The 114481-nt window shown below is 43.9% G+C and overlaps 1 protein-coding gene across 1 annotated transcript; it reads left to right on the forward strand.

Moving 5' to 3' along the window:
• Nucleotides 1-22309: 22309 nt before the first annotated feature.
• gnrhr4 (gonadotropin releasing hormone receptor 4) lies at nt 22310-72956 on the forward strand. Its single transcript, XM_079567401.1, has 4 exons — nt 22310-22413; nt 22821-23410; nt 70594-70783; nt 72431-72956. Exons 1-4 carry the CDS (start codon nt 22380-22382, stop codon nt 72943-72945), a joined length of 1329 nt encoding a protein of 442 aa, XP_079423527.1. The 5' UTR covers nt 22310-22379; the 3' UTR covers nt 72946-72956.
• Nucleotides 72957-114481: the final 41525 nt, after the last annotated feature.

The raw sequence follows: 114481 nt of genomic DNA on the forward strand, positions 1-114481 counted from the left end.
TGGCGACATCACGGTGACATCCTGGTGACATCACGGTGACATCACGGCGACATCACGGTGACATCACGGCGACATCACGGCGACATCACGGCGACATCACGGCGACATCACGGCGACATCACGGCGACATCACGGCGACATGACGGTGACATGACGGTGACATCATGGTGACATCATGGCGACATCACGGCGACATCACGGCGACATCACGGCGACATCACGGCGACATCACGGTGACATCACGGCGACATCACGGCGACATCACGGCGACATCACGGCGACATTACGGCGACATCCTGGTGACATCACGGTGACATCACGGCGACATCACGGGGACATCACGGCGACATTACGGCGACATCCTGGTGACATCACGGCGACATCACGGCGACATCACGGCGACATCACGGCGACATCCTGGCGACATCACGGCGACATCACGGCGACATCACGGCGACATCACGGCGACATTACGGTGACATCACGGCGACATCACGGCGACATCCTGGTGACATCACGGTGACATCACGGTGACATCACGGCGACATCACGGCGACATCACGGCGACATCACGGCGACATCACGGCGACATCCTGGTGACATCACGGTGACATCACGGTGACATCACGGCGACATCACGGCGACATCACGGCGACATCACGGCGACATCACGGCGACATCACGGCGACATCCTGGTGACATCACGGTGACATCCTGGTGACATCACGGCGACATCACGGCGACATCACGGCGACATCACGGCGACATCCTGGTGACATCACGACGACATCACGGCGACATCACGGCGACATCACAGTGACATCACGGTGACATCACGGTGACATCACGGCGACATCACGGCGACATCACGGCGACATCACGGTGACATCACGGTGACATCACGGCGACATCACGGCGACATCACGGCGACATCACGGCGACATCCCGGCGACATCACGGCGACATCACGGCGACATCACGGCGACATCCTGGTGACATCACGGTGACATCCTGGTGACATCACGGCGACATCACGGCGACATCACGGCGACATCACGGCGACATCCTGGCGACATCACGGCGACATCCTGGCGACATCACGGCGACATCACGGCGACATCACGGCGACATCCTGGTGACATCACGGTGACATCACGGCGACATCCTGGTGACATCACGGCGACATCACGGCGACATCACGGCGACATCACGGCGACATCCTGGTGACATCACGGTGACATCACGGCGACATCACGGCGACATTACGGCGACATCCTGGTGACATCACGGCGACATCACGGCGACATCACGGCGACATCACGGCGACATCACGGCGACATCACGGCGACATCACGGCGACATCACGGCGACATCACGGCGACATCACGGCGACATGACGGCGACATCATGGTGACATCACGGTGACATCACGGCGACATCACGGCGACATCACGGTGACATCACGGTGACATGATGGTGACATCATGGTGACATCATGGTGACATCACGGCGACATCACGGTGACATCACGGCGACATCACGGTGACATCATGGTGACATCATGGTGACATCATGGTGACATCATGGTGACATCATGGTGACATCACGGCGACATCCTGGTGACATCATGGTGACATCACGGTGACATCACGGTGACATCCTGGTGACATCACGGTGACATGATGGTAACATCATGTTGACATCATGGTGACATCACGGCGACATCACGGCGACATCACGGCGACATCACGGCGACATCACGGTGACATCACGGTGACATCACGGTGACATCATGGCGACATCATGGTGACATCATGGCGACATCATGGTGACATCCTGGTGACATCATGGTGACATCATGGCGACATCATGGCGACATCATGGTGACATCATGGTGACATCATGGTGACATCATGGTGACATCATGGCGACATCATGGCGACATCATGGCGACATCATGGTGACATCCTGGTGACATCATGGTGACATCATGGCGACATCATGGTGACATCATGGTGACATCATGGTGACATCATGGTGACATCATGGTGACATCACGGTGACATCCTGGTGACATCATGGCGACATCATGGTGACATCATGGTGACATCACGGCGACATCCTGGTGACATCATGGCGACATCACGGCGACATCACGGCGACATCACGGTGACATCACGGTGACATCACGGTGACATCACGGTGACATCACGGTGACATCACGGTGACATCACGGTGACATCATGGTGACATCACGGTGACATCACGGTGACATCACGGCGACATCCTGGTGACATCATGGCGACATCACGGCGACATCACGGCGACATCACGGCGACATCACGGTGACATCACTGTGACATCACGGTGACATCCTGGTGACATCATGGCGACATCACGGCGACATCACGGCGACATCACGGCGACATCACTGCGACATCACGGTGACATCACGGCGACATCACTGCGACATCACGGTGACATCACGGTGACATCACGGTGACATCATGGCGACATCATGGCGACATCACGGCGACATCACGGCGACATCACGGCGACATCACGGCGACATCACGGCGACATCACGGCGACATCACGGTGACATCACGGTGACATCACGGCGACATCACGGCGACATCACGGTGACATCACGGTGACATCACGGTGACATCACGGTGACATGGTGACATCCTGGTGACATCCTGGTGACATGATGTGGTGACATCATGGCGACATCATGGCGACATCACGGCGACATCACGGCGACATCACGGCGACATCACGGCGACATCCTGGCGACATCACGGAGACATCACGGTGACATCACGGTGACATCCTGGTGACATCATGGTGACATCACGGTGACATCCTGGTGACATCATGGCGACATCATGGTGACATCATGGTGACATCACGGCGACATCACGGCGACATCACGGCGACATCACGGCGACATCACGGCGACATCACGGCGACATCACGGCGACATCCTGGCGACATCATGGCGACATCACGGCGACATCACGGCGACATCACGGCGACATCCTGGCGACATCATGGCGACATCACGGCGACATCACGGCGACATCACGGCGACATCACGGCGACATCACGGCGACATCACGGCGACATCACGGCGACATGACGGTGACATCATGGTGACATCACGGTGACATCACGGCGACATCACGGCGACATCACGGTGACATCACGGTGACATGATGGTGACATCATGGTGACATCATGGTGACATCACGGCGACATCACGGTGACATCACGGCGACATCACGGCGACATCATGGTGACATCATGGTGACATCATGGTGACATCATGGTGACATCATGGTGACATCACGGCGACATCCTGGTGACATCATGGTGACATCACGGTGACATCACGGTGACATCCTGGTGACATCACGGTGACATGATGGTAACATCATGGTGACATCATGGTGACATCACGGCGACATCACGGCGACATCACGGCGACATCACGGCGACATCACGGTGACATCACGGTGACATCACGGCGACATCACGGTGACATCACGGTGACATGACGGTGACATGATGGTGACATCATGGTGACATCATGGCGACATCATGGTGACATCACGGTGACATCACAGCGACATCACGGCGACATCCTGGTGACATCACGGTGACATCACGGTGACATCACGGTGACATCACGGTGACATCCTGGTGACATCATGGTGACATCACGGTGACATCCTGGTGACATCACAGCGACATCACGGCGACATCATGGTGACATCACGGTGACATCCTGGTGACATCCTGGTGACATCACGGTGACATCACGGTGACATCACGGTGACATCACGGTGACATCACGGTGACATCACGGTGACATCACGGTGACATCACGGTGACATCACGGTGACATCACGGTGACATCACGGTGACATCCTGGTGACATCATGGTGACATCACGGCGACATCACGGTGACATCCTGGTGACATCATGGTGACATCACGGTGACATCACGGTGACATCACGGTGACATCACGGCGACATCACGGTGACATCACGGTGACATCCTGGTGACATCATGGTGACATCACGGTGACATCACGGTGACATCACGGTGACATCACGGTGACATCCTGGTGACATCATGGTGACATCACGGCGACATCACGGCGACATTACGGCGACATCACGGTGACATCACGGTGACATCACGGCGACATCCTGGCGACATCACGGTGACATTACAGTGACATCACGGCGACATCCTGGTGACATCACGGTGACATCACGGTGACATCACGGTGACATCATGGTGACATCACGGTGACATCACGGTGACATCACGGTGACATCACGGTGACATCACGGTGACATCACGGTGACATCCTGGTGACATCATGGTGACATCACGGCGACATCACGGCGACATTACGGTGACATCACGGTGACATCACGGCGACATCCTGGTGACATCACGGTGACATTACGGTGACATCACGGCGACATCCTGGCGACATCACGGTGACATCCTGGTGACATCACGGTGACATCACGGCGACATCACGGTGACATAACGGTGACATAACGGTGACATCACGGCGACATCACGGCGACATCACGGCGACATCACGGCGACATCACGGCGACATCACGGCGACATGACGGTGACATGACGGTGACATCATGGTGACATCATGGCGACATCACGGCGACATCACGGCGACATCACGGCGACATCACGGCGACATCACGGTGACATCACGGCGACATCACGGCGACATCACGGCGACATCACGGCGACATTACGGCGACATCCTGGTGACATCACGGTGACATCACGGCGACATCACGGCGACATCACGGCGACATTACGGCGACATCCTGGTGACATCACGGCGACATCACGGCGACATCACGGCGACATCACGGCGACATCACGGCGACATCACGGCGACATCCTGGTGACATCACGGTGACATCACGGTGACATCACGGTGACATCACGGTGACATCATGGTGACATCACGGTGACATCACGGTGACATCACGGTGACATCACGGTGACATCACGGTGACATCACGGTGACATCCTGGTGACATCATGGTGACATCACGGCGACATCACGGCGACATCACGGTGACATTACGGTGACATCACGGCGACATCCTGGCGACATCACGGTGACATCACGGTGACATCACGGCGACATCACGGCGACATCACGGCGACATCACGGCGACATCACGGCGACATCACGGTGACATCACGGTGACATCACGGTGACATCCTGGTGACATCACGGTGACATCACGGCGACATCACGGCGACATTACGGTGACATCACGGTGACATCACGGCGACATCCTGGTGACATCACGGTGACATTACGGTGACATCACGGCGACATCCTGGCGACATCACGGTGACATCCTGGTGACATCACGGTGACATCACGGCGACATCACGGTGACATCACGGTGACATCACGGCGACATCACGGCGACATCACGGCGACATCACGGCGACATCACGGCGACATTACGGCGACATCCTGGCGACATCACGGTGACATCACGGCGACATCACGGCGACATCACGGTGACATCACGGCGACATCCTGGCGACATCACGGCGACATCACGGCGACATCACGGCGACATCACGGCGACATCACGGCGACATCACGGCGACATCACGGCGACATCACGGCGACATCCTGGTGACATCACGGTGACATCACGGTGACATCACGGCGACATCACGGCGACATCACGGCGACATCACGGCGACATCACGGCGACATCACGGCGACATGACGGCGACATGACGGTGACATCATGGTGACATCATGGCGACATCATGGTGACATCACGGTGACATCACGGTGACATCACGGCGTCATCACGGCGACATCACGGCGACATCACGGCGACATCACGGCGACATCACGGCGACATCACGGCGACATCACGGCGACATCCTGGTGACATCACGGTGACATCCTGGTGACATCACGGCGACATCACGGCGACATCACGGCGACATCCTGGTGACATCACGGCGACATCACGGCGACATCACGGCGACATCACGGCGACATCCTGGTGACATCACGGCGACATCACGGCGACATCACGGCGACATCACGGCGACATCACGGCGACATCACGGCGACATCCTGGTGACATCACGGCGACATCACGGTGACATCACGGCGACATCACGGCGACATCACGGCGACATCACGGCGACATTACGGCGACATCCTGGTGACATCACGGTGACATCACGGCGACATCACGGCGACATCACGGCGACATTACGGCGACATCCTGGTGACATCACGGCGACATCACGGCGACATCACGGCGACATCACGGCGACATCACGGCGACATCACGGCGACATCATGGCGACATCACGGCGACATCACGGCGACATCACGGCGACATCACGGCGACATCACGGTGACATCACGGCGACATCACGGCGACATCCTGGCGACATCACGGCGACATCACGGCGACATCACGGCGACATCACGGCGACATCCTGGCGACATCACGGCGACATCACGGCGACATCACGGCGACATCCTGGTGACATCACGGCGACATCACGGCGACATCACGGTGACATCACGGCGACATCACGGCGACATCACGGCGACATCACGGCGACATCACGGCGACATCACGGCGACATCACGGCGACATCACGGCGACATCACGGCGACATCACGGCGACATCCTGGTGACATCACGGCGACATCACGGCGACATCACGGCGACATCACGGCGACATCACGGCGACATCCTGGTGACATCACGGTGACATCCTGGTGACATCACGGCGACATCACGGCGACATCACGGCGACATCACGGCGACATCCTGGTGACATCACGGCGACATCACGGCGACATCACGGCGACATCCTGGTGACATCACGGTGACATCACGGTGACATCACGGCGACATCACGGCGACATCACGGCGACATCACGGCGACATCACGGCGACATCACGGCGACATCCTGGTGACATCACGGTGACATCCTGGTGACATCACGGCGACATCACGGCGACATCACGGCGACATCACGGCGACATCCTGGCGACATCACGGCGACATCCTGGCGACATCACGGCGACATCACGGCGACATCACGGCGACATCCTGGTGACATCACGGTGACATCACGGCGACATCCTGGTGACATCACGGCGACATCACGGCGACATCACGGCGACATCACGGCGACATCCTGGTGACATCACGGTGACATCACGGTGACATCACGGCGACATCACGGCGACATCACGGCGACATCCTGTTGACATCACGGTGACATCACGGTGACATCACGGAGACATCCTGGTGACATCACGGCGACATCATGGTGACATCACGGCGACATCACGGCGACATCCTGGTGACATCACGGTGACATCACGGCGACATCACGGCGACATTACGGCGACATCCTGGTGACATCACGGCGACATCACGGCGACATCACGGCGACATCACGGCGACATCCTGGCGACATCACGGCGACATCACGGCGACATCACGGCGACATCACGGCGACATCACGGCGACATCCTGGTGACATCACGGCGACATCCTGGTGACATCACGGCGACATCACGGCGACATCACGGCGACATCACGGCGACATCACGGTGACATCACGGCGACATCACGGCGACATCACGGCGACATCACGGCGACATCACGGCGACATCACGGCGACATCACGGCGACATCACGGCGACATCACGGCGACATCACGGCGACATCACGGCGACATCACGGCGACATCACAGTGACATCACGGCGACATCATGGCGACATCACGGCGACATCACGGCGACATCACGGCGACATCACGGCGACATCACGGCGACATCACGGCGACATTACGGCGACATCACGGCGACATCACGGCGACATCACGGTGACATCACGGCGACATCACGGCGACATCACGGCGACATCCTGGTGACATTACGGTGACATCACGGTGACATCACGGCGACATCACGGCGACATCACGGCGACATCACGGCGACATCATGGCGACATCACGGCGACATCACGGCGACATTACGGCGACATCCTGGTGACATCACGGCGACATCACGGCGACATCACGGCGACATCCTGGTGACATTACGGTGACATCACGGTGACATCACGGCGACATCACGGCGACATCACGGCGACATCACGGCGACATCATGGCGTGCTTGACTTGACTTTCTGGAGCCGTGCACGCTGCTCCTCCCGCCGCCGTGCGCATCCCTGCTGTGACAAGACTGGCTCTTATACAGGGTTCTTATACAGGGTAATGTAGGGTAGGCCAAACACAAACACACATGCCGCTCACTTCCCTTTACTTCGCTTGTGTGGAGAGTTGTATGCCGAGCTTATTGACACGCAATGCCAAGTCTCTCACTTTCCTTTACTTAGCTGATGGTGAGCATTACATTTAGTCACGTATCCACGGCAATCTCTTTCCCTTTGCGTATACGCAATGTTCATACATTACCTCTATTTACTATTTCCTGTCATCCTACACACCCTGAGTGTTTCTGAGAGCTGAATGTAACAAGAAAATTCCTCCATTGTGAGATCAACAAAGGCTTTCTTATCTTATCTTATCTTATCTTATCTTATCTTATCTTATCTTATCTTATCTTATCTTATCTTATCTTATCTTATCTTATCTTATCTTATCTTATCTTATCTTATCTTATCTTATCTTATCTTATCTTAAGGCGTTTCAAAAATGTGCACAATCATGGTTACTTGGGAGTCAGACTTGTGTACATCACCATTATCGCCGTGCTGCCTGCTGCTGCCGGTGTAATTCTGTCTGTGTGTAATTGTCCGTGGCGTTGATGAGCACTCTGTGCTTGTGCTGAGTTTTGCCGTATGGTTTTGTGAGATCACACTCATGAAGTGTTTTCATATTTTAAGTGGGCTTATAATGATTAGGCCCGAGCACCATCAGGGCTGGCCAAGGGGCTCTTGAAATATAGAGTGTGCAGAGCGAAGCGAAGCTCACTCCCCCAAAGTTTCATATGGGAATAGTATTCATCTTTCTTTCTTTCTTTCTTTCTTTCTTTCTTTCTTTCTTTCTTTCTTTCTTTCTTTCTTTCTTTCTTTCTTTCTTTCTTTCTTTCTTTCTTTCTTTCTTTCTTTCTTTCAGTCGTAATTTTCACTCTGTAAACATTGACGACAACTCACAGATTTTGGCCCGAAAAAAAATCAGTACAGATGTGCATCATGACATGAGCATGAATTTGAGCAAAAAATATTATTACAGCAACTCCGTCCGCCAAATTGGACGTCGTCCTACAGCGTTTATCGGAACGAGCTAATTTGTGGTGGAAAATAATCTTGAGAGGTAGAATTTCAAAAGTTATCCAAATTACTTTTCTAAGTTTTGCATTTTTTATGCAGCGAAGCCACAAGCTGTACGAAGTATTTTACAATTATTCATTTGTTTTCAGTTGTTAAAGTCTCAGTCATTAACACTTTCATTTGGCAAAATTCAAATCGGGCGCCATTTTGTGAACATTTTACGTTGCACTTTATTCCAATGGAAAAATGTTAAACTTTTTCTGAATTGCGTCGCTGAATTTTCTCTTTCAAGGAAAACCTGGTGAAAAGGTCTAGAGAAGTGAGGAATCAAAAGTTCACCAAAGTGAAGATTAACAAACTGAAATATGCTTCAGTTTGCACAGAGTGATACAAAGTCATACAAATGTTTCTATATAGAATGTCAACTAATGCAGCAAGCACATTTTCACTTTGTCAGATACCGAGAGGTGCTAAAGGAACGAGTTGATCAAGAGCTCAATCACTGCAATCGCCATAAACATCGCATTCCAAATCCAAAACCCAAGACCCCTGTAAAAAAATACAATCGATCTAAGATTGAGGGAGAGAAAATGGCACCAAGCGCCTCCTTGCTTTGGCGGTCGGCGAGGGACGATTATTTGTTGTTGTTGTTGCTGTGTATTGTTTTTGTGTGTTTGTTTTTCAAAGTAAGAATGTTCCATATTACATTATAAAGTGTTTATTTCATGTTTGTCGTCACTTCATCTCATTTTTGTCACTTGTTTGTTGCATTTTGTAAACTTTTTCGTCACTTTTTTTGTGTTTTTTCATCACTGTTTAGTTGTGTGTTTTTGTTGCATTTTTACTGTAAACGGTGAATAGCACTTTTCTACCTTCAACAGGCCCAAGGCGCTTTACAGCAAGGATCCACTCACCCATTCACGCATTGTACACAGACACTGGAGGTCAAGTGTCTTGCCCAAGGACACAACGACAGTGAGCATCTTCAGGAGCTAGGATTCAAACCCCCGACCTTCCGATCATGAGACGACCCGCTCTACCAGCTGCACCACTGTGGCCCAGTGTTATTGCTGCCTTTCCTGCATTTTGTCGCTCTTTTGCCACTTTTTTGCTTTTAGATTCGGGTATTGCTAAACTGGAGAAAATGTGCTGTTTAAAAAAAACGAGGACAATAGTAATACAAAAACGAAGGACTAATGAGCTACTCTCTCACTGCATCTCACTGCACACCTGAAAACATCCTTTATGCTGAAATAAAGTGATTTTAAATTGACATGGCCGTTTTTTGGACGAGAGCTTACTTCCAGCAGACCGGCGTCTCCCCACACGGCACCACATATGCTGCCATTCATATGAGCCTGCTGTAATAATCTGAGGTTTATTTATGGAAATGCTTTAATTACGCCGTTTGAAACCTGCATTTTACGAGATGATCTGTGACCTTCGGTTGAGGCTAATGCGTTGCCAGGGAACAGTTTCTCCCCACATCAGCTCCCGCCAAGTGTCCGCCACACAATGGGAAAAATGTGCAGCGGCATCAATATTAATGTATTTTAAGCCGATTTCGAAGCCGCATGCAAACCGTGGGATTGTGAGTGACAGGTCGGCCGGGAGTTCCCATTGGTTTGTTCTGAAAAGTATCTCACTAAAACACCTGCAGTACTTTGGAACAGGCCTATACTGGCGATGTCAAGATCAGCAGGTTTTGACAGTTATCTCGGTTATGAAAGCTCACGGGTTAATCGTGAGGAAGTTAAGACCCACACGGTAACCGCCTGTTCTATTTTCTTCCCTTTACATCTTAGTTTTCATGTCAGATATAAAAATGATGATGTTTATTTTATGATGTTTTGTCTGCGAGGTGGGGGCGACCCGGAAGTAGAAAGGCCGTCTTTCCCGCGGGTTTTCGTTCATAAATATTGACAGATTTGACATCCACGTGTCCTGCTAAGGGGCCCCGTGATGACGCTTTCACCCAAATATGGTGTTTTTCCTCCTACGAGACGCCGGAGCGGAAAAGTGGAAGAACGGGCCGAGCATGCGCACTCGCTACAAAACTTCAGGGCTGGTTTTCTCTGAATGAGAGAAGCCGCACTCGGGCAGAGCCTGAGCCCTTATAGAAGCTCCCACAGACTCCAAACTTTACAGGCTGAGACACAACAAGATTTTGAAGGTTTTCTCAGAGGGATTTTTTAATATCTAATTCCTAGCCTGATTTATTCAGCTTTGAAACCAAAAATTTGAGTTTTTACAGATTTTTTCACTGATGATTAGTTTATTGAAAAACTAAACAAAATATCCAAAATCCCCTAATATGTCAATAAAATAAAACCATAACATTTAATCTGGCTCAATTCATTATTTTGATTTCGTCGCCCAAAATATAGGCAATTTTGGCCATTTTAATGCTCAAAATGCCTTACTTTTATATGAAAACATAAAATGACAGAAAAAGTGCAATACATTTTTTTGTCATATTTATATCTGTATATCTACAATTATTTTTTTCCCTTTTCACCTGCAGTGTCTCGCCTTAAAGTGAAAGTGTCCGAGTGAATGGAAATCAGCTGAATCAACGTTCATATTACGATCATGAATGTAATCGTTTAAGAGGTGAAAAACGTATGTGCCTCCAATTACAAAGCTATTTCGGTTCAGACTAACTGTTTTTTCCCCCCACACAGGTGTACAGGAAAAAGTCACATGACCACAGTCTGAACCAAACGCAGACATTCCCCAAGCAGTTTGGACCAATTCAAACCCAAGCTCAACCAAATTTCAAACTCGCTTCATGAAAAAAGCACTTTCAGCACCACGGACAGCTCTGACGGTTAATCTGAGCCTGCTCCTACGAATGTGCCCCCTCTGGCCCAGACCTGCATGGTTTGACTGGTCTATCCCCTACACTTGGTGAAGCCAGGCCCTTTACTAAAGCATCGTAGTTTCTCACTCACTGACATTGTATAAGATGATGCTTAGGGGCATTTTGTCACTTTTTTGTCGCTCTTGGCTTTCTCGTGGCTTCTTGTTAATTTCTTTTGTCCTGTTTTTGTCGCTTTTTTGTTGTGTTATCGTTGCTTTTCCATCTCTTTTCCATCTCATTTTTGCAGTTGTTTTCTATTGCGTTATTGTTTCTTCTCTGGCCCGTTTTTGTAGCTCTTTTGTCACTTATTTGCAAATAGATTTGGGTAAAGCCAAACTGGAGAAAATGTGCTCGGTCGTGTGGGGTTAAAGGATCTGTATCCTGCTATTTTAGCCATTCCAAAGTTAAGTATAGGCATTTATATGATATATTGTACCTCTACCACTATGGAGCACTCATTTTTGTGATAAATATAAGTGTTTCTGGAGGTATTTTTCGAACCCGGAAGACACAACGCTTCAATTCAGTTAACTCCGCCCCCTCTCTCCACACATACTTTACCGTAATATAAATAAACAGCAATAAGTAAAGTTACTGCACATCCTTTTTTTTTTTTTTTCTTCTTTTTTTTTCTCTTTGTTTCTCTCTTACGACAGAAATAATGAAAAAGCTGTTTTACAAATTAAAATCCGTCCGTAAGCATAGAATTAAGACATTGCTTTACAGACGTCGAGCACTTCCGTTCCGCTGTGACGACACAACTGAGCAGGTCAGTCGTTCACCAGGAGAGGGAGGAGCAGCTGCTCAGAGAGCAGGATTCAGGAGGATTACGGAGAGCTGCGTGAATGAAGCCACAAGCCACCCTGGGGGTGTTTTTGATAAGGAAATAGCAAAACAACATGGCTAAAAGCTCCAAAAAGTTTTTGCATGATAAAGGACCTCTAAAGCTGCGTTTATGCAACTTTTCATGTGGAAAAGAAAGTTGATGTTTGTGCTCTGTTTGACCTTGTCGTGGCCCAGTGGGTCACCATGGTCAAACAGGGCACACATATCGAGTTGCATAATGCACCTTTAACTTTATTTGATTGAGCATATATACACTAATCAGTATCTAAAGTCAAATCTCAAAAGGTCTGTACGTTAATTAAAGGCGCATCATGTAGCTTTTATTTATTAGAGTTGTCAAAGTTAAAGCTTTCACAAAAATAATTATAGTGCATCAAAATACATCGCTGTCAACGACCGCATCTTGACCCGCCTTGGAGCTCGACTGGGCTGGTGAAACGCCGAGCAGCAGGCGCCGGGAAATGTCCCGTATTTTCAAATCCGAAACTTGACCCTCCTGTATCTGAGAGCACACATGACTTGACAGACAAAGCACTTGCAGTAAGTCCATATTGTAAGCCAGACGTCTCCAGCCTGTTCACATGATGAGGCACTTGTAACAAAAGCTACAGAAGCTGCTAATGCATCAAAGAGGCGTGTCTAATTATGCTCTTTACACTAAACGGATGTCATTTTGTCCTTGTGCTCTACTTGTGCTACATAAAAGTTTGCAAATTCTGTTCAAAATGTTGAGAGCCTAAGAGAGTGTATCTAAGTTATGACTTATCAAGTGTGGAAAGAAATGTTGAGCGCCTTGGGCGAGCGAGCGCGAAAGGGCTGGAGAGATCCCCACAGAATTATGAAACAGTGGATATTTGGTATAAATAAAATGTAAGCAAATGCCCTTCAGTGTTTTCGACACATAAAAAGTTGCATAGTGTAACTTTATTGATTTCTAACAGGACTTTGACCCCACATATTGGTGATTGTCATCCCATCACCAATATGTGGTCGATGGGATGACAACAGCCGAGAACATCCGGATCTGATGTGGTTTGAATGTTTTTGTTTATTTCCCACAAATGGGCACTAAAAGCCCTTCGTCATCAAGGACACACACGCACACACACACAATCCTGTACTGCTCTCTTAGTGAGGACACTCATAGACATAATGAATTACCGTAAATTCTCCAATACTGGCCTGTATTACATTAGCGGCCGGGTCTCTGACAGAGGCCGGGTCTCGGAGGCAAATTAAAGCCGGTCCCTAAAACAGGCCGGGGCTTTTATTAGAATCTATAGCAGTAGAAATATTCCCCATGTTAGGAATTTGTCTCATACTGGTGTAAATGAAAACTCACGTGCAGGAAGTAACAAACTGAACCCGGGCCGAGGGGGACGCTGCGGAGGAGCTGATCCCAGCGTAACTTTGACACAGATTTAGCCACTTTTCAAACCTCCTGTGACCATATTTGGAAACAGGGCAACAAATGTTGTGTGACCCTCCAGGGTTTTAATAAAGTCTCCATCGCGTCTTCAAAGCACGTCCAGCTGCTCCGTGTGCAGGTCAGTCCCACGCCTCAAAATAACTCCTCCCATCAGCGCGAGCGTCTCGTCTTCTCTCGGGTCAGTCTCATGATCGATCACAAACACAAACGCTCCGTCTAAACTCGCCTTTTACACGAGATAACAACAAATAATCCGGTCCGGTAAAAACGAAACAGAAACCTGCAGTGACACTGATGTCAAAGCTCCGCTAACAGCAACGAAACACTTCCTGTTGTCCCGACAAAATAAAAGGCGTCAATGTTCCAGCCGCTGGGAGAGGGTTTGAAATGTTCATTAATAAATGAACCTAATATTTTAGGTCCAAATGGACACAAATCTCGTTTTTCTTCGTTTTCCTGGTCGTCCGTTGTGCTCAAATAGAAATAATAATAATAATGTATTGGTTTTATATGGCGCTTTTCTGGACACTCAAAGACACTTTACATTGCACTATTCATTCACTCACATACCCGGTGGTGGTAAGCTACTATTGTAGCCACAGCTGCCCTGGGGTAGACTGACTGAAGCGAGGCAACCAGTCTGCGCCATCGGCCCCTCCGACCACCACCAACCACTCACTCACTCACTACATGCGCTAGGCTTCCTGGTGTTACCGAACGGTCTCCCATCCAAGTACCGACCAGGCCCTTCCCTGCTGAGCTTCCAAGGTCTGACGGGATTGGGCATCGCAAAGGCGGTATGACCACTAAATAAAGGCCTGTCTCTAATTGTGGCCTGGTTCCAATAAAGGCCTGGTCCTGGATGCCCTTGAGTAAATAAAGGCCCCGGCCTATATTAGAGCATTTACGGTACCCAGACCCTAGCCCTGAACCCTAAGCCCCTAACCCTAACCTTAATCCTAAAACCACATCTTGGCCCTCAAACAGTCCTTAAAATAAGTGAGGTCCACCCGAAATTTCCTCACTTTCCAAAAATGTTCTCACTCTGGGTGTCCTGAAGCAGCGGCCATTTTTTACTTACGCTGTTGGTTAGAAACTCCAACTGGTCCTCACAATGTCGCAATTACAAGAACACACACGCAAACACACACACACACGCAAACCACATCTTGACCCTGAACTGGTCCTCACAATGCTGTAAGTACAAGCACACACACACACACACACACACACACACACACACACACTCACGGTAGCACGTTAGTCCAAGGACACAATGGCCAAACGCTCGACCGTCTCACTAACAACAGATTGTTTAAATTCCTCTCACAGAATGCATTATGCTCTGAAAAAGTTTTCATGGCAACACTTTACATAAAGAAAAGTAAAGAAAGGTCCTGCAGCTTATATATATTCTGTTTTGCTTGAAACGAGACAGGCATTCTAATTCCCTTGACAAAAGTAAAAAAGTGCCTGATTGCAAATAGCCAGTTAGTGTTATGTTTTCATCGTATTACATGAACACAATGCCATTTACGAGCAGAGCTTTGTCCTTGAGCGTTGATGACGAAGTGACGCGGGCCGGCGATGTAATCATTCCACCAGCAGGAGTGAAGAGGTTATCAGTGACTCTATAGGCTCAAAATAGCGCCTGGAGTGTTATGATGTGGCTGTGCTTTGCTTTAACTGAAGAGGGTTTTTTGGTCATGTACAGAGACAGGTTTTCATTTTGGACTGGGTGCCGATACCAGTACTTTTCTGATATCTTTACTGAAATATTTGTTGTGTCGAACCAGAAAACAGAACCGTAATGTGTGGAAGATCTGCACATCTACCATCCAGGGTTCACCTCCAATGTGTGTGAAAACTGGGGTATCATTTTGGGGGGAAATTGGGAGAAACTGTGGCAAAAATGAATCATGTTTTCTGTTTGCAGAAACATAACACGGGACTTCTTAGGTTTTTTTTTTTTCATTTAAAAAGCCACTGTCATAAAACCAGATTTGTGCAGTGTTCGACTAATAGTTGTTCTGTGGACAGTTTCCCCCACCTGGGCTGTGTCTCTCCGCAGTTCATCCAGGGTCATCATAGGCTTCTCTGTAACAGCTGTGGTCAGTGCTGTCCTTGTTCGGTCAGTAAGTTTAAGAGGACGGCCGGGTCTTGGTAGTTTTGCTCTTTCCATTCCTGGATGGTGGATTTAACTGTACTTTGAGAGATGTTCAAAGCTTTCGAAATCTTTTTATAACCAAAACCAGCTTTATTCTTCTCAATAACTTGTCTGGTGTGTTCTTGGACTTCATGACGCTCTGAGTCCATCTGAGACCATCACGGAGCAGCTGCATTTGAAGTGAGACTAGATCACACACAGGTAGACTCTTTAGTCATTAGGTCAACATGTGATCATTCAGAAATCTTCATTCAACTTCTGAAGGCAAGTGGTTGCACTAAGACGAAACTTATGCACATCCCACTTTTCAGTTTTATATTTACCCTCGTGTTGCCTTCGCGGTGGTATGACCCGCTGGTATGGTCCGGGCATTTGGATGCAAGGTGACACAAGGGGGCGCCCTTCCAACCTTCTCAGTGTAAATGTGAGTTGACTTTCTTCAGAGTGAGACTTTAGGTCAGACATGAGTGACAGTAACATGAGGCTAAATACAGTGAGCTCTTTGTTTGCAGTAAAAAGGCTGAGGCCTCATTGCTCTTCAGTCACAGACTGAGAAGTGAAGAAGGAAGTCATGGAGCTTCTGCTTTAGACAGAACTTCAGACTTCTGCTGCATGTAAGAGTCATATCATATCCTGAAACTCAAATATGTAGTAAAAACATAATATATGGACAATTATTATTACAATTACAGAAAGAAAAATATTTGAAAATCCTGTATCTAATCAGATAATTAGATTGTTTTTAATTTACTCTCATTCTAAAAAAGAAAACCCAAACGCCTCAGCCTTTTTACTGGAAACAAAGAGCTCACTGTATTTAGCCTCATGTTACTGTCACTCATGTCTGACCTAAAGTCTCACTCTGAAGAAAGTCAACTCACATTTACACTGAGAAGGTTGGAAGGGCGCCCCCTTGTGTCACCTTGTGTCCAAATGCCCAGAACATGACAGCGGGTCAAAAAGACCCGCGAAGGCAGCACAAGGGTTAAAAAAAAATGAATGAATGAATTTCACTTCATGATTGTGTGTCACTTATTGCGTGGTGTCCATTTGATTTATTTTTCGCTTTGTGCAGATAGAATTTGCCCGTCATGAATGATTATAGCCTGTAACAAAAGGGAGACATCTTTTGGAACAGAGGGGTTATTGAGAGAATGACACTTCCCTGATCTGAAGTCCAGTGTGATTCCTTGTGACATTTCACGGTCATTACATCTATTTCTCCACCAAATAATTTGATTTTTATTCTACGTGTTTGAGAATTGAACTGGCCTTTTGCAAAACCCCGCCCGCAAACAGCCATTGTCCAGCCATACCTCATAGCAACCGTTGCTACCAGACATTGTCCACATCTCCTGCCATAGAACGCATTGAAGCCTGCCTTGTTTGTCCCCCTTTCAAAGCCTAAGGACAAACAACAAAAAAAACAGTAGGAATGCCTGCTGACATTTAGGCCAAAGTGAGACTTGTTTACCATCTGTCTGGTCGTTTGCCGAGAGTTTCATGAGCTGGAATACTGTAAATTCTCCAATACTGGCCTGTATTCCATTACTATTATTCCAGGCCGGGTCTCTGACAGAGGCCGGGTTCGCGGCTGGTGGAGGCAAATTAAAGCCGGTCTCTAAAACATACTCGTGTAAATGAAAACTCACGTGCAGGAAGTAACAAACGGGAACCCGGGCCGAGGGGGACGCTGCGGAGGAGCTGATCCGAGCGTAACTTTGACACAGATTTAGCCACTTTTCAAACCTCCTGTGACGATATTTGGAAACAGGGCAAATGTTGTGTGACCCTCCAGGGTTTTAATAAAGTCTCCATCGCGTCTTCAAAGCACGTCCAGCTGCTCCGTGTGCAGGTCAGTCCCACGCCTCAAAATAACTCCTCCCATCAGCGCGAGCGTCTCGTCTTCTCTCGGGTCAGTCTCATGATCGATCACAAACACAAACGCTCCGTCTAAACTCGCCTTTTACACAAGATAACAACAAATAATCCGGTCCAAGGTAAAAACGAAACAGAAACCAGTGACACTGATGTCAAAGCTCCGCTAACAGCAACGAAACACTTCCTGTTGTCCCGACAAAATAAAAGGCGTCAATGTTCCAGCCGCTGGGAGAGGGTTTTTAAATGTTCATTAATAAATGAACCTAATATTTTAGGTGCAAATGGACACAAATCTCGTTTTTCTTTGTTTTCCTGGTCGTCCGTTTTGCTCAAATAGAAATAACGGCCTGTCTCTAATTGTGGCCTGGTTCCAATAAAGGCCTGGTCCTAGATGCCCTTGAGTAAATAAAGGCCCCGGCCAATATTAGAGCATTCACGGTATGTGGCACGCTAAAGGAGGAGTTTAGTTGCTTTGGTGTTACTGCCACGGGTGGTTTTGTTTTGCCATTTCACTGATAACACTGAAAACATACCTAGCTCAACAAGACGCAGGGGAGACCGAGCCACTGCAGTCAATAGCAGGGGCCTAGGTTTAACCAAGCTATAGCTAACTCATCAACAACACCCATATTTTATCAATACTTGACTAACATATGAAGAAAACTTGCCCGGTAGTGTAAGAGCAGGACTCGTCCACACAACTGTGCTGGTTGCATTTGAGGTACAAGCTTAAGGGATTTGTTTTTGTTTCAGTAGAGACTGGCGCTTTATCCTCAATTGTTGCAGTGTCGCCTTTGTTGCATGTTTTAAAGGCCACCATTTTTACATACCAAGATATGTTCTTACCTGAGCTTAGACAAGTTGATACGTACCTGTCTGGTCTTTGTGCCCATGGAAGAGCGTCGTAGGTTCCAACTTCACCCCGTTTGGAGCCATAGGAATATATTGGGAGAGGCCAAATGCTAACAACATCTTTGGGGCACACACAAAGACCAGACAGGTACGTATCAACTCGTCTAAGCTCAGGTAAGAACATATCTCAGTATGTAAAAATGGTGGCCTGTTCCTTTAAAGATATTCCTCCACGTATGACATGTGTTGAAGCCGCCCTCAGCTATGAAGGGGATCACTGTGTCCGAGGCTCTGGTGGGCAACGCAAATGTATTAAATAGACATTAAAAGTTCTATGGTGGGGTCAAAACAATGTTCACAAACAGAGCATTGCTTCTATACAAAGATCTCCTCTCTGTGATTTAAATAAACATCAGCTGTTTTCTCACCATTCACCAAAACGTCCGGTCAAAAACGCGGAAATAAACATGAACGGCGATCCTGCCTGTTCCAAGTTGCCCACGTCGCACGGCCACTTGTGCCACCTTCCAAACAGCGAGCTCACTCTGTCCCGCAGAAGCAGAAACGAGCTCCACATCTTGATTTCATGTTTTCCTCATTGAAAAAGATAAAGACATTTTAAGTGACCCCAAATAAAAGTGTGTTGGAGGATGAGTGGGGGGCGTGGGTGAGGGGGATGAAGCCAGGGGAGGGGAGGGGGAGCAGAGCAGGGTTCACTACTGACGAAGAAATCCAATAGGGCAGCTTTAAAGGGACTGTCGGGGTGTCAACCACATTTGGAGGGGGGACCAAAAATGTGAATTGAGGAAATGTATCTTGTTTTGAGCGGTTTTCACTCATTTAGACACTTTTCCTGATTTCCTTTGCTTGTTTGAGGACATTTCAGACCAGTTCTAGGGTAAATGTCGCTTGAAATAAGAAAGTAAAATTGCCAATGAGACAAGACCAATTTTCTTACCCCATTGGCAAAGAAAATGACCTGAAATGAGGACGAAATGTATCGAAACGAGTCAGAAACATCTCAGAACAAGTGAAATAATCTGGCACAAATGCCCAACAACTTCATACCTAGTCAAAACAACTAAAATTTGGATTATTGTGCTCAAAGTTGACTACTTTTTGCAGTGTAAATACCGTTAAATATACTGCACATTACCCAGACACACGTTTAAAGCTTCCAGGGGTTTTCAAAAGGATTCTATTTGTTGCATATTTTAAAGTGAGAAGCACCAACTCAAAAGCCAGACACTCGATTTGTGTTTTTCTAACAAGCTCATGTCGGCTCATAATCCATGTATTATTAATGAATGACACAGTGACCCGCATCAGACTGGACTTTTCGTCTGTCCCACTTTATGTTTCCGTAACTGTGGTTCACTGCAGTCGCTTTAGGTTCAGCATTTGAATGTTTCCTCCTCCACAGACTCATCAGTGCAACGTTACTGTCTGTTCTGTATCTTTGTGCTCGATGCCGTGAGCGAATGAGCACTTTATGGCGCTCTGGAGAGAAGAAGAAGAGATGGAGAGACGGATGGAGAAAGGGCCACATCTCCTCGATTCACGGTTGCCTCCTTTTACACACGGATTTGGATATTCTTATGAGAGACAGTGTTCGAACTTGCAAGCTGAGAAGTTCGCTTAAACTTTACCGGCGAGTGATCAGAAAGAACAAAGGAAGTTTCCCTCCTCGTCTTGGGTCAGTCTGTCTCTCCTGGTTCAGAAGTGTCCGCCCTCTTTCCCTCTGTTCATTTCTTTGTGGAAGGTAAAAAGCCGCGTCTTCTTCTCACTGTCAGCATTAGCATCACTTTTGGGAAATATAGTTCTAACGTCTGTAATTTATTGACGGGCCGGTTATAATATAAGCTAAAAATCAGGTCACGGACAGTGTTAATTTCGTCGACTATAATATTTAGTCTTAATTTTTAGTCAAAGTGATATTTTTGACGACTAAAATTGGACTAAAACTAAATTAAAAGTTTCTCATGAGACTAAAACTGTGACTAAAATGTCCAGATATTTAAGTCGACTAAAATAAGACTAAATAAAAATGAAAAGGAGAGACTAAAATCATCCAAACTTGTATTGAGCGTCTGAAAGAGCCTCAGATCATGTAAATTCTCTGTTAAAGGATCAGCTCTGAGCTTTATTCATGTGGAGCAGCTCCATGAAGCAGAGGAACAACATTAAATATGATTATTATAAATAATAATAATAATAATAATACATTTTATTTATATTGCACTTTACATATGAAGGAGACATCTCAAAGTGCTACAATTTACACAAAAAACAAACAGAGCAGAAACAGGCAGAACATATCAATAGTAAAAACACTAAATGCAAAGTCGACTAAATTAGTCTTAAATTTAGGCGACTAAATTGACATGCAAGTTTAGTCGACTAAAACTAGACTAAAATTGAGTTACATTTTAGTCAAAAGACTAAAACTAAATTAAAATATGTTGTCAAAATTAACACTGGTCACGGATCAACAAAAATCCTCCTGCAGGCCAGATTTGACATGTATGTTCTCATGTTGCCCTGAACATATAAACCTCTTGTGCCTCTTGTTTCAGTACATTTCATATCTAATTACATTTGTTCGGTCCTTTATCAGGTTTGCAATCGCAACCCAATCGATTTTTAAGAGGTGTGAATTTGACATTTGCCAGAGGATTAATAGACCTAATGAGTAGCATATACAGCCACGGATGACTTATCTTGGGAGGACATAGAGAGGAGTAGTGGTGGTGGTGGTGGGGGTGGGGGCACACCTGTTTGACAGCAGCAGCACCGCGGAGGAGGGGGAGGGAGTGGGGGAAAGAGACGGGCTGCGCGCTTTCTCTCTCTCTCTCTCTCTCTCTCTCTGCCGCTGAAGCCGCCTGTCACTGATTCACTGATGAAGAGGAGAGAGGCGCATTCCTTCCCGGGACTGCGCTGCGCTGCGTAACGGACACCGATGGCATGTTCGCCCTGTCACTGGGGACAATCATCACCGGTAAGTCCGCGTTCCAGCTCATTACACCGGGGATTCACGCGCTGGAGCGGAGGCGATGAGCACTTGTGGAGCCCTAAGTGATACCGCGCGCAACTTTCTCCTCTTTATTTCTGTCAGGCTTGTTTTTATTCTCATTGTGTGAGGAGATTACAGTTTGTTTGTTTGTTTGTTTGTTTGTTTGTTTGTTTGTTTGTTGCGTTACAGGTGGAATTGATGTGATTGTTTCTGTGTTTAGGTGGACAAATGTAACAAAGTCAACCTGTAAAAAGTTGCGTGCCGTTTTTAATAAAAGCAATCAAGTGCCATTACAGCACGAATGCCAATAATTACGCGCACAACTCCGTGGAATTGTACTTTACGCACAGTTGCGCACGGTCCCCTAAACCCGCTTCTTCTCCGTTTCGAAGGCGCAAATGGCACACCGGCCGCCGCCTCTCCAGTGAGACCCGCTCGCCTCGACCCCGACATGTTCCACCAGCTCACGGACGCGTCGGCGAACGGGAGCAGCGGCTGCCCGGGGCTGGAGACCTCGGAGTGCGCCAACAGGACGACGCTGTCCGGGGACGCGCTGCAGCTGCCCACGTTCTCCGCCGCGGCCAAAGCGCGGGTCGTCATCACCTTCGCCCTGTGCGCCGTGTCCGCGGTCTGCAACCTGCTGGTGCTGTGGGCGGCCAACAGCGGGAGCAAGCCCAAGTCCCACGTGCGCATCCTGATCATGAACCTGACCGTGGCGGACCTGCTGGTGACGTTCATCGTGATGCCGGTGGACGCGGCGTGGAACATCACGGTGCAGTGGCAGGCCGGCGACTTCGCGTGCAAGCTGCTGATGTTCCTGAAGCTGGTGGCCATGTACTCGTGCGCCTTCGTCACCGTGGTCATCAGCCTGGACCGGCAGTCGGCCATCCTCAACCCGCTGGGCATCGGCGAGGCCAAGCGCAGGAGCAAGATCATGCTGGCCGTGGCGTGGACGATGAGCGTGGTGCTGTCGCTGCCGCAGGTGAGGCGCCCGGCCGACCGCGCGCTCTGCTCTCCGGTGACGCGCGGGTTTTACGCACGCGGGTTCACGCTTAACCACTTGACCCTCGCTTTAACCGAGCGCTTTTAGCTCCAGTTCGGCTTTACCCAAATCGAAACGCTGGCGTTTACAGCCAATGGGCCAAAGTTGAAAGCTAAGACCTACAAAACTCATGAACGCACTCCTGACACTTTATTTCGTTTGCTCTTTTTGTTTATTTGTGGCTTTTTTTAGTCGTGTTTTTGTCATTTGTTTATTGTGTCGCTTTTGTGTCACTTTTTTGTTGCGGTTTTTCTTCTTTCAAGAAGCTTTTAGATTTGGGTAAAGCCAGACTGGAGAATGTGTGCTCGGTTCAGGTGGGGGTTAAGGGGTTAAGAGAGGGAAGGTGCGCTTGTTCTGCGTGTGTGTGTGTGTGTGTGTGTGTGTGTGTGTGTGTGTGTGTGTGTGTGTGTGTGTGTGTGTGTGTGTGTGTGTGTGCGTGCGTGCGTGCGTTTGTGCGTGCGTGCGTGCGTGCGTGCGTGTGTGTGTGTGTGTGTGTGTGTGTGTGATGAGAGAGGAGGTTGATTGGGAGTAATTAGATCCGCAGAGACTTGTAGAGAACGTCAGCTGAATCTGTCCTGTCACATCGCCGCGTGCCGAGACACTGAAGTGACGCTACCAAGTTTTTTATTTATTTATTTTTTTTTTCGATATGGTTTATGTGTGTTTTTTTTTAGAGGAGACTTTTTGAAGAGTCCATTAATCATGAACAGAACATCCCTCTGGAGCCAAACATCATGCGCTGAAGTCTAAAGCAGGGACATTGATTGTGACAGTGTGGGTTTGCTCGTCCCTGTTGTTTTTATTGCGGGTTTTGGAATTAATCATTAACTAACTAACACTTTTTAGTTTTTGAGATATACTGAAGATGGTTAAAACACACTCACCAATCAATGTCTGATGTGTTCCACTGATTTGAACTGTTCTCTTTTCTTTCTCGTGCAAAATCCAGTCGGCTACAATAAGCTGTGAAATGTATAGGAATTTGTCCAATGTACAACAAAAAAAGCTTAAGTTAAAGGGGGGGGGGGGGCAAAATTGACTTTTTCAAGCTTTCCATCATGTTATTCTGTCATTCCCTCATTAAAAACATGGCTGAAGTGTTGCCTTGGCACATTCACGTATTTGTGAGTAATCTGTGAAAACTCCGATGGCGGCCATTTTAGGGATAGGTTTGCCTGAGTCCTCCTAGGAACGCCCCCACCTCCTGGAGACGCCTCCGAGCTTTGGTCACCAGCCGAGTAACCAACCACTGCTCCTCAGCAGAACCCCCTCCCCACTGATGCCACAGACAGCGTGTGGAGGGGGCGTGTCTAAAGGCTCAGAGGTTCTTAAAGAGACAGAGGCCTATTTCAAGACATTCACTACAGCCATTTTGAGAGAGACATTTTATACAAGATAAGATAAGATAAACCAAGGCAGTTATTCTAATTTACTGCATTTACAGACCAACAGAAGGTTTGTCATCATTGTAGTGTGATATAGACTGGTGCTATATCACAGAGTTCCATCACAGTGGTCAACACTCCAGGATCAATTTTGTTTATAGATTTTCTGGTGAGAGGGTCTGCGTTAGATCTTTCAGAAAGTAAACCGCTCTCCCCCAGTTTGCCTTCACATCTCATTAAAACATCGCTGGAGCATCTGTATCTGTGTTTGGACAGACACATGAGTCACCAGTTTTGCAAACCTGCTCAGCCCTTCAGCTCTCATTCAGTTTTTTGATTCATTTTTTATTTTTTATTTTTTACAGCTAATCAATTAATCAGGGCTCCAGGGTGAGACTAATTGGTTCCCTCCGTAATCCATGGGCGTTACTAAGTCTTTCCCCCTGGCCGCGCCGGTGCGATCAGTCAGATCATCTGATATAGAGCTGTGTTGATCTCAGAGGCAGGAACTTTTTGAAGTTTTCTGGTACTTTTTTAAGTATCTGTCAGAACTGCTGCAGCTCTACTGTCCTTCCAGAGCTCTGAGCTCCTTATGTCTGTTCCTAAATCCAGGTGTGTCCAGAGGTGACCGAGCCTTCTCAGTGGCCCCTAAACTTTGGAACAGCCTCCTCTACATGTGCACTCGGCTCAGTCTGTAGAGGAGTTTAAAACCAAATTAAAAACTCATCTTTTTCCCCTGCCTTCGGTTCCATGTAGACCAGACAGTATGTGCCTTTATATATGACCTGTGTTTAACTTTTATTGTGTTTATTGCACATATTGTTACTGTTCTTGTCCAGCACTTTGGTCGACGATGGTTGTTTTTAAATGTGCTTTATAAATAAAATTGACATTGACATTTTTTCTTTACATCTGAACTAACAGTGGGCTTATAATTGAGCAAGAGGGTCGGTTAGTCTTTCCACTGTGAGTAAATCCGTCTGTGACAAAAGCTTCGTGTTGACAGATGGAATTGATGGAATTTGCTTATTTTCCCCCACGTTTGACATTGTTTAGTGATTGTTTATGATAAGCACAAGTGAATCAGTGAACTTCTTAACCCCCGCCTGAACTGAGTGTATTTTCTCCAGTTTGGCCGACCTTACCCGGATCTACAAGTTTCTTGACTGGACAGCTATAGGTCAGTGTAACTGCAGCTTCTATATTAAGCTCGTGCATGACGGCACTTCAGACCCGAATTAACACCTTTCTAAGTGACAGTGCAGGATTTTAGAGGCAGTTGTGGTGAATATGTCTGGGCTCAATCTACACATTAGGACATTATTGAAACATGTAGAGGGAGGAAAATACTTAATTTTAACATTTTTAAACTCCATATACCGTAAATTCTCTAATACTGGCCTGTATTCCATTAGCGGCCGGGTCTCCGACAGAGGCCGGGTTCGCGGCTGGTGGAGGCAAATTAAAGCCTCTAAAACAGGCCGGGGCTTTTATTAGAAACTATAGCAGTAGAAATATTCCCCATGTTAGGAATTTGTCTCATACTGGTGTAAATGAAAACTCACGTGCAGGAAGTAACAAACTGAACCCGGGCCGAGGGCGACGCTGCGGAGGAGCTGATCCGAGCGTAACTTTGACACAGATTTAGCCACTTATCAAACCTCCTGTGACCATATTTGGAAACAGGGGGAGAGTTGTGTGACCCTCCAGGGTTTTAATAAAGTCTCCATCGCGTCTTCAAAGCACGTCCAGCTGCTCCGTGTGCAGGTCAGTCCCACGCCTCAAAATAACTCCTCCCATCAGCGCGAGCGTCTCGTCTTCTCTCGGGTCAGTCTCATGATCGATCACAAACACAAACGCTCCGTCTAAACTCGCCTTTTACACAAGATAACAACAAATAATCCGGTCCGCGGTAAAAACGAAACAGAAACCTGCAGTGACACTGATGTCAAAGCTCCGCTATCAGCAACGAAACACTTCCTGTTGTCCCGACAAAATAAAAGGCGTCAATGTTCCAGCCGCTGGGAGAGGGTTTGAAATGTTAATTAATAAATGAACCTAATATTTTAGGTCCAAATGGAAACAAATCTCGTTTTTCTTAATTTTCCTGGTCGTCCGTTTTGCTCAAATAGAAATAAAGGCCTGTCTCTAATTGTGGCCTGGTTCCAATAAAGGCCTGGTCCGAGATCCCCCTGAGTAAATAAAGGCCCCGGCCTATATTAGAGCATTTACGGTAGTCCCTTTAATTATTCAAAAACGACTTTAACGCTGAATTATGAATATAGTTTCTACTAAATAAAGATACAAAGACATGGAGAGGAGCAAAGTGGCTCAACAGCCCATAAATACATAAATAACGGAGAATGCTACATGTTAGCATCGGGCTAGTGCTAACGGTTAGCTAGCGCTAGCTACAGCTGCCGTTTTTTCCCCCGCTTCTACTGCACAATCTGCTGTGAGAAAACATCCATATGAACCAGATTTACACTTTAACGACTTTAGTTATGGGTGATAAATAAGTTCATATTCCACCAGGAAATGGCTAAAAAGAGTGGAGCCCCTCCCACCCCCCTCTCTCCTCCCGGCCCTTCGCTGCGCAGCTGTTTCAATGAGACGGAAACCCTCTGACCTTCCAAATACGCCGCTCCGGCTCCGCTGAGTGGGGTGCCAATTAGATTCCAAGGCTGGCTTGTGCCTGGCAGCCACCCCCACACTACAGAGGGGGGGCAAGCTCGCTTTGAGGAGGGCTGACTTTCTCCATCAAAACACCAGGGGTTTGGAGAAGTAGGTTCAACTTCTCCAAATCTCAGTGTTTAAAATACTTAACAAAGATTTAAACACTTTTGATTTTGCTCTCATTTTTCACGGGGTGCACCCAATGACACAACACAATAGACCCATTTCTCTCACATGTCTGTCTAAGTCTGTGTTAGTGAGCACTTGTCCTTTGTCAGAGAATCCATCTCACCTCTCAAGAGTGCGTCATCAAGATGCTGATTGGACTGCATGGATATTGCACAGGTGTGCCCTAAGCCCTGTTCAATTCTGACGGGATTAGCTCCACCTGGGGACCACGTGCAGTCTGTAATAATCGTGGGGAATGTCTGTGATGTTAACACAGCGCCACTCAGCCGTGTGAGTCATTTGTAAAGTAAAGATCCCCCCGTGTATTTACTTTGTTGTGCTGAAGTCCTGTGATAATACAAATCCAACGTGAATGGGCATCGCCGCGATTTGGATAGAAACGCATGAAAGCCGATGAGCCGTTTCTGTTGCTTCCTGTGGGCATTTTTATTTCGTTTTGGCGCAGAACGGAGGCAGCATTGGAGTGTTTGGAAAAACCTCTTGGGTCCCTGGCCAGAAAAAAATACATGTTTGATCGTAATGTACGGCAGCAAAGATGAAAGGCTGAAGAGAAGGAGCGATATCAGAAATAGTGGATCGCGTCATGCATTGCGGTGTGAGAATATTTTTTTCTATTTGACTCACAAAGCAGTGTTGACTTCATATCTAGATGTCCGTATATTTGTAAAAGAATGACATAACATTTGTTTTAAGATGTCTTATTGAGTATGATACATATGATCTGTCACTTTTTCATTTCGATTCACCCATATGAGCTGTGTGCTAATGGGTTTTCTATTTTTAGGCCATAGAGTACTCTCTATTTTTACTCTATAAGGGTCTTCTTGTTGTGCAGGGTTTTCCTGAGTTATCTATTTCTATTTCTAGCTATGTCCAGGCTCCATGTGGACGACAATGATGAAGTATGTCACATAAACTCAAAGCTAATTCTCAATGTCCGTCCCTAGTTGGGCCTTTACAAAACATTTTTTCTTAAAACACATATAAGAATACAGCACAACACTATATAAACACAGCAGAGCAGACGGTCAGTGGTCACATTTCTGACCTCTGATTAAAAACTCTTTAAGTTTGTGTTTGAAAAGGACCTCTCCCTTCAGGTCAGGGGGTGAACAGTTCCAGGCTTTAGTGCCTCGTACAGAGAAAGCTGATTGTCCAAATGAAGTGTTTCGTTTCGGGATCCGACAGTTCCCGTTCTGAGCTCCTCTAGTCCTTGAACCGACAGCGCAGGCAGGAACCTTTTGAAGTTTTCTGGTACTTTTTTTTTACCTTAGTATCTGTCAGAACTGCTGCAGCTCTACTGTCCTTCAGCTCTGAGCTCCTTTTGTCTGTTCCTAAATCCAGATGTGTCCAGAGGTGACCGAGCCTTCTCAGTGGCCCCTAAACTTTGGAACAGCCTTCCTCTACATGTGCGCTCGGCTCAGTCTGTAGAGGAGTTTAAAACCAAATTAAAAACTCATCTTTTTGCTCTGGCCTTCGGTTCCATGTAGAGCAGACACAGTTTGTGCCTTTATATATGACCTGTGTTTAGTTTTATTGTGTTTATTGAAACACAAATGAAGTGTTTCGTTTCGGGATCCGACAGTTCCCGTTCTGAGCTCCTCTAGTCCTTGAACCGACAGCGCTCAGAGGAACTACACACTCACTCAAGACCTGTGGGGCTCGCTGGGAAAATGTAATGAAGTCTTCAAAAGATAAAATGTTTCAATTCCTCAGACTGATGCAATGATGTGACCGTATGGGCCTCCTCTCTAGGACTTTACCTGCTCTGTTATAAATCATTTGTAGTGGCGGTGGCATGTGACCATGAGCAGATGCAGTAACATATGCGAGAAGATCATGGTAGTCCCTGATCAGTCTGAATATGTAAAGAAATGTGTTTTGGACAGGATGTGCTCATAATTAGAATCACACGGGTGCTGGGTGGGCATATGTTGATTTCTTATATAAAAAAAAAATCACTGTGTTCTCTTCTCTATTTAATAAAATTCACGGAAAGCGCAGCACCTGACCTCGGTTCAAACTAATTCGCTTCTGTCTGCTTCTTTTGTTGCCTTTCTTTTCCTTCATCCACACAATCAGGGCATGGAACGGCAATATCGTAGAGGTCTGTTTCTTCACAAAGAGGTCAACGCGAAGAACAGAGCGAGCACAATCTTACGACGCATCTTTTAGAGTGTAAAGAAAGATCTGAGCCTGCACTGTGAATGATGTGTGTCCAATTGGAGACGTAGATTTACATTTGCATTTCATATGAGGCAGAAAGACACCTACAGTTATTTACGTAGTTCAGAGCAGAGGAAGCTGTGCGATTTACACTGCATTGGGCGTCACAGGCTATAATTGTACGTGAGCGTGAAAAGCAAAAGTGGCTGTAGGAAATAAATTAAGCTTGGAACTCTCTCACAGACACTGAGGAAACGAAGAGAAGAGAGTGTGTCTGGAGGAGGCAGATGCCGTCAGTGGCGCTTAGTTACTGTCCTCTCTACCGCTTCATTTCTCCTCTGGCTTCAATAACTGTCCCCAAATCCGCAAAGACAGGCCTGTGTTTGTGGGAAAACGTGTGCGTGTCCCGATTGGTCAACGGCGTCAACAATGTCACAACACCGCAGCGCTAGGCTACTGCTGAAGCTTTCAACTTGGCTACAGTTCTGTCAAATGGAGATAAAAGTCGGCAACAGGGACTGCAGGTGGAAATGAGCACAAGTGCTACAACCTGGTACGATGCATCTCTCCTTTTTGAGGTTAATGTGTGTTGAAATGTAGCTTGAAAAGGTGGTGAACGTTTGGTGGTATAAAGTTGCGCTGTTTCGTGTGTGGGGCTGTGGCCATGAAATGAGTTGTTTGTGCCGCTGTTTTGACAGATACATGAAAAAGGGAGACGCGCCGGTGTTTTTCTGTCATTTTCTGTTATTTGACTCTGTTACTGGCCGCCGCACATTTGGGGACACTGAAATCACCCACGTTTCTCCTGTGTGTCCGAAATCGGAGATCAAACATGTGTGATTTCCTACGACTGGAGTCTAGTCGCGTCTTTGTGCCGCCCACACTACGCGATTCGAACAAAAGTCCAGTTGTGAGGTTCTTAAAGAGACAGAGGCCTATTTCAAGACATTCACTACAGCCATTTTGAGAGAGACATTTTATACAAGGCAGTTATTCTAATTTACTGCATTTACAGACCAACAGAAGGTTTGCTCATCATTGTAGTGTGAGATAGACTGGTGCTATGGGACTGAAGAAAGCAGAACACCCCCTCTTTAATGATTTTGACAAACTAACTAGCTACCGTGCTCAACATCACAATAATCAGAGTTACTAAACAACTTGTTACTCCCAAAGCCGTGCTCACCAACACAGACTTGGACAGATTTGTGCACATTATTTGGGAGATATGGGTCTGTTGTGTTTATCGTAAAACGTCGCATGTCTTTGAGTTCACCCCATAAAAAATGAGAGCGGAAACAAAACAACATGGGGTTTTGGTAGCAAGAGACAAAAGAAGCCGACAGTATTTTCCACCTCTTTAGGAAGCTCTACCGGTCGTTTGCTCTCTGATGTGTGTAGCAACATCCCTCAAAATCATCCTGAGGCCAGAGGTTCTGCTAGAGCCCGCCCCCCGGGGATTGCACACGAAATCACCCACCCAGATTTCTGTAAGACGAGGTTGGGACGAGCTGTACATCTAAATGAGTCTCGATTAGTGCCCCATGTGGGCCCTTCACGACAGACACAAACACAATCATGGCTGGATTGGTGTTTGTCTGCTAAGCCTCTTGCTTCCATTGATTTCCTGTACAACGCCGCACTATTGCTCTCCTGATCTGATGTCTGGTGTCTTTATGCCTCTCCTCCTCTTTGGGAAAGGAAAGCACTGTCATGTGAGCTGCTGTGTGAGGGTGAGGGTGTGTCCCCCATTTGCTCTCTATGTTGTCAGCTCTTCTGGAGGTTACAGACTTAATAATTTAAAACCATTCTTCTATCCCAGGAGGACCGCGTCATGCTTTACAGCTGGAGCTTTGAATGCGATGACAGTTGAAAGCGGAGGCATTGTGCTTTATTTTTTGTAGCTGGTGAGGGGGTTGTTGCACATCCTCCAATATAAAGTCAACAAAACTGTAGCGCAATACAGTTTTCCATCTCTGGCAGCTGTGTGAATCTTCCTTACATTAAAATAACAACAACATTTAAATAATAAGCTAGATTTCAACCTAAAATGCATGGTTAGAGTGTCGCAAAAGACACAAGAAGTGGTTTAAAGGCAAATTATCAGTCATGTATGCGCCAGATTCTTTATCCAGATGTTAAAAAACATTCATCCCCATGAAAAAACAAAAACAAATGTATTACATATATGTATGTATGTGTTAAGAATTATGCAAATTGTATTTCAGTACCATAAAGGTAAAAAAAAAAAAAAAATTCAATGAAACTCATGGATGGTCTTGTGTCTCTGTCTTTGAATCACTGACATCAATCTCAGACGCCTGTGATGATTAGTTGTCACCTTCGATATTTCACGAAGGATTAAGCGTAATCATCATGCTGTTCAGATAAAGGCACAATCTGGACGGTTTCTGCCAGACAAATACATCAGATTAAGAGAACAGCTGCTACACAGCAGCAAACAGGTATTGCTGGTGCCTCTGGAGTCTCCCGAACATCAAGGTGTAGGACCAGGGCTCGAAATTGTGACCATTTTAGTCGCATATGCTCCCAAATTTAAGCCTTTGCGATCTAAAAATAGAATCACTAAATTCTCCAGTCCAGCTTAAAAGAAAGCTTCTCTTTCTACCTTAAAAAAGTAGCATCATTGTTTTCACAAACGCTGCCTGTCAGCAACAGCAAACTTTCTGTTCAGTGATAGCTCGAGAGCATATCGTAAACTAGATATCTCCTCACGGACTGGGCCGACCTGCACCAGCCCAGTCCGTGTTCTCTTACCTACGTATAATATCTATGTATATATATATATATGCTTGTGCACCGCTCTCATTCATCAGCCCGCTTTCACTGGATGTGCCAATGTATTTATACAAGTGTAATGTCGTCATGATTAAACGGGCACCCGTTCACCACCTCGTGCAACGCTGAAAGCGAATCATCGCCGTGCTCGCAAAACACAAAACTGAAAGTCACAAACGCAATGTCAAACACCTCTTCATGACTGTGTTAAGCATTAACCATTGGATACAGTTTACTGTATATTAATATTGGAGTTTTTCTTTCCTCGTGATGACTAGTGAGGGGAAGTATAACCCTATTGTCATTTCTGGACTATAAGCTTTTTTTCTCACCCTTTGAACCTTGCAACAATGGTGGCCTAACTGTACATTGTGCCATGTGTCACTCTATTGCAGCAGTGCAACGTGGCTTCGAGTGCCAGCTCTAAACACGGCCACACTTCGGGCAGCGCTTTGGCTTGACAGAACACGATATAATATAAGCGAAGTCAGTACTTTAATAAAAGTGAATGTACCTGTATGCCACCATTCTCTAAGAGACCGCACACAAAGACAAAAATCCAGTATTGGAAAGCCTGGAACAGCTGCGGTGTTATTGAGCTGGCTTACATTCAGGCGCCGCTCAATAGTCTGGAATTTACGGCACTGATGTTGATATCACATCCAAAAACCTTTTAATATCATTGCAGTAGAAAACCACACTGTATTATCTTCTACATTGTTAACATTTAGCAGTAAGCACACAATGTTACTTCTTTGTTTGATATTCCCATGTTCTTCATCATTATAATAAAGATGTCGTTTGCTCTCTCCAGTGAAGGCTTTGTCTCAGCTGCAACATCCTGTTAATGAGCTACAATAGAAATGATTAGACTGAATGTGACCCATGAGCCTCATGTAAAAGCCTTAATGCCTTAATGAACAGCGACGCTTTGAACAGTCACTGCTGCCACATTTAGGGGCATACGAGTCCATTAATGCAATGGCACCAAACAATATTTGTAAATTGGGCTTTCATGAGTCAAATATAAATAGTGAACTATCATTTCATTTTGGTGATGTAAGTTCCTGTACTCTGATGCATTTTAGATGAACTAGTTACATTTCCAAAATGCTGCAACACAATAGTACACTGCGTTCCAAATTATTATGCAAATTGTATTTTTGTGTCAAAAAGGTAAAAAAAAAAGCAATAATAATGAAACTCATGGATGGTATCGTGTCTTGGGACTCTATGAATCACTGACATTAATCTCAGAGACCTGGGATGATTAGTTGTCAGGTTAAGCCCAGTTAAGGGAAAAACCACTGAAAAAGGGTGTTCCACTTTATTAAGCAGATCATCATTTTCAAGCAATATGGCAAAGAAAAAGGGACTTTCTGCTGATGAAAAGCGTGAAATAGTTGAATGCCTTGGTCTAGGTATGAAAACCTTCGATATTTCATGAAAGATTAAGTGTAATCATCGTACTGATAAGAGATTTGTGGATGATTCAGAGCACACTCCGTTTTGTGCCGATAATGGCACAATATGGACGGTTTCTGCCAGACAAACACATCAGATTAAGAGAACAGATGCTACAAAGCAGCATACAGGTGTTTGAAGCTGCTGGTGCCTCTGGAGTCTCCCAAACATCAAGGTGTCGGACCCTCCAGAGGCTGCAGTTGTGCATAATCCTTCTATCCGGCCTCCCCTAAACTGTTCATTGAATGTTCATGAACAGAAACGGCTGCAGTGGCTCAGAAATACATGAGGACTCATTTTCAAACAGTCTTGTTCACTGATGAGGCCGTGTAGCCCTGGATGGTCAGATCAATGGAGTAGTGAATAGTTGGTGAATGACCACAATGTCCCAACAAGGCTGTGACGTCAGTAAGGAGGGGGCGGAGTCATGTTTTGGGCCAGAGTCATGGTGAGAGAGCTGGTCGGCCCCATTAGGCCCTTTTAGGCTCCCTGAAGGTGTGAAAATGACCTTTGAAAAATATGTGGAGTTTCTGACTGACCACTGTCTTCTATGCTACAAAGAGAAGAGCCGTGTTTTCTCTAACAAAATCCTCTTCATCATGACAACGCACCATGTCCTGCTGTAAAGAAAACCTCTGCATCACTGGCTGCTATGGGCATAAAAGGAGAGAAACTCATGATGTGGACCCCCTCCTCCCCTGACTTCAACCCTATTGAGAACATTTGGAGCCTCAACAAAAAATACTTCTATGAGGGTGGGAGGCAGTTTTCATCCAAACGGCAGCTCTGGGAGGCTATTTTAACATCCTGCAAAGAAATCCAAGCAGAAACTGTCCAAAAACTCACAATTTTAATGGATTTAAGAATTTTGAAGCTGCTGTCACACAAGGGCTCCTATGGTAAAATATAACTTGACCTGTTAATATTTTTTTTGATTGAAATAGCTTTTGATTTCAGTAAATATGACCTCCTAGTGCTACAAATACAACAAATGACCATTTTCAGTTAATTACAAGCTTTAAAATGTATTGAAACGATGAGTTGCATAATAATTTGGAACAGTGGATTCTCAGGTTTTTACTATATTTATTTATTTATTTATTTTTTTTGGCCTGACATTTTTAGGGTGTCCTGAAATAGGCCTAGCATCGCCCTTGGACATGACCACGATGGCGTATGGAGTGAACGAATAATGAAATGTAAAGAGTCTTTGAGTGTCCAGAAAAGCGCTATATAAAACCGATGCATTATTATTATTATTATCTCAGAGCTAACGGCTAGCGTCAAATAACAACACAAAATGAAACAACCTTAAAGCATTTGTCGCGGTTTGAAAACTGTTCTGAGCCCGGGCCACACAACACAACACGAAGGAGAGTTTTGTAAAGTTTATTTTCATAAAAGTATTTTTGTAAAATTGTTCCGCGAAAAATAATTGTTCTGATAAATGTTCATTAAAAAAACTCTATGGTTAAAGCGATTTCCAGGGCATGACAATCCGTGGTGTGGCTGTGGCCCAGGCTGATCGGATGGCGAACACGGCGGCGTCTCGATAGGTGCTGCGCCTCTGCTGCGTGGAACTCCGCGGCGTAGACTACCAGCTCCCGCTACAACAGAGAGGGTCACACTCGCTATGGGAAGACAATGGGAGTGTTTACGCAGGTAGCGGTTAGTTAGGGGTGCGTCCCTGTACTCATCACTGTCCAGGCATGTCACGGATGTTCCCATGGCTCCATCTCTGGCAGGTCCGCGACGCCCCTCCGTGCAACCAGGCGAAACACAGCGGGACACAGCAGCCGTCAGTGAAGCTGCTCGTCAAACCCGTCAACACACACACACACACACACACGCACACGCACACACACGTCTACGGGGACAATCATGGGTCCGTCCCTTGACTTAGCTCTTGTAGGGCGTCTCACATGCGGTCGTGCTGCTGTTGGCCCTCACGGTCCTGCTGTAATATGACGGCGTCGAGCTGTCCCTCTGTCCCCATGTCCACCGGTGACTCTCTGCCTCTTCCAGTCCCACGTCCTCGTTTAAAAACACAATCCACTGATTACAGCGCTTGTGGAGACAGTCGGATTGGCTGGGCGAGTGGATCAATCCACTATGGCAGGGGTGCGTTAAACTAAAACACTTCTAGTGAAAAAAAAAAAAACATGCAACAGAAACAAGCGCATATACAAATAATCAAAGTTAAACGACCCCGCGCGATATGTCCTCTCCACCTGACACATTTATACCAAAGACAGGCTGATTATTTTTTGAGCAAGCTTGTACAAATTCATGGTGCTATTTTAAATGTGATCTAATGTTAGCGGTTAGCTTCAAGAAAAAAAAAACTACTGCAGTGTTTTTAACATGATGCTAGTGGCCGTCCATCACTAGCATCTCTGTCTGAGATATTCATTTATTTGGACAAAACACTACTACTAACTTTTGGGGAAATAGTACACAATATTAATCGGCTTATTCCCAGTTTCCCTCTGCCTTTCTTCCTGGTTTGTGCTCCTTAAAGCAGTACTAAGTAACTCTTCCCCCTAGAGGCCATAAGTGCAACTGCAGGAGTAGTAGCAAGTTACGATTTTTTAACTTATTAATTGTCTTGGAGAGTAGTCAGGAAAGGTGAGGGGAGAGAGGGTTACTGTGCATCCAATTATACAATGGAAATATTTTTTTCACTCAAACTTGGCTGTAAATATTGTTTAAAGTGACGTTAGCCCGCAGTTAGCTTTGTCCGTTAGCCTGTTAGCTTCTTCTTCGTGATTTCATTAGTGTGTATTGCTTTCTCCGGACCGGTGGCAGTCAAGTTGCAAACATGGTTTTCTGGCCAGAGACACCAGGGGGAGATGAAAGACCCTCCAATCATCCCATAAACACTTGTATTACCCCCACAGGGACTACGGAAAGGATTTATTAAGGTAAACAAGTTACTTAGTACTGCTTTAACCCCTCCTTCATTCACTCACAACTAAACAAAACATGTGTTCTTTCTTAGTTTATTTGAGCAGTTCACATTTCTAATTTACAAAATGGACATTAAACAGTTGTGGATGCTCAAAAGGAGGAGGGAGAAGCAGGATCAAATGGAGAGGAAAGTGCTTCTCTTTGGTTCTCATGGCAGGGCTAGGGGTGACTCCATGAGAGTCAATAAAGCATGGACACCAATGGGAGTGTTTTTTGTGGTCTAATACTATACGGTGCAGGAGTTTTTTATGAATCAGCTGTTGGTGATGTGACGTCCCGTTGTTTCCACTGCTGGGTGAGGACGGTCGGATTGAAGCTCTACGGGGGGTCTAACAGTTGACCTTATCACTCCACGAGGGGATAGGATCAGGATCAGGACACAGGAGCTGTTATTAGAGGAATTTAGAAGCAGCTCCGATAAAGCAACGTGGCTTCCTCCTCCATGCAAAATGTAAGTGCACGTCTCTGTGTGTGGAAAAGTAATCACAGTATCATCTTAAACCCCGACCTTTGGTGTGTGAAATGTCACCTTTTCTATCGCCTGTATAAAGTGACTCAGCTGAGAACTGGGGCCACTGACCTGAGCTTAATTAAAAGATGATTCCTGTCACTGATTGTCAAAGGCGAAGCAGCTTCTTCTTTGTGCGTTCTTTCGAAGAGAGAGCTCTGCTTTTATTAAAGGTTACTTACTGAGGGTGATTCTGGCTTCAACGCATCCTTGGTATTTCACTTTCCATATAAAGCGGGTATTTGGGAATGTCAAACACATCTTGATTGCCATCTCGCAAATGTTGGTTAGAAAACGCTGCACTTATAAATGTGACAGACGGGCGACCGGGGGAGTTTCTCAATGGCTCGCTTCTGCCACATGTACTTTCAGTTTACAACTAAACAAAGTGCTGTTTTAAATCCTCACAGCTGGAAGGCATACACGACTTTTTTTTAGCTTGTATCGCTCTTCTTCATTGGTTCATTTGAGGAGCTCGATGTGAATGCGCTTTGCTTTGAGCGGTGCGTGGCTCCCGTTTCTCTAAATGGATGCGCACTGATCCTTTTACATTCTTAAGCTGGACCATTATAGCGCACTGTGTATCTATGTCTTTCCATTTTGATTCTTGCTCATGTGGAACAGTTGGCCTTCGCAAAGTTGTGCAACACAAACTGCTGCGAAGGCAAAGTCAGCTCTGATTAAATGAAGTTCAAAGATCTTCCGCAAATCCATCCCGGCTGTGTTTTGTGCTCGACTCACAGGCATTTTTTAGGATTTTCCCTTGGATTCGAAACAAACGAGGTGTGCTTTTTGAAAGGTCACAATGCAAGCTTGAAGAGTAGGTGCAGATGCAGGTGATTAAAGAGAGGGGGGTATTATGCAAAATCGACTTTTTCAAGCTTTACACCCTGTTATTATGTCATTCCCTCATTAAAAACATGCCTGAAGTGTTGAAGTGTTACAGACCAACAGAAGGTTTGTCATCATTGTAGTGGGATATAGACTGGTGCTATGTGACTGAAAAAAGCAGAACACCCCCTCTTTAACTTTAGCAGTCTGTGCAAGCTCTCAGTCGTACAGGCAGGGGCGGACTGGGACTGGAAAACAGCCCTGGACTCTGACCAGCCTGGCCCAAATTAGCGTAATTGTGACTTCCACAAATACATATTTTAACCTCTTACCCCCCGCCTTAACAATAACAAGTGCATTTTCCCCAGTTCGGCTTTTTATTATTATTATTTTTTTTATTGGTATCATCAGCAAAAAGAGCGGGAAAGGTGGTCGTAGAAACAGAAGCAAAATCATTAATATAAATAAATAATAATGGTCCCAAAATTGACCCTTGTGGTGCACCATACTCCACGGAATTCCTTTTAGATTCATGTTTTTTTATACTGGGCTTTACCCAAATCTAAAAGCTTCTCGACTGGAGAGCAAAGGAAAGCTAAGACCTACAAAAGTGATGGAAACTTTTCGTCACGTCGCCACATTTTTGTCATATTTTTGTTGTTTTTTTAATAATTTTTTGTTGTGTTTTTCTCATGTTTTTGTTGACTTTTCATCCTCTTTTTCTCGCTATTTTGATGCTTTTCTTTTTAGCTTTTAGATTTGGGTAAAGCTCGGTTGAGGCGGGACCGGTGGCCCTAGAGCCAGTGGCCCTTCTGTGCTCTTCCAGAATGGACATATGGCCAGTCCGCCCCTGGTCCAGGAGTTGTCCATCTTCAACGAAGGTATTCAAGTCGTCTTCTGTACTCAGTGGTTCGTCAGACCTTTTGGACGAGAGGCGAAACGTTCGAGACTTCAACCACTGAGTACAGAAGACGACTTGAATACCTTCATTGAAGATTAACTTTAGCAGTTTTTAACATAAAAGAAGCCAATCACCAATGATTAAAGCATGTAGGTTTGACATTTTTAGTCCAAACCATTGTTTTGACCATACTTGAGTTCACATTTCGTTTGAAGACTTCCAGTAAGTCCTTTGTAAAACCTTAGTGCATGTTATGTCTTCTCCTGACAGTTTTATTGCGGTGGTTACTGGAGAGGTGAATCCCATGTGTGCACCACAGTAAAAGTGCCCTCATCTCCCGCTCTTCTGTCCCCACGATCCTCCCCCCCCCATCCCAGTCCATATGATTACAAATGTTTTGCTCTTCCTGGTGTCTTTCTAGAAGAACCTTAGAAACATGATTATCCACAAGGCATTTTGCTTTCTTTAAGTTTACATCAAGGGAAGCAGGAAAAAAGGCAAGCGGCGACAGCATCTCAGAGACCACACGCAACTAGGTGTAAAAATGTATGTCACCACCAAGAGTACATCTGACTAGAATATTTTTAGCTAAATATGACCTGGCCACTATCCTGAGCGGGGCATTTCACAGCGAGGTCTGAGTCACTGCAACCGATCCACCCAGCACACTGAACATTAAGAGAACTATAAGCACCAACTTCAATTACCGAATGGAAAGCGACGAGGAGCGAAACACAACAACACGGAGGGCCGGAAGTACAAGAAGTCCGAGGTCAAGCATACATAGAAATGCTATTCATGAGGTGGCGGCCGGCTCGCACAGCCAATGAAACTGCAGCACCTGTCTGGATGGAAAACATGTACGTCAAGGTTAGCCGGGGGGTCAGGCCCATTGTCCAAATGCGGCCCACTAGAGGATTTTGATTGAGCATCTGTTATACTACTTGACAAACAAGGAGTATTGTCAGCTCCTTTAAACATGTTTTTTGGCGGACACACATTGGACCCTCTTGTTTAGAATGTATGAGGAAAAACACTACAATTTGGACAAGGCGACGCCTGATTTTGGTCCACCGCGGGAAGATCAATTGGCCCTGTCAATTGACTGGGAACAAAATTGCCCTACGACTGAGAAAATTACCCTACTCCCACTATAGATTGCTGTCATTTCCTTAGGCAGCCGACAACAACAGCAGTGAAGTGAATGCCAAGTCCATCCACACGCCACAGTCTGCGGGCTTCCTCGGCAGGGTTCTCAGACTCCAAAGTCAATATTTCGGCTTGTCCATCCCCTGACCTCTGCTCCCAGACCAGCCTTGTGTGCTTTACAACAACAACAACAAAACCTTTGTCTCCGCTCTCCTGGTTCTCTCGTCGGGAGTGGAAGTTTGGACAAAGCGTGGCCGGAAAGTTCCGCACACTTCACGCTCCGCACCTTTGAACTCCAGCGCTTGAGGTTTAAAGCGAGCGTGACTCACGGTTCTGAGAAAGAGTGAAGTTAGCTCTGAGCTTTTCACGTCTTGAGTGGATCTGACAAAAGCCTCTACTCACCGTGCGCAGAGTGGCTTCAAAAATGTCTGCTGTATGAAAGGAGACAAAAGCCAAATAAGTGGAAATCCCAGAAGTCACGTACGAAGGCAGAGATTTATACGTTTTATTCAGAGGTTGAAGTGGACTCTTGGAGCTCTGGTCTGGAAGAGTATCAGCCATTATAGATTGTTTTTGCCCATAACAGAAGGTGTTTTAACCCTTTTTACTCTAAAGAGACAAATATGGCTCCAGTTATGATTGACACGGTGGCGCAGCGGTTAGTGCCTCACAGCTCGAAGGTCCCGGTTCGATTCCCACCTGGACGGGGCCTTTCTGTGTGGAGTTTGCATGTTCTCCCCGTGTCTGCGTAGATTAGTGGTAGGTTATAAAAAACATGTGCAATACATGAATCCTCCAGCCAGGTGTTTCTGACCACCAGCCTGGCTCCACATCATGGAGACGGGTCCCCGAGCGCCGGCCCAGGCTGGCAGCTCACTGCTCCTACAGGTCGCCCCATGCAACACTGAGGGTGGGTCAAATGCAGAGAACTAATTTCACTACAGAGATTAATACAGTATCAGATTTAGATCTTCCAACCTTCTCAGTGTAAATGTGAGTTGACTTTCTTCAGAGTGAGACTTTAGGTCAGACACCATAAGTGACAGTAACATGAGGCTAAATACAGTGAGCTCTTTGTTTCCAGTAAAAAGGCTGAGGCCTCATTGCTCTTCAGTGACAGACTGAGAAGTGAAGAAGGAAGTCATGGAGCCTCTGCTTTAGACAGAACTTCAGACTTCAGACTTTCAGACAAACAATTCTGGAACTGAAGTATATAGCAAATAAATAAAAATGAAATGGAAATTCTAATTACACTTTTTTTTAATTTTTAAATCATATGATGCTTATATAGGTTGAAGAAATATCCATATACATTATCTGCTGTAGAGTCATGTTTGTCCTAGTTCCTCTGAGTCGTGGTGGGTCGTGCTGCACCACGACTCAGAGGAACTGGGACAAACATGACTCTACAGCAGATACTAATGACAAGGGTTTGCTTTTGTAGAATGAGAGTCATTAATATTTAAGTAATATTTTAATCACATAAATTCAGGATTGTTCACTTATTTCGAAGGAAAACTTGAATTTCAATCTTTTATTGTTAAATCCAGCAGAAGTGTAATGTTCTAAAGCAGAAACTCCATGACTTCTTTCTTCACTTCTCAGTCTGTGACTGAAGAGCAATGAGGCCTCAGCCTTTTTACTGGAAACAAAGAGCTCACTATTTAACATCATGTTACTGTCACTCACGGTGTCTGACCTACAGTGTAACTCTGAAGCCAATCAGATCACAGAGACTCAGAGTGGGCGGGGCTCTAATCAGCACCAAACGCCAAGATCTAAGCTCTAAGAATAAAAATAATAAACCCAGAGTAGTCAATACATTTTGTAGGCGTGCTCTTGTTTGAGATACTCCCTGAACATTGTGTAGCAGGAAATGTGGTGAAAGTTTGAAATAATAATGTACTTTAAAGCAATCTGGTGTATTTTGTGCGGCCATTTCCTGTTCAAACAGCCTTCTAAAAGTCAGAAAACAGTGTACATTGTGATTACTTTTCTCTAAAAAACAAACAGCAGAGGACCCCGGTGTCAGCTCCGCCCCTGTTCCTGCTCAGTCCGGGAGCTCTCGCTGAGCCGCGGTCAGGTCACAAGCTGCAGGCAACGCTAAAGACAAAACTGACCTTGTTGTTTTCGTTTTTATAATTGGCTGATTCAGAGGAATTGTTGTGTGGAGAAAGAGGCCGACATGGTGACGCATATTCGCACTGTGTGATTGCTTTGTGCTTTGCTACTTAATAAACGCAGCCGTAGTTTCTGAGGGTAAAAAGTGGCTGAAAGTTTGAGAAGAGTTTATGGACTACGTTTATGGATGGATGAGTGTTTGATTTGATGATAAATGCTGTTACTGGTTGGGGCGTTTTCAACCTATGGCTTTTCCCCTCACTGTGCGCATGGGGACCTGCTGTTGTCGTTTTCATCTGATTCCTCCAGTCTCCCTCTCCTGTCGAGTGCAACTTCGGCAGCTTAACTATAAGCTCCATGCACTCTTCTACTTGCTCCCTTGTGTGCGACACGGCGCTTCTTGACTTACTCCATGTGCTGTCTACCAGAGTGTGGGACTGAATGTGCTGGATTATTGAATTTGTTTCTTGCTATTCATACAAGTTCTCCCTGTGTTCATGCAGCGTGGGTGGAAGGCGAACGCTCCCTGCCTCGTCTCTGCACTACAGTGGTGATAAAGTCAATGAGATTCACGTATATAAATATACTACTTTATTACATCCTAGTCACTCACTGGAGACAATGGCAGCAAAGAGAATCACTTTGCAAAACGTCCATAAATATATGATATCTGCAACATCCTTGAAATGTTCACGGTCTTAACATCGATATGTTCTTATTGATGTTAAGACTGTCTTCTGAACTGGACTGAACTTTTTACAAGCAAACTGAAGAGGCCTCAGTTACGAAGAATATCATGATTTTTAGATCTATCTGAGAATTCTTTTAATTTAGCTTTACAGTCTTGCCCCGGCCCCCACTCTCTAAATATCTCAACCTCTCCAGAAGAGAGGTTGAGATCCCACACAGAGGGGCAACGTTTGGACACTGGCAGACCCTACCCAGCCCAGTGCCTTCTCAAAAATGTTGGGGCGAGCGTCTCCACTGCCAAGGCCAGGGCCAAACCAGGATCGACCTCTTGCTGTGGCCAAAGCGCTGAACTGAAGCGTGGCGTGAACAGACGGCTGGCCTCTTGTTGGCAAATGAAAGAGATGACAGCCCTCACTATGAACATGCAGATCATATGGATTTAATATTTCACAACATTATACCGCTGTTAGCACAACTTTAGCTGGTATTAGCAAAACATTTGCATGTTGCATACCTTCACAGTTGTCTTTTAGCAGCTTCTTTGCTCTAGTATTTGCCTTGGCACCTCTGAATAATTCCATAAACCCGACCAAAAGGCAGCATTTGTCCACTTAAGCCTATGCTCCACACACGGACTGTTTCCATTTGTTGTTGGGCGCCCGCACAGATGAGCACGCTGTACAGATCGTCATTAAAGCTTAGTAAGCCGCGATGAGAACAAATGTGGACAAATACTGCCTTCTGGGGGGAGCTATGGAATCATTCAGAGGTGCCAAGGCAAATAAACCCACAAGCAACAAAGGTAAGTTCAGGTAAGCAGTATGCCTCGCCCTTTTGACCCATCTGGCTGTGCCTCGTCCGTCCTAATGCCGTCTTCCTTGTATAGTGTGGTGCTTCCGTAGGTGCGTTTCGCGCACGTTGTTTGCAGAGGCCGGGAGCGCCTCCGTCAGGGTCTAGAGACCAGTGCTATTCCTGATCGGCAAGTTGCTGGTTTCTGCTAGCCTGGCTAACACCAGACTAAAATCACAAGTGATATTTAGTCTGGGGACACCAATTCATTCTCTCGTAGGAGAGGTGTGGTTTACGATCGTCCATAGCCGTTTATGGGGCTGAATGTCTATCATGCGTCTGCACGTAGCCACAGCCAATCGTATCATCGTATCCGATGACGTATGACGTACCCGCTGTAAACTTTCGGGCTAAACTATTTAGAACACGGCCTAAAACTCGATCGAAAAATAGCGTTGTGTCTGCTGCTGTCATGTTTGATCCATAAATAAAAAAAAAAATTTAAATCCGTAAATAAACTACAAGCTTCCGTATATCGAATAGCGCGTCGTCGTCTTGCCGTCCCTCCTCGCTCTGTGATTGGTTCCCAAATCCATGCGAAAATTTCGGCCATGGTCCCCAGGCTGCTGTGCAGTTCCAAATGATTCGAGCGCACACAGCAGCACGGCACTAGCCAGGTTTAGTTTCTGCCTGACTCCTTGTTCAAATTCTAATCTTTCGGTCTCCTAACTTGGTGCGTTTCCACCATAGCGGGACCAACTGCACCTCCCGTGTCTCCTGGGGAGACCGCCGTGGCCCACACACCATTCACACGAGCAACTCCTCTCACCCTGCTGTTCTGGATGCCCATCAAATAAAGCACTGCCCAACCAACTCACAAACTTTTCAGGCCGTTCTGTGGGAGGGCCGCCCACAACAACTGCGGGCCTCGTGTAGTGGAAATCCTCACGTGTAATGGGTGAAGTAGATACATGACAAGGCGAGTACTTAGGCCTGCAGGATGGTATGTGGAACCACGGCTACACTGTACTGTCTATGGTCAGTTTTGGAAATAAATGTAAGAGAGCCACTGACTGACCTCCTTAAAAAAAAAAAAAAAAACTTTTCTGAAAGCAAACGACTTGAATTCATATGCCCTTTGTAAAAGTTTTTCCAGTACACTCTGCAAATGACTGCAGTGCTAGACAAAGCTCTGAGTGTTAATTATGCATTAAAGGTCTCTTTCTTCTCTGTGGGATATAATTGCATAATTGTGGGCTCTCAGTGTGACGTTAAGGAAAAGGGGCATACGAGTGCGCTGTGTTCATAAACCTGTTCATAAAGTGCCTGCTGACCCAACTAAAGACACACATGAGCACATTGTTTTAAAAGGATCTGGTTTATGGTTTTGAGGGAAAGCCATATTTGTACATTTGTTTGTGTCGTCCCGGGATCTGCTATACTTACACTTGCACCAGTACCAGCCACATGTGGGGTCTTTACACATGCAGGCACGTAATGCTCGCCCGTGTCTGACGTGAACAGACTGCTGACCTCTGATCGCCAACCAGAGAGTGGACAGCCCTCACTATTGACACACGGGTCATATGGATTTAATATTTCACAACCTCATGCCGCTGCTCTAAAAGGGATTTTGCCGATCTTAGCATTTAGCCGTTGTTTTATGCGCATCTTTAGCCACATAGCATAATTGCCTGTCATTTTTGTATTGTTACAATTTTTTTTTTTTTTTCATGCTTTCCAAAAACAGTGGAAAAATGTGCCAGTTGCTGACCTTTGGAGCTTGTGTTTGTGTTTTTTGTTCCGTTGTATTTGCCTTTGCACCGCTGAATGATCCCATGACCCCCACCAGAAGGCAGCAATTGTTCTCATCACGGCTTACAAAACTTAAATGACGATCTGCACAGCGTGCTCCTCTGTGCGAGTGCCGCCCACATCAGCCGCAGGTGTGTGTGTGTGTGTGTGTTTGTGTGTGGCAGTGTTAATTTCGTCGACTAAAATATTTAGTCTTAATTTTAGTGATACTCTGTGAATTATTGTGATGCGTGAGGATTGTTAAACACTTGCCTGAATGTTTATGGACGTATTCATATCTGCTACATCTTCAAGCGGACCACTCACCACAGCCTGCAGACCATTCTCACTCATTTATGTCACTTTATATGAGTCAAATACTTCAAAGATAGAGTCTGTTTTGACACGACCGTCTCCCCCGACAGTGTTGGATTTATTCATCTGTTTCGTTTTTTTACCACATTTTCTCATGAGTTTGTTAACAGTGGTTCTCAACCGGTGGGTCAGGGCCCAAAAGTGAATGACGATATTTCGCAATATTTCAATAAACCATTTCAACACGATATGCTCCATTCTAACTAGTAACTCATTTTTCAGCAAATTGTGTCAAAAGGAGACTTCAAAAAACACCACATCCGGACCACAACGAGACTAAAATCTGACTAAATCAGGAAACAATCAACTAAAAATGTAACGAGAACTTTTACAAATGTATAAATTCAGTGCGTTTTTTGGCCAAGAATGTGTCGACCTCAGTCCGATGAAGACTTAGGTGATACATTGTGGTTTCTTGCAATCCCCTGATTAATATTGCATCACCTAATATCGCGATATTACATGTTTGGCGATATATTGTGCAGCTCTAATATGCAGATACATAATCATAGTCTTTATTCAGAATGCTGAGCTCGTTCAGCATAATAAACCTTCCCTCATATGTACCTATAAGACAGTGTTAATTTCGTCGACTAAAATATTTAGTCTTAATTTTAGTCAAAGTGATATTTTTGACAACTAAAACTGGACTAAAACTAAATTAGAAGTTTCTTATGAGACTGAAACTAGACTAAAATGAAATTACATTTTAGTCAAAAGACTAAGACTACAACTAAATTAAAATATGCTGGGTAGAGTCGATATGTGCACGAAGATGGTGGCGTGCGCAGCTGAGTCACGCTATATGGAAAAGAGGCTGGATCTGCACACTCACCTTCAGATGGCTTCTGATAATAGGAAGTGGAGCACTAGGAGCCAGGGGAAGCACATATTGCATATGCAGAGAAAAATACACACACATGGGCCTTGGGACTCTGCTCGAACGAAATCCAGGAAGAACCAAAACATGGCTCAGCAGAAGAACTCAAACAGAGACTCGATGAGACGAGATCAGAGTCAGATCAGTTTGAGGAAGAGGGTGAGAATGATGCGGACGGCAATCCAGGAGACACCGGGTCGGTTTCAAAGGTTTGACTAAAGAGACACGCTACCACTGTCGGCAATGTTACATCTACACTTACATTTATAAAGTGGGAAGTCACAATGTGTTCAAGGTGTTCTGCTGAAGAAAGTGCTGAAAAGAACTGACAGTAATTTTCACATTTCAAGAGCACTTTCACAGACATTTGGTCTCTGATTTGCAGCAAAATCATCTTGAGGGCCAGAGTTTACTTTGTGGAGTTATGCATTTTTTAATAAATAACCCCAATGCTTACTTCAGTCACTAGGGGGCAGCTATAATAAAAGAAGAGGAAAGAATTCTGCACGTGTCCAGCAGAGGGCACTGACAGAATAAGAAATCAGGATATAAGTTTCAAGTTTCAAGTTTTTATGGTTTTGTACAGCCCAATATCACAACAGAAGTGGCCTCACAGCTGCACCAAACATTAAGGCAATAAAACAGAGCAATAAATATGACAATTTAAAGTTCAGGTGAATCCAGGCAAATATAATGTCCAATAGGAGGCGGCGACGAGCGGCGTGGGCGTCCCCCGTCCTTAGACTCTCCAGCACGGCAAGGAAAAACTCACAAACCCGGCAGGAGAAAAGAGAAACCTTGGGGAGAACCACAGAAGGAGAGATCCACTCCCATGGACGGACAGGCTATAGAGACCCAGGGCCGAAGGATCCCTCAGCAGACGGGCCAAGATCACAGACCGTCCAGTCCTCAGATTCCAGAATGCAGGTTCCTCCGTTCGATCTAGACAGGCACTCCCGAGGGGGGGGGACAGGAGACACCATGTGAATAGTGACGAACAGACTGCAGATAAATGAAATATTGTATCATAATAAGACAAAGTCTGCAGTCAGAAGAAGAGGACAGCGCTCAGTGGACCGTACTTCCCACAGCAGTGTTTCTCCTGAGGCAGCTTTACTTCAGGCTGTGGGTCAGAGCTTTACCAAACTGACCTGATCATAAGCTAATTCGAAGAGGTACGTTTTGAGCCTAGTCTTAAATGTAGGGACTGTGTCTGCTTCTTTAACGTATAAACAACACATTATAACCACGTGGTAAATGGTCTGCCCCAGGGGTGGCTGTGGCTGTAATAGTAGCTCTATTTTAAAATCACTCCTCATTATTATTCATTTATTGAAAAATCTACTTTCCTGTTTACGTGGGGGCGGAATTTTGGCCCACAACCCAAAATTTGTGTGACACCCCTGAGATATTTGAGCATTCTGTTTCTATTTCAAGGTATATGCTCTATTTATTCATTATGAACTACTTTAGGACCTCTTAGTCCTTGTATTTTTTTCGTAGTAGAACTGTGTGGAAATATTTACGGTGTACATGAGTGAAACAAGACACCACTGAAGGTTGTGTTTTGCCTGAGGTTATCTCAATATAACACAGTAAAAAGCTTAAAAGTTTAGCCTCTGAATAATGTGATATTCTGTAAGCCTATATAAGAAAGTCAAGCTCGCCGTCCTCCCTCCACCATCCGCCACAGTCTTTCTTGTGGATTTTGTGCAAAGTGTTCTTTCATGTCGCTGAGCTTCCATCCCTCCTTCAGTGCTGGATGTGTTTCATGGTGGATGCGCGCCCGGTATCTTCTGCAGTCCATTTCCCCCGGGGGTCTTATGTCCTTGTGCCCTACACATAAAAAGAGCAGCTCCATCCACATCACGCCCAGCCGTCATATACTGATGTTTTAAAAAATCAATTATGCCCCACGAGTCTCCATTTAATCACAGTCTGATTAAGCCAGTCGTGTTGGTTTCAGGTTGCTATAGCGTATGCGAGGCTCTGCGGGTGTAAACATAGATTTTCTTTCAGGCAGTGATTAATGTTTTTTGCTAGTTTTCTCCCGCAACAGCTTAGTTTCAGTGTCAGAGTAAAAAAAAAAAGGCCAATCTATGATGATCTGTCTGCCAGCGCACCAGAGATACATCCTCGTCTTTCCTACTCTGTTTGGTATCCACATGGGGCATGAAAGGTGACCAGATGGCTCTGTTAACTAAATAATATGGTTCCTTTCAGGCATACAGCTATAGGAAGATGCTACAAAACCTTCGAAATGCTCTGGTCTCCTCTGTGCGATGGTTCGAAGAGACAATCGGCCAAAGTATTGTCGCAGCAGATTCAGGCTTCAGACGTTGTGTGTTTAGCTGAGGCAAGTGCAAAGTGCAGGGAAAGTCAAGTAAAATGCAGAGTCTGATCCGCTCATCCCCGGCCTCAGTTGCTTATGGATATTGGTGTTTGGTCGTACGACGGTTTTATTTTAAATCTTTGTCCCCGTCTCACTGTGCCACCTATGATTATGAGCTACGACCTATAATTTTCCCCACGAAGAGTGATCGTTGGTCGCAGGCGGTTAAAATGGGAGCGCCTCTGTTAGCAGCAAAATCGCCCTGAATTAGCTGGTCAAGTAAAGTCACCGACCAGCCTTAGACCAGTTTGGACTCTCTGTGTAACGAACAGTTTACAAAGCAGCGTAAAAGACACTCAGCACCCTTTGCATTTGGAGTTTTGTGTTTGATTCCATCTGGGTGTAGGTTTTAAGGGAATAGGCCATCCATCCATCCATCCATTTTCTTCCACTTTTCCGTTTCCGGGTCGTGGGGGCAGCTGTTGGAGTTGCCCAAATCACATTGCACCAGCCCCTTATGGCTCCTCCTGCAGGCGGTGGGTCCACAGAAGGACGGCCTCATGGTTCCAACCCGGGCCTGTTGGTCTCTCATAAGGGGCTTCTGAACCGCTCTGTGTCTGACCCGTCACCGTGGACCTGTTTGCCCTGGGAGACCCTACCAGGGGCACGAAGCCCCCGACATCAGAGCTCCAGGATAATTCGGGCACTCAAACCCCTCCACCACGTTAAGGTGACGGGTCCAGGAGGGGTACAGGCCACCATTTTTAAATACTGAGATGTGTTCTTACCTTCGCTTAGACGAGTTGATATGCAGCTGTCTGGTATTTACACGTGCCCTCAGTCACGAAAACAAAGCACAAACACCGTTGGCCTGTAGCCTCTCCTCTTCTCTCATCTCATCACCGATTTAAATATGGCTACATGAGCCTGTACGCAAGGCAAGGCAACTTTATGTGTGTGCGGTTTTGTATAGTCTGAAAGTCAGTGTTACGCAAAATATGCCCCCGGGAGCTCAGGCCCACAAAATTAAACATGTCCATTTCCTAAGCGGATAAAAAGGGGAACTATATTGCAAAGCGTAGTAATATTACCACGCTTTGTTACATAATCATTCCCTGCTAGTCCCTGCGCCTTGCAACATAGCACCAAAACTAGACAAGATCCCAAATCCCCTCTGATGTTCCTTTGTAGCTGATGTAAAAATAAAAGCGTCAGTTCAAACCAGGCTCTGTCAATAAACTTGTTGGTAATTAATTCGCAATTGTCGCATTTGCAATTGTATTTTGGTTAAGCTGGTTTGAATTATGAAAAATGTCATTATATCAGGATTTGGCGAACACATAAAACATCTCAAATTGATGTGATTACATGTTTCCGCCTGTTTACCTGATGTGTAATTGGTCGGGTAATTGTCAGGCTGCCTCATAATCAACTTACTGCATTACTTGATTATGAAAGTAGCGCGCCAAATAAACCGCTGAAACACTCAAACCGACCACTTTTCTTTGTTAATGACTGTTCAGGGGAAACGGTGGGCCGGTTGTGGGTCGGTTGTGGGCCGGTCGCGGTCCGGTCACGGGTTTGCTTGCTGGTCGGATGTGGATAAACCGCGAGGCGCTGAGAGGTCACCTTGGCTTCCACGCTTTAAACTGGCTGTTCTGCCTGGTTCCCCTGCTCCCTCACAGCTGATCCTCCACAGCTCAGAGCCGAGACATCGCCTGTGTTACATCACGCGGGCCACTGCAGATTTGCATACAGAGCAAGCTGGGGGGAGAAAAGGAAAATGAATTCTTTCTTTATCTAACCCGGGAAAGCGTCAGATTAACTCTGAGGATATTTGTTTATTATTGAAATATATGAACAGAATACACACATCAATGTACACTCTATTGACACAGTCGAGGATACAATTCTTGCATATAAATGTATGTGCTACGTATAGTAACCACAAGGTGATAACGTTGCAAAATAAAAACAATGGTAATGCATACATTTAGGGCTACAACTAACGATTATTTTGTAATCGCTTGGCTGTGAATGGTGTAAGAATTTTTATTTTTTTTCAACATTTTTTTATCGCTTAAGTGGCGCTGTTTGAGGATGTGTTGATGGAGTAAACTAAAGGGAAATGTTTTTTGAAGGCTCTATTAATGAATATTACAATGTACAAAACACTACAGACCCTAAATATAAAAATATACTACAAAAAATACTACACTTTTTATGTCATTTTTGCTCCATTTTAGTCTGTGTGAACCAGAAAACGATTAATCGATTACTAAAATAGTTGTCGACTATTTCAATAATCGATTAGTGGTCGATTAATCGATTAGTCGTTTCAGCCCTACATACATTCCATCCAAAAAACCTACCGGAAGAATCCCTAAAAACAACGAATCACCATAATGCAAAATAAATGAGCCATGTTCACCACCCATACAGCCGCTGGGTCGATATTAGGGCTGAAACAACTAATCGATTAATCGACGACTAATCGATTATTGAAATAGTCGACAACTATTTTAGAAATCGATTAATCGTTTTCTGGTTCACACAGACTCAAATAGAGCAAAAATTACATGAAAATGTAGTATTTTTGATGAAAACCGACTTTGTTTTTATAGTAAGTGTATGTAGTACACTTTGTACATTGTAAATTTCATGAATATCTGTTTGTGTCTCATCCAATCAGAAGCAGAATTAGCACCAAGAGCCTCCAACAAACATTTACTTTACGTTTACTCCATCAACATGTCCTCAAGCGGATCCACTTTAGCTTTATGTGATAAAAAAATAGAAAAAATAAAATTTTCCTACACCATTCATAGCCAAGCGACTAATCGATTAATCGATTAATCGTAAAAATAGTCGATAGATTAATCGATTACAAAATAATCGTTAGTTGCAGCCCTAGTCGATATGCATCAATATAAACTTAAACACATATACATGCTGAGTGGTTTCATTGCTAAATAAAGGTTGCTTTAAAAAAAAAAAGAAGAAAAACAGCTCAATCTTCGCTGCAGTCATGCTTGTCTGTTTGCCTGGCTATATTTTTTCATTATTTCACCCTGCAGAGAGGGTTTAAGTTCTTCTCTCCTGGTTGTGGCCTTACCATACCCTCATACTCATTTCGTACAGAGGGTCTGGATCTTCACAATTTCAGGTGGAAGGGGTGAACTCCTGTCAAAGTTTGAAAGAGTTTGGTCGAGATGTATGTAATGCGCCCGAGTGAGTGAAGCCATCATAACTGTCGGGGACGGCAGCTTGCAATTTCAATTTCTGGATATTTGGGAGCCGAGCCAGAGCGGATTGAAGAGCTTCCTTTACTTTCGTATCCGCTGCCAAATGACAAACTGTGAAAAACATCCAAACCAAGAGGGAAAAGTTTTTGGAACTTGCATTTTTGCTATATAAGTTGGCAGAGGACTTGGTTAATAGAATAGAACAGAAAAAACTATATTGTCTACCATGCACAATGACGGCAGAAATGTGCCTTTGGCTCGCTCATACATTCCAGGGGCGGACTGGCCATGTGTCCGTTCTGGACGAGCACAGAAGGGCCACTGGCTGGAGGGCCACCGGTCCCGCCTCAACCGAGCTTTACCCAAATCTAAAAGCTAAAAAGAAAAGCATTAAAATAGCGAGAAAAAGACAAAAACATGGACAAAAAAACACAACAAAAAATGATCGAAAAAATAACCAAAAATTCAACAAAGATGTGACAAAAATATGACAAAAACTCAACCAAAGAGTGTCAAAAATTCATCAAAAATGTCACAAAAACTCAACAAAAAATGTGACGAAAATTCAACAAAAATGTAACAAAAACTAAACAAAAAAATTCAACAAAAAGTGACAAAAAGCTCAACCAAAAAGTGACAAAAACTCAACAAAAACTGACAAAAAGCTCAACCAAAAACTGACAAAAACTCAACAAAAATGTCACAAAAATGAAAAAGAAAAAAAAACACATACAAAAGGTGACACAACACAGCAACAGCGCAAGGAAAAAGGTCAGTTTTGTGGGTCTTTGCTTTCAAATGAGGTGTTACACAGCCAAAAGAGGACAGAATGCATTTGGTTTATAGGCGGGTGGTAAGAGGTTAGCATATGTATTTGTGGAAGTGCACGATTACGCTAATTTGGGCCAGGCTGGTCAGAGTCCAGGGCTGTTTTTCTGTCCCAGTCCAGCCCTGATACATTCTAATACATCTGCCCAGCAATGTACATAATAAAATCAGTTCATTATAAATCAGTTCACTGCAGACACAGCAGCAGCAGGTTCACTTCATTAAGGAAAGGAAAAAGGAACAGACTGACTGAACGACTTCAATACTTACAACTTATTCAGCTCCTTGATGGCAAAGGGAACAAAATAATTCCTGTTACATTTTTCTTGGCACAAGGAAGTCTGTCTCTGCCCTGATGAAGGAGCTCAAAGTGACGGGACAGCGGATCGTCATCTGTGATCTTAATACAGACACGACTGCTTTACTATAATGCTGAGATAAACTGGTTTGTTCTTGGCCTGTTATTTTACTGCCCTGTTTAACAACTCTGCCAAGTTTAGCTTTGTTTTTGACCGTTAAATGACCAAACCAAGAGACTATGTTAAACATCAGTACGCTCTCAATTAAACACTGATAAACCCTTGTAAAGATTTGGTCACTAACTTCAAAATCCCATTCGAATTTCCTATTTTTAACAAAACTCGAGAAACTCATCTTGTTCTTTCGTAGAGTGCACACAATCCAGACCGTTTATGATATTTGTAGCACCACAGCGTATTCTGTTAAAGCTTTGGACACAGGCTATGGCTCGTTTGAAAGGGGAGACTCTAAGCTCTCTGTAGGTGAAAACAGTTCAATTCTATGTGTTCCTGAGAAAAGTTAAACAGAGCTCAACTAGTTTGGATCAAAATCACAGGTTTTTTTTTCTAGAAACAGAGATATTGTGTGTTTTATGAAACACAACTGTCTCCCTCATTTCATTCTCTTCACTGGGCTCTGGCTGAAAATCAGAAAAGAACATTGACTATTGAGAATGTCTGGCCGTGAGCTACACATTGTTTTAAGAGAACATAAAGCTCAAATATTTTGACAAAAATACTTTGCGAGCCGAGGATCCGGTGCTCACGTCTGACACAAGTTTTTTTTAGATCATACCAATGAATGAGGGCTTGTTGACCTCATCAGTCCGTGATTATGAGGCCGGTTGATATAAAATAAAGAGTGATCTGAAGCACAAGGTGTGGAGATCATTGTTCTGCTCTCACTTCCCCCTCCCTCAATGGGCGGGGCATTGAAGACACATGATGAGCTAACGAGGGGCGTGGTCATTTCTGTTGTGATTACATGCCCAGATGAAACGTCCAGATTCTGACTTTTCACAAGTTGTTGATCTTCATTTCACTTCTGTTCATCACAGAGCTCCCAAAATCACAGACAAGGTGTATCAGAGTGTCTAGTTTCTTTTTTTTGTGTGTGTGTCTCCCACGCATTTATTCATTAAATGTCCATAGAGTGCCACTTTCTGGGGGAAAAAACACAGAAGAGTATCTTATAGGGATGGGCGGATCGATACCAAAGTATCGATATATCGATACCAAACTTTTTAAGTATCGATATTGGGCAAAAAGTATCGATGCTAATTTGCATATGCAAAAGGAAGGCGGGGCAGCAAAGGATTGAACTGAGCCAGGCTGATCATTCTGGTTTAGGTTCTGTTTGACATTTAAGTATTAATTTTAAATGTTGTTTATGTATTTAATTTCACATTAACATTGTTTAATTAACCAGTTAAAGTAATATAATTTTAATGGACCAATTAATTATATAAAATAACCAGTTTTAGAGATGTATATTGATTGAAATACATGCACCCATATGAAATGACCAGTATCGGTATCGACAAAAAAGACCCCAAAAGTATCGGTATCGCATCGATTCCAAAAAATGTGGTATCGCCCATCCCTAGTATCTTACTCAGAAAACGCAAATACCTATAGTTATCAACAAAGAAAATATTACCCAATTTCACCACCAAAATAACAAACTTACACATATTGCTGGGCAGGCACCATATCCACAAAGCAAAGTTTGCCAATTCTCAATCAACCCCTTTTCCCACTTTTATTAAAGGAAGTGGAGCAGTAAATTAAAGCTCTGAGCCACACAAACAATTAAAGAGCAATAACAGTAAGTGATTTGTTGCACACTTTGACCGAGCTCTAACCTGTGGATATGTAGGTAGCATATAAACATAAACACATCTCCATTTTGAAACTCGCTGCTGCACTTTCAAGTCAACAAGACGCATCTGCTTGGTGCACATGTTTCACACTTCTGGCGCAGTGCCTGAGGTGAAGCTGCCAGGCCACAGCTCTCTCTGGTGCCACTGGACACACAGGTTTGTGCTGAGCTACAGGTGAACTGCGATACGAGAGTCAGAGTTGTCTCTGGACTTCACTGAAAACTCGTGAGAAACAGGACTTTTCTTCAGGACATGATCGGGCACACGTGAGCTCCCTGATGCATGTCACCTTAAAACACAGATCAGGGGTGGTGGTGTTGTGGCACTGGAAGGCGTGTGGGGTTTGTTTATAAGTCAGTTGTTGTGAAAATCGATTGAACGAGAGACACAAATTAATATGGTATTACAAGAATGGTGCAGTGTAAGCCGTGGTTTTCAATAGGGATGGGAATTGATAAGATTTTATTGATATCAATGCTATCAGTAATTTTACCTTTTTTGATCAATTCTATCAAAAAGAAACATTGTTAGTTTTCCCAAGAAAAAAACATTTATTAAATAATGCAAGTTTCTAAATACTGTGGCTCCTGCTGGCACTGAGTCTGCCTGGCATCCTCTAAAACATGGGTCACCAACCTTTTTTCAGCCGAGGGACACTTCATGAGAATTAAGTTGTTTGAGAGCTACCAGGTAAAAACAAATCCTAAACACCTAAACGTAGACTAGTTACTTATAGGATAGTGACCCCATATTACATCAAAGCAGCTTTATTTTAAACTCATACTGAGTTACAAGAACAGAAATAAACTGTATTTTTAAGAGTCACATTCAAGAAGCCTTTTACACAAAGTCTCACAGGCTATGGGCATGCCCCTGCTCTAAAATATAATGGTAAAATGTGTACATACTTTTCAACAGGTGTCTGGAATATAGCGCTCAAAGTTATTCCGCTAGTGTTGCCCTGTTGAGCGGAGGTTACGGTGCTGCTGCTGCAGACGGCCTCCGGAGATTCAGACGGACTTCTTGTTTGTAGCCAATCAAAAGCAAGGCCAGTTCATCAGTTACTTGTAACAGACTGATACTAAACAACAGGACTCGTTCTCCTCCCCCGTCCGTGTGTTGCTACTTCTGTTGCAGCCCGTTAGCCAGAGCTGCTGAGATCAGCCGATAGTGGGGCCGGGCAGAGGAGCCCCCGCTCACAGTGCACTCAGGGCGGGGACAGGCAGCTGGACCCCATGGTCATGTCAATAGTGACATGGGGGGGCGATGTTTCCCTGCTTACTCCAAAGTACAGACTCGGAGAATTACGTCATTACGCACGTACTTCTAGCTCCGCGGCGCACTACGGTGTCCGAAAAGGGGGGAAAAGAGGGCTCGATAATGAAGTAGACGTGCGGTTCCGATGCTTTCCTCAAACAGAACCGGGTCTGCTTGTAGAACTGGTTCTCGATACCCATCCCTAGTTATCAACGTGAGGAATGCTAACACAACAACATAGAGTTACAGCACAGCTTACCCGAGTCACATTGTTTTTTAATGTTAGTGTACTTATTAAAGGAACCGTTTTTCCATACAGAGATCCGGTGGTTCTTACCTGACTTCGACCTCAGCGCAGTAAAGTGAAGATATTGTCTAAGCTCAAGTAAGAACATGTCAGTGTCCTGTTCCTTTAATCCACTGTCAAATAAGCTCTTGTTTTGAAAGCCGTCGTGTGAAAAGTGGAACAAACACAGCATATGTTTGTGAGACGAGGGCCGCTTCCAGAGGTGAACTCCAACCGTCGTCGACATATTGTTTCATCGTTGGTGAAGTGCAAGAATACATTTTCTGGCTGATCGACGCACAGTTCTCTCTCCGGTGTTTCTAATTGCGACGACAGGTGTTTTGGCGGAGGTCTGTCCTGGAAGCGGGAGACGAGAGCGAGGTGGTTTTCTTTTTTTTTATGAGTACATAAACTAGTACAGACAGCATAAGCCATGGGTTTCTTACAAAAGCATTTAAAATAGGTAAAATTACAAGCTAAATCTGCAGGGGCGGGTGCTGTGGGCTGAACTGACGAAGAGAACATGGGAGGGGCCTCAAAAGCAGCAGAAAATGGGTGCTGGCAGGAGATTCAAGGATTACTCAAAACACGTGAATCTACCTGAGCAACACTGGAGGCATGTTTTCCAGGAGGGAGTGACTCACTAGCATGATATAAAGCTTAAAATCTGTAAAGGAAGAGATCGATTGCAAGTTACATGAAGTTTGTCTCTGTTATGTTGCCGTAGTAGGAGCGAAAGGAGCATCTGCAGGTTTAATTTCCCAGTAAATCCGGTCTGCCAGCGGCTGTCACAGGGGACCCACAGACTGAGCACCTCAGACTGATCCAGACAGTCTGCGCTCCAGACAGACGCCAAGGGTCCTGGCAATAGAGAAACACCCACTGAGTCTGCGCTGGATCCCAGTGCAAGTGTCACAGCTTGGTGTTGCCTTAAGTGAGGATGAAGCGAGCACCGTGCGGGAGAAATAAAAGTCATCCATGTTTGTATGAAGCACTTGGGGCATGGTGCGTGTCCTCGATGTTACCCCCTGTGACCGAGGGGCCACTGCTCCTCAGGGGTTGCCCCACAAGCATCCAAGGATGGGTCAGGACAAACTTCCCTACGGGGACAATAAAGTACCAAACTTTACGTTACTTTCTCATGTATTTACCTTTAAACCAAAAGCTATCAGCACATTGAGGACAGTTATCTTAGAGAAGACTGACTCATGAATAGATTAAATCCATGGAGACGCATCAGGCTGTGCTGTATTACCAAAACCATTACAGCTTTAGCAACTTCCTAAGTTTTGATTGGATTGTGAATAGTCTTGCTTGCTTGGAAAGTAGAAGTGTTATTGGGCAGAGGTCTAAACCAGTTAACACATTGAGTGCCAACAATGGAAAAACTTAAAGGAACAGGCCACCGTTTTTACATACTGAGATATGTTCTTACCTTAGCTTAGACGAGTTCATTAGGACCTGTCTGATCTTCCCCCGTGCCTTCAGTCACGTAAACACAGCGCAGACGGCGGATAAAAGGGGGAACTATATTGTAAGGCGTAATAATACCAGGAGTAGTTCGAAATCCGAACAGTAATCTTCACTTTACTGTGCAGATGCCAAATTACTCCTGGTGTTATTACGCCTTACAATATAGTCCCCCTTTTATCCGCTTAGAAAATCCACATTGTTTAATTTTGTGTAATTATACTTTGTAGTGGAACACTTCACGTAACCATATTTAAATAGGGAAAACGTGGAAGAGCTTGGTAGCTTCTATCTTGACCTGTTTTGGAGCTATAGAGGAGAGAGGGAGAGGCTAAATGCTAACGCCGTCTGCGCTGTGTTTACGTGACTGAAGGCACGGGGGAAGATCAGACATGTCCTAAAGGACTCGTCAAAGGTAAGAACATATCTCAGTATGTAGAAACGGTGGCCTATTCCTTTATTTATGAAACTAGACACTCTAATGCACCTCATGTGTGATTTTGGCGGCTCTGTGATGAACAGAAGATAAATAAATGACCATCAAAGACTTTTGAAATGTTCACAAAATTGTGAATTTGATCAAAACTAGCCTCTGTGTAGCTTAGGCATGTAGAATTAAACTGTTCTCACCTACGGAGACCTTAGTGTCGCCCCATATCAAATGAGCCATAGCATGAGCAAATATCATGAAAAATGGTCTGGATTGTGGGCAGTCAACAGCTAAATCCCCAAAACAGCGCGGCCTCAATGTGTTAAGCACAAGCCCAAAGGACTGGCTCAGATCTGAATTGCTTTATGTATGCAATCAGTTTTCCAGAAGCCAGTCTGGTAAGTAGTCCATTAAAACGCCATTACCCATTACCCATTAATCACTTGAAAGGAGACATCATTATAACAAGAATCGAAGCCATTTAGCTACCTTTTTACTGTGTTTAAATATGTTGAATGTGAATAATACATTGAGCCTCATGCGGCACCAGCTACAGGTGATGCCTTTGAACCCTGCGCCCTCTGTGCTGTGACTTACATGAGATTTAATGTTGACATCGGAGCTCCAGAGACAAGGCTTCTCTGGCCTGTCACTCACGTCCCATAATAGTATCCTATATGTGAGAACAAACAAGGCTGGATCCCCCCGTGTGTCAAGAATCCATCAAAGTGAGTTGAGACGACTCGAATGGTTGTCAAGATAGAACCGCCTGTAGTCAGAGGCATGCTGGGAGTTTTAGAGTCTCAGGACCAGCCCACATTCAGCCAGACAGCACAACAAACTGACTGATTGATCGATTGAAAGTGCACAGGAAGCCGGTGGCGTAGCTCACTTGGAAAATCTCAGCAGAACATGTGATACAAATGCTTTGCAAAATGCCTTTCTTATTTTTAGCTCGCCTTTTCAGACCCACCTGGCCCTTTTCTATCCACTTTGCTCCACACATGTGCTGTTGGTTTGGAGAGCAGGAAGCAGCTGCGAGCGCTATATGCTAAATGTTGCAGATGTGTGATGCTAAAACACAATTCTCACTCCCACAACAAGTAAGTAAGGCAGTGTCTGCGTAATGATGAGTATCCTAATGCCCTTTTATAATCCACCGGTGTTAGCAAGTTTCACGACCAGTGAGTAATTAGCCTGACCAGACACAGTGAGCGACTTACATGTTAAAGACCTCCCAGTAAAAGGAACGAAATCGCTTCGAGCCCATCTGTTCCGCCCCCAGACAGTCCAGTCATTAGGATCCAGTGTGCGACTCATCAGCGATGCCCAGGGAGACAAACGCAATCTCCGGGCAGACGCTGATGCCTGCACGGATAAGAGTCGAGCTCATTAACGGACGAGAGGAGGGCCGAGTGAGACGTTCCACAGAGGTTTGCGCTTTAATAAAGAAGGTCCTGAAGACGTGACCCCCAGGATGCCCCAACACTACGCCTACAGGAGATAATGTGCTCATTAAAGCGCCGTAAAACGCTCTATAGGAGGGGAATCGACCTTTGTCATTGATTCCACTCCTCCTTCATCGAGCTCGAGCATGTGGCACCATGAGCACCTCGGGACTCCCTGATCCCGTCAGATCTCGGACTCTAGGCGGCGTGGGGCCTGGTTACTACGTGGATGGGAGGCCGCCAGGGAGTACCAGGAAGTGGCTGAGTGAGTGGGTGCATCATAACTTATGCACTTCTGTCTGTTTTCTCCAGGGGCAACTGTGGCTACATAGCTTACCACCACCGAGCATGGAGAGAATGAAAAAAACTCCCCCTAACCTTTGCGTGAGGCGCTTTAGGTGATAGGTATTTCATGTGGGAAACAAACTCCCTCCTCCCTTCTATCTCCCCCAGGAGTGAAAAGTTTAGGATGAATGTGTCTTTCTGCGGTGAGCTTAAAATGCTAATTCAGGTGAAGTACCTAATAGCTTTTTGCTTTTTTTACAGCGGATCATCAGTCACATGTCAGCCTGTAATTGCTCCAGTTTAAAGGCGTGAGACTTCATTTTCAAGCTTCTTAGTCATAGCGTGATGGATATTTTTACCACATCTTTTGGAGTCAAAATAAAACCACTTTTAGTCGCATGTTGACTATTCGGGCTGACCATAATTTCATCAACAAATCCCATTTCAATGTTGTGTTGTCCTACATGAAGACAGAAATGTCAGGTACAGGGTCTTGTCCAGTTTGGCATCACCTACATCTAAAAGCTTCTTGATAAAAGTGTCAAAATAGTGACGAAAACGAGGATGAAAAGGCCACAAAAAAGTGACAATGAATCGCACTCTTCTTTAGCGACAGACACTCTTTCAATTTCCCTCTTCCTGCAATATGAAACTGTTTGACTTTGAAGTGTTTGAAATGATCACACAGGCCTCACATCTCCACTTCAAATAAGCTCAAATGCAGGCAAAGACCTGTCTAAAACATACCTCATAAATATATCATTATTTGATCACTTTAACCTCTTACCTCCCGCCTAAACCAAATGCAAATGCTAAACCTTTTTCCTCACGTTGTTGCTGTGTTGTGTCCCCTTTTTATGTTTTTTTTGGTTTTTTGTCACATTTTTGTTGAGTTTTTGTCATTTTTTTGTTCAGTTTTTGTCACTTTTTGGTTGAGTTTTTCTCCCTTTAAAAAAAAAAAAAAATTTGGTCACATGTTGGTTGACTTTTTGTCACATTTTTGATGAATTTGTGTCAAATTTTTGTCACATTTTTGTTCAGTTTTTGTCACTTTTTGGTTGAGTTTTTCTCACATTTTTGTCAAATTTTTGTTACATTTTTGTTCAGTTTTTGTCATATTTTTGTTGCGTTTACATCCTTGTTTTTTCTCGTTTCTTTGTGGCAAACACCAAACTGGAGAAAATGTGATCCGTTCAGGTGGGAGTTAAGAGGTTAACTCTTCAATGTTCTAAATATTGCATGACTGAAAGTGTTTTAATATAAAAATGGAGCTGTTGTGACTGTAGTTTGACCCCTGTCTGTCACCGTCAGCCGATAAGGGACGATTTGCCTGTTATTGTTTTCATTTTCTTCGGCCTCTTCATCTCCTCAGGGCCACTCACTTTATCCACAATGTTCATCACATCTCACAAGTCTCTCCTGCATTTTCCCTTCTTTACATCACGCCTTCATTTGAATGTTTCCTCCCCCTCGGGCTTTACAATGGTGGATTGTGGGTAATTACACGCGAGGTGTAGGGAAGCCGGGCCCCCAGGAGAGGCTGGGAGGTCCCTAATTCAGCGTTAGTCACTTCAACAAGATCACAATTAAGCCTGTAATTAAAGCCATGTGCGAAAGGCTCCTGGGGGCCCCTCCACTGTTTATCGACATGTCGACACTGAACGCTGCTTAAGTCTCTGCCCCAGGGCTTCAGATGACTGCAGGGAGGGAACGGCTCAAAATAACACGGATTACAAGGGGTTCCTGTTGTGATTCCACATCAGATACGTCTCATCACACACATCCGTAAACGCGGCGGTCATCTCCCACCACTGCGTTCACCGTCGCTCGGGCAAGACTATTCACAGACCTCGCACAGACGTCGATGTAGCAGAAATATAAACATCCATATTTACAAATATCACATTATTATATGTACCAGTCTAACTTTAGTACTTCTCTATGTAGCTTTCACACCTCTTCTGTGTCTTCTTAAAGAGGGGGTGTTCTGCTTTTGTCAGTCCCACAGCACCAGTCTATATCTCACTACAATGATGACAAACCTTCTGTTGGTCTGTAAATGCAGTAAATTAGAATAACTGCCTTGTATAAAATGTCTCTCTCAAAATGGCTGTAGTGAATGTCTTGAAATAGGCCTCTGTCTCTTTAAGAACCTCTGAGCCTTTAGACACGCCCCCTCCACACGCTGTCTGTGGCATCAGTGGGGAGGGGGTTCTGCTGAGGAGCAGTGGTTGGTTACTCGACTGGTGACCAAAGCTCGGAGGCGTCTCCAGGAGGTGGGGGCGTTCCTAGGAGGACTCAGGCAAACCTATCCCTAAAAAGGCCGCCATCAGAGTTTTTACAGATTACTCAGAAATACGTGAATGTGCCGAGGCAACACTTCAGGCGTGTTTTTAATGAGGGAGTGACAGAAAAACATGATGGGAAGCTTGAAAAAGTCGATTTTGCATAATACCCCCCTTTAAGAGCATTCTATAAACTAAATCCCGTCACTGTGACCGATGGTTCCAGAGCTGTTTTTTCCGATACGCAAACTCAGTCAAACTACGATGTTGTTTCACTGATTAATCAAAGCGTTGTTACGGGACAGACTCTCTGACAGCGCTCACTTACTCTCCGCCTACTTTGCCACATATAACACCAAAACGGAGCAGTCTTCTGAAGTGGATGAGCAGGAGAGACCTGTCGCCTTCCCCCTGTCACTTCCAAGGCGCGAGTGCTTCCCCGCTCGGCCGTCTGTCTCCCGGGGCTCGCTTCGCCTCCTGCCTCCATGTCACCCGTGTCCCGGGCGCCGCTCTCATGTTTTCTCTGCTCAGACTCTGGGCATCGGCCACACTCTCATTCAAACTCTCTTCTTATCGTCTCTAGCGGAGAATCAGGACAGTGGTTTGGCGAATGGGCGAGAGTATCGCAGTTGCCCGGGGCCTTTTTGTCTCAAAGAGGAGTTGAATCCACACGGTTCCCATGAGCGCAATTACTTAGTTCTCTGAATGTGCACCGTCTAAAACGCACAGGCTAATGCTCAGTGGTAAGACAGAAATAACCATCAGGTGCAGGTTTCAGTTAGTTTTACATCAGCGGTTCCCAAACAGGGACCAGAGGTGAGGGAATGTGACCATTTGTCATTTACCATTTTAAAAAGTTGGGAGATATAATAGTACACTGCAAAAAGTGCATATCAAGCATTGGCTTAAATGACTTGAATTGAGGAAATGTTTCTTGTTTTGAGCGGTTTTCACTCATTTAGACACTTTTCCTGATCGGACCGAGTTTGCTTTGCTTGTTTGAGGACATTTCAGACCAGTTCTAGGGCAAATCTCGCTTGAAATAAGAAAGTAAAATTGCCAATGAGATAAGACCAATTTTCTTTCCCCATTGGCAAAGAAAATGACCTGAAATAAGGACGAAATGTATCGAAACGAGTCAGAAACATCTCAGAACAAGTGAAATAATCTAGGACAAATGCCCAACAACTTCTTAACTAGTCAAAACAACTAAAAATTGGATTATTGTGCTCAAATTGAGATGTTTATACTGATCTAGTCAATTACTTTTTGCAGCGTTGTCCTAAATCCCAGTCTCACAGTGGCGTAGTGGTTAGTGGTTCTCACACAGGGGTCATTATGTTCCTCTTCTGCCCTGCATTACTGCACAGTGGAACCGTTTTTCACCGCTCCTCGTCGAATAGCCATGGGAGGCGTATGACCCCATGTGGATCTTTGCCAAAGCATGATGATGTTTCCATTGCTTTTGGAATCGAACCAGCTTTTCTTTTTGAAGATATCTGTTCCTTTTAAATGATAGTTCCTTTTCTCTTTTTCCAAACCTTTCTTGGATAAGTAAGAGCTTTATTTGTCATTGTCAACCACACCTGCATGTTTTGGAGGTGGGGGAACCCCGAGTGCTGCATTCATGACTCCAAGGAAAAAAGTTAATTCCTTTAGAAATTATAGATTTTTTTTCATTTCTCATCTTGTACAGATTCCAAACACAAACTCCCACCTTTGCCAAGTCACAATGTGAATGCGGTTTGTGTGGAAATCCTGAGCAATGACAATAAAATGTGGGGAGAAAAATCTAGAAAAAATATTTGTACAATGCGCTTTGTCATGTCATTTATTTGAGTTATTATTTACATTATTTACATTACATCGTCACAGGAGAAAAAAACTCAAAGGGAGAAAGCTTATATGTGCCTACCCCATATTCAAGATTCATTCACTTTCCAGCTGCAGGCTGTCCCCAATAGGGGTGATATAATAATGGCACTAACAGCATCTCGTGTTCATGAAATTTCGCATTACATCATTAATGCGTGAGTTGTCCACAAACAAACACTGTCTTACCCAGGCACATGGACAGCCGGAGCGTGTAGATGCCTGTTTGAATATGTAAGTTATTAGTGAGTAACAAGTTCACAATTCATTTTAGTTTCCATGATGGGCACACACACAACTCTGTGGGTGAGTGATCATGAGTTACTGTAATGTTGAGTGCAGATTTTACCGTACAATTTTCAGCATTATCAATAAGATGAGCAGCATTGATAAATTAGAAGTTTTTACATTTTGCAACATTGAAATCTGATGAGACTTACAAGACATCTTACAAGTATGAAAGACGAAGGGTTAGCAGCTTTGATGATGAAAACCATCTACCTTAATCTAATGAGACTTACAAGACAACAAGGATGTGAGACGTGGAACCAAATTGTGCACCGATGTATGACTAATGTATGACTACAGACACGACAAGCTCATTTAAACAGCCGACTATCACCTAACAATGCATTTAAAGGTCCTATATCTGCAAAATCGACTTTTTGGAGCTTTTAGCCATGTTGTTCTGCTATTTCCTTATCAAAAACACCCCCAGAGTGGTTTGTGGCTTCATTCACGCAGCTCTCAGTAATCCTCCTGAATCCTGCTCTCTGAGGCTCCGCCCTCTCCTGGTGAACGACTGAGTGTTCAGTTGTGTCGTCACAGCGGAACGGAAGTGCTCGACGTCTGTAATGCAATGACTTAATTCTATGCTTACGGACGGATTTTAATTTGTAAAACAGCGTTTTCATTATTTCTGTTGTAAGAGAGAAACAAAGAGTAAAAAAAAAAAAAGGATGTGCCCGAGGTGCTTCCAGGTCAGCTGAGGCCAAAACAAACTCATCCCTGAGCGTCTGAACAGATCAGTCATGTTTGCGCTGCAGCTGAAGATGGAGCTCGTTATAACTGGACACACCTGTTCTTTATTCTTACCTAACGATCATGTCACGGAGAGATTCAACCCTTTTCAGGAAGAGGCCACTCAGCTGTTTTTTTCTCAGGGATTCGGCGACTATCAGCCTAAATATAGTTTTTCTGTGACTGTCTCTGATGGATGTTTGGTGAACCTTCGCCAGAATCAAAGTGGATTAACTTTTATAACCAACGCGAGTCCCATAATGTAAACAGCGATGGATCAGAGCGGTGAGTCAATCCAAACGCGGGTTAGCATGTGTGTTAGCATATTAGCATGTGTGTTAGCATATTAGCATGTGTGTTAGCCATTTATGAAGCTGTGTTGCAGATGTCAACTCCGTATAACTGCATCGTGAAGTAACTTCACTTATTGTTGTTTATTTATATTGTGGTAAAGTATGTGCGGAGAGAGGGGGCGGAGTTAACTGAATTGAAGCGTTGTGTCTTCCGGGTTTAAAAAATACCTCCAGAAAACACTTATATTTATCACAAAAATGAGTGCTCCATAGTGGTAGAGGTACAATATATCATATACATGCCTATACTTAACTTTGGAATGGCTAAAATAGCAGGATATAGCTCCTTTAAACAGCAGACCATCACCTAACAATGCATTTACCCAAAGCACAATGATATGAGAGCATGAAGGAGTTGTTTATGTTCTGCTAAAGTTAACAAATGCTGAACCCGGACAGATGTGAACCGTGTTGTAAACACGGTTCACAGGAGCGTCTGTTTAGCCTCATTAAAACTCCATAAGCACACGGCAGCTTCCCCACTTCATCCTGTGTCGCCAGCGGAAAGTCCCACTGCAAAGAGTCGTCTAAAAACACGGAAGAATGTAAGGGATAATGTATAGAACGCTAAGCCCTGTCGGTGCTTATTTTCCCCATAATGACCAGCGTTCTATACATTTTCCCGCTTATTATTCGGCCATTTGCCAACTGAACACACACAACATAAACTTCGTACACTTTTGTGAAGGCCGAAAGGTTTATTTAATGACTTCCGCAACAAATAGTTCCCAAAAGTTTGCACGTTGCTCGGCAATGTTTGGCTAGGCTAGAAGCAGCAAGGCTAGCAGCTAGCCTAGCTACTTAGCTGAAGGCGCAGTTGGAGGAATGGTGGTGAATCTCTGGGTAAGTTGAAAGTCAGACTCACGTTAACTTCACGAGCGATTCCCCGACTTCTCTCTCAGTGACGGGGACAGATAGTGTCGCTGCTACGTACGCGCGGAGTGATATGAAAGCACCAACTCCGTCGCCATTGGCAGCGTCATTATTTTTTTCAGAGGTCCTTTATCAGAAAATAATGACCGGTAGAACGTTGGGAAATCCCATTCAAGTCATTGGAGCTTCTACTTGCGTTGTGAAGAGCCGTATAATCAATTCATATAATCCACCGTCGTTTGCTAGTTTCCCATAGTGTTTACAAAGGCCGCGTGCGAGTGAATGTAACCAATGAGGAGTCTTCAGCTTGGTAGGTCCGGACTCAATCCCAGAGCCAACTGTGTGTGTGTGTGTTCTTGTAGTTACGACATTGTGAGGACCAGTTTGAGTTTTTCACCAACAGAGTGAGGACATTTCTCTGTCGTGGTTGAATACAGTGAGGCTGAAGCGAGAGACGGAGGACTTTAATCTGCAAACAGAGGCGAAGGTTTTACCGCAGCAGAACAGAGAGGATGCCCGAGGACAGACGTAAACTCAAAGATATTAGTTGATCCATTTTGCCTCGTCCAATCGTCCTGTCCTGTGTTCATTTGAAACAAGTCCTTTCTTTGCTCAAACAAGAGCAATGTAAACGCTTTCACACCGGGTCGAGAGCCCCTTTAAGCCGGTGTGAAAACGACCTTCGATGAGTTCAGCCCATGAACCGTTGCGACCTCATCTCATGTTTGCTGCAGTGAAGTGAATTCTCTTGTGCTTCCTCTTTCAGTGATGTATTCATTAGGTGGGTGTGTTTTCAGAAAGAGCTTCACTCGGACCATGTCTCGATGAGCACCGATGTTTTGATTCCTGCGGCAAATGTACAGCGCTTTCAAATGTGTTATTGTGACAGGCCTGTCCCCGGCTCCGACAAGTGGCCACTAGTCTTTTTTTCCCCCCCGCTGATGTGCCCAGCGAAGCACACACGCCGCACAGGCTATTAGTTTCCACTCCCCTTCAGCGCTGCTTGATGCGTTCTACTGTGAATGAGTTTGGCTTGAGGATGACGCACCTACGGACCTCTGCCCTGTGTGACGATCTGTCAGCCCCTCAGAAAAGTGTGAGAGGTGATGCTTCTAGTGCCGGTCCACTCGCCAGCGCTGTGGGGATTGTCAGGCGTGGTACACAGACCAAAAATCAATACGTCTCTTCATGCCGGTATTGACTGGAGAATGTGTGCTTGACCCTGACCTCTCTGTTGGATAAAGTTGTTCAGATTTACCCAATAAAATGTAGCTTTAGGAAGTTAACTGCAAACACCACCGCCGATAGAGGAGAGAGAAGCATGTTCCCCCGGGGTGCAGGGTTTTGGTTGTGGTACACTTCATTATCCACATAGGGAAACTTGTCATTGGAGCATCAGTAGGAGCAGTGGGCGTCCGCAGTGGGCGTCCGCAGCAGAGCGCCCAGGGACCCATCTTCACATCTTGCACTTTAGTTCAGTCGGACATTCCCAGAACCGTCACAGTGGGGGAGGCAAAGCATGAGATTGTCTTGTGCCCCAGACTGACAGAGCGCTCATATGTCTGCCTCACCTGCGGGGCTGTGAATGTGAAATGAAAGAGCTGCCCCACAGCTGCGTGAAACTTTACATTTTTCTTTCTTTTTAAGCAGCCGATGAATGATTGCTGCAGTTTCCCGATCGTTTCCTGAGAAAAAATGAGCACGAGCACGAGTGTGTACGAACCTGGACTAAACCAGGACTAAACCAGGACTAAACCAGGTCTCAGCAGCTTTCAGTGTCAACTACAGAGCAGAGAGTGGAAACATTGCATTAGAAACATGCCGGCAAGTATACCAGCGAAAAAGATCATATCAGGATTCAATTAATTGTGTTATTTTCCAAGCACAATAATTATAGTGGGTTTAATCAAGGCTAAGAAAAAGTCCCCACATAACCCTTAATTAACCTTGTATGTGCCGGACCTTTGCTTTTTCCCCAATTTGGACCTCAGTGAATTTGAATCCAGGACTCTTGACTCGTGTTCCTGGCCAGCAGATCAGTGATGTGGAAGGGTCATTTGTCGGGGAAGCTTTTCTGCCGTGTTGGACTCACCAAATTAGGCTTCCTGGTTTAAATGTTGTTTTTCGGTGTGAGGTTTGATGTGCACTGTTTTGTCTCGGGGCTCAAGGTTCCAACCTCTTTATCTTAGACCATTGAAACAGCTCAGGGTTTACCTGCACTGCAAAAAGTGGATTCTAAGCAAGTAAAAAATGTCTTAATTTAAGAAATAAGTTCTTATTTTTTCCCTAAAAAGTAATAATATTTTGCCGAGCAAAGTTTTCTTGAGAAAAAAAAATCTTATTTTAGGAAATAAAATCTAGCCATTTCTTGTTCAGATAAATTTGCTAAAAAATATGCTATTTTTTCTTGTAACAAGAAAGAAAAACGTTTTGAATCTTTTTCAGTTTTAGACAAAGAATATTTTTTCTTATTTTAAGATAAACTAAGATCACAACAACTGTTAATGTAAGAACTGATTCTCACAGATAGATATGGCTCGGTGGCACAGCGGTTAGAGCCTCAGCTTCACAGCTCGAAGGTCCCGGGTTCGATTCCCACCAGGACGGGGCCTTTCTGTGTGGAGCATGTTCTCCCTGTCTCTGCGTACGTTTCCCCTACCACTAAAAACATGTGCAATAGGTGAATCCTCCAGCAGGTGATTCTGACCGTCAGTCTCCACATCATGGAGACGGTATTTATTAAGAACATTTTACTTAAATCAAGCAACATTTAAGTAAAATACCCACAATTTTTCACTAAATAAGAATGTTTTCCTTAAATTATTCCATGTTCTGAGGACATTTTGCTTAATTCTAGCTATTTATTTGCTTAAATGTAGTGTTTCTTTCTTGTTTTATGATGAGAAGAATATTCGAGGAAAAATAATTCTTAGCAAGAAAAAAATGCTGACCACATTGGCAGAATTTATTCCTTCAAACAAGACAAAACGTCTTATTTTAAGATGTTTTCCCCTTGTTTTTAGAAGGGTTCTTTTTGCAGTGTAGCTGGAGGTTTGCTTCTTCTGGTTCGATGGGGGAAACTTGAGCACCGCGAATATGAATATGAGCCTTTTGCTGCAATGCTTACTTACAGCTGTGCCTCTGCTGGTGTCACTGGTGCGGTAATTGCAAACCTACACTTAAACAAACCTAAGTGATTCACAAGGGCGATTCTGTCATCACAGCAGCACAATAACACACTGTAAACAATGTGTGACGTGACCTCCGCAGATGCTGATCTTCCGCGCCGTGACCATCACCGTGCCCGAGAGCTTCACCCAGTGCACCACCCACGGCAGCTTCACGCAGAGGTGGCAAGAGACGACATACAACCTGTTCACCTTCGCCTGCCTGTTCCTGCTGCCCCTCATCATCATGATCTGCTGCTACACACGCATCCTCGCGCAGATCTCCGGCCGCAGTAAGCAGCTCTCACCCTTTATTTACCGATGTCCCACTCTGAACAGGCTCCACACGTCCAGAGTCCTGTATTCGTCCAGTGCGGGTCTTTGCATGATTTGGTATGTTTAATAATGCGGCTCTTTGCATAAGAATTTGGTACCTATTTCTCATGAACTGTAAAAGTCTTTAAGAATCTTGACCAAAAATTCAAGAGTGCTCCTGCAGACCCTGTTTCCCATCTCTACACACATGTCCATATCTCTCTCTTTTTCGAGAGGAGCTGCCTCACTCAAAGCAAGACGCAGGTTAACCTGGATCGCTAAGATCTGGTTTGACCACAACAGTCAGGCACAATGTGGCACTGGGAACAGCATCTGAGCTCCTCAAGTTTCTGATCACTCTTCATTTGATGAAATCTGGCCTCGTATTCACAGAATAAGAAGAAGAAACGATATGAGCTACTTTTGCCCCTGTAAAAATATCAAGTAGAAAGGGGGTGGGACTAAATGAGGTCACACTTCAAACCACTCCTTTTTGAAACAATTGCTGTATTGGTCTCCATTACTTGTATATAATTGTTTTTAAATTGTTCGAAATAAAAAAATGAAAAAACATTAGCTCTGCTGATGTTTTGTAACTGTCACAAATGCAACATAAAACAGAAACTCATTCGTCCTCCAGAAGCTTCTGATTAAGGTTTGTGAACTTTGTGCAGCCGAGAGAACTTTCTCTGCACAGTCCAGTCAGGATCAAGCTGCAGGCACTGAGCCACAGGCCAGGGGTGACTCATGGGGGGGCTCAGTGGGCAGGGCCCCACACACAAAGTCAAGTAAGAATGGAGTTAAAGGGGGGGTATTCTGCAAAATTGACTTTTTCAAGCTTTCCATCATGTTATTATGTCATTCCCTCATTAAAAACATGCCTGAAGTGCTGCCTTGGCACATTCACGTATTTCTGAGTAATCTGTAAAAACTCTGATGGCGGCCATTTTAGGGATAGCTTTGCCTGAGTCCTCCTAGGAACGCCCCCACCTCCTGGAGACGCCTCCGAGCTTTGGTCACCAGCCGAGTAACCGACCACTGCTCCTCAGCAGAACCCCCTCCCCACTGATGCCACAGACAGCGTGTGGAGGGGGCGTGTCTAAAGGCTCAGAGGTTCTTAAAGAGACAGAGGCCTATTTCAAGACATTCACTACAGCCATTTTGAGAGAGACATTTTATACAAGGCAGTTATTCTAATTTACTGCATTTACAGACCAGCAGAAGGTTTGTCATCATTGTAGTGTGATATAGACTGGTGCTATGGGACTGAAAAAAGCAGAACACCCCCTCTTTAATAAACAAATCAAATGCTGTCCCAGTCAAAGTTTAATCAAATACAGTTATTGAGAAGTAGAGAAAAAGGCCAGACATCTAGTTTTGTGATTAAATAAAATGATCGTATTATTAGGCACAATAAACTACCACCTCTCTCACTGGTTATCCACCCTGGTCTAGAGCCATGTACATGAACACTGTTCCAATCTCAGCATCCAGGCTCTGACAATTTGCTGAACGTCTCTCCCTGCTCTTCACTTCTCTCGCCCTGCGCTGCACTGTCTAACGAAGCCCATGAGACAAAGAGGTTTATGATCTGATTCTAATGCAACCTCTTTCCTGTGCCGCAGTGCTGTCCCGGGACGTGCACCTGCGCCGCTCCCACAACAACATCCCGCGGGCGCGCATGAGGACGCTGAAGATGAGCATCGTCATCGTCAGCTCCTTCATCGTGTGCTGGACGCCCTACTACCTGCTGGGCCTGTGGTACTGGCTCTTCCCGGAGGACATGGAGGAGACGGTGTCGCACTCGCTCACCCACATGCTCTTCATCTTCGGCCTGTTCAACGCCTGCCTGGACCCCATCACCTACGGCCTGTTCACCGTGCGCCTCCGCCAGGGCCTGCTGGAGCGCTGCTGCTGCTGCCCCCGCGTGCGCAGCGGCGGCCACGGCGGCGACCGCGACACCCACACCTGCCTCATGCACCTGAGCCGGCTGTCGTCGCGGAGGAAGACCTCGCCCGGTCGCCATGAAGCGGAGGAGAGGAGCGTGAGCCTGAGGACACAGCACTCAGACGCAGAGGACAGGAGCCCCAAGAGCCCCCACAGGACCGTCACGCCCATCCTGCCCCAGAGCCAGATATGAAGGCGGGAGGGGCGCCGTGGGAGAGATTCAAACATCCAGGTTGTGATTTGCAAATGTGAAGTCCGATCCAATATTGTGGAATTTTAGCTGATGAAGTGATGGTAATGTGGACTTTTTGTTGTCTTGACTGATGCACTACAAAAAGTAAATATCAAGCATTGGCTTAAATGACTTGAATTGACGAAATGTTTCTTGTTTTGAGCGGTTTTCACTCATTTAGACACTTTTCCTGATCGGACCAAGTTTGCTTTGCTTGTTTGAGGACATTTCACACCAGTTCTAGGGTAAATCTGGCTTGAAATAAGAAAGTAAAATTGCCAATGAGATTAGACCAATTTTCTTTCCCCATTGGCAAAGAAAATGACCTGAAATAAGGACGAAATGTATCGAAACGAGTCAGAAACATCTCAGAACAAGTGAAATAATCCAGGACAAATGCCCAAGAACTTCTTAACTAGTCAAAACAACTAAAATTTGGATTATTGTGCTCAAATTGAGATGTTTATACTGATCTAGTTAATTACTTTTTGCAGTGTGGGACTTTGTGTTTGAAAGGAACAGTTCTTTTATTTGCTCAGCCTGGCCTCCCATTCGATTTTCTCATTGCATTCGGGTCTGAGAAAGTCTAATATCGCTTCATCAAGCTTTGATTCCGTCCGCCACATTCTTAAGGGGAATAGGGAAGAAAAGAAAAATCAAGATGGCGGCCGCATCAGATCAATCTTTAACTACAGCACTCAGACCTCAGATCTTTGCTGCTCCAAAAACAACACGAGACTGTGAGAATATAACATTTTTCAAAACAAAATGTAAAATTGAGTAGTATAAATTAGTGATGGACGCAAATGTAAGTGTGTTTGGTGTGAGGGGCCACAGTTCGATGGTCAACGCAGTGAAAATTTCAACTGAGTGCTTTTAGTTGTAACTCCGCACCTTTATTGAGGCTTGGCACCTTAAAACCAACTCTTTCCCAGAATAAAATGTTAGTTTTTGAGGTTACAATTGTGTATAATTATGAAACCTGATCTCTGGCAATGTGTCTCAGTCTAACAAGAAGCCTGAGGGCCATCCTAAATTGGTCTGAGAGCCGCATTTGGCCCCCTGGCCCCACTGTGGGCGCCCCTGCTCTGAATATAAAGAGACAGTTTAATGGCTGGCCTGGCTGGGCATTTTGAAAATGTACGGAATCATGAACTATCCCTTTAAATGTCAAACAGTCTTACACATGATGATACCTCATGCTACTGTGTGCACCCCGGCTATGTGAAGACGTGGAAGAGGTTGTTTATGGACAGACAAAAAAAGCACACACTTAAGAATGTAAAAGGGCCAAACAAACCGCTGGCTGAGGCCCATTTAGAGTTGGTGTGATGAAATTCCAACTAAATGCAGTAGCCTGTAACAATGAGTTATACTTTAAAGTTTTTGAGTCTCTTTGAATTTAGCCTTTGGTAGATCTATCTTTGGATTTTTTTTTTTCCTTTCAACTTAAATTTTCTATTTGGTTCCATTACCCATATCGTCTTGAGTGCTGTGATATGCAGTGTTAATTTCGTCGACTAAAATATTCAGTCTTAATTTTAGTCAAAGTGATATTTTTTCCGACTAAAATTGGACTAAAACTAAATTAAAAGTTGTTCATGAGACTAAAACTATGACTAAAATGTCCAGATATTTTAGTCGACTAAAATAAGACTAAATAAAAATGAAAAGGAGAGACTAAAATCATCCAAACTTGTATTGAGCGTCTCATATGTAAATTCTCTGCCAAAGGATCAGCTCTGAGCTTTGGAGCAGCTCCATGAAGCAGAGGAACAACATTAAACATGATTATAATCAATATTATCAATGCAAAGTCCACTCAATTAGTCTTAATTCTAGTTGACTAAAACTAGACTAAAATTGAAACGATTTTTTTGACTAAATCTCGACTGAAATTAATTTACATTTTAGTCAAAAGACTAAGACTAAAACTAAATTAAAATATGTTGTCAAAATTAACACTGGTGCTATGAGTCCCACAACTCAACTCAACTCAGTTCCTTGCTTTCATATATCCCCCCATTTAAAAGACGTTTTTCCAAGTCAAATTTGGCAAGAAAAGAACACCCTCATACAGGCCCCAACCATAACCATATCTGCACTGGGCCCTAACCCTACAACGCCAAAGAAACACAGAAAACCTTCCCCCTTTTCTCTTTTACTAGAGTTCACTTATGTCCCACAAACAGCGTCCTGCTTGTGTACTCACGCCTCCACACCAAGCCCACTGAGACTCTGGATTCTCTGTCCCACAACTACCCTATAATGCAACTCTCGCCCTGAGAGATTTGATCGAATGGTGCAGATGTCAATAAAGCCCAAAGCTTACGCAACACTGCAGCAGCTCCTGCGAGTTTACCACCGTGGACAAGGCGACGAACACGGCAGCAAAACAGTAAGGCCAACGCTTCACTGTCAAAGTGTAATCAGGTGAAGATGTCCCACCAACGCACAGAGCTACGGATTCATCCATGAAAGTTTGAGGGTACAGTGTTGTGTTTCTATATCGCTACATTTGTGTTATTGTTTGTGCACTAGATATATTTATGAAAAAAATAATACTTTTTTGGGCCCGGACATGCAGAAAAGGCCCGGGCCATGTGTTGTGCTCACGGTGCTTAGCTCTGCTCAGGGAAGAGGTGGACAGAGCTCAAATTGTAATACAAACACACCCCAAAAACTAAAAAGTGGTCACAGTCTTTGAGAGTCTTTGGAATGTGCTGGAGAAGGCTTTGCACAGTGGTCACAATCTCCCATCGTCAAGATCAAGATGTTGGTGAGAAATGAATGCGACACTGGATCTTTTGACATTGCAGAACAATTCCACAGCAAATGCATGCAGTAAATCAAAGCTACAGCCAAATATCGGCAAGAGTCTTGGTCATTTAGAACAACTCAAGTAGAAGCAGAAAAGTCAGCTATTTTAAAGTGATTGTCTGTAAGTCTAAATGTTTTGCAAATTGTATAAAATGTGCAAAATGAATCACTAAATGTATATATTATTTTTTGTAAAATCCATCCTCCTGGATCTCAGCAGCCAATCAGAGTCTAGTGTCCTCCCGCGTTGACCAATGAGATGAGCTTTTCCCGTGAACCAGCCGGTCAGGTCCAATCAGGAGGGAGGGGGAGGAGCTTTTACTTTTGAAAATCCTGTCCCTGCTTTCCTCGTTTTGCAAACTAAGAAGGGCTTCCTGGTTAAAGAGGGGATGAATTTGATTTTTTACTTTCAAATTTCACTCTGTCTCTCCTCACAAACTTACAGACTATCACTTTAAAGGGGGTGTTACATGCGGTATTACTTTTTACAGCCAGGTGACTACAGGTGGTCTGACAGTGTCTTCTGCCCCGTTGTTAAATCACACAGCAGTCAAAGGGGAAATTACTGGATATTTTGTGATCAATTGTGACATTTTTCTAACCAACAAAGTGTAAGTAAGACAGTGATGAAGATGTGTTTGAGATTGCCACCAAATACCCGGAAAAAGCTTGACCTCTTAACTCCCACCTGAACGGATCCCATTGTCTCCAGTTTGGCTTTACCCCAATCAAAAAGCTTCTTGGGGAAAAAAAAGCACCAAAACAGCCACAAAAAATGAGAAGAAAACAAGTGTGTAAACTCAACAAAAATGTGACAAAAACTCAACCAAAAAGTGACAAAAAATCTACAAAAAGGTGATAAAAATTCAACCAGTGACTAGAAAAATAAATAAGTAAATGTGACAAAAACTCAGCAAAAAAATAAAATAAAAAACGTGACACAACACAGCAACAACACGAGGAAAAAGATCAGTTTTGTGGGTCTTAGCTTTCAAATGAGGTGTTTCACAGGCCTATAGCCAAAGAGGACAGAAGGCATTCGGTTTAGGCGGGTGGTAAGAGGTTTTAAAGCAGTACTAAGTAACGTGTTTACCTTAATAAATCCTTTCCGTAGTCCCTCTGGGGGTAATACAAGTGTTAATGGGATGATTGGGGGGTGTCTCTGGCCAGGAAACCACAATTGCAACTTGACAGTCACCGGACCGGAGCCACCAATACACACTAATGGAATCATGAAGAAGAAGTTAACAGGCTATCGGGCAAAGCTAACTTCGGGCTAGCGCCACTTAAACAGTATTTACAACCATGTTTGAGTGAAAAAAATTATTTCCATTGTGTAATTGGATGAACAAGATCCCTCTGTCCCTTTGTCTGTTCTGTCAGCGCAGTATTTACTCTCAGAGACAATAAGTAAAAACATCGTACCTTGCTACGACACCTGCAGTTGCGCTTATGGCCTCCAGGGGCAAGAGTTACTTAGTACTGCTTTAATCCTTTTGAAAACAAGTCTTATATAGATGGATTACATCTGTTTCAAGTAATGATTATCAATTTATTTCAGTTAAGCAGCAAATAAATGAAGAAATGTTGGGCAGAAAAGATATCTGAATTTTTAAGCTCCTGCAGGAAATGACAGAGATACTGACGGCATCTCGTCATAGAAGGGGGCGTGGCCTCGCCAAGGGGGAAAATAGAATCTTTAGAGAAACATAATTTTTCACTCTTTTAAGACATTTTCTGGTGGAATATGAACTTATTTATCCCATAAATAAAGTCAGGTGTAAATCGGGTCCATATGGATATTTTCTCACAGCAGATTGTTCAGTAGAAGTGAAAAACGGCAGTTGTAGCAAGCGCTAGCTAACCGTTAGCATTAGCCCGATGCTAACATGTAGCATCAAGTTAGCATTCTCCGTTATTTATGTATTTATGGGCTGTTGAACCACTTTGCTCCTCCCCATGTCTCTGTATCTTTATTTAGTAGAAACTATATTCATACTTCAGCATTTGTTAGCTAGCACTTGGTACAACTGCCGTTTTTTCACTTCTACAGAACAATCTGTTGCGACAAAATATCCATATGGGCCCGATTTACACTTGACTTTATTTATGTGACAAATAATTCATATTCCACCAGATAATGGCTAAAAAGAGTGAAAAATTGTGTTTCTCTAAAGATTCTATTTTCCCCCTCGGCGAAGCCACGCCCCCTTCTATGACGAGATGCCGTCTGTATCTATGTCACTTCCTGTCAGTCCAATAAGGAAGTGAAACTGTACACATGACAAATGTCAAACAAAAGAAAGCTGGGTACTTTTATTAAAAGACTACAACTTAGATATCATTGTGTTAACTATGTTCTTGCATAACAAGTGTCTAATGTGTTGTACGCACTTTAAGAAGTTCAGTTACTTCAAAAAGCAACTGAGTACTGCCCACCGCTACATAGTGAAGCTGCCCATGACTTGTGTGATCTGTCATTGCTTAAGAAAAGCAATATTGCAACACTGCACACGTCAGCTTTAGCACAAAACTCTTGAACTCTGAGTATCTTTGAACAAACAGATGTACAGACCTGGTGTTGTTCTCGTTCTTGTATATGTTTATCATTACAAGCAGTACAATGAAGACCTTTCTCACCTCAACGGCACTGTGGGTGAAGTCAGTCAGGTCGTGGCCCGCTCTGAACCGAGCACTGAATTGCACTCATTCGTACTTCTTCTGTGCAGTATATAATGTTTTATTTTGTTGACCGCACATGCCTTCTCGCAGCTCCCTGAATGTAATATCTGTCGAGTGTTTCTGTGAAAAGTTTATGCTCCGTTTTTACCGCGCTCCGTCGGTGGTGTGGGTGTTCTTGTCACGCAACTCGCTGCTTTTGTGTTACAAACGTGTAAATAAAACTGTGCTGGGCTTATTTAGGTATTGTGTTTTTAGATATTGTGATACGTGGATGTGTATTTGATTCAAGCTATCCCTCAAATGTGACTTTATTTGTTCCTACTTGTTGATAATGATCGTTGAATAAATGTCTCTTGGTTTTTGTAACAGTGGAATGTGGTTTGTGCCATGTTAAGCTGCACCGCATTTTGTAATAAATTTGATTATGAGGCGCTGTTGAGCAGTTTGTGCTGCCTTTGTAAATACTTCATTCAGTTTTTAAAGAGACAGGATGGAACTAATCCCTGTGGTTAAAGGGATATTTCAGGATTTTTGGGCCTCATTTCCTAGTTATCCAGAGTGTTGCTGATTTCTAGAGATATTTTTTTTTGTAATTCATGCAGTTTCGTGGCGCTAGGCTAATGCATGGCTAGTGCATTTCTATGGTATCAGCTAGCCTGCATTAAAAACAGTGTGACCCGCTCCACAGAGCACCTGAGGCAAATCACTTATAACACCAGACTAACCATATACATGTCTGTGTCCATAGAGTCATGTTTGGAATATAACTGACCTGCATCACATGAATGATCGCATTATGAGGGACTATTTTCTAGCAGATCACTCCGCCGCCGCGTAGCTTATACAACCACGAAGCTGATGCTGCTCAAGTATAAGTTATTTTAAATGCAAAATGGTTAAAATGACTCTATGGACACAGACATGTATTTGGTTAGTCTGGTGTTATAAGTGATTTGCCTCAGGTGCTCTGTGGAGCGGGTCACACTGTTTTTAATGCAGGCTAGCTGATACCATAGACATGCACTAGCCTAGCGCCACAAATCTCTTCAAATCTAAAAACTGCTTGAATTACAAAAAAAAATTGTCAAGATATCAGCAACACTCTGGATAACTGGGAAATGAGGCCCTCTGTCAAACATCCTGAAATATCCCTTTAGGTTAAGAAAAGGGTTTGACGGTGTTTCTACCGTCACAGCCGTCCTTCGGCGACAAATGTAAAACCTTTTTCGTCACATATTGACTACTTGGGTTGATCATACACAACATCAGCAAATCATTATATGTAAGTATAATACAACATACATGGGGCAAAAATGATTCTACCTTACAAAAAGAAACAAAATTCAGGTATAGCTCCTTTAAGTTGTGTACTTTAGTAGCATATTTTTAGGTCGACATTAGGGGTGTGTATGGCCTAGTCTCTCCTGATACAATTCGTATCCTGATACATACAGTGCCTCTCGTAAGTATTCATACACCTTGAACTTTTGCACATTTTGTCATGTTTACAGCCCTAAACATAAAGATTTTATTTTGATTTTTTTACTGAACGTTCACACACAAGTAACAGACAACTGTGAAGTGAAAGCAAAATGATACAGGATTCTGTTATTTTTCATAAAATAGAAAAGTGAAAAGTGGAGCTTGCATAAGTATTCATACAGTATTTTCTGAGTGCATTAAATTGCCTTTAAAACATTTCTAATGACTCCAGAATGTTCACACCTTGGCCTAACGGTTAAACAGAGGCACCTGTGTGTAATCTACTCTCAGTATAATTTCAGCTGTTCTTTCAGGCCCTCAGAGCTGTGGTCGGAGTGTGTTGGTCACTAAAACACATCATGAAGGTCCAGGAGCACCAGAGAGGTCAGGGATAAAGCTGTGGAGAAGTTTAAAGGAGCCTTAAAGGCATTAGAGAGGATTCTGCGGTTTAAGTTTTGTCCAACGGCTGTTTGCGTATGTTTGAATAGTGCGCATGCGTCAGAGCCCCCTCCTTTGCATTAGCTCTCTACGTAAGAAACGCCTCCGCCGTTGTTTTTGGATTTCACCTGTAGAGGCAGCAATTTGCCAGGATGCGCCTAGTTTGCCGAAAATAACTAAAAGAAGAAGAAGCCTCTGCTTTTTGCGGTCAAAGTTGAGAGGCCATGGGCTACACTGACACACGTTGTTTACCGAGTGCTCGCAACTGCAGCCAGAACATCCTTCGGACTTTCATATGGCGGACTCCTCCATGGTGAATATGTATATTAATTTACTACAAAACCTTTTTTGTGCTAGTTATTTATCTGAAAAGTATCTACATTATGTATCTGAGGATGCTTCTGCAGCATCCTCTTCCTACGCAGCTATAGCATTCATGTAAGCAATCTAGTTAGCTTTACAAATGCAAGATGCAAATCATCCTTCTGTCTGTTATAGTTGTTGTTTTGGTCTGCACATCAACTTAGATACATAAATTGATATGGCATTGATAAGCAGAGGCTGACTTGAGGCTAATGAAATACACATCTTTGAAAATGAGCTTCGAAAGTCAAAAACGGTGTCCGGGGCAATCTTTTGTCAAATTCATTAATTCCAACATGTGGGCATAAAGGACTTTTAATTTTAAAACAACAGAGTGCCTCAGACACCATTATTGACTTTCCAGCCTCAAGTCAAACTCTGCTTATCAATCAAGTATACAAAGGACTCTCTGCAGCACTCCCCTTTATTCTGTACTGAATTTGACTGATATTTCATTTTTGTGTTTGTTGTTAGAGCTTTGAAGGTGAGACCTTGGAGGGTTCGGACTCAGAGTATGAGCCACCTACAGCACGGGCTAAATGTTCATGGGGCCGGCGTGGGAGAGGACAGCGGGGCACCAGTTCTCGCCGCAGGGCAATTGGCAGAGCTGAGAGCACCAGGGAAGCTGAGAGCACCAGGGAAGCAGGGAGCACCAGGGCAGCAGAGAGCACCAGGGAAGCAGGGAACACCAGGGCAGCAGAGAGCACCAGGGATCGCAGGAGACCTCAAGCCAGACAATCAGGACGAGGACTTATACTACAACATTTGTCAAGACAAGATATTGAAAGAGTTCAGGATCTCCAGCAGCAGCGGATTGACAGTGATCGGGTGAGTTTAAACTATCCATCCATCCATCAGTTTTCTTCCACTTGTCCGTTTAAGAAAAATAAATTAAAAACATGTTTAAGAAAAGCAGTCACTCTGTAAAATTTAATCAAAACTATATTGTATAGATTATTTGAGGGGAAGTAATGCTAATTGTCCTGATTCTTGTGTCTTTTACAGGCTCGAATCCAGGCATTGAAGCATGAAGAATGCAAACGACTACTGGAGCGGTGCCTGGACCGTGAGCCAAGTATGGTTTTTGACCTCATGGACACCGCTCCTGCAGCTCCGCAAGAACAACCTCCCGTTGCCCAACAACTGATCTGGTGTGTGTGTGGTAAATGCCGCGAGATGCCAACTATTGTGGAGAATAAATGTTGTGGGTATGGACCCCAGCAATGTTTGTCCTTGATGCCACACATGGACGTATTTATTCTCCAGGGTGGCGTCTTGCGACTTGCAAGACGTATTTGGAATGATCTTCGTGCTGAACAAGACTCACAAGAGACTGGAGAAAGCAATAAACAGCTACGTTATGCTGCATATCGTCAGTTTGTAGTTTGGAGATGGGGTGTATTAGGCCCTGGTCACAGAGTTGTTATACCCTCTTGCTGTGTATGGAGGATTCGCGACAAATACCCAGACCCACATGGCAGTTACGTGGGATTCATACCTTCCAGACTGAATGTTGATTTTTAGAGTTTTTGAAAAATGTTATCTTATATTTTGGTTTGTGAAATAAAAAGTTCTTTGTATATTGGTCTCCTTACTCTGTATCTTCAGTCATCACAAGGGAGTTTTTAATTTACTCACTGTCATGTAAGAATATTCTAAAAAGAAAATCTTTAACAATGGTGAAAGTTTAATCTGAATCAGACTGAAACAAAAAAAATAGAAATGCATTTTCCTCTGTTGTGCAACTTGAAGGTAGGAAGTAGGGAAACAAGAATAAAGATGATTTTTTTTAGTGGAAAATAAGATTTGCTGTAGATATTGTAAGACCTAAGTTATGTATTTTAGTACTTTATCTTGGTAATATGTAAGCATACATTATGAATACAAACTTGCAATGATACGGTTTATTTAATTTGTGAAATCAAATCAAAATCAAAAGTCACCAGACTGTACTGCCACAATTTACACAAATGAGTCGGGTGGTAGGTGCTGGTTCTCCCGTTTATTCTGTCGGTTTCCCTGTTTGAAAGAAGCAGAAAAAGAGTTTAGGAACTCATAGGATTATATCTATTTTAATACATCATAGTATCACATTTACATAGTGCAGGGGTATGCTACTTTGATAAGGGGCAACATGTCACCTGAATTGAGCTGGGGGCCACACAAAAAAGAACTTGTAATGGAAACATTTTAAGTTGAAAAATACATGTATGTTTTATATGGTTACATGTACGTGAGAAAGACTCTGGACAAAACTTTGTTTAGGCATCTTGACGAGCCGGATACAACTTTGTTACTTACTGTTATTCACTCAACACTCATTGGCACTGATCGAGGCCACTTCCAACTGTTCTACTAAAATATATTGTATTGCGAAGAAACATCCCCATGAATCACAGAAACAGAGGCTTTGTATACATAGATACAATACGGTTTGTGAAATCTTTGAAAGCCATAGGGTAAAACAAATGTACAAAGTATGATAACTAGTTTCTTGCACCTATGTGCTAATTCACTCATGTTTATTTGCAATACAATATATGAATAAATATACCCCAGTTACAGTATATGCATATTACCAACTTACGCAGCCCTCTGCTGACTTGTTGCTCCTCTAGCTCTTCTATAGTTGGTGTTGGGCCACCAGCTAGAGTCCCAAGCTTACGAGGGTCATCAGGTCTGAACGGATGGCTTTTTGCCATCCCTCCCTTTGACACAATCCTTGTGCGAAGGATGATCGCCTGCAGGTCTGGTATGTACTTGTAGTCCTTTGGGACTTTATAAGAGTACAGTCGCCACATTTTTGTTCTCTTGCTGTATATTTTTCCTTTTCTGGAGTGGGAGGAGAGGAGAGGGAGGGTGGTTAAAAGCAGAAATAGGAATACTCTTCTTGAAATTTATTTGGTAGCATAGTTCGTTCAGTCAGATTACTGGATTCAGAAGAACATAAATATTTCTACGTTGATTTGCACTATATAGAAATTCTGGGTATTATTTAAAACATGTGGATTTTTCAGTGTAAATAGTCTGATGTGCAATTATTTGGAATGCAAAAAAGCGCTTTTGAAATTACACCTGGAGTAGCACATCAAAACACTTCAAATGACGCATGGTGCATTTAAGACAAGACAGGACAGATTATGGAAAGTGATTCATTACAAAGTGTCTGTTATAAACATGTAGAACACACTTTTTGTGTTATTACATGTGACTTCTATGTGAAAGATCAAAATAAACATACTGTACTGATCCGTCCTTCTTCCTCTTGAGTGGCCTGTCGAGGTGATGGTTGTAGTCTAAAGTTGCCAAATAGACTCTTGCCTTGTACACTTTGTCAGTGAAATGGAATCTCTTTGCAGCATACATCAGAATATGATTATGAAAAGATTCCAAATCTGATGTGGATCTGAATTAAACAAATTAGAAATAAGTAATGAAAATGTTCATATTCTCTATGAAATGGCACTGACAAGTTATGTAACACATACCTGAAGTACAGGTACTTTGTAACCGTCTTGAGCCAGCGTGCATCCAGCACTAAATCACGCAATCGCTTGTGTGCCACCGAACCCTTGGAAATCAATGACTTGTCTTTGTCATTGTAGGGGCCATGGCGACATGAACCAAGGAACCACTCATGCTCACCGGTGACGTGGTGTAACACTCCTTGCCATAGGTCCTGAAAGAATAGGCATTCATTACATAATGGTAATCCATTCATGTAAATAATAACATCAATTGACTTCATTTTTAGTTACCATGAACTGTCCATACGTTTCAGCTGTTCGGCAGCAATACCAGAAATGATTTGTAATGTCTTGGGTCCAGTTCAGTAGGATCTTGCACTGCTTTTCACGCCCAGCCTTATTAGACAGATAAAGACATATTTACAACGCACTCCACAAATACAGGAAAAAAGCACAAAGTTCATTACAAAGGATACTTACTGCAGCAATCCTTTTACTGAGGTTTTTAGCTCCATGCCAGATGTCAAGGGAGTGCTTTATGCCCCTGTCTTTGTATTCACCCGTTTCTGTACAAACAAAATTGATGATGGGCCAAATATTGTACATAGATAAACATGTTCTCTGTAAAAACACTTACGGAAAAGAGCTGATATCTGCGAGTGTGCGTCCGTGCAAACCTCATCGATTTTCAACTCTTCACTTATTGCATCCATACACTTGATAAAACAAGCCTTCTCCATGATTACAGAGTTTCTCTGGGTGTACCGTTTATCAGTGGAGTGTGTGTGGACGATTTTTTTGGAGTCATTCTCCATCATGGTATATGTGCAATATTGGGCACAAAATCCAGGACTGTCCATCCGAGCATCACCTTCGAAAAGAAAGAGTGTACAAACACAAATTTCAGTATGTGAGACAGAAAGAACGTACTATGTAGAGTAAAATATTCCATGATATGAAGAATGTAATAAAAATAACCAAAAAAAGTCATTCACCAAGCAGAACTATGGATTCTTTTGTTTTAAGCTCATTGATTATCCCTTGTTTAGTACTCTTCCAGAACGCTTTGATGTTGTCTACACAAAATCCGTCTTGAATCTTGTAATATGTTGATGGGTCCATTATCCCCATGTTCATAAACTTGAACATGAGTGCTATTTTCCTGTAGTTGTTTCCCGATAGCAGGATATTGCAGCCCAACATGAAATCTCCCGCAAGCATTCCGTATTTAAAATACCGCTGGGAGCTCCACCTCCAAACTGTATGGCCATTTGGACAGATCTAGTTTTTACAGTAAAGCAAGAACAGTTTATTTTAAAAGCAAAAGCTTTATAAAGACTGGAAATTAATGTATCCGTGTATATGACATTTGCAATAGTCATACTACAGGATAGATAACATGGATTCCATTGGAAATAATTGACAGTAATGGGTATAGATTGAGTACCCAAGAAGCAAGTTTTAGAATGCTACATTTTGGAGGATTGAGTACAGTAAATTTACATAAGTAATATAGTGGAAGTGTGTAAACACTTACCCATTCTGCAATAACTGCTGTGCATCTGCATTTAACTGACACTTCAAAGGGTGCTGCAGCATTGCATGGTTCTTTTGTTACAGAATCCTTTGCTTTACAAATGTCTATTGGCAATCTCAAAAATTCAAGAAGCTGTTTTAAGACATCGTGATATACTATCGATGCTGGTTTGTCCAAAACATCTTCTTCAGTAATGACCATAGCGTTTACTGGAGGAATAATTTCTTCTTGTTTGTCACTGCTGTGTGGTTGGTCCAGTACGGTTTCCTCTGTTGATACCTCAGGTAGTTCCTCGATCTCGATCCGTTTTTTAAGTGCACCACCAGCCCTGTTGTGCATAAAAACAAATAAACAACATTAACACCTCCCCCCTTGTATACCAAACAAAACAAAGGTCTGTCCTTGAAATTACAAATAAAGTTACAAATACGTGTAAATGTTCTAACCGCAGACAAATAGGTGGAACGTAGTCTAGATCTTTGCTGTCATCCGAGTCAGAATCGAACTCTTTTGTTTCGTCCTCTTCAGATGTAGACATTGACAGGGTTTCCATCTGTGGAGTCCATGTTTGGTCCTCGTCGTCATCATCATCATTATCCCACTCAACCCTGTGCAGTGAATAACACTATATTATAATCCCAATTTTTTTTTTTGTCTTATTTCAAAACCTACGTAGCATTCAAAAGGCTGTTGAAGGCTTGTTCATTAACGTCTTCCATTTGCTCTTGTCTGGAAATCGAGGGACTAGAACATAGAAACAGCAATAAAATATAAAATGTGACAATAATATCATTCATCAATTAATTTACAAACATTTAAACCAAAACAAACATTTTTGACCAAAAAATTATGCAGTCTAAGTGTATTACCCAGCAGCCTCTTGCTGATGTGAATCGAGCTCTTCATTACTGCTGCTAGTGCTTAATTTCTCAATGCCTTTGACAGAGAAATCATCATCTCTGCAATCACAAAACACGGATTAATCCTAAACCTAATTCCATAGCAATTACATATTACACCAATATGTGGAAGCGAGAACAGTACAGTTGTGGTTTGGAAGTAAAATATGTACCCATGTCCAAAATAACTAATAGTAACACGTAACAAAAAAGTCATGGAAAGGTCCTGAACAAACGTGGTGTATTTACATTTGGGAAAACAACAAACAACTTTTCTATTCCATAACCAACAATGTGCACCTAAAGAAATCACACGCAATAAAAAAAAAAACACCAACCTGTCTGTGAGAGACTCTTGCATTATAGTTGAAACTGGAGGCTGTGGTCTCACCCATAGACCATGAGGTAATGGTGTTGATGTAATATTGTCATAGCTGTAAACACAATTACACTCAATTTTAACATGCATGCATGAGAATATTATACATCATACTCGATTAAATATATCGTTTGAAAGATTAACACATCATTTGTTATCATTAGCCTACACCAGCCTGCCACATTAGCATTCTCACGGTCATGGTGACGCTTGTATAAACAAGCCACCTATTTCCCTTTCTTTTTTTGTAATACACACGTCACATAAGCCGTGGCACATCTGTAACTTACCAGTAAACAAGAGAGGGACGTTTGCGTTACTTGTATGCGGAGCAGGGAGAGACACGAGCGAGCTAAGACCATTGGGAAAGAGATGACGCATTACTAGCTTGGCGGCTACGAGAAGGCTAACCGGAGAAATGACTGAAGTTCTTCCACAACAGTGACAGCAATTTAAAAGCTCATAATTTCACCAAACATTCACGATCTAGCGAAGACTTGTACCAAAATGCTAAAAGTGAATCGTAAAGATTAAGAAGCCTACAACGCGAGGTTATACAAGGAGCTTACTGTTTACACAATGGAGGGACGCATCAGCAGCTGTGCCACGGCTCATTGCTTTTCTACGACAAAAACAACGGTCTTAACTGCACTCAGCACCAGTGGCTGGAAGTATTATGGCCACAGATTATTTAAAAAAAGTAATAAAGCCTGTGCCCAATCAATCGCCTTTTCTACAACTATCCGCATATAGCTAGAAAATATCCGAACAGCTAGGCTAAAGCTAGGCTACCAAAGGGAATGCAGGTTGCATTCACTTTGTTGTAAACATGCAACTTTATGAGTTTTCTATTTCACATGTTTCTTAAATAGCTAAGTACAGTACTTAGTCAAGAATTAAACATAATTTACCTGTCCAGCAGAAGTTTAGCGACCAAAGCATCCGTTTTCAGATTCTTTTGCACCTTCAGGGCACGCCAGCGCTCGAAACAATCTCCCAGACAGACGCTTACTCGGCTCCGCTCTCTCGCAGTTTCTCTCTTCCTTTCAACCACCTCAAACAGTGGCTTTTTTTTTCGGTTGGGTTTTTCAGGGTTCTTTTCTGCCATTTCTGAAATAATTCTAAATACCAGTACAGAGTACAGAACTAGGTGGTAGTCTATCCTTCGTCTTCGGCGTAATGGCGGACTGCTGGCCAAACTGCGTGAGAGTTACGCTTGGAGCCTACGTAAATAACGTACTTGGGGCATATACGCTAAATGTTTGATTGACATACCAGTAGCCAATCGACTTTGGAAAGGTGACAAAGTCGATTGGCTAATGTTTTCCAGGCCCCACTACGGCCACAGTTTATGGATATTAATTTTTTTTTTTTTGGGAACCATAATTACAAGAGTGCCATCGATCAATTAAGTCATTTTAGTTGTATCTGGGAACTTAATTCCTGGGAAAAATCCTCTCTAATGCCTTTAAGTTATACAAAGATTTCCCAAGATTTAAACATCTCCCGGAGCAACTGTTCAATCCATCATTCATCATTGTATCATTTAGCTTTCACTTCACAGTTGTCTGTTACTTGTGTGTGAACGTTCAGTAAAAATATCAAAATAAAATCTTTATGTTTAGGGCTGTCAACATGACAAAATGTGCAAAAGTTTAAGGTGTATGAATACTTTCGAGAGGCACTGTATGTCACGATACGATACGATATATCCCAATATTGAATAGACAATTAGAAGTTCTTTCTTTCTTTCTTTCTTTCTTTCTTTCTTTCTTTCTTTCTTTCTTTCTTTCTTTCTTTCTATCTATCTATCTATCTATCTATCTATCTATCTATCTATCTATCTATCTATCTATCTATCTATCTATCTATCTATCTATCTATCTATCTATCTATCTATCTAGGCTATGATATAAATGCTTTTCACTTTTGTGACTGTGGTCTTGTTTGGTGATTATGTGGCTTTAAAGGGAAAACAGATTTCTTGGAAGTAAATGAAACCAACTAAGCTGGGGATGCACGTTTTCTAGTAGGCTATTTGTGTAGATGGGAGTCCTTTCATCCATGAAAATACACAATCACTCCACTCCTACGTCTACTCCGCGTCTCTGTGGCTCATCGGTGCTTTAGGTCAGGGACAACATGGGCATCACCGTGACGACGAAGTACAGAGCTCTCTCTCTTCGCTATCTTCATGTTTTAGCACAAACTGGACGCACTTCTCATCACATCACCGCCGCAAAACATGTTTAACTGTTGCATTTAGTTTCTCCTCGGCTTCGTTGTTTCTCCTAAGAAAATGCTAAAAATAAAAAAATTAATCCATTTCGCTGTGTTGTGTGGAAAAACAACACACCAAAGCATGACGGTGAAGTGGAGAAAGTGAGAGGATCGCCGCCCAAAAGCAACACATGCACAAAGGTGGGGGCTCTCGTAATAGTCCAGGTCTTTATTGTAAAAGCCAAAGTGAGTTCACGTGTAGGGGTTATCAAAGTGCCCCGGAGCGTCTTAACCATAGATATCACATAATAAAGGCTAGATGTCTTAAGGCGGAGTCACTTCCACCATCTTGCCACAGGGAAGCTTTCTGGCGAGCTCAAGTAAGTGCGTGATCAGCACGAACACAAATCCTCTCATCTCGAAGTCGTGACAGATTTACAAACGGTTTGGTTTCTTAACGTGGCTATAATTCTGAATGCTGGAACATGTTGATTATATTCATGTTCGTATGTATGCAATGTCATACCTACATCTCTGACGTTTATAACAAACCAAACCGTTTGAAAATCGGTAGAAAATTGAGCAAGTTATGGTTGTTTAAAAAGTACACGCACCTTGTTACGCATGAGTGAGCTCCCTGTGGCAAGATGGCCGCCGTGTGTGGACGTCGCCCTCCATGGGCCAGCAGCGCGTGCGAAACGTCTAGCCTTTATTATATGATATCTACGGTCTCAACACCTTTTTCTCCATAGTGAAACTTTTGCTGTGTTTCTCTAGCTCTCACTAGATTGTAGTGTTACTCAAGCGGGCTGCGTGGTGCCATCTAGCGGGCAGGAGTAGAAGTGCAGGACCAAAGGAAGACACTGCAATCAATACTTCCCCCAAAAATAGATGTTTAAATATTGATTCAGACGCTTTTTGGATCGATGCGAGAATTGATATTTTTCAAAACCCCTCGTGACTCTTTTGATGACTCTTGATGACTCTTTTTGGTGTAACACTGTGACATCCAATCTCTAATGAAATCATAAAAAATCCCTGGAGCTTCCTCAAATGCAGCCGGTGCAGCCGTGTGGACAAGTCACGCTTTTACACCACCGGGTAAGTTCTTATGTTAATCTGTACTTCCCACAGCAGTGTTTCTCCTCGGACTGTTTTGCTTTAGGCTGTGGGTCAGAGCTTTACCTCACTGACCTGATCAGAAGTTAATTCTCAGAGAAATGTTTTGAGACAAGTCTTAAATGTGGGGACTGTGTCTGCTTCTTTAACGTGAGCTGGGAGTTCATTCCAATTAAGCAGACCTTGGCTAAAGGCTCTGCATCCTACAGAGAATTTGGCATGGAACGATAGCGTCTTGGAGCCACACCTTTTATGGCTTTAAATGTGAGGAGTAGGATTTTAAATTTGATTCTAAACTCCACAGGAAGCCCATGGAGAGACTATAGCACAGGTGTGATGTGTTCTCTTCTGTTTGTCTTTGTGTTAACAGCCTTGCAGCTGCATTTTGAACTAATTGAAAACTTCTCAGGGAACTCTTAGGACACGCTGCCAGCAGCAGTTACAGTAGTCAAGCCTTGATGAAACAAAATGCATGAATAAGTTCTTCTGCATCACTCTTAAGATGTTTCATATTTTAGCAATGTTACACACGTGAAAAATGCTGTTTTACAGGCCTGGTTTAAATCTGCTTCAAAAGAGAGATCTTGGTCCAACAGAACTCCAAGGTTATTTTTACTGTAGAGCTCGACGGTGCGGTAATATTATCCAGGGTGATGATCTGCTCAAATAGAGACTCTCAGTTTTTGAGGGGAGTTTTCCTCAGGCACAAAAGGAAGTAGCATGGAGGTGTCAGTTTTACATTCAGATTAGTAAAATGGGTGACTGAGTTCCCTCAGGAAGAAAATAATAATGCCCTTTCTTATTACTATTGCTTAAGATCAAGACTGTGCTATACTGGGGCAAACCAACAATGAAAATGATTGAGCCCATTGTGGAGGCAGCTGCAGACAGGGCTGCGGGGAACGTGCTCAGAAGAAAGGGTGATTCGCTCCATTTATGTTGCTAAATTGTAGTCATTTAATGCATTACGTGACAATGCTTCGATTCTGTCTTGGGCATTGTGATTGTGACACCCCAAGGGTGTAATCTTTCCTGAACTAAGACAAAATTCTCAGCGAATTTGAAGAACGTTCCTGAATTGAAAAAAGCTGTGGGCTCATTAAATGCATGGTTAGGGTTAGGGTTATTACGCAAAACAATATGACACAAACCATAATGTTGAGAAGGAGACAGGCCTGACATGCAGGATTATTCAAACATGCGTTAAAGAAAGAAAGTACAACAGGTCTGGTTTCCATGAGTGAATAGCATGGCTAATAATAACATGAACCCTTTTAACAGTTCTCTCACAGCTGCTTTGTGTTATTTGAATCGCTCATTAAATCCATGAGAAACTGGCCAAGACCAGAGTGGTGGAAGATAATAGTTTGGTGCTCAGCGACGTTCTGTCCTGTGCATTTTTCCTTTTTATTAATAGTGCCTGCAGTTCGCAAACTATCCACCCTCAGCACCCTGGGTTCCCACGGCCTGATGTGTTTAGGGTTAGGGTTAATTAACTGTTTAAATGTATAATGGATTATCATAAAAAATATATGGATTATTTTAGCGTTAATAAAGTTCATATTATTTATTTCTAAACTTGTGTCATGTGAAATAGCTATTCTCTTCAGCGGACTGAGAGCGTGCGTGTGGTCAGACCAGTGGGCCTAAAGAGATGTCGGACTAATGGCACCTCTGCTCAATGGTAAATATTCGGAATAATGAGACGTCAGACTAATGGGTTGTCGGACCAATGGCATGGCACCCCGGGATGCTGCCGTCAAATATGGTGATAAGGAGAAACTATGGCCAACCTGTCCTGCAGCATCAAAAAAGCCAAGAAGCAGCACTCCAAAAAAGTAACTGATCACTTCAGAGACAGCAGAGACACTCAGAGTCTGTGGGAGGGAATAAAGACCATCACAGATTACAGGCCTACAACCTGTGACAGTGACTGACACCTGAATTCTTTGCTTGCTGCGAGGCACTCAACAGAACCCCGGCACAAAAGTCAACACCCCCTCAGAAGACCAGGTGCTGAAGCTTTCCCCAGAGAGTGTGAGAAGGTCTCTGAACAGGATCAACGCACGCAAAGCACCAGGTCCAGACAACAGACCAGGTCGTGCACGGAAAGGTCGTGCTGATGAACTCACTGCAGTCGGTCCACTCGCTCAACTGAAGATGCCTCCTCCACCGCACTTCATACGGCCCTCACTCACCTCGAAACAAAGGGCTCCTACGCTTTAATCTCACAGCAGTTAACACACAAACTGCTCCTCCTGGGGGTCAACACGTCACTGTGCAACTGGCTGCTGGACTTTCTGACGGGGAGACCACAGGCTGTACGTGTCGGCGGCAAGTCCTCCAGAACCATCACACTGAACACAGGGGCTCCCCAAGGCTGTGTGCTGAGCCCCCTCCTGTTCACTCTGCTGACCCATGACTGCACTCCAAAGTACGACTCAAACCTCTTCAGCACTAAGTTCCTGGGTGTGCAGGAGTCACACAGAACCTCTCCAGGACCATGCGCACTATATCACTGGTCACGAAAAGTAATCAGCGTCTTTACTTCTTTACTTTACTTTCCCACAAGTTAAGAAGAGTCAGAGTCTCCGCCTCCGTTATCTGCAACTTCTACAGAGGGACGATAGAGAGCATCCTGACCAGCTCCATCACTGTGTGGTTCTTCTACAGAGGGACTATAGAGAGTATCCTGACCATCACTGTGTGGTTCTTCTACAGAGGGACTATAGAGAGCATCCTGACCAGCTCCATCACTGTGTGGTTCTTCTACAGAGGGACTATAGAGAGCATCCGGACCAGCTCCATCACTGTGTGGTTCTTCTACAGAGGGACGATAGAGAGCATCCGGACCAGCTGCTGCCGAAGAAGCCTCCGGCGCATCGTGAGAGCTTTGGAGAAGATCTGCGGAGCCCCTCTCCCCTCCATTAAGGACATGTATTCCAAACTGCCCTCCTTATGCTTCCACCACTTACTCCTCAAATGAATTGACACAATAAAATCTTTGAATTTTGAGTGAACAGACAAACTCATTCTTCTCTTAGATACTGTAGATGTGTCAGACTAGTACATTTTTCTCAGTCTTCAAAGAGCCTTGGGATTGAGTCATTCTTTCACAAACCGCACTCGGTGATAATAAGCTACTGTTTGAAGCCGCTGACGCCATAGGCCCTTTTCACGGTGACGCCATGCTCTGCTATTCCCCCTCGAGCGGAACAAGCGCATGTACATTCACATCTCGCACAATGACTTACAGCTTACAGATGGTTTTCAAGGTCTTCTCAGTGATTATCCAACTGAAACTTGCTGTCCAGCGCGTAATAAAAAAAAAAGAAGCTGGATTTCATTTGCAATAGAGACACTGACTGAATTCCTCATAGGCTTTTAATGGACACCCTGACAGAAGATAAGATAAGGTAAAAATCCTTTACAATAGGAATAGAAATGGATTGAAGTCTGTGACTGAAGGTGGCAGGTTCTGCTGCGAGAGACAATGCAAAAGACTAACACCACATGACCAGCGTCTGTCACTGATGGAAGCACGGCTGCCAATCTGTACCTACAGCCACCACCACTTAAAGTAACTAAACACTAAAACAACTTTTCTTGCTGCTAAGCTTTATATTGCCTTCTCATTTAAGCAACTTTAGTGCAATGCTGCTGTATAATAACTGCACTCTAAAAAAGCCTGTCATGGTTTAATGGTGAACTTATTGAGAGTCGTGGCACCAGACGTCACAGCCCCACTGTGATCTACTGAGTGTGAGCAGTCAGCAATGCATCCAAACAACACACTGTAGCGTGTACAACCATCTCATCCTCAACACCAGAAAGACTAAGGAGATGATTGTAGACTTTGGGAGGACATTGGTCAGAGACTGAAGGCACCAAAGTGCCAGTCTGAGCGTTTCAGAGAGACCTTCACTCCAGCGGCTGTTAGACTGTTCCATGGCCATCACCACTTTTGTACTTTTCAAAATGTGTGTGAATACAGTACAGATTTGTACGAACTAAAAGCATAATTACATGGCTAAAATTGAAGTGAATTGCAAGTACAAGTACTGCTGTAAAAAAATACTGAACTACAAGTACAAAATTACTTGAAAAAAGTAGTTACTTTCAACAAGATTTTAGTCACATCTTTGATCAGTCTTTCACACAAACAAAAGACTGACATTGATTCAATCCAGTTAAATCCTTATTATGGCCTTATTAGTAACTTCACTCTTCAGAGTGAACTGGTCTCAATCTTTTAAGAATTATCTTTGCACAGAAAAAAAAGAAATGCATCAAATATCAAACATGGGCCCCAGTTTCAGCACAAGTTTTGTATCAGTGAGACCTGGTGCAGTCTGTGAATAATAGACCTGTGTCTAAATATCTCAAACTATTTACCAACGACCACAACACAATAACTCAGTTAAGAATAATAAAAGTGTTAGCAGAGGCTAACACGCTCTGCACTTGGTAAGTCTAATTAGGAAGATGCTGATGTGAACAGCCTGCACTGCAGCAGGATAATTACCGTCCTCTGTGGAGCCATTGACAGGTCAACAACACCTGCATTGGCAGATCTAAGTGTCCACTGTCATCCTTCTGTCTTTGTCTTTTCTTTCTAGGACCTGACAATTTACAAAGGATTTTTTTTATACATACTTATTTATTGAATGTGAAAAGGAAGCCACAGAAGAGACCTGTTGCTTCAGATCATTTACAGAGAAGATGCAGATGGGGGGGGGCAGTGGAGGAGAGAGAGAAAGCTGTAAGGCCCCCATTAAATGTAAATGTATATACAAATATGTCAATTGTTTGTGCTACGTTTGTGCTGTAAAAAACTTTGTTCTGCTATGGCTTTTGAGATACTCGTGATTCTTTTTTGCAGTGTGTGTTGCCGTGCGCCTCTGACATGTGCCCGCGCCTCAGAGGAGGACGAGGATGCCTCATGGCTCTACAGTTTGTATTAAAATTGAACTCAAATAAGTAAAAGTACCAGCTAAAAATGTACTCAAAGTACAATTACCCAAAAAGTGTACTTAATTACAGTAACGTGAGGAATCTCATTCGTTACTTTCCACCTCTGGTAATTCCCTGTAAAGGATTAATGAAGTGCTGAAGACAGAGCAGTCGATCTACGTCCCCACCCTCACCTTTGGTCATGTGATCTGGGTAATGACCAAAAGGACAAGATCACGGATGCAGGCGGCCATCCTGCACAGGGGGACTGGGCGCACCCTTAGAGATAAGGTGAGGAGCTCAGTCACCCGAGTAGAGCCGCTGCTCCTTCACGTTGAAAGGAGCCAGCTGAGGTGATGCCTCCTGGTCGCCTCGGGAGGTGTTCCAGGCATGTCCTTTTGGGAGGCCTCGTGGATCTATCTATCTATCTATCGATCTATCTATCTATCTATCTATCTATCTATCTATCTATCTATCTATCTATCTATCTATCTATCTATCTATCTATCTATCTATCTATCTATCTATCTATCTATCTATCTATCTATCTATCTATCTATCTATCTATCTACATGTATCTATCTATCTATTGAGAAGACACTACCGCCCAATGTTCCTCCTTCACTCTCCAGGCCCAGCCCACTTTGGCAGGTTTCTTTGGACTGCCAAAATGGGCTGAGTGTTAATTTCCACTTTACCATACTGGTGAGGCAACGGCGCACTGGGAGGTGGGATCAAACCGCCAACCTTCTGTTTATAAGACAAGCACTGAGCCCCTGTTGCAGTCTCTTCACATCAGACAGGTAGTAAAATGTACTATTTTGTAAGACCTCTCAGACCTGTGTTGCAGCAGCGCCAGGAGCCCCAGTCTGCTTCACCTTGGTGCGGAGTGAAGCTCTGAGCATCCACATCGCTGTCACTCGTCACACGGCTCGTCTCCGCCGGCCCTGATTACCAGAATGTGTCATCTCTCCGTGGGTGGGTAAAGGAGGTGACAATGCTAATTAAATCAAAGCAGCTCACACAACGGTGCAGAGGTTTATTGGAAAAGTTTATTACACAGAAAGTAATTAGTAGAGGCATCAATTCATTCACTTTAGTGGCACAGTGCACAAACATATCCATCAGCTGAAATCATGACTGCTTACTTATACAGCAACACAATATCTCTGACTCTGAATGCATTTAGAGCTCTGAATAACAGAGTTTCACAAGGTCATAGTTCTCTCAGCCAATACTTAGAATGACGCACGTTTGTTACTCTTTACTGTGTAGCTGTGTAAAGATACAGGAGGACAATTTAAGGTTAGTTAGCTGGGCTTTTTAACCCAGAATGTCTTGTCCCTCGGAGGCTACTACGAGGCAGCTGGACCACACAGGGCTCCTCTGTGATGTGCGTCCTTTGATCCCCAACACCGGCCTCATCTCGGATTAACCGTCTGAACGCTTTAGCTGTCGATTTGGCAGGAGGCGGAGCGGCCTCTCGGTCCTCTGTGTGTTTCTCACATAAGCAGCCATGTTTGTTTTGATAACAGCCGACCTTTTCTCTAATCTCTGATCACAATCACTTTCTCCCAAGCCTTTGGTACGCCTCTTTCAAAAGGTAAGAAAGGTAGGAATACTCAGCGTTGTAGGTTTATTCAATGGTTATTCAATAATAATTTGTGAGGAAAATAATGAATATTGAACTCATCCCTTCAGGACTTAAATGCCGGGTTTTGCGAGCTATTTTTAAAGCTATGGATATGCAAGTTATGAAATCATCAATACACTCTATAGAGAAGAGACTGATAGAAACAATCTATAATTGGTATCCAGTTTCCACCCAATCAAGAAGAGTTTGCCCAGAAGTCAGTGTCTGCCACATTTAAACATCCACCTCTCTTTGTGAACAGGAGAGGAAAGTAGCTCAGGGACCGCCTTGTGTATGACAGCTCCACACCCATGACGTGAGCGCTCTCCGGCTCTGTGGGATCGAGCGTGTCCCTCCGCCTCACCACATGTCTTTTGTGTGCACTGATTTGTGTGTCTATGTTATATGGCCTGTGTCCCTTTCTAAGGTGGCTCCTCACCACTCTACAGCCTGAACAAGGCCTAGAGCCAAAATGTTGTGATAATAAAATGTCACTTTTTTGCAAGATTCACAGTGTGCAGGAGATACAATTTTAAAACAAAATATTCTTACATTAAAATCAGAGTTTGTATCATCTATAAGATAGAGCCGTGTGCGCCTCCCTGTCCTCCGCTCAGCTACAGAAAGTGGGCGGAGCAGAGAGGCACCTGTCGCTGGGACAGTCTGAGTTCACACAACTCTGGGAAAGCAGAGCCCTGAACGAGGCTCCGCGGAACAGAACAGATGAAGCTCGGTTTATTTCATTCATTGAAGAAAAAGAAGATCTTTATTTATACAGCGTCTTTCACAGACATGGTCACAAAGCACTTTACATGATACATATGTACATTCACTCCACACTCGGTGGTGGAAACTCTGTTTGTAGCTTCAGTTTCCCCCTGGGGGAGACTGTCAGAGGCGCTTTTGCAACTGCACACGTCTGCGCCAACACCAACATACAATCACTCACACATATCATTCATCCTGGCCTATTGTGCATGTTTTTAGTGGTAGGGGAAACCGGAGTGCCCGGAGGAAACCTACGCAGACACGGGGAGAACATGCAAACTCCAGAAAGGCCCCGTCCTGGTGGGAATCGAACCCAGGACCTTCTAGCTGTGAAGCGAGAGCACTAACCGCTGCGCTACCGTGGCTTTGGCCTCTGGTTCAACTGCTATTCTGTGACACGGACAGATGGAGGAATTATCACAGGGCGGTGCTCGCAGTAAAGTCAGACTGAGGCGAGTGAGAGGAGCCCGGGACAGAGGCATCGCCCTCACTGAGCCGCTGCTTCAGTCTGACTGATTTTACCCCATCACTTCCTATACGCACAAATATAATAGGGGAAAAGGGTTTAATTGAAAAGGAAGACATTAGTTCCAATGCTTCACTGATCTGGCAGATTTGTTTGATTTCACGTTAATATTTGCGAAGTAACATCACAAAATCCTGAAGGGACTGAGAAATATTCATCAAATGAAGCTCTCATTTGGGTTTGTCATCCTCGAGTGATGGTGGGTCCTGACAGCGTGCCAGTGAAGAGCCACTGTTGGAATTGGTCAATCAATCAATCAATCAATCAATCAATCAATCAATCAATCAATCAATCAATCAATCAATCAATCAATCAATCAATCAATCAAACTTTATTTATAAAGCGCTTTTCACACCGAAAGGTCTCACAAAGTGCTTTACAGATTACAACATTTAAAACAATACGCCTGGGACAACCTCCCATATATATATATTATATATTAGGACTAAATAAATAGATTAGTCAGTTAAAAGCTAAGCTAAAAAGGTGGATCTTGAGCTGCTCTTAAAAACATGAACGTTCTGCAGCCCTGAGCTCCTCCTCAGCCCTGAGCTCCTCCTCAGCCCTGAGCTCCTCCTCAGCCCTGAGCTCCTCCTCAGGTCTGAGCTCCTCCTCAGGTCTGAGCTCCTCCTCAGGTCTGAGCTCCTCCTCAGGCCTGAGCTCCTCCTCAGGTCTGAGCTCCTCCTCAGGTCTGAGCTCCTCCTCAGGTCTGAGCTCCTCCTCAGGTCTGAGCTCCTCCTCAGGTCTGAGCTCCTCCTCAGCCCTGAGCTCCTCCTCAGCCCTGAGCTCCTCCTCAGGTCTGAGCTCCTCCTCAGGTGGTTCCAGAGGCGAGGGCTGTAATACTGGAACGACGCCTCACCATGAGTCTTTTTGTGACTTTAGGAATAACTAGGAGACCCCTGAGGAGGAGCGAAGGGGCCGTGAAGGTTCATAAGGTAAAAGCAGTTCTGAAAGACAAGAAGGACCAAGACCATTAAGACTGCCTGTCAATCTGCCTGTCAGTCTTGCCCATCCGAGGTCGGCTGGATCAGACAAGATCCCACATATTTTCCAGCGAGATTATGTTTAACAGAGAACATCGCAGAAACGGGATGGTCCATTTCCATAATGTTCTTCTTTTATGTCATGGCTATTAAAGACGCCCAACTGCTTTTCTCCTGTGCCTTTTCCCTGGCGGGCTGATGTCAGGCGCTGTCACATTACAGCGGGGGACTGAAGCATTCCCGATGACACTCCGTATACGCGTGCATACATACATACCTAATCCCCCCCCGCCCCATCACCAGCTAGGTGCTTGTGGATCATTAGGCAGACGGTGCTTGTGCGGCGCTGACCTGTGGGCTCATTAAGACAACAGTAAGACATCCTGGGCGGGAACACTGCCGGAGCCAATCTGCTGTGGGGGGGCTGGCAGACAGGATCCAAAAAAACACATTTTAATCCCAGCCCCGTGGCCTTTTTCATCTCGACATCCCGGGAGGGGCCGGAGCGCGGATGGGGGCTGATAACATGTTGTGGCGCGTGTGGAGGCGATACAACGATGTTAGAATGTGCCGCGTTAGATTATAGAGCTCTGCGGGGGCAACAGATTGTAGGCTGTGAAAAAGAAATGCTTGAGGTAAACCTGGACTGTCTCTTATTCTGGAGGATAAAGCACACACCACTTCATTTGTTTACCGAGGGGTGGGGCTTTTGGTGTGAACTTTTTAAAGCATCGATCCTCAAGCTCAAATATCGATACTTTCATCTCATTTAATGTTGATTTAAATGAGTGTTCCCTGGTACTTCCTGTATGTTCCCCTGCTCGCTGTTTTCTAAGGGCAGGGGGGAAACACTGGCACCATCAACTTTCCAATCTCAATCCCCTGTTGTGGCCGCAGGACAGAGCAAAGCCTGGTGTTCTGGGGGGATTCATGACACGCTCTGACACACACATTCCTTCTTAAGACCTTCTAAACCAAAAATGTTGGAAAAATAAATCTTAAGAACTTGTGCACTCTTTGGGGCTCATTTACTAAGTGTTTCTGCGCGATCAGAGCGTAGTACAACAGTCAAATCCAAAAAATCCCATTCCATCAGGTGCAACATCCCCACAAAAAGCGACGTGCTAGTTTCCAGCTTGCACTCGCTATTTAGCACCTGCCTTAAACGCCTTGTACCTGATTTTTTTTGTTTACAAAGAATGAAAGTAATGGGCCTTGAATAAATGTCTCAAAGTGACCAACATTTCTGATCCCGGTCTGTTTTTTGTTTTTTTGCTTAACCTTTATTTAACCAGGAAAGTCCAAAATACATGATACACAAGGGGCTCTCAATCTCAATTTAAAAGTGCTCAATGGAATAAGTTCAGTTATTTTTCAGTCTTTTTGCAACTTGTTCCCTGTAGAAGGAGCAGAGTGAGCAAAAGCCCTTTTTCTCAGTTCTGTTCGGGCAAATGGAACAGCGAGCAACAAATGATCGTTTGAAGCCAACACTCCTCCGTGTGAGTAAGGCCTTATATATAAAAGTGTACCAATGACCCAGCCTCCTGGAGGACAAAGAAGCCGTCCCACTCGAGATTCACAGTGATGGGTCAAGGTCCTACAGTTAGTGAACCTCAGAGAAGCTGATGTACAGTGTCAATCTTAAGGAGACATTGAGCAGAGGCGTTCATGTACAACAGCTGTCCATAGTCGAACATAGTTTTCTTTACAAGATTGTCTATATGGAACTTGAAAGTCAGGGAGTCATTAAGCAAAACACCAAGGCATTTGTACGTGTGAACCGTTTTCCCTGAAGAGTGGACACGAGGGGGATAGTTTCAGAAACCTTCTTAGTGTTTGAAAACAACATGAGTTTGGTCTTTTTGGCATTGAGGACCAGTTTTAGCTGCAGAAGTGTGTGCTGGATCACACCAAAAGCTTTCTTTAGCAGGGCTAAAGAAGGGCTAATTATTGTGTCAGAGACATTTTGTCCTAATTCATTAAAGAGGGGGTATTCTGCTTTTTTCAGTCACATAGCACCAGTCTATATCTCACTACAATGATGACAAACCTTCTGTTGGTCTGTTAATGCAGTAAATTAGAATAACTGCCTTGTATAAAATGTCTCTCTCAAAATGGCTGTAGTGAATGTCTTGAAATCGGCCTCTGTCTCTTTAAGAACCTCTGAGCCTTTAGACACGCCCCCTCCACACGCTGTCTGTGGCATCAGTGGGGAGGGGGTTCTGCTGAGGAGCAGTGGTTGGTTACTCGGCTGGTGACGAAAGCTCGGAGGCGTCTCCAGGAGGTGGGGGCGTTCCTAGGAGGACTCAGGCAAACCTATCCCTAAAATGGCCGCCATCAGAGTTTTTACAGATTACTCAAAAATACGTGAATGTGCCAAGGCAACACTTCAGCCATGTTTTTAATGAGGGAGTGACATAATAACATGATGTAAAGCTTGAAAAAGTCCATTTTGCAGAATACCCCCTCTTTAATATACAGTTAGACAGTCCCAAACAAAGAATGCTTTAAAACAGTATGATACAGTGTCAAAAAGCCTTTGATAGATCAATTAAAAGGGAAAGCACAATATTGCTTTTTATCAAGGGCTAAAAGTACATTTAGTATTGTACAAAAGTCTAAATCAGGCTGGTGACTGCAAATGTCCTGCCACAGCCTCAGTCTGTTCCAGCCCCAGTGTCCTCTGTGCGGGTCACTTAGCCCGAAATCCCACTGGCCTCCTTCACCCACCAACCAGGATGATGGGGGTCGCTCACACTGAGGCCTCGCCGCAGGGTCACAATCGGTAACCACTTATCTACCGGTCCACGTTTCTCTTCCCTCACGAACTGACTGAACCACCTCTGAGCGCTCTGCTTATTTCTAACATGTTGCAATGTTCTGGTGCAGTGACATGTTCTGATTGAAGCGCCCTCCTGCACTTCATTAATTACGAGCATGTAAGTGGCCGGCGCAATTACGGTATGCAGCCGTGGTAATTGATCACACCTGAGAGCGAGCTGCATGTCACACAGATTCTCACACTCACACAGCCAATTTCCTCCCGGACTATATGACCGAGGCCAATCACGCACGGAGGATAAGTGCTGCTCGAGGCGCTGCAGGCGTTTGCGTTGTTTTCAATGTTCATGTTCTGAGGTAGATTGGTCTCGAGACGTGATGATGAATAAAGCACATTCAAACACAGACTCTGTTTTTCTCCGACCACATTAGTCAAAATGATTGTCGGGTCACCTTCACAGAGCAATTTGGCGCTTTTCTAACCAACCATAAACACTCAAGCAAGACAAGGGGCATGGCAGAGGCAGAAGTAAACAAGGTAGAGCAGAGTCCTTCAAGGAGGATGAATAGATCGATCTCTCCTTTTGTTTTCCGCCTGTACGCGGTTCCTCTGCACAATGAGCAGCTTCAAAGACAGATAATGAATTACTCTTGTTGCGATGCGGTGTTCAGTGGAGAGGAACAGGACGGCTCGAACAGCGTCTCATACCAACAATGCAGGATTTAGACGTTTTACAGATGGTTTCCCGGCCTATGTCATTAGTAAGCCAGGAAGCATAAGAAATCATAAAATACAGACTAGAAATGAGTAACACTTATTAGTTTGGGTGGCTGAGGTTCATTTCAATGCATTGTCTTAAAGTAATGTGGTCAAATTTGAACATCAGACTCGATTGACTGTTATCGAATTAAAACTGTCGCTAAAATGTGACTTTACACCAGAGGAATTACAGCGTGTAAGCGTTGTAGCGCAGCATACGAGCGTAGCTTTTTCCCATTTTAACCTATCATGATATGTGTAGCATTGTTTTACGCAGACGGTATAATTACACAAAATGAAACAATGTGGATTTTCTAAGCGGATAAAAGGGGGAACTATATTGTAAGGCGTAATAATACCAGGAGTACTTTGGCATCCGCACAGTAAAGTGAAGATTACTGCGCGGATTTCGAACTACTCCTGGTATCATTACGCCTTACAATATAGTCCCCCCTTTTATCCGCTTAGAAAATCCACATTGTTTCATTTTGTGTAATTATACTTTGTAGTGGAACACTTCACGTAACCATATTTAAATAGGGAAAACGTGGAAGAGCTTGGTAGCTTCTATCTTGACCTGTTTTGGAGCTATAGAGGAGAGAGGGAGAGGCTAAATGCTAACGCCGTCTGCGCTGTGTTTACGTGACTGAAGATCAGACAGGTCCTAAAGAACTCGTCAAAGCTCAGGTAAGAACATATCTCAGTGTGGAAAAACGGTGGCCTATTCCTTTAACATGAGCTAACGCGCTGTTGTTTAAAGCAGGGGTTCTCAACCTGGGGGTCGGGACCCCCAAGGGGGTCGCGAGACAAATTTGGGGGGTCGCCAAAGCATGTAGATAAAAATGTATATTTTAATATTATTATGATGGTGTTGCTATTATACTAGGGTGCCATTATTTGTTCTAAATGTGATTCATTTTATTTTAGCCATTGTTTTGATAAAAAATTGACGAAAAAATAAAAAAAAAGTGACAAAAAAATAACAAAAATGTGACAAAATGTGACAAAAAAATTACAAAAAAATGATCAAAATTTGACAAAAAAATTACAAAAATGACTTAAATACCCAACAAAAAAATTATGGAAAAAAATCATGGTCTGACCCAGGCGGGGGTCACGATCCTAATGAACTGTTTTAATGGGGGTCGCGGCTCCAAAAGGTTGAGAACCACTGGTTTAAAGTACAGCACTGACGCTAAAAATGTCCAAAACCATGAACAAGACTTCATTTTAAACCGCCTCAAGTCATAAAAACATCCCATACTCCTCCTGCAGCCGAGTCAGGTCGTCTTCATGACGCCCATTTGCATGTATGTGGATCAGATCTGTCCAAAGCAATAGTTCTGTTTGAAAAAATCTAACTTCATGTAGCCCAAAAATACACAAGCTTAAGCGTTTGTTATGATTGTTTGTACGCGTGGTCATTTTCAAAAACATACTTGCGTGTAATTGTGCGCTGTCTGGTCTTCTAAAGCTCATTTTTGACACAGTGTGGCCGCCAATCTGTCGGCCACTCCGACCGTGACAAATCCCCGGTGTTCTTACACACTGTGTTTGAAGAGGGGCAGTGATGAAAAAGAATGTCCAAAACTTACAAATAGGGTTGGTTTAGTTTATGGAGGATGGTGACAGTAGCTCCATGTGTCCAACAAATATTCCGCAGATTATGATTCCCCAAGTCCACAGATATTCCACATAAAACAGTACAAGACGCAGCAATAAACGCTTTGGCCTCAAGCACAAGAAGCTCCCACCTCCACAGAGCCACTGAAAAAGGAGCACATACCCATGAAGTTAAACCAAAAATACATCAAGTGAAACCAACACCGCTCCATATGTTTTGGAGGTTAATGAAGTTTTCGAGATAGAATATTGAACATCGTCAGTCCTTTTGAGCCCACATGCTGAAGAGCGGGCTCCATCGTTGGCGCACAGGAAGGTCACATCTCTCGCTCACGGCCATGAGATTGCAGCTGTCATTGAAATGCTAAACACTATCCCATCTTTTTCAGCTTGATCCGGCTCCCACACACTCTTTCCAATGAGCAATCAATATCAAATGCACACATTAGCATTTCACGTTTACGGAACATCCTCTGAAGCGCAGCCGCCAGGTCAGTGCAGAATGCAAGGCATGTCTCAGAGGGTGGTGGAAGGTACTGTAGGTCCACTGTAGTAATGTCACATCTGCCTCTTCAGGTGCAGGACAGTATGTTCTGTCCCTGTTTTCTTAGCAGGGATACGTATTTTCCAGAGAGAGGAAGAGCATGATTGATATACTGAAGGGACTGTACTGTTTCCAAATTTAGAATAAGATCTCTTTATTTCTCAAGAAGGGGAAGTCTTTCAAAGAGAGGTCTGCCTTTGTCATCTGGTATATATTGAGCGGCAAACATGATTCACATTCACTAGCTCCCGTTTTGCTTCTGTGAGCTATATTCATGCTTTAGTAGTGTATTTGCCTTCTGTGTTTGTTCTGATTTTCACTCCCTTAAGACATTTAGTCCAGTTTCTGTCTGTTTAGACCCAGTTTAGTCCTGCTTTCATCTTGCTCTCTAGGCCTGGCAATGCTGGAAATGTCGAATACTGTAAGTTACAGTTTTTCTCGCTTTGACATATTTCTCGAAACCGAAACATTTGCAGAACAGCTCCCACAAATTCCTGAACTAGGTTTCATCATCTCAAAATGACATGCGCTGCCTGACCCAAAAAAACATGTCCACATTCAAAAAGTGTCACACTCACTAATGTTTATTTAGAGCTCCAGCCTTCAGCGCACAGCATGCACTCACGGTCACATTGTTTCCACAGGCTTCAGCCATGTGAAAAGATCCAGTGTTGCATTCATGTTTCACCAGGACGGAAGAGTGCGACCACTGTGAACATTATGTATAATATTAATGTTGTCCTTGGCCTGTTTACACTGCCTGACCAAAAAACAGTCACATCAGGGGAAAAAAGTGCAAAGCCCAGCACGTCCCAAAGATTCTCAGTGGATTTTGGATCTGTATTTTATAGTGGCCGATCCATGTGTGAAAGTGATGTCTCGTGCTCCCTGAACCGCTCTTTCACAATGTGAGCCTGATGAACCCTGGCATTGTCATCTTGGAATATGTTCGTGCCATCAGGGAAGAAGAAAAACATTGATGGAATAACCTGGTCATTCAGGATGTTCTGGTAGTCGGCTGATCTCATTCTCTCATAGGCCCTTTCAGAAACGGATGGATGGATGGATGGATGGATGGATCTAGGTGAAGACTTTTGAGTTGTTTTGTTTTTGTACTTAGGGGGTCATTTGCTCATGTGCAAAGCAAGTAACAGATGCAAAAGTGGATCAGCAGGAGGCTGATTTATGCATGTTTTATTCATGCAGCCTTGTCTTATCTACACATCATACTCAGAGCCCTAACACTGCAATACAGACACCATCAAATGATAAAGTGTAACATGAGATCTCATTCCAAAGTCACCGACTATTTTAAGTCGAGACTATTAGTATTATTTCAATTCACTGTATTCACTGTTCAAGCAGAAGACAATAAATCTGTGTAATCTTTTTTTTTTATTCCTATAACACATCACACAGTGAATGAACGGTTAAGTATTCTGTGCACATACTGATCACAAAGTGCACTTTTGACCAAGAGGGCGTGTGCTTTGTGAACTTCGTCCAAATAAAAACAGATCTGTTTGTGGTCAGATCAACAAATGACCATATTTGGATGACTCTGTGAGTGTCTGAATAATTTATAGTATTTGAGCAAAAACAGCTTTTTTAGCTGATGAATATTTTACCATGTCATGTTTGTAACAGGAGTTGCCTGAAGTTCAGACAGCCCTATTTTAAATTTATAACACCCTTGAGTGGTTCTCAAGATGACGGTAAAGTAAAAAAAAAATCTACATTTTGCCTCGTTCCTATAGAGCGGGGAATTAATCGAAATTTAATTGAAATCTTAATCTCAATAATCATCATGGGATTTACAGACAATTCTTTGGCAGAAACAGCACCAAGTTTTGGAGTTTGGACGAGACAATGGAAGATATTTGGGGTTAAATTATATTGGGAAAGCATTTGTTTGAGTTTGAGCTGAGGTTTGTGTAAAAGTATAAAGTCATGAATCATTTATTTGTTTTAAAAATTAAAAATCTTCATTCAATCAATCTTTTTTTTTGTCAAATCGTCCAGTCCTACCAAAAAAGGAGCCAACAGGACGTTAAGACAGTAAAGGGCGGCACATGTTTTCACTATTTTTATTCCTCTTTTGCAGGAAACACTTGACATATACAAAGATACTGCTACTGTCGTCATTGAATCTCTCCCACACGTGTAAGAACATTAGAGCAGTTCAAACACCGTGCAGGATGACTTTGTTCTCTTTGATACTTTATCTCTGTGTCCTTGCAACCTTGTCCTGCATTTCAATCATGCGTCATCAGGGAAAACTGCTGCCAATACATTACGTAGATGATAACTCTAGTGCAAGTCTAAAATAATCATCCTTCATTGTGCTTGTTGAGCGATAAGTCGATATAGTGACTGACTCTGTGCATGACTTCAAATCATAACAACGCCGCCCATGAAGTGACTTCCTGTTTCACTCCAGCACACCAAAATAAAAGCATCATCTCATTCATTAGTTCAACTTTCTTTCTGCCCAACAGACAAAACACTTAAAATGTGTGTCTTTAATTATATTCTTGTAATGTAGGAAGTACCTGCGGAACTAATCAATGAGACGAGCTGTGTGCTTATTTTGGCGTGCTGGACCAAAACAGGAAGTCACTTCTTGGGTGGTGTTGTGAGTAGGGGAAAGCTGCAGACCCGGAGCCGAGATAGAAATATCATAAAGAATCCACCGTGATAGTGCGCCCTCTCCTGGTAAAGACGGATACACGACGGTATTAGGTCTTGGGAAGATTGATTTGATCAACTCAACGAACGTGAGACTTTAACCGAGTTATTTCATTTTTTGATTTCTTATGAACCAATTTTGAAATCGTAGATGCTTCTGTTGTTTGATAAAGATAACATGACACATTCATGTTCTGCTTGAGATAGCGTTTATGCTAGTTGTAAATGACTAAACACAATAAATAATCCCAATTACATGCTAAAAATGCAATTGCAGGCTGTAAAGTAAATATATAATATCATTTAGTCATAATTACGTATTACGGGTACTTTTTACTTTTTGTGGGAAATTATTGCATATTTTAATTTGAAAGAATCTTGGCCTGGACACTCCTGACGAGTTTTATCCTGGATAAATAAAGGACAAATAAAATTAAATAAAAAGTTATGGCACCATTATTAATGGCCGTAGTATTATTATCATTATTAGCCCAGAATTACAACATGTGATTTTTCCACATTAACGACATCAGTGTTGATCTTTTGTTTTGCTGCTGAATTTAGGAAACAGGGAAGACCCTGACGGTACAAATGTTACTTTTTACTTTCTTATTGCATCTGAAACATTATTAACCCTATGATTTCTCTCCTTTCTTTACTGATTACAGCAATGGCCGTTACCACAATAAAACATGTGATTTTTTTCCAAAATATTGACTCTGTCCCTTATTGAACAAATGAAGGCTCTGTCCTACAAAATACAATGAAAGGAGTAAACACATAGCTACAGTTTTAATTTCATAAAATAACCCGAGTGATAGCACATGTAGCCTAAACTAAGTTACATGTCAACACATTCTAAATTACACAAAATAATCACAACGATACAACTGTAAAACATGAGCTAAATACCGTCGTATATCTGTCTTTGCCAGCAGAGGGCGCACTATCACGGTGGATTCGCTTTTCACGGTAGATTTGTCTTCCATTATTGGGTGTTGTTCTGATTTGAAGTGATGCACTGAGTCAATTGTTAGATCTAGGACAAAATATCGGATTGGATTGATGAAGTATCGATATGTAATCAAGTATCGCAATACTTTCAACACTTGTGTTTGGAGGCATTTTATCAGTTCTTTGTTTTCCAGTAACAGTTACACAGAACTTTGTTATTGTTAGAGGATAACATTAAATCTCTATTATCATACTGGGTCAGGCTGTACAGTCGTACTATCTCTGTCATAGCCTTGACTGTGGGGCTCAGGCGCCCACTCTCTAAAATGAAATCACCCCTAAATGTGCAGCAATTGACTCCATTTTTGGTACAGATTTTTAAAACACCAATTGGAACAAGACAAAAAGGGATCTGGCAAAATCCGGTGAAAGTTACTGTTGCGAACCGCCCTATTACACACTTCGAACAGTTGCAGAAAACACACCCTCCACTTAAAGGTCTAGTGCAGACTGGGCCTTTCAGACACAATCCACCAAAGTTTATTCCAGATTTCCTCCTCTTTCTACTAAACCCATGGGAACTGATAATATTCCAATCAAGCGCGTTCTGAATAGGTCCGGATTCCTGGAACTCCATCACTTTGGAGCTGAGTTATCGGCCACACGTTTCCACCCAGGCCTGCTTTGAGATGCCCAGATTTGACCTCAGCGGCCTCCTCCTCCTCCTCCTCCTCCTCCTCCTCCTCCGCCTCCGCCTCCTCCTCCTCCTCCTCTGTGCCTGTGATGACATGCTGTTGTTGAGCCTGTTGAGGTGGAAAAGCTCCTCCGCTCCACTCTTATCACGGCCGCTGCGCTGCATTTGAATGCCACACGCTGCACTTGAGATTGCCAATTTTCAGGTTGGTCTCGTGTGTAAACTTTCACCCGGGGATATAGAAACGGAAACACTTTATTGTTTCTCCGTAGATCCCTATGGGAAATTGTAACTTCACGGGACATTTTGTCAGAATGCATCTTCACTCACATTTTTTATATCTGATTCCAAGCCCGGAACATTTCACCCCATAAGAACAAAGCTAGATTTTTCAGCAAGAACTAATTAAATATCAGTGTCTCACCTTTACAAAAGATACAAACTTTTGCAGTTAAAGGAATAGGCCACCGTTTTTACATACTAAGATATGTTCTTACCTCACTTTAGACGTGTTAATATATCCCCGTCTGGTCTTTGTCCGTGCGCTCACACATACGCAGCCTCTCCCACATGTCACATAGCTCCGAAAAAGCTCACGATAGAAGCTACCAAGCTCTTCCACGTGTTCCCTATTTAAATAAAGTTACGTGAAGTGTTTTCATGCGAAGTATATTTACACAGAAATGTAGCATGTTGATTTTATAAGCAGATAAAAAGGGGGACTATATTGTGAGGCGTAATGATACGAGGAGTAAAACGTCCGCGTAGTAACTCCTAAAGACTTCCCCGCTCACTTCCGTCAATAACCTTTAGGAGTTACTGCGCGGACGTTTTACTCCTCGTATCATTACGCCTCACAATATAGTCCCCCTTTTTTTTTGCTTATAAAATCGACATGTTACATTTCTGTGTAAATATACTTCGCATGAAAACACTTCACGTAACTTTATTTAAATAGGGAACACGTGGAAGAGCTTGGTAGCTTCTATCGTGAGCTTTTTCGGAGCTATGTGACATGTGGGAGAGGCTGCGTATGTGTGAGCGCACGGACAAAGACCAGACGGGGATATATTAACTCGGCTAAAGTGAGGTAAGAACATATCTTAGTATGTAAAAACGGTGGCCTATTCCTTTAAGGGTACACTGCATTACATTTTGTATAATACTGTTACCAGCAACACAAAACATGCTCCGAATGGCCAGTTAGACACAGAAAGTACAACATTTGCAGTGGTTAATTAAAGAATGGATTTGGATCCTAATCTACCTGTATCTTATATATTTGGCTGCCTTCATGTCAAAATCTCCATGGAGACGAGCTGGAGACGTCCCCGCTCCCAGTAAAGCTACAGGTCTGAGGAGAGGGGAGCTGACATTGCTGTAATACCCCCCTCCTGGTGGCCAGGGGCGACTCCAACAGGCACTTGGGAGCGTTGATTCTAGAAGCCAAAGAGTTTTTCTTTTTCTTTAACATTGTTTGGTTTATTTAGAGCCTCCTTATTTTCTCACCTAAAAACACCTTGTTTATGTCTTTAAGTGTATTTGTAATTTTGTACTTTTACCTCATCTCTTGGAATTGTTTCCTTTTGACTATATTTTTATTTTGTAAATTTTGTCTAAGTATCTTGGAGGGGTTTGGGAGGACTATGGAGCAGGTTTGTTTTGTCTGTGTGACTGTCCTAATGTGTGTTTTGTCCGGTCTTTTACTGTGTTTTGTAACTAGTGTTTTGTGTTAATGGACCCCCTCGCAAACGAGACGGCACATCTCAAGGGGCTTCCCATCAATAAACTTATACTAAAAATTGCTTTGATCCAAATGACCACGCTGGGGTAGGTGAAATATTTTGAACCACGCTCGTTTTTGTTTATCAGCCCGAACATCGGAAGCCTTTTCGGTACATTGACTGGCTCCAGAGCCTGTCAATCAAAGCTCTGGAGCTCTGTGGCTCCGCCCGCCCCGTGGGTGCAGGGCTTCCCACCCTTTTGCCCTTAAAAGGAACGTTTTCCTCCTCATACATGTCTCATTTTTGTCACTATTTTTGACGCAGTAATCTTCACTTTACTGCGCGGATTTCGAACTACTCCTGGTATTATTACGCCTTACAATATAGTTCCCCCTTTTATCCACTTAGAAAATCCACATTGTTTAATTTTGTGTAGTTATACTTTGTAGTGGAACACTTCACGTAACCATATTTAAATAGGGAAAACGTGGAAGAGCTTGGTAGCTTCTATCTTGACCTGTTTTGGAGCTATAGAGGAGAGAGGGAGAGGCTAAATGCTAACGCCGTCTGCGCTGTGTTTACGTGACTGAAGGCACGGGGGAAGATCAGACAGGTCCTAAAGAACTCGTCAAAGCTCAGGTAAGAACATATCTCAGTATGTAAAAACGGTGGCCTGTTCCTTTAAGAGGTTAAACCGTTACTAATTCAGTCCTTTACTATCTTGAATGACCCGTTAAAGACAATCCCATTCAACCCTATTTGAAAACGGGAAAATTCTCCTATAATTCCATTCATTTAAACTCAGCTCAAACCCTCACGCTCATGCTCATTTTCACTGCGAAGTTTTGCCCCGCGTATATGAGCTCATATTGATCTTTTTTGTGTATTCTGTCTTCTGTTCATGAAGCGATGCTGTACCTTTGGAAGATAATTGCACAGCTCAGTCCCAAGGCCAATTATTAAAATGCCTGTTACTCTTGATGGGTAAGACCTTAAATGACTGCTCCGAGTCACCAGCGTTAATCATTGGTTGTGCCCCTTTTCGCTCGGAGAGATGACGGGGATCTGACACAGTGAGGGGGCTGGCTGTGGTGACCTCTGCTCTCCTCTGAAGGCTGCATGGCTGTAATTGAGTCCTCACACCCGTCCGTTCTGCCTGTGATAATGATCGACAATCCCAGACCTTTTTTCTCCCCCCGATGGCGCCGGAGGGTCATGATCGATTCACACGGCAAAGCAAAACATGTAAGACGTGGGCTTCAACAGAAAACATCAATTAACTCAACAGCAGAACACGCTGGTACCAGAAAGGTGAAAGGAGCCTGGGTTTGTAAGCACACACATGGGCCAGACGCTCCATCCTCAGTCAGGTATACAAACATCGGTCCTTTGACGTGAGTGACACAATAATGAAGCCGTTTGCTGGATGTCTCAAGGTTGCTGGATTGTCCGAAGTGTTATGTCACTTTTCGAGCGGCTACACTGCTGCAATAAGGCGAGACAAGGCAAGGCAAGTTTATTTATATGGCACATTTCATGTACTTGACAACTCAATGTGCCTCACAGTAACACCAAACATAGCAAAAATAGAATAAAAAGCATTAAAAACACAATAAAAAGCATTAAAAACACAATAAAAAGCATTAAAAACACAATGAAAATCAAGAAAACAAATCATTAGTTACAATTACATTAAGGAGTAAAATCTTTCAACCAGGCTCTAATAATGACTATATCTTCAGTTGAAAAGAATGATTAACACATTGAGTACCGAGCTGTTTGGGATTTTGCTGTAGAGTGCTAACAATCCAGACCATTATTCATGATATTTGTAGCAGCACAGCGTATTCTATGTTATAGCTATGGACACATGCTATGGTTTGAAAGGGGAGACTCTAAGCTCTCCGTGGGTGGAAACAGTTTAATTCTACGTGCCCCGGTTCCTGAGAAATCCGAGCTTAACAGAGGCTAGTTTGATGAAACTGAGATATCGCGTGTTTTATGAAACACTCTCTGTTCTGGTTAACTCCTCTCTCCTCCGCTCTGGACGGAGACTAAAGTTATGAGAAGAGACAAATGCCATAATATCTCCGTTTCAAGTCAATTTTCAACGACAACATTGTTGACACGTTTTGAAACGCCACGTGTTGCCGCAGATTGGTCGCGTTTGCTAATTATTGTGTGCGTTTAAACAGCCTGGCAGATGTATAGATTTATACAGGATGTTTCTCAGCTGTCCAATTTTAACCAGTTAAACTCAGAGAAACATTAAAATCTCAACGTGTCGGGTTTACAGCTGTTCGCTACGCAACACCACGCCCCCTCGGACGAAAATAAGAAAAGAAACGCCAAAATAATATATGAAATGTCCAGATCGTGACTTTTGACAGTTTTTTGATTGTCTTTTATGTCAGTTCTGTTCATCACAGAGCTGCCAAAACCACACATAAGGTGGATTAGAATGTCTAGTTTAGTAATAAACAAATAAAAAACACAAAAACAAGTTTTTCTGTTTTTGGCACTCAATGTGTTCAGGAAAGAGAAAGAGTTTTTAACATTAGCTAAAAACAGTGTAAAAAGTGGAGGAAAAAAACTCCCTTAGCTGCTTGGTCACTACTGGTAAATAACACACTGTTGTGTCCAAGTGCTTTAATGTGAGCAATAACTCCAGTATTTAACCTTTGAAAATATCCATTGGAATAACATTGCTGCTAATTCCATGATCGAGCGATATGACATCACAGACCTGATCTCTATAGACTATCGACCACCTACCCAAAGCAGTCATTATAGCTTCTGCTCAGTGGAAATCCAGTCCTGTAACACAATCATTCAATATGGACACATGCTTTGTCTTCATAAATCAGGAGAAATCAGATATAGATGCCATGCTGTATCCGTCGAGTACGCCAATACGTCACATCGTTTAGCAAAAGTAAAATCTGGGGTGATGGTCTCCGTCGGAGCCAGATACCGCCATAGATTGCGACAATCGATCAGTTTCACCTGCAACACCAGCACCACATAGAACTAATGATGTTGATTGCTCCGTCCGTATTTGTATTTAAGACACAACTCTTCATGAACTCAATGCCTGGGTGTGTAAAGCACCTGACGAAGAACTCAAAGGGCCAGGGTTCAAACGTAACGTGTATCACAGCACATAAAATATAATTGTCAAACTTTGAGGTCGGTCTTGATCACCAAAGGTCAGGAGGTTACTCTGCACAGGAAGAAATCCAACCAACAGTTTCCATAGACTCAAATAGAAGGTCAATCAGTTCTTCATGCACTGCACTGATATCATGCATGTTATCGTGCCTTGTGGATTTATTTTCTTTTTCACGTGTAGCTTTGAAGTCTGGCCTATGTCACTCCAAAGTCCGACCGCTCTGCCAAAAGAGAAATGTGTTAACCCAAGATATAAAGTTGGAGCAAAGAGAGGTGGTTTTCTGACAAC

Source organism: Gobius niger, assembly GCF_951799975.1.
Source record: "Gobius niger genome assembly, chromosome: 12".
Classification (NCBI taxonomy): domain Eukaryota; kingdom Metazoa; phylum Chordata; class Actinopteri; order Gobiiformes; family Gobiidae; genus Gobius; species Gobius niger.

Coding starts and splice junctions, on each gene's coding strand:
- gnrhr4 (XM_079567401.1), top strand. CDS start 22,380: ATGTTCGCCCTGTCACTGGGGACAATCATCACCG. Junction 22,414..22,820: donor ACTGGGGACAATCATCACCG/GTAAGTCCGCGT, acceptor TCCGTTTCGAAG/GCGCAAATGGCACACCGGCC. Junction 70,784..72,430: donor CGCGCAGATCTCCGGCCGCA/GTAAGCAGCTCT, acceptor CCTGTGCCGCAG/TGCTGTCCCGGGACGTGCAC.